This window comes from Parasteatoda tepidariorum, chromosome 8 (genome assembly GCF_043381705.1).
Source record: "Parasteatoda tepidariorum isolate YZ-2023 chromosome 8, CAS_Ptep_4.0, whole genome shotgun sequence".
NCBI lineage: Eukaryota > Metazoa > Arthropoda > Arachnida > Araneae > Theridiidae > Parasteatoda > Parasteatoda tepidariorum.
Genome location: NC_092211.1, coordinates 12,576,684 through 12,695,084, shown reverse-complemented (window position 1 = coordinate 12,695,084; position 118,401 = coordinate 12,576,684). Strand labels below are relative to the sequence as shown.

Here is a 118,401-nt window from a genome sequence, read left to right as displayed (position 1 = left end):
TTTTAGGAAGTGATAGTACACACCCAGACAAACAATTTTTATCAAAGAATGCATGGTCGAAAACAAAACCCAAAACCGCTAGAGGGCGTCAAAGTTTATGTTCTTATATGAGGCAAAAACACACAAAGTTAAGTTATAAAAGCAAATTTAATGGCATGTGGTTACAATAAGTGTTCAAAACAGTGGCCGGCAGCGGCTATGCTGGTACAACGGCGAAGAAAAGATAGGCGAACTTTCCCTGCAGCGGCCGAAAACTTGGCGATAAATAACGTAGCGCAGTAACTCGCAATAGGAATGGAGCTTTCTCGTTTGCATGAAAAAACTTTCCAAATGCGCCAGCACCTTTGCGTTTTGTTTTCGACCATGCATTCTTTGATAAAAATTGTTTGCTTGGGTGTGTATTATCACTTCCTTAAATTTTGCCCATCTTTTTAGAATCACCCTGTATATATAAACGGGGAAATGTACAGTATTAAATAACTTATTCAAAATGACCTGGTGAAATAAACAATAATGCGTACATACCTTCTAATGCGCAGTAGCTAGGATCAGAATTTTGCCAATTTTTCTTCTTCTTCATTTGAAGTAGCAATCAAACTTTGGATGGTTATTTATTTACACCTTCATAATAGCATAAGAAAAAATTTCTATCATTTTGTATTAACAATAACGAAAATAAACATTGACACACATTTAAATTTATTTAAAATTATCTGCGTGAATTTTTAACTTTATGAACAAATAGTTTATAACCTCCATAAAATGCACGGCCATTAATATTGTGAAGGAAAAACGATCGATGACTGTTTCATATGAAATATGGATTTTTCAAAACTTATTTTTTTAAAATTGAATATTAGTACCAATTACATAAGGGGATTTTCAAAAAAAACTATTAAGTTGTTCAGTTTTCATACGAAGGAAATTTTTCTTTCTTCAAACATTGACTTACTTTAGAACTTCAAATTTTCAGAAAAAGATTAATGAAACATTAATAACATGTACTTTAACTTGAAATAAATAAGACATACGTTTCAAATCAGTAAAACATTAGTTGTAGCTTCTCGTATGAAAAGTTTTTTAAGAAATTTTTTAACTTCATTTTTTTGCTATTTTGAGATACTATTGAAAAAAAATCAAAGTTTCTTACTTAATACTATAAAATACCTTAATAATCCACCTTCTCATTTTTTTGGTTGATCGTCCATTTTGGTTTGTTTAATGATTAACAAAAAAGTATATTTTGAAGGTTACTGTTATTCTGGAAAAAGTTGATTGCAATAATTTATTTCCCTAAGCAGATTTAATTTTCAGCATTAATTTTGTAGATTTCTAGCTTGTTTGTTGTAGAATTACGTGATAGTATCAACAACAAAAAAACTCCAGAAACTGGAGAAAAAATAATTATTTATTTATTTTCAAATTTAAACTACTCAATTCAATTTAACAAAACGAGTTCGATTTCTAATTTTCTGTATTCTGCATAAATCAAACCTTAACTTACTGTTGTAATTTTTAAAAAATCCATTTTTAATAAATTTTTTCTTTTTTTACAGTTTTTGTAGTATTACGTGATAGTATCAAAAACTGTCCAGAAACTCGAAAAAAATTTTTTATTTTTTTTTTCAAATTTAAACTACTTGATTCAATATAACAAAATGCTCTAGATTTTTCTCATTTTCTGTATTCTGCATAAACCAAACTTTAACTTATTGTTGTAATTTTAAAAAAAACAATCCATTTTTTAAAATTTTTTTCTTTTTTTTACAGTTTTTGTTGAATTACGTGATAGTATCAAAAACTCTCCAGAAACTCGAAAAAAAAATCCTTATTTATTTAGTTTCAAATTTAAACTGCTCGATTCAATTTAACAAAACGAATTAGATTTCTCTTATTTTCTGTATTCTACATAAATCAAACCTTAACTTAAAGCTGTAATTTAAAAAAAATTCCATTTTTTATAAATTTCTTTTTTACAGTTTTCTTATTCTGAAAAAGGAAATTATAAATAGAACCAAAAAAAAAAAAAATTCTAAAATAGAAACGATTCAAGTGCTGCTAATTCACTTCAACAGTTTTTAAAAAAAATCGTTTGTTAAGAATAAATTTAATTTAAAACTAAATTTAAAACTAAAATTTAATGCAAAAACTCGAAAATTAAAAAAAAAATTTATATCTTAATTAGTAACCACATTATTTTATGAGTTCTAAAAATTATGAAAAATTACCGTATAGTGTATTTTAAAAAGTTTAGTTCTCACATTAGTTGAAACAATATTTTAAAGTGCAAAGGGTTAAGATATTACCAATAAAGGATAAAAGCAATATTTTAAACCTGCGTAGCCAAACAAAAAATACATAGCATTTTTAAAGTATTAGTCATACAAAAATGACTACGCGAAATATTAAATTTATTTTAAATTTGTAAATGAAAAATATTGTTCCAAACATTTTAAACTTTATGATGTTCCACCCCCTCCGAGAGGAAACATCTCTGTCACGTCATAAAATTGCAAGCAAGAAAACGATTTTGAATGAAAAGGAATGAAATGATAAACAAATTATTCTCTTTCCGCCTTTAAAAGGTCTCCTGACTTCTAATTGAAATCAGTCAAAGGGGTGTAAAGGAAGGGAGAATTGATCATTATTCATTATTTTACATAAACTGGTACTGGATGTGTAAAAATAAAATTGTAAAAATAAAGTCGTCATCCAATTAAGCCAGAATTAATCTAGAATTTCAAACGATTTTTTATGTCAAAATTGCGTCCAATACAAATTAGCATTTTTTGAGAAGTTAGTTGACTAATTTGCCTATTTTCAGATTTTTCACAACCGGTCTTGCTTTTGTGTTATTTTTCAACATTATTCAAATCTATTTCCATTTATTTAAACAAATAGGTAAATGCAAGGTAGCTGTTACATTTTAAATTTTCAAATCCACGACTTTTCATGATTAATTCCAAGAAATTTTCATGACTTAACGAAGTTACCATTTTCTCCGACAAATACGCAACAATAAATTTAAAAAAGCATTTCAATAACATTTATTGAAATTATAAGTATAACCAAAACTGTTATACTCTGCATCTCTTCATGTTTATAGATTTTAAATTTAAAAAAAAAAGTNAAAAAAAAAAAAAAAGTAAAGAACGAGTTGAAGCAATAAAATAGCTGAAAAAAAATATGAAGGCAAATAAAAAAATTTTTTCTGTAGTATTATATTCTAAAGATACTTTTCTTGTTCATCCAAAAGGAAATAAATACTCCTGATTTTTCTGTTCTCATTTCGGAATAAAAACAATTCGACAATGACTAACTAGCTTCAGTAAGCATTTTAAATTGATGAAATAAAAAATAATAAATAAAAAAAATAATCTGAAATCACAGAAGTTTAAAAGATAACTAGCTCTAGAAATGATGTTCTTTCTTTCATTTTTTGAAAGAACACCATTCATAATATTTAAAGATCAGGATAAAAGCATTTTAAATTTTATTATTTAAAGATCAGGATAAAAACATCTTATATTTTAATAAAATAGGACTGTGATTTTGTTACTAATTCAGATATTCGGAATACTATGAAATTTGTAAATTCCATTTTAAAAATTCGATTTTTCAGAGGCCTACAATCCTTGATTTTATTTTAAAAAAAATAGTTAAAATCATGACATTTCATGACAAATTTTGTTCAATACCGAAATCTATGACTTTCCATGATTTTTCATGACTTTCCAGGTGCGCGTGAATATCCTGTAAATTAAATTTCAAAAATTCTAAAAACGGAAAAATAGACAGCATTTAATAATANTTATAGATTTTAAATTTAAAAAAAAAAAGTAAAGAACGAGTTAAAGCAATAAAATAGCTGAAAAAAAATACGAAGGCAAATAAAAAAAATTTTTCTGTAGTATTATATTCTAAAGATACTTTTCTTGTTCATCCAAAAGGAAATAAATACTCCTGATTTTTCTGTTCTCATTTCGGAATAAAAACAATTCGACAATGACTAACTAGCTTCAGTAAGCTAGTTAGTCATATGCTAGCTAGTTAAATTGATAAAATAAAAAATAATAAATTAAAAAAAAAATTCTGAAATCACAGAAGTTTAAAAGATAACTAGCTCTAGAAATGATGTTCTTTCTTTCATTTTTTGAAAGAACACCATTCATAATATTTAAAGATCAGGATAAAAGCATTTTAAATTTTATTATTTAAAGATCAGGATAAAAACATCTTATATTTTAATAAAATAGGACTGTGATTTTGTTACTAATTCAGATATTCGGAATACTATGAAATTTGTAAATTCCATTTTAAAAATTCGATTTTTCAGAGGCCTACAATCCTTGATTTTATTTTAAAAAAAATAGTTAAAATCATGACATTTCATGACAAATTTTGTTCAATACCGAAATCTATGACTTTCCATGATTTTTCATGACTTTCCAGGTGCGCGTGAATATCCTGTAAATTAAATTTCAAAAATTCTAAAAACGGAAAAATAGACAGCATTTAATAATATACTTATCAAAAAATAATAATATTAATTTTACTGCTTTACATATTTGGAGTAATATCCATAGAAGTTCTAAAAGTTAATAAGTGCTATTTCTCTTACTCTAAAAAATGACTATGGGCGTCCATAACTATATATGTCCCCAATAAAAATTAGAAATCATGTTCTTTCTAATTTTCAAAGAACATTTCTCAAAACCCTTTAAAGATAACTTCATGAAATTTGGATCATATATACATATTAATTAATTTATTTTAATGTGCATTCTGAAAATTTTTCATGTATTTTTAAAAATTATTTTAAAAGTTTTTTGTTAAAAAATAATTTTAAAAAAAACAGTCATTAGTAATTTTTTTAAAATGCTAATGGCGAAAAAATGTTGAAAGCAAAAATAAAATACAAAATTTTTTATTAAAACAAAATTAATATTAAATCATAATATTCTTAGTTTTATCCAAAATTAGAAATATTTATTTTTTTATAAAAACTTCTTGAAATTTCTTTTTTAGAAATAGCTCATAGGAGAATTGTTAAAAAAAAATTTTAGCATATTTTTTGATTGATGTAACACTTCATAAAAAACTCATAACAATATATATTTTTAAGTTTCAAAACAAACTTTTTTTAAATTTTAAAGTTTCAAAAATACGTCCTCAACTACCATAATGCAAGATTAAAACTTTTTTCAATGTAATAAAAATGATAACCAACAGTGTGATTAAAAAAAAGTTTGGATTTTTTTGTTTCAAAAAAAGTTTAAGATTTTTTTTGATTATGCGATAACTAACCTAATTAAAATTTGTTAAATAATCAATTAATTGATAACTGTAAATAATCGTGACAAAAAATACACTGGAATATTTTGGTAATTGCAACAAAATCATTCATAGGAATAAATTAATAAGGCATCAACAAACAATTCATAAATGTTTCCTTAAAAAAAAGAATTTATAATTTTCAATTATACATCAAAATAATAATTTAATTTTGAAACATATCAAATGTGCTAAAAAATTAGAAACATGAATTCCAACTTAGAAAACAAAATAGATTTTTAAATCAGATATATTTATAATTCATGTTAATACTTAAGGAAATTTCTGTACTGTGATGCAAGGCAGAATAATTGCCAAGTTCTTACAACTTTTGGACAGCAAACAAACCTCTCCATGATTTTTTTTTTTTTTTGTAGTTCCTGTAACAGATCACAATACAGAAATATTCTCATCATAAATTAAAACACTGCTCTAAAACTAAGAGCACATTTAATTATTAATGTACTAAAAAAAGAAAGATTTATGAATCATTCATTAATGTCAAACAATAATCAAAATATTGTAAGAATTGAAAAACAACAACATTAAATGCAAAAGAAATTCATAAACAGAACGAATTCTTTATTTTAAACAAAAACACACAGGCAAAAATGTTAAAACACTTATTTCACAAAAATGATGCCTGTTTTGAATGATAATAACAAATAACAATATATGATTGAAACACACAAAAATATGAATAAAATACTTTTTTTTTTCTCGCAGGAATGATAACTCTATATATAATCTATATATATAAACATATTTATAAATATTATTCATTTAAAAAAAAAAAAAAAGATTCTCTCAGTTCGCTTCTCTCAAATTAATCTTTCTGAAATGGCAACAATAAATTAAATTGTAATATTAAACAGGATGATGTAATAGAAAATTATTATAAATAGTTCTTGATTTATTTTTATAATTATTTCCCACATAAATTCAATTTCAAGAAATGAAAACAACCCTCCCTAAAATATGGTTTGCATGGCGCCTAAAAAAATAAATAAAAAAGTGTTACTATTTTTTGTAGATAAGTTCAGAATTTAAATATCCCTCTGAAATAAAAAACTGCATGAATACATTTACATACTTATTATAATATTCATTTGATTTTTTTTTTTATAGTATTAAGGACTGTTCGAATCCTGTCAAGTTAAGTTTAAATGTAAATTCTAAAATATTTCACTGCTTCGTAATTTATAAACATTCCAACAGAAAAAAAAATGCAAATACTACTATAACGAATTTTATGGCCGTCGCTATGAGAACATGAGAAATTGGCCGACACTGTTAAATATTTACAGGAGACAACAGTGAAATTTATAAATACAAATATGTATTTAAAAGATTCTTCACAACGATTTTTTTTTCTTTCAATAACGTTATCATTTCTAAACATGATTAAGGTATATTTACAACCGGGTCATAGTAAATTTTAATGTGAATTTTTAACAGTGCTCATAAAAAAATATTTCACTGAAGAAAAATCAGTTTCATAGTAAAAAAACATCGAACACCTTTTTTTTTTAAACCAGTATAAATAGGATGCTTAATACTATGTTTAATTATATAATGCCACAAAATCGGTACAAAATGCAAATTATCCAGTTTTGATATGTAAATGAGAAATCAAGAAGGAAGAATTTGGAGAAAAGTTGTGTCCATGGAATTTGATGACACTTACCGTTGGTTTCATTATTATAACTAAAAACATTCGATTATCCAATTTGGGGCACACACGCATTCATCAAAGGTGTGCTTTCGAACAAATTTTGATTAAAATCGCTCACAAAAAAAGAATAAATAAAATTGAATGCTCTTACATCGCACACACTTCTCTCTTAAATAAATAATGGAGTAGAACACATAACTGGTCAGAGATCTTGCATGCCATGGAAATTGTCCATGTGAAGTGTTTTGGCCACTTCATTGTCCACGCTGTCGGGAGGGACACCCACATTGGCCAATAGAGATTTTAAGACGTTAAGTTCTTTGGTGAGCAGTTCAACACGCTTGCGCAAGAAATCATTTTCTCGCACAAGCTCGGACACTTTGCGCTCGGTTTCCCGACTGCGCAATTTCGCTTTTTCGCGCGATTTACGGACGGCTATGTTGTTGCGTTCTCGTCTCCGACGATATTCGTCAGACGACTTGTCCACATTCTTTTTGTTCTTGTGGTGCTTGTGGGACAGGCTCTTCATAGAACCCCCATTGTGCACCGGGGGGCCAGTTCTTCCGAGGTTAGGTAAGAAGGCACCTAGCTGACCATTGGGTGCCCTCTCCGTGATGGGGGAGTAGGAGTATATGCTGGATCCGTTCGTGTACGAAGACCTCTGACTGCAACTACTCAAATCGATGTGGTCCACGGGTTCTCTTTTAATTCCAATTCCCGCTTCGGCTCCGTAATGGTCAGTTCCAAGGGCGGATTGTTGTGGCATGGGCTGTGGGTATCTGGATGAAGTAAACGTCTGCTGCAGGCCGTAAGGGTTCCTTTTAGACTGTTGTTGCTGTTGTTCAACAAGGATATCAGTAAACAGACTAGACGATTCGTCCAAATTCGATACTGGATGACCGTTGTCCGGACCGATTATATTCTGGAGATCGAACGAGAGTTCCGGGTCGGACAGGTCCGGCACCTCGCACAAATCCAACAGTCCTTTAGATCCACCGTTATTTTTAGAGCTCAAGTTATTCAACTTGGCTTTCAAATCGTCCACCGTAGGAAATGCTGGATCATACATGTGAGGTGAGCTCATGCTTTGCGTGTAGCATGGCGATCTGTTGTCCAAGTCTGCCCAATTGATAGTGGCCGTCGCGAAGGCCTTTTCCTCACTTCCGAAAAAACACAACACAAACACGGTATGTAATCCTTTGCTCCGCGCGCGACTTGTTGATTCCGAGAGTTTTCGCTTAGGTGTGAGGAACACTGGAGAAAGAGAGCAACATAACTACGTCAGATTTCTTTTTTTTTTCCACCGCTACCCTCTTGTTTGGGCGCACGCGCAACACACTTCGGAGAGCAACAGGTTCCTGTAGCTCTCGTGATCGATGCTTCAATCTAATCTGCGGTAAGAGAAGGGGAATAAAGTAGGTATATACATTCGGCGCAGCGGTCGAGTTAAAAATAGGTCAGCACGTCATGCGTTTCAATAGCGATTGGACAGGAGGTGTCTTTACCTCCCATGACGTCTCTTCACTCTCTCTCTCTCTCTCTCTTTGGAGGACTTTCACTTCAACCACAAGATAATCAAAATGAACTTTCCGTCCGCCGCAACGAAAAAATAAAACGATTTTATTTTTTTTTAAATATTCCATTACGAAAAAATAAAGCTTTTATTTTTAAATATTCCATTACGAAAAAATAAAACGATTTTTTTTTAAGTATTCCATTACGAAAAAATAAAACGATTTTTTTAAATATTTCATTACAAAAAAATAAAACGATTTTTTTTTTAATATTCCATTACGAAAAAATAAAATGATTTTTTTAAATATTTCATTACGAAAAAATAAAACGATTTTTTTTTTAAACATTCCATTACGAAAAAATAAAATGATTTTTTTTAAATATTTCATTACGAAAAAATAAAACGATTTTTTTTTTAGATATTCCATTATCTTTAATTTGGATGAATATATTTATTACTTCTTCGAAACTTTTTTTCATTTTATAATGAGTTAAACATCCAATAATGAATAATATAGAGCAGATAAATAAATCCTGAATACTTATTTCTTCATTTTGTTTCTAGCTTAACTTGGGATTCAATCGGTAAAAAAATTTTAAATTTCGCAGGTAAAATATTAAATTTTTTTAAGCTCTCCTCTCCGGTTCTCAAAACTTCTGATTGTAGATTCTAAAAAGACTTCGGATATTCTGCATTAATATGTTGTAAGTAAAGGTTTTAAAAATCAGTATTCTTATTCTTAAAACTTCTAAAGTTCTAAAATAAAAAACATTTTAAATTCGTCCTGCATATGGATAATAAAAATTTCCGAAAAACTCCGTTCCGGTTCAGAATTTTGAAAAATTCTGCTTTTAAAATAGTTAAAGATTATTTTACGTATAGGTACTTAAATTCTGCAACAAATATCTGCGTTCCTGTTCTTAAAATTTTTAATGTTCTGCGTTTAAAATATTTGAAATTCATTCTGCGCATGGATTCTTAAAATTTTCGAAGTTTTGCAGGTAGATTCTTAAAATTTGAAATTTTCCCGATTTTAAAACAGTACTTTAACAAATTGAAAAATCGAAATAGTATACAGTTAATCTGAAATTTTTAAAAAAAANATAATACGAATGAAACAAGGAAATAAATAAAGAGGGAAAATATTTTTACGAGAAAAGATGAAAATTATTAAACATATCTAATTTCTTTAAAAAAAAAATTACAAAATTAAAAAAACTTGAAGCAAATTATCGAAGCGATATAATCACGATTATATCCACAAATTAAAGTGCTTTCTAGCATTGTATTAATAAAGCCAAAACAAAATATATCAGTACAATAGTGTGAGTGCTAATAATTTTTCTTCCTTTCTTTTAATAAATATTTTTCCTTTCTATTCTGTTCCTTGTTTAATCTTTATTTTCATTTTATATATGAATGTTTTACGGATTTTAATATGGTTTTTAAAAGTTCAATTTCTCAAACCTACATTCTTTTAATATGAAGCCAATATATTTTCTCAAGTTCACATAAACATCCATTAATGTATAGTTTGTCTAAGCTAAGAACTCCTCCCGCCACAAAGTCTGAGGCCGTCTGGTGCTATGGAAACAGGAATGGCGCATTTTAGGGATATAGCTTCACTTCAGGACTTACACAAAAGACCGAAGGAAGAGGTTCCCTTTTTCTGGCCTAACCGACCCGAAAAAACTCCAAAACAGTGGCCCCGCACCCCTACTTGAACTAGTCATACCTCGTTACTTTAGTCACCGCCACAGGTCCCGATGAATGTCTGGGGGAGTTCTTATTTTAGACAAACCATAGGGGAGCAGGAGAAAGTAGAGCTTTCTTTCAGGAAATTTATCTTGGACGGAAAAGTCTTAAAACAAGAACCGAACTCTGTAGAGGAAGAAATAAAAACATCCTTAGTAACAAATGTGATATTTTTGATAGATAAAGGAACACTTTCATGAATTGGGTACTTGAACTTCAAGAAGAAGAAGACCTCACATACCCACAATGCAAAGCATATCGAATTAGGGAAAATATGATTATTCTTGTCTACTTCTCTTGCTTAACTTAGAGTTATTATTCTTTTACGTATTCTATTGTAACCGTGATAGATTTTTGTTTTGCATACCTGGCAACTTTGATGCATGATCAGTTTGTTTATGTTTCACCTGTCTGTGTGTTTAGACTCTGTGTAAATATGTATTGATAGAATAGAAATTTTTGAGAAAGAATCTTTGTGAAAGAATTTAGAATGTGTCACTTAAGAGAACTGCTACTTGATGGGCTTGGCTTATTCGAAATAGAATGCAAAGAACAATTGCTAACGTAAACAAATGCCACGTTTCAACAACCAATCAGGATAGAGATACCCACACTACGTCACTTGCAGGTATTCCATTGTTAAATGTCAATCTCCCCCTTCCCTGCCCCGAAACAGTGCATCAGTAAAGAAAAACAATGGGACTATTGAGCCACCTTCTTATAGAAATTGCAATAAAAAAAACTGAAAAATAATAGGAAGCTATGCATGAACTGGGTATTTATATCCCAGGAAAGGATTTGGATATAAAGAACATCACGGAGATGCATTGGTTTATCTCTTATTACCTAATGGCCAAATGGGTTTTGATTTGGGTTTCATGGCGTCCTCACTTTTCAACTACAATAATCAAGACTGATAGTAAACAGTGCGCATGCGTTGCTATGGCGACCGCTGCCGTTTGATCTTTTTTTTTAGAATCCTTTTTTTGATTTTTAATTTTGCTATGCATTAAGTTGGTGAATTTATTTTTGAAATATGGGACCAGAGAGATCCCGTAAGTACTTCTTGAGTTGTGAATAAAAGAGAATTTCATCATTTGAACGATATTTTTTGTTTTAATTAAGAATCAGAAATTCTAACCTACAGTTCAAACTGGATCATTTTCAATACTAATTCAGGTGAAGATCACACATAAAGAGGGTCCCAAACTTACTGACACCGTCCCGAAAGTCAGAGTTATTGCTGTAGTTAATTTACTAGAGCTGAACGATAGGCTATTGGCGATGGTCTGGGAAACACCCCTGAGGATGATCCGAAGACATGCCATCACAATTTTGAACCTCAGCAGAGGAGATGGCACCCCCGCTCCGGTAGCTCGTGAAGTCGAGCACTTTACGGTAAAACAGTTTAACGAGGACCAATACCGCACACCCTCGGTTCCTACGTAGACTGATCCAAGTGGTCACCCACCCGCACACTGTCCGTAGCCAGTGATGCTTGACTTCAGTGATCTGCTGGGAACCGTGTCTTAACGATCAGTCCACTGCGGGACAAGTCAGAGTTGAAGCAAGAAAAAAAAAATGATGCCAAGCCCTAAACTTACCCTGGCTGAAAAAGACAAAGCTAAAGAGCCTAGACGGGAATACCTTAAGCATTACACACAAACGGAAAAACGAAAGGATTCCGTTCGCAAACGCAAGCATGAAGCCCGTGCCTCACAAAAGTACCAAAGCGGATGAAAGAATTTAACCAGACCGAAGAGCGAATGGTGACTCTCCGAACCCCTTTCATGCAAATACGAGAACTGGGTGTTGATCACCAGTTGGGGATAAAAGGATCCATCGTCAACGAACTCAATGACTTACACAAGACCTAGACAGTTTTTAATTTTATTTAATATTGCTCAAGAAAAGGTTATCAAAAATTCTAACGTAAGCACCAGAAGAAATATCTTTAGTAAGTCAGATCTATCGCTATTGTGGCCCGAACTACCCTTTTATGTACTAAAACAAAAGACGATGAATTTAAAAATAAACGTAAAAAAGACCAAGTATATACCATTTTTAAATTCAGATCTCCAAATTTGTCATTTAGAAATTCATAAATACAAATTTGAAAAAAGTAGATTGCTTCACCTATTTAAGAGCAGACTTCAATAACAATGACCTTACTACACTAAAGCATAAACGAATCACAAATGCTAATAGATGCTTTTCGCAGTATGAAAAAATATAAGAGATCAAACTTTCTAAAATTAAGAACTAAATTAATTTTATGTAAAACTCTTGACTTATGCTTCTGAGACCTGGAGATTGATTTCGAAAGACAAGGAGGCGATTGCAATTTTTGAAAGAAGGGTGCTAATCTGGGGGTGGAATTCAGGTAAACGGCTCGTGGTGAACAACTCAAAGCTGGATAAAATCGTAAGGAAGCCTGATGTTATCAAGTACATGAAAATACAAAGGCTGAAATGGGCTGGACATATAATCAGAATACAGGAAGGCCGAAGCACACAAGAAAATATTCTTATCAAATACCTATGGGAACAGGACGAAGAGAAAGACCATGTCTTAGGTGGATTTAAGGTGTTGGAAAGGACATTAATACTTTGAAAATCAAAAACCGGAGGACAGTCGCCAAAGAGCTGCAGTTGGAAACTTCTTTAGAAGGCCAGGGCACCCCCAGGACTGTCACACCAGTGCAGAAGAATTATTAATGATTTAGTTTTTTTTTCCTTTCTAAAAACAAAATTTTAAAAAAGTAAAAAATTTAACCTTTTCAAAAAGTTAAAAGCCTTACTTTTTTATATCTTATATCCGTCGTTGAACAACCGACCCAATTTTCGGGTTTACGACTACTAATGTACAACTCCGTAGCCTTGTAATTTTGAACCCATCCAGAAGACAAGGAAACTTTTGGATCAGTACCCTCAGAAGTAGTGACTTGTTATGGGAAAATGGAGGACCTTGCGACACGACAGATTTAACGTGCATCAGTCACCATTTACTACACAGGGAGTCTTTACCGGCGGGGATAGAATCCACGAACTCTTGGGCATGGGTTCAGTGCCCTATTCCGTCTCCCCCTCCCCCCTTATGTAAGGTCCTGCATGCTGCTATTGACATTTCCTTAAAATTAAAAAGTTCTCGCTGTTTTACGAAGCTCTGTGATCAAGGAAAATAAATAAGTCGTAGTTTAAGTGCCTTACACTTGCAGCAATGCAATGATTTTAAACTATATATTATAATCTTGCCATGAAGAATTAGCTGGGCTTTAGGACAGACAAATAACTTAAATATTTTAAAAGTTATTAAACTTTTTAAAAAATCGTTAACTTAGGTGAAAATTATCAAAATCACCGTTTAATTCTCATTTTTTTTTTTTTTGGCAAATTTTCATGAGCCTAAGTAATGTTGCATTAGAGTAAGTTTTTGAATATTAAAAAATTAGACCACAAATGTTTTTCATTTTGACNGGAGAGGGTCTCCCTTGGTATTCTAAGAGCTGGAAGCTCTTACTGGAAAACAATGCCTATTTCTTTTGTTTTTAAATAAAGTTAAGTTTTATTGTTTTAAAAATCTGGTCTGCTTATTTATTGGAAAGGAAAGGCATTACAGAGACCATGAACGATCTCCTGCCCACGGACCTGAATTAATGTACCTACTGCAGGTGACTTGCATTTTTTCACGATATTTCGCGTTATACAATGAGCTGTAGCCGAAATCTATAGATTTGACACGATTTATTGACTTAACGGACATCAATATGAATGGTAAAATCAAGTAAAATTGAACCACTATATTGACCAGTACAAAAAAGTTTATTGACATTAACTTACTTACTCCTGATACAGCATTAATTTTTTAAACGTTCTTGAAAGAAAAAAATCTTAACTAGAATTCACAATAAAACGAACATCGATGAATAATAAAGCGCACATATCACTATCCGTCAAATTGACAACACTGCCAACCTACAGAAAGAATTTAGGGGAATTCCCTAGGCATAACTTTTGAATTTCTCTCAACTGAGTTGTCATGATTAAAGTGGGGTTGCAACCTGTCATATTTAGTTTGAAAATGGGAGAAATTTCCAAAAGTTCAGTTCGATCGAGAATTCTGGTAAGGATTCGAGGGCCCCCTGAGCTTGAGGGCCCCGGGGCATTGCCCCGCCTAGCCCCTAGGTAGCTACGCCACTGCTTACACTTGCAGCAATGCAATGATTTTAAACTATATATTATAATCTTGCCATAAAGAATTAGCTGGGCTTTCGAACAGACAAATAACTTAAATATATTAAAAGTTATTAAACTTTTTAAAAAATCGTTCACCTAGATGAAAATGATCAAAATCACCGTTTAATTCACATTTTTTTGCAAATTTTCATGAGCCTAAGTAATGTTGCATTAGAGTATGTTTTTAAATATTAAAAAATTAGACCACAAATGTTTTTCATTTTGACAAAACTGTGGCTTTTCTCCATGTTGACGTTTTGCGCCATTTTCAAAATAAGCGTAGACAGCGCTGGCTTTAGATAGAATAAACTTACAGTCACGAGTAACAGCTACAAACTCACATCAGTTCATTTCATACTACAGCGGAACCTTCGATTAACAACCTTATCTAACTAGGCGATTTAAACTAAGATAAATTCTAAGAAGAATGATTTTTTTATATTTAATTACTATTATTTTTTTTTTTTGTAGCAACTACACTTAGACATGTTTATATAAGTTTCATAAAAAAAGAATTGAAAATTTAATGATATTAAATAATCTGATCGCCCCAGGTTCCCAAAAGATCCATTAAAACCTCAGAAACAGTGATGAATCATGAATAAATGTTCTTCTCTTTTAGAATATTCTCTCCTTATTCAAGTGTCTTAAAGCTTTTATAATTTTAAACTATTTTTCCCCTTTATCCTTCCTTGTAATTTTGAATTAAAATACTTTTAAAGTAAAATTTTTTCCATTAAATTTCTTTATTTTATTTGATAGTAAGAATTGAAATTCCGTTTTGTTTAAATTTCTTTGTTTAATTTAAATATTTGCAATAACTGATTGGAGTCCTGTTACAATTTCTGTAATAGTGATTCATACCTGCAGTAGAGTAGGGATCGAAAAATGTCCCCATAAATCAGTTTTCAAGAAAACCAATTTTTAAAAAACATAATTTTTTTCATATAATTTTAGAAAGCCCAGTAAATTACAAGAATATGATGCTGAAGCCCTACTTTCAATTGAAATTTAATGTTCATGCGTAATTTCTGTAATATTTCATGCTCTAAAAAGTTTTGGAGAAGTTGCTTAGTATCGCCCTCTTGTGACCAGTTTTAACAATAAAACTTTAAAAAAAAGTATGATAAGAATCATTAATACTTATATGTTCTTTTATTATTTATTCATATTTTTTTTTTTTTAAATGTTAATGGTGCTTTCAAAATACATAAATATGTAACATAATAAAAATAAAAAGAAATTTGAGAATATGAAAAACAAAGGGAAGTTAGAATATTTTAAACACTGGACAATTTGACTTTAGGTGCTCAGGAAAAAAATTAAATCTCCACAGACATTTTGTTTTTGGAGGGGGATTAATTTTTAAAAGTACTTTATACAATTTTATCATAAATTACATTATATAAGAAATATTTTTGATTATTTAAGGGGTCATTTGTAGAAGAAGAAAAAAAAAATTATAGCACTTAAAAAAAAATTTTTTTTTGGACAAATTTCTTATATTATTAGCGCTCTACAAAAAAATAGCAAATAAGAGAAACACACGTAAAACTTGTTTTTTAGTTTTAAGAGAACTGGAGGATTTTTTTTGGGTGACAATTTATCTTTCAAAAAAGAAATTTTTTTTTTGAGGTGGGGGGGGGGATATACTTTTTGGATTTTTGTTTTGGATTAGCCATGCTCATTTTGACTTCAGCTCAAAATTTAAATAATAAGAGAAATATATTTATAACTAGAGCATTTGTGAAACTTAAACATTAATTTTAATTTTTTTTGTGGGGTAAAGATGGATATTTTCAAAAACATATATATATTTTTTTGGTTATTTTTATTACATCTTTATTACATTCAAAACAGAAGTTGGAATTTTTTTTTTTTTTTTAAAAAAAAGTGAAAATTATGCTCGCAACGTATCTTTATTTTTTGCGACTGTAGTGTTAACAAGTTTTCTTTTAATGATTATATTAATGTTTAAATTTTGGTATTAAAATAATTAGCTTGGTGCCAGTTTGCGAAGAATTTGAAAGTAATGCCGACATTGATGACTTAATGGATCTTAATTGGGTCAAAAGAATAAGATTTTTCTGAACATAATGAAGAGGAAGAATTCGAAGCAAAGCTGAGAGGCCCGTGGATTTTGAAAAGTCTTATGCGTACAACCACTTTATTTAATCACCGATTGTCTTGTTCCCAAATTTTTATTAAAGAGGAAGAATTCGAAGCAAAGCTGAGAGGCCCGTGGATTTTGAAAAGTCTTATGCGTACAACCACTTTATTTAATCACCGATTGTCTTGTTCCCAAATTTTTATTTTATTTCCTTTCTGGATTTTTATCAACTGCAAACAGCTCGTTAAAAGGTGAGAAGAGGTTTGTTTGTTTGAGATGCTTATTTTTTCTTCTTTCTAATTTAACTTTCATCTCTTAAAGTAAATGATTGATAGCAAGCATCGTCTTTTAGTGCATTTTGACTACAACGTGAGGTTGTATCGTCAAAACGAGCTCTCTAAATAAAACTAAATATTTTGAATAAATTTCACAATATTAACACAAAAACTTTGAATAAATTTTAATTTACTAAGCTGTTTTGCTAAAATTTTGGTTTTGATATTTTTTTGCGTTACTTTATTTGATCTTTTCCACATTTGACGCAATGTACAAAAGTGGGGGTAAATAGAGGTGGTCCTTCCTGGAGCTTTCTCTGTATAATTTTTTTTAAAAAGAACACATCACAACTTTGTATGCCAGTTTTGCATAGCAATCTTTTTTTTTTTCTAATTCTTTTCATAATTTTTCGTCTTTTAACAATCCTTTTTTACAGATACAGCAAAAAAATTGTTTTTGAAAAAGTATTTTCGTTGTTTAAGGAAATGGGACGGGGCGGATTATGATTCTTATTTTTTATGCCTTGTATGCCACAATTTTTACTATACAAAAAACTTTCGCGACTATGTTTAGTAGTGCCCTCTTATGGTCAATTTTGGAAGTAGAACAATATGTTATAGATAAAACTTGTATAGATATTATCCATTCTCCTATTTGTTACAAAGTTGAATAGTGCATTTCAAATATATAGATATGTATATACTATTACTATTAAGCTTATCTTTATTGCAGAGTTTTGAATTGTTTTAGTTCTTGTGTTTTACTATTTTCAGAGGCGCCGCAAACTTATATTTTTGGGAGCATTCATTGGGAGCGGGATTTTAAATCTTGATGTCAAATAAAAAATAATTTCTATGTAATTGTAGCCAAATAAAAAAGGGAATGAATATTTAACATTGATTAAATAATTTTCCTGTTACAAATCGGAATATGAAACGAAACTGTTGCTCATTAACAGTATGTGTTTAAAAAAAATTAGAAAAAAACACAATTTTTCTAACAAACGATCCTTCAAGTGTGCCATTTTTGAATTACTTTTTAGATAATCAATTTTCTACCTTTTGCTTTCGTCTTCGTAGTTCATTCATTTGTAAGGACCAAAATTGGGATTTTTCTTTTCAGTATCCTGTTCTGAAAGTTACATTTTTCTCAGATTTGCGTAAAAAAAAAAGTCGGTGTCACCCAGGAATGAGAATTAAGAAAGAAAAAAAAGAGGGTGCTGATAAGGGTGGAATTAATGTCTCGTTAACGAGATTTAATATGAGTAATGAAATTTAAATTTTAGATTGGCAGAAATTCAAAAAATTTTCAAAAAATTCCGCAAATTGGCTGAAGAATCACGTACATGATAAAGTTATAAATAGTAAAACATTTTTAATTATTTATCAAAGAAAAAAAAATCCTCAAAGCGTCAGAACAAACTTGAACGATAAATGGATTCAAGGAATGGAAGAGGGGGAAAGGACATAATTTTATAAATATAGAAGAAAATATATAATAAACCATAGCCTTTCAAAGAGGTCGAAGGGCTTTCTATCAGAGGGCGTAGCCAGATTTTTCAACAAAAAATAAGCACCTTTTAGGTACTTTTTAAGCACTAAAAAATGTTTATAATCACTTTCCAAAAAAAAAAAAAAAAAAANAAAAAAAAAAAAAAAAAAAAAAAAATCATAATCAGGATCTGTGCAGTAAAAAAATGTTTTTCTATTGTTTAAAGTTCGTAATTTATAAACATAAAATCAATAAAATTCGAAAACATTTTCATAAACTTTACATAATCATGATAAAAAAAAAACTATGAATGTTGCAGAGAAAATCGTGAAAATAATGCATTTTTTTTGTAATTTGGATAGACAATCGACACGGCAAAGAAAAAAAAATCTCTTTTTAAAAGATAGAAAATTAAGCACTTTTTACTAACTCTGAATAAAAAAGAGCACATTTAAGGGCTTTTAAAAAACGTAAACAAAAATAAGCACTTTTCATGTGGCACTAGTTCAGCAGGGTTATAATGGACCAAATTTTGATGCAAGCGAATTATTAAGTGGATGGTATTTCAATTGTTCAGCAATAAATTTCCGTCTAAAAGTTGGTATAATGGATGATAAAATAATTTTAATTATGAAAATTAATGAATAATACAAATTAGTAAAACTAATAAAAATCAAAGAAAAAAACCCCAGCTTTTTTTTTAAAATTCCCTGATTTTTGTTCAAATTTCTCTGATTTCCCCAGTACAAAAAAAGTACCAGATAATTCCAGGTTTCTGTTAAAACCGGGTAATCACCCTGTTTTAACACAATATTAATACAAAACTCAACTGTGAGTTATTAACTGTATTTTTTAGTTTTATTTCTAATTTTTGGTATTGTAAAAAGTAATTAAAAAAGACATTTTAAGATTCCTAAAATCTCTTATAATTCACTTAATATCAATGTCCTAAATTTAACAAAACATTGAACTCTATCTAAACACTAAGTAAAATTAAAATCGTTTGCGCAGTATCATGTAAATTCGATAAAAATTTTAAAGTCAATGGAGGTAACCGTTGAGAAATGTAGTAGTAAATTGGCTTAATTTGAAATCTCCCCGCTAGAGGGCTGATATTCTGTGCAGTAGAATCAGTCTACCATTGAACCACCAAATACTAAGCATCGGCTTGTATTGATACGTTTAACTTTTATATAATCTGAAGAGTTCAATCCTTAAAATATGGAACTTGTTTTGTTAAAATAAATATTTGTTTTCGATATTGATTGCCCTTCCCTTTTTGTTTAGTAACCTCTAATAACGACCAATCTGTGGAACGGAAAGTGGTCGTTCCCGAGAGGTTTCAAGGTATTTTTATTTTGAAAAGTTCGGTTTTCAATGTTGATGTTTGAAGGAATTTAATTTTATGCAAATAGTATATGACTAAGTTAACTGATAAAAAAAAGAATTCAGATAATTAAAAAAGAATTATAATCATTGAAACAGGGTGCGTAGCCAAACCTTTCAACAAAAAAGAAGCACCTTTTAAGTACTAAAAGAATATTTTTAAGCACTATATACATTAACAAAATAGTTTTCAGACTTTATATGATAATAAAATAACTAGTTTCTGATACAGAACTCTTTTTCTTGTTCATATTAGCCACAATAAAGAGATCGAGAGATAATTCGGTTCAATTTCAGAGGGTGGAAAAATGAAGCCTGAAATTGAGAATATCTTACAAAATACAGCAGAGTTGCACAGGAGAGTGCAAGAAGCTCACCGAACACAGCTCAGTACACGTATATGCGGACCCGCAAGTATTTCATCAAACGTGTAAAATGTTTGGCGCTTGCGCTTTCATACGAAACTGACCGACAGTACGCTGAAGTGCATTGTGAAAACGTTGAATAGAACAACGCGAAAACCACGCTTTTGTACAAATACGGCGAAAATCGACATGGTAGAGAAAAAAAATTTCAGTTTCGAAGTGGGAAAACTGAGCACTTTTTAAAAGCACTTAAAGGGCTTTTAAAAAACGAAAATAAGCACTTTATAAAAACGCTATACACCATGTTAAATGAATTTAATGCAAATAAATCGCTAAGTTGACTGAGAAATGGAGCCGTCTAAAACACTTACGTGTACATTAAAATTATCATTATTGTCGTCAACATATCTAAATTACTTGGGCACTGAGCCCTTCATTTAAAAAATTTGCGCACCCTAGTATATGAATTTCGATAAAAAATATCTTTATATTTTACAAAATATTTTTCAATTCACTTTAAAAATAATCCTTAATTGAACTTAGAATATAAATACTTGAAGATAGTCAGTTATTTCCTTGTATTATTAAGATATATTTCATTTCAATATTTTTACACAGTAAGTGTATACAATGTTCCAATTTATTACTTTTTGCAAATTCCACTTTTTCATCACGATTATTAATTCATATTCAATTAAAATTTATAAAAATTATAAATTCCCGAATGTCTCTTCTTAGTGTTGTCTCATATTATAATTTAAAAAAAATTGTGTTATGTCTAAGATAGGGCGTACCTAAGTCTACATACGCCACTGCCAATGTACTGCCGCGCAATTGAAAAATCAACGTAAGCGACAAAAAATTCAAAATTGAGATTTTTAAATATTTGGTATCTTTATATGGTAAGTTACATATTGTAAAAAAAAAAAAATTAAATAAATTTTTCTATATCTGTTTTTTGAAATTCTATTTTAGCGTTCATTCACAGGGCTAAAGAGAATAGAAGGGCTAGTTCACTCCGCTCTTAGAGCTGAAGCTACGATTTCCCTCCTCATGACGTCACTGTGTCCACAGATCTCGGAGATCGCAAGCAAAGATATTTGATAACTTTGCATGTTTCGCTTTGTAAAAATAAGTTAGTCTTTTTCTGGTTATTAGCTTTCAAACTTTACATAATTAACACATTATTTACGTTCATAAACATAGTTCAAAAAAACTTTTTTGGCCTTTTAAACTTAGAAAAATGTTTTACTAGTTGGCGAAAATGACACTATGAATACTTTATTTTAAAAAGTTCTGTTTTAACTTTAATTATTAAGAAAAATGAAAGCATATATCGACACTTTTTTTATCTACATATTCCTTTATAACAATAAGTTGAGCTAAATTTAGAATCTCTAATTTTAAAATATGCCGTTAATAGCAATTTGTTCATACTTAATCATTAGGAAACATCAACCTTAAACGCTAATTACTGAAACAAAATAATAATTTAGGTTCATAATGACATTAGAAATTTTACAATTGCTTATGGATGTCTAAAATTACGATGATATAATTTATAGATATTTAAATTTACGAGAATATAATTTTTAAAAAAATTANCTTAAACGCTAATTACTGAAACAAAATAATAATTTAGGTTCATAATGACATTAAAAATTTTACAATTGCTTATGGATGTTTAAAATGATATAATTTATAGATATTTAAATTTACGAGAATATAATTTTTAAAGAAATCATAAATATTTAGAATAACTACATTAACAATATGTTATGAAATTAGGAGAATTTCAACTATACACTATATATTTTATTTATACTTTTTATTTACATTTTAATTTTCAGTGAGTTTATCTATTTTTTAATTTTTTTCACTTGCCTTTCTTTTTGAAGTAACGAGGCGGTTTCTGTTTAGATCATTAATTTTTTATAAAAGTTCTTAACGACAGAATAAACGTATTGCTGTTTTATATTAACTGTGTCATTTCGGAATCCATTCTTTACATAGCTGTTCATTTACTTTAGGGAACACGCGGAAAATTATATTTTTTCCTTTTGTTTCTCTATCAGAATTTTTTCAAGTTGCAATCGCGCAAACTGGCATTTCGATAATAGTTTTAAATTTTTGTAAATTCACTGCAAAAACTGAGGAGAGTCATTATAGAAAATAACAAATGTCTTAGAATATCTCGCAAAAAGAAATGCTCCAATATTAGTTAGAGCTAGTAAGGCCGAACGCTCCGTTCTTGAAGTAAAAGTGCGAGCTTTGCGCCAAAGTGACGTCACTAGAGAAAATCGGAGGATTGGCGCGGCAAGAGCTACTTCAAAGGAGTGAACCAACCCTTCTATTCTCTTTAGCCCTGGTTCATTCATAGCAGGAGATAAATTGTCAAGCCATTTTTCTCGGAATCAATCATGAGGCACTTACGTGAGGCCCAACACTAGGGGGGGGGGGGGGGGNGGGGGGGGGGGGGGGGCAGCTTTCTTTTCCTCTTTTATTCATCCGGGGAGTGAAGAATATATTCTTGTAGACATGAAACAGAGCAATCTTCTTCAAAGAAGTTAGTAAAAAAATATCACTGCAAAAATCACGGGATTCTAGAGATTGGAAACGAGAAAAAAACATCACCCGAATTCCGGTGTACCCCTGAACTGCAATGCTGGTGACCTGAAATTTTTATTTTATAAGTTCTACCGTGATCCTATTAATATAAGTAATCAAGATAAAAATAAAAGTGATATCGCGAAAGAGTGCAAGGAACGAACTTATCTTTAGTTTCTTTCGATGAGGTAGAGATTCTTCAGGCATATTCTATCAGAGATGGGTAGAGTTTTCCCCCCAAAATAGGGGTACCACTGTGCGACAGGCCAAACTGCAATAAGTAAATAATATTTACGTATTTTAGTTTCTAACCGATGTTGAACAGTCGATCCAATTTAGGATTTACGACTACTAATATCCAGAACACAAAGGAACTCCTGGTACAAGTATTTTGTTTTGTAACCGTCGTTGAACAGCCGACCCAATTTCATGGGTTTACGACTACTAATGTTCAACTCCGTAGCCTTGTCATTTTGAACCAATCCAGAAGACAAGGAAACTTCTGGATCAGTACCCCCAGAGGTATTGATTTGTTATGGGAACATGAAGGACTTTGAGACTCGACAGATTTAACGTGCATCAGTCACCATTTACTACACGGGGAGTCTTTGGCCGGCGAGGATCGAACCCACGACCTCTTGGACATGGGCCCAGCACCCTACCGACCAGGCTATCCCGGCCTTGGTACAAGTATTGCGAGAAATTTGCTTTCGTGGAGGACTTTTTGATGGAACTAACCCGCATTTGTATTACATGGAGAGGAAAACCTCTTAAGGTTAGCCTGACGGCAAGAGAACTCTAACCCATGATCCGTCTACCACTGGTAATATTTTGCGTTAGCACTGTGGTCGGGGCAAGGCAATTCGAACCAGTTTCACCTCATTGGAAATGAAACGCTCTATCCCCTGAGTCAACACGGCTCTGTTTACTTATTAAACATTAATGTCTTACAAAATGCTTATAAAAGCACATTTATATACTTTTTTTTATAGGTAAGAGAAAATTATCGAACTGTGATGGTTCAGAGGTTAAAGACTGAGTCTTCGTTCCTCGATAACCCACACAGCTTCAGATCAATGGGTACAAGCTTGAGTGGGAAGTAATTGCGGCTTGCGCACATTGCAACATTGACCACAATAGAAGATTGTGGTGCCTTAGCTGGCTGTTGCGGAAATGATTTTCTTTAAGCGAATAATTCCACAAACAAGGTGAAGATAATTTGGGTCATAAAATAAACATTCAATGACAAAAATTGCAATTCGAAAAAACGAGAAATCGAACCTCAGCTCAAACAGTGGTAAACGAAGATTCTACCCGCCACACTAGTTGGATGGCCATAGCTGTAAGAAAGCTATTGATTATGAAGGGCAACAAATTTAAAAAGCTTATGCTCGCCTCCCAAGAAGACCCACGTTCGAATATTTGCGATGGCTGGTTGATTCGAATTCAGCTCCCAGTTAACACCAACCAAGTTGCTAATGTCACACTATAGGCTATTGGCGACGGTCTGGGAAACATCCCTGAGAAAGACCCCGAAGATAAGCCATCGCAATTTTGATCCTTTGTAGAAGTGCTTGGAGTCAGTCGCAATATAGAGGGCTTTGGCAAACGTGCAAAGCATATAATGAGTGGGGTGTGCGGGTGAGTGACCACTTGGATCAGTCTGCGTAGGGACCGAGGGTGTGCGGCATTGTTCCTCGTTAAACTGTTCTACCGTAGCGAGCTCAACTTCGCATGCAGGTCGTCTGGCTACCGAAGCGGGAGTGCCATCAAAATTGTGATGGCATCTCTTCGGATCTTCCTCAGGGATGTTTCCCAGACCGTCGCCAACAGCGCATTGTGCACGTGTCTAGTGCGACGTAAATGAACTACTACAAAAATGAATGGGATGGATCTCAGCTTTGGTAGTCACCAGGACGACACGCGAAATAGAACGATGTCCGATACAGTGCACCCTCAGTTCCTTCGCAGACAGCGACTTTCCTATCCAGCTGCGTTTAACGACCCGCTCACCTGTTTGGCATTTAAAAAAAAAAACTTGACTCAGAACTCTTTCTTTTTTTTTTTTAAAGTTCAGGTAACAAATAAAAATAAAATAAAAGCTTTTATTATAATTGCGAATAACAACCAAAAGAAAAATCTTCAAAAAAGAGATCGAATCGCTGGATTGTAAATTAGATCGCATGCGAATCAAAGTGATCAATGTATTATACAAAAGCACGCTTTTGTATAATACATGGTGAAAATTGACATGGTAAAGAAGAAAAAATCTCATTTTCGAAAAGAGAAAATTAAGCATTTTTTTTAAAAACACTCAATGAAAAAAAAGCACTTCAACAAAGCGAGAATAAGCACCTTTTACCTATTTTTAAAAATGCTACGAACCATGTCTCCCAAATAAATATTCTCTTTTGTACGTGTGAAACGGAGGGAGTGAAAAAAATGGAGGGAGTCATGAGTTTATAAAAAGGTATATTTTAGCTCTCCATTTCACATACAGTCAAGTCATATCTAAAATGAATTCAAAATAAATACAAAATTAAAATTCATATTGGATGTTAATACACATGCCTTTCATGAAGTTGTCACCAAAGTAAACACACAATCCATATTTACTATTAAATTTTATTTTTGGAATGTCACCCCATTACAAGAATTTTATAATCAACAGTTTGTAATTAGTACTTCCTAGATTTTGAGCTCTACAAAAATCCCCTCCCAAACTTTTTTTTTTTGTTTTTAAATTTATTTAAATTAATCTTTACAGCATTTCAATAACAATTTTTTAAAAGACACATTTCACACTTTTTAAACTATATGAACATATATACTAAAGGTCTGAACAGGTCGTCATGAAATACGGACCCTATCTTTTATAATAAATATTAATAATAATAATAATCTGCATATAGAATCATTTTGGTATTTAGCCAGACTAGAAGAAATCATTAGGTTGGTGCAAAACAAGTATTACATTGCATACAATAAGAGTATAGTTTGTCTACTGTAAGAACTCCCCCAGCTACAAAATCTGAGACCGTCTGTTGCTATGGAAACAAGAATAGCGCATTTCAGGGAGGGTAGCTTCTCTTTACTTAACACAACAGACGGAAGAAAAAGATTCCCTTTCTCTCTCCGACATGAGCCAAAACCTGTCCTAAACTATTTGCAATAGTTATACCTCGTTACCAAAGTCATCGCCATATGTCCAGACGAATGACTAGGGGAGTTCTTACTTTGGACAAACTATAGATAACTTTTAAAAATAATAAGACTATGGAACTGCAATTGATTATTGGATCTCATGTTGCAGTTTAACAGGGCATTTTAAAAATCAGTTTTATGAAAAAGAGATTCATTTATTGAAAAAGACAACCTCCACAAAAAAAATCCTACAAAATGCATCATTAAATTTTTCAGAACACAAGAATGAAATGTACGGATAAAATTTAAATTATGAAACATTTTAATACAGTATAGTTATGAAGGAAACTATTGGAAACATCAGATAATTAAAATTTAGCTATTTGCGAACATTCACTTTTTTAAAAAGAAATCAACGGATGTAGTTTTTAAACTTTGCTGTGTCAAAATCTCTTCCGTACTTAGTGATACTTTTATGTTAGGTCTTTCATGTACTGAAAAAAATACATACATTTAATAAATAAATTTTGATAAAATTAACAAATTGTAACTTCTGTTTCACTCATAGATATGCAGTACAGCAAACAATAAGAAAAATGGCAGAACATAGATTTAATAGAACAAAAAATGGGGCTCTTACTCCAATTTTCAAACTAAAAATAAGCACTTTTAAAGAGTTGACTTATAAAAGTAAAATATTAAAAAAGTTGTATTTCACAGTTTAATACATTATTTTCAACCAAGAGGTATTTTTATAATTCAGTAAAACTAACAGGAAGAATACAATGTTGAAAATTCAACATTAATAATTTTTAAAATATACAAGAAGTAATGCCATACAAATATTTTCAAAATAAGCCCAATCCCATTTTTAAAACATCAGCAGTTAAAATATGGGTAAGTATAAGCACACACATCTACATTAAAAGATTGTTGATCGAGCAAACTCGTTCTCAATTTATTGCCAATTTTAATTTGTATGGGGCTTTATTTGCGATCTGGTGCTAGAATGAAATCAGATGGTGAAATAAAATTCATGTAGAAATTAGTACTTTTTAAGACTTGTGTAGAAGCTGGAAAGAAAAAAAAAAAGGCATAAAATAGACAAAAAATTAGTAATGACTACTTTATTTAATTTTAAACTCGTCCAATGTTACTGCGATTAGGACCCTCTCTCTGAAACACTTAAAAAAAAAAAACATGCTAATTATTTTAAAAATAAACAGTGTGCACATAATCGTTTAAATCTTTTTTTCAGCGAATGAATTTCAACTAAAATATCATATTTCTATAGATAGGAAAAAAATAGGAAATTTAGGCTACTAGGCAGTTGTAAAACAGGCCAAGAGTGGCAAACTTTATCTCAAATATGGTTAACATTACAAGGTTCATCTCTAAAATGGAGAAATTTTTTAAGAAATAAGAGTGAAATAAATTTTCAGAACGTCATAAAATATTGCAAATTTATTTAAAAAAAATTTAATAATAAAGTGCAAAGGGGGTGCAATTTTGCTGAAAAAACATTTACAGAACTTTTTAAAATCGCCCTTTTGTTATAATTAATCATCCTGTGGCGAGCATTAATAATGATTGAGTAATATCTTTATTGTTCATCATTAACCTGTAAAATAATGTTTTTTTTAAAAATTTATTTTTAAGATGTAATTTTTTTTTAAAAAAAAGGCAGTTTTTCATACACTCACACTTAAATAGCATTCAACAATTTTTACCAACCACAAATTTTTTTCTTCCTCCTGATACGAAAAAATTAAAGAGATAATCCAAAAAATACATTTTAGAATTCGGAAGACACATACATGACAAATGATTGACAGACATATTTTATTATAAATATATTCTTTCTTAAACTTTAAATCATATAAAACTTTTATTGACAGAGTCCTCAATTTATGCGTATTTTGTGCAACGCACCTGCCATTGTTTTCAGGAACTTTTTATACACAATTTTTAATAATGAGATTTGTTATATTGGCTATTAGTTTATCAAATTACAGTATTGATTATATTAATGAATGTTTCTTCATGTATCATTGTATATTATGTACACATATAAAATCAATGCATATATTTAATTGAAGAGGAATTCCCTGCATTTTCCCAGTTCGTTAAGGGAAAAAAAAAATCTAAATTCCCTGTTATTTTAGGGATTATTAAATTCCCTGTATTTTCCAGGTTTTTCCCTATTCTCCCTGTGGAGTGGTAACCCTAAAATTCATAATTCAAGTAAAACAAATGAGTCATTCCTAAGTTGCACAGAATTTCGTCTCCGTAAAAAGTTTTATTGTAATCTAGAGTTAAAAACATGATCCACAAAAATATGCATTTGAAGTAAAGTGAAATTGTATCGTGTCAGAAAGTTAGCACATTCAAATGTCTTTCCTATTTTTAGGAAATCTAATTTACAGAACTCACGAAATTTGGAGATTAAATAAGGAGACAAACTCTAGAAAACAAAGCTGCCAAAATAAAGAGGAAAAAAAAAAACATTAAATTTAAAAAAATATATAAATCATGTTGTTACTATACAATAACCTTTCAAAAATTTTAGACATAAGGAATTTCAGGGATTTTTTTAGTCTATAAAATGTAAAAACTCAGTAGGATATAAATAATTACAAATCTGGAGAAAAAAAAATTCCCTGTGTAACATATTATACACAATATACTTAGAGGAAATACAATTACTGTGCTTTTGCGTCAGCTATTATGTGCTAAGTATACTAATTTTAATAGCTGGAAAAACTTGGAGAAAAAAATGAATAGCTGAACATACTTAAATAAGGCTATAGTAAATAAAATATTTTAGTATAACTGAAATATCACCTTTAAATATCCCATATATTACACTTTGAGTGATCACCATTTTTTAAAAGACGGAAATAAGAATTAATTCTCCGTATTTTCCCAGTTCGTAGAGAAAAAATAAAAATTCCCTGTTATTTCAGGAGATTTTTAAATTCCCTATATTTTCCCTATGGAATGGCAACCCTATGTAAATGGACTGCAATACTTTCCAGTTACTATTGGCAAACTATAACGCAAAATTTTTTCATTATGTTCGTTACATTTTTTAATCATAATAAACACTAAATTCATTTTAGAATAAAAAGTTCTGAAAAAAAAAAAAAAACTGAGCATTTAAGATAAAGAAAAAAAAATTACATTCATTATAATGAATAAGGCTTACTTCATTATTCAGCAGTAATACATACATATTTAAATATTCAAGCAAGAAATGAAGTGGGCAAAAAATTTATTTTTATCCAAATTCTGTTAAGACACTTTTTCATTTTTAGAGAACACAAATCACGAGAATTATTGGTTTAGCCAGGAGAAATGGGCAACCATAATAAAAATAATTCCCCCATGTAATTATGTTTTTGAATTGAATAAATAGTTAAAAAGTTCATTATTATGAAAACAAAGCTTTGAAGACTATTAATTGCTAAAATAGGTTCCATTTTTTCTAAACTAAATATAAAAAGTTGTTTACAAATTAAAAGGTTAAGAAAAATGATACTACTTAAGAAAAAAATATGTAGAAGACTTTCAAAGCAATATTTTGCCAATTTTAGTCATTTAAATTAGCTTAACAATCACAAAAAGATTTAAATTTACATACATATTTATATGTAATAGGAATTCATGATTAAAGTACAAAATTTTTTCAAAGTAAAACTGCCAATTTTTTAAATATAAAATTTGGCAGAATATATTTTAAGTTCGCTTTCTCACTTTAAAAAATTAATTAACAAAATATAAAACAGATCAGAATAGTCTATTTCAGATTTTACATTGAAATCGACATTCACTTCTGTGGATGACTTTTTTTATTACAATTTCATTTTAGAAAACATGCTAGAATTTACGAGAACTGGGCTCTGAAAAATTATTAATGGCTTCACGTTATCTTATTATGCTCAATGCATAGTTTGTGAGGAACACTTGCTGTTATTAACAATTGAAACTAATACATTGCCAGCTATTACAAAAATATAAAGACAGATTTTTTACAGATATCATATTTCACTCACACAGAAAATTCAAGCCTCACAAAGTTTTGGCAACAAAATGACAATCAACATGCATTGGAAGTCTCATTTAAAAAAAAAAAAGCTTTGAAATAGGTAAGTGTTGCCAAAAAAAAAGAGAAACATATTTATCATAATTTAGTAGCCTTTATAAGTAGATGCTTTTTAGAAAAAAGATCCCAATTATTCAAAAAAAACTGCCAACTAATAACTTGGTCAACATCAGAAGTTATTAATTTATGTTAGTACTTAAAAAATCAGGATCGCCAATCTAATCTAGAAAATAAAATACCCTGTCTTCCTTGTACATACACTATGCACAATACAGTAAGAAGAAACACACAATCCCTGTGCGCTTGTGTGAGGTACATTGGGCTAAATATACTAGTTTGAATTGCTGGAAAAACTTAGAGAAAAAAAAAGGTACGTACATCTGAACATACTTAAAACAAATAATGCTATAGTAAATGAAATAGTTTAGTGTAGTTGAACTATCATCCTTAAATATTCCATAGATTGCATTTTGAGCAGTCACTATCTCTTAAAAGACAAAAATAAGAAACAAAATTTCCTGTATTTTCTCAATTCGTAATGAAAAACTCAAAATTCCCAGTTATTTTAGGCGATTTTTAAATTCCCTGAATTTTTCAGGTTTTCCCCTGTTTTCCCTGTTAAGGGGCAAACCCTGAAAATATAATAGATTGGAATTCAATTTAGTAGCACTGTAAAAATAACTAATTCCCAGCAACAAAAAAGAAATATATACCTAATAAAATGAGCAAATTAATTGAAAAATATGAATGTGTAATACCATTTCAAACTGGTAATATTTCCCCCTTCTTTTTGAATTAATGATGCATTAACACTTAATTTCTAAAACTTAGTTTAAAAAAAAAAAAAAAACTCTTCCAAGTTATGTACAATGAAATAAATGACATTCCTCACAAAGTAAAACACTGAATGCATGATAAGAACATAAAAGAGAATTACGAATCAATTTTTGTAAAATAAAAATTCCAGCTTAATCTATGAAATATTGAATAATTTATTTTGTCGCGGATATTCCAGAGCTGCAACATAACTAGTACAAAGTTTTCCGTTTTGAATTTTAAACATTCATCTCCAAGAGACAATGATATACTTCCAACTTTTATTATAACTTAGATTTGGAAGAAAAAATATTTTAACTTGAAGTTTTTGAAATTATAAATTATGCAATAACATTTATTAAGGTTATATATATTTAAATCTATGAACACTTACTTCTAAAAACTTGTGTTTTCTGTAAAAAAAATTATTACTATTTATACACTTTATTACAACAACAAAGTGCAAAATTTGGGTACCTCTCCCAAGTTATGCAATATGAAATAAATCACACTCATCACAAAGTAGAACACGCAATGAATTATAAAAACATTTATGATAAGATTTTCATCTCAATTTTTTTTTAAACAAATGTTTTAAATTAATCTGAGTTGTTTTAAGTATTGAGTAATTTTTGTTGTGGGAGTTTTTGGTCGCATTGTGTTTAATATACATATCCATGTGAACCAATAAATAGAAAAACAGTCATTTAAACGCTTTGTCAGGTTGAAAAACCACATTCTTTTAATGTAGATGATTTATAATGTTTTGATGCGTTTTTGTAATAAGTTGTTTTTGAACACAAAAATTATCCACTTTTTTGCAAGAAAAAAAAAAAAAAAAAAACAATTTAAGAGTTGGTCATTCATTTTTATAAAAGAAAAAACATTTTTAACTTATTTGAGTTTGACCATCTATGTTTACATATTTACTATGCTAATAAGTAATAAATGTTAATAGCTTAGAATTTGAAAAATAAAAGAGAAAAATTTATAAAGACTAAAAAATATGGAAATCCATTATTGTTAGACTTTAACGAATATGAAATTTATATTAGAATTTCAAATGTAAACACTATGTGGATCACTAGAAATGTTTTGCAAACATTCAGATGGCAGAATAGTTTGGAATCAGGCTACACTTGCACAATTATGAATAAATTCTGCAGGTTGTAAAAAACTAGAAGCAAACCATTCACTTAGATGTTTATGCAAAGCTATTACAAAATATGAAGGCTAAAATAAGAGAAATTTGTTAAAGAAAAAAAAAAGATTCACCGACAATAAAATCCAATTTTTTTTCTTTTCCTAATTTTCATATTTTTAAGTTAGCAATTCACTTACAAAAATAATTTAAATAGTTGAATGCAATTTAAATAACCATATAGATCACACACATAAAAACTGTTGCACCAACCTATAGAATTTCTTTTCTTTTTTTAAGGAAAGTTAAGCTCTTTTCAAACTTAATTAGCAAGAAAATAAAAGAAAAAACTAATTAGTTATTAAAAAATTATGTACACATATCTTTATTTAATTAAAAGCATTATACCTTTTAAAAACATGTTCTAAAACACCGAGTTGATTTTAATTAAATAACACTTTTACAATTTATTATAAAAGCATAACATGAAAAAAAGGGAGTAATGCCTGACTATACCAGAACAAAAATGTAACAACATATTTGGTTTGAGCTTGAACAGGCCTTGAATATATATATATGTATATAAATAATACAGAATACTTCATAGAAGGAATCTTTAGAAGCAAGATACATTTTTCAACATAATTTTTCACTAACCTTTAAAAAAAAAAGGGAATTAATATTAATAGAGGGATGCAAGCATTAATAATAATAAAAAACCATCCGTGACTGCAGATTATTTTATATAAAAATATATTAAAAATAGATAATTAAAAGCGAGTCACTTTTAACTGATTATAATGAACTTGATTAAATAGTTGTTCTACCAACACATTTAAAATACACAAAAATTAGAAACCTAATGTTAAAGAAGCCCTGAAATATATCTGCAACAAGGGAAGACAAATGCATACAAACAAAAACAGGAAAAAGAGGAGAAAAAAAAACAAATTTGATTTTTTAAGTAGACAGCAGCAGCAGATAACAAAGCACCCATAAATCTCTCTCTCTCTTTTTTTTTAAAATTTATTATAAAGACGTTCAATCTCATCATCAATTAATAACACAGCCAATTCCTGTCGAAAAACAATAAATACTATCCAAATATGATTTTTTTTCTTTCTACAACTTAAATATAAATCAACAATAATAAAACTATTCCAATCTAAAAAAATCAAAGGTTGACTAGACTAAAACTAACAAATGCAATAACCACCAAGAGAGAACTTCTGAAATATACAAACTATATATTTATGTATATATGTGTATATATATACATATACATGCACAGCACATGTACATATGTATATATAATAAAAACCGAATCAAAATAGGCTGCCGTAAATGCAATTACGGGACACACAGCATGTCCTGTCATTCTTTGAAGATAATACACATAATAATGGGTTTTGAAACATGAGAATAAGTGCAGCAATAAAAAGTCATAAAATGCATTAAAAATAAAAATCACATCACGGTTGTTTTGAAGGGGGGAAGAAGACTAAAATAATAATATATCCATTACCGCAGAATTTCTCTTTTCGTCTAAAAAGGGTTCCTCTATGTTATTTATGTGTGACAACACCCATGAGAAGAAGAAATGCAGAGAGAATGAAGAAATGGAAGCAACCGTGATACACAAAAAAGAGAGAGTAGTGGTTTGTTGTTGTTTGTGAAATCACAGTTTTAGGGGGGGAGGGATAGAGGGAGGTAAGGAGGGTAGGCAAAATGTTCCTCGGCTAATTTTTGGGCCGCCAGATGGCGCTATTAGCACACGGAATGATGCAGCAGAGCAGGTGGTGTTGTTTTATGGCCAATGATGATTTGAGAGAAAGAGGCAGTGTTTTCACTCCACAGTGTTGTAGTATTTATAATGTTCCACCTTTTTGCTGCATGCAATAACAGAAAAAAGAACAGAGTAATCTAACAGTGGTTCGATCACAAAAGTTCGTACTGGTGTAAGTGCATCCGTTGGATGATGTCTCGGCAGTCGTTGAATACCCGTCGAATGTTCTCAGTGTCTACAGCACATGTGAAGTGGGGGTAACAGTAGTGCTTCCCATCACCGCTCGCTGTGCTGATGCGCTAAAAAAAGAGGAGACAACACATACAAGTTTATTTTAAAGAAAAACATAAAATTCCCACTTATTTCATCATCAGGATGCATAGCCAAATCTTACAACAAAAAATAAGCACCTTTTAAATACTTTTTAGGCACTCTAAAGAATATTTTTAAGCACTATATACATCAGTGTTTCCCAAACTTATGACTTCTGCGTAACCTTTCAAAATTTTTCGTAACGCTGTGTACCACTAATAAAAAAAAATGAATATATTTTTTACTATAAAAAAAATAAAAATCACAACTGGCTGTTGATCCCACTAATTATTAACTGTTAGCTCTGCAAAAAATAGCCAATAGAAAAAGACGCAATCGTAAATTTTCATGGCTAGCTTTGTTTTTTAAATAAAATGTTTTGAAATTTTCGTTTGTTGCAAGATATTTCCCATAAGAACGTGTACCCCCGCTAAACTGTTCCCGTACCCCTGGGGTACACGTACTGATATACATTAGCAAAATGGAAAATAATTTTCAAAGACTTTACATGATCATGATAAAACAACTGGTTTCTGACAAAGAACTCTTTTCTTGATTATATTAGCCACCATAAAAAGATCGAGAAATTTTTCAGTTCGATTTCAGAGGGCCTGAAATTGAGAATATCTTGCAAAATGCAGCAGATTTGAACTTGAGAGTGCTAGAATGTCACTGAACTCAGCTCAGTAGACGCACACACAGATTCGCAAGTATTTTACCAAACATGTAAAATGATTGCGGTTTTCATACGCTATGGACCGACGGTAGGTCGAAATGGATATTGGCTGAATGCATTGTGAAAACGTTGAATAGAACAATGTGAAAAGCACGCTTTTGCATAATACGTGGCAAAAATCGACATGGTAAAGAAAAAAAATCTCACTTTCGAAAAATGAAAATTAAGCACTTTTTAAAAACGCCCAATGAAAAAAGCACCTTTAAGGGCCTTTAAATAACAAAAATAAGCACCTTTAAGCACTTTTTAAAAACGCTACACACCATGTGTATATATATAGATAAAATATTACATTTTGAAGGAAAGAAAATTCCATTAGGTTTGACATGTAGATTCCTGATTATACAAGAATACAAATTATAGATAAAGGCATTTTTTGCAACAAAAAAAACCCAGAAAATTTAAAAACGTTATATAATATGGTTTAGTAATAGATTCAAGTCAAACATGTGGCCATCACATATCTTACAAGTGATTGAGGACTATAACTAATTTATACAAAAAGCTTAATTTAAATAATTATTATTAGACTGGTAGATATGAACTGTAAAAATAGTTACATTTAAGAAAAATTCAAAATAAGAAATTGTTAAAGTTTTTTGCACAAACTAATATTCTAATTTCTTAAGAAATCATAGGAAATTATATAACCATGTTGTAATACAATTTTAAAAGAAATAATAGTAATTTATTTTTGATATGTTTTACTTTAAGATTCATTACTTACAGTTAAAGTGAATACATTGATTTTGCCAGACTCAGGAAACTATGGATACTTTAAGCACTCTTTAAAAATGCTATACAACATGATCTTTGCAGGCATTTTGAATTATTTAAAATTAACTTCTAAATTTCATGTTTTTTTTATATCTTGCTTTTTAATAAAAATAAGTTCAAAAAAGCATATGAATATATATTTTTCAAATGATTCAAAACATTACAGCTACAGCCAGTATAAAAGTGTTCACTAATCTTCGTTTAAAAAGTATAAGCATATTTAATTTTACTTTTAATTATGATCACACTCACAACAAAAAATTCATTCATATCTAGAAAAAATTCTTTGCTTTGTAACCTTGTATTCAATAAAGTTAAGATTTTTGAACACAAAGTAATAAAACTACACTAGTTTTCTTACTTTGAATTCAAAAAAAGTTTATTATGTTGTTTTTAATGACAGACCCATAATTTAAAAAATATATATATATATTTTAATTACAGCTATAAATGAAGCATTGCGGTTGTGGCATTAATTTAAAATACCACCTGCAGCATCTTTTAAATTGAGTCTAAACAGATTATTAAGTAAATTTATGTAAAAATAATATGTTGGAAAATAAGTAGATAGCAAGAGTAACTATACCCTTTGATTTAGTTGAGTAATCCTAGTTAATAAATCAAAATTAGCTTCATTTGAACATGTGACAATGTGTACGATTGTTTATAATTTCAGTTTGGGATTGATATGTTGATGCTTATACAGGAAAAAATTATTGTAATTGATATATGATTAAGAAACAAGTAGGTGACAAGAGTAAGTCTATACCCTTTGACATTAGTTCAGTGAATCCTTGTTAATAAATCAAAATTAGCCCATATATAGCCTAATGTCAATAAGAATAACGTTAAATTTAAAAATCCATAATGCTAAAATAAATGTATTCATTTTTTAAGCCGTTAGAACTAAAATGTATTTTTACTGTTTTATATGTTTATATTTATGCAGTCAATTTTTCCTTCACATTTCTTTTCATCAGTCTCCGAATTTTGAATATTTTTTAACTGAAAAAGTATATTGCTTTGAATATCTCGGGCTCATTATTTAAATTTGTATTGATTTAATAAATTTTTACATACATGCACTATTGAAAAAAAATTAAACATTCATTTACTTGACAAGTGGAGTTGTAATAAATATTCTAAATCTTTAGTTATTATATATATTTTATCATATTAAGCATATTACATATTATTCTTTTATCATATTAAGCATTTTATCATATTAAGCATTTTATCATATTTATCATATGAGAAAAAGGGAACATTTTTGTTTGTATTTTTTATCAAAGTAATCATCAATAGTTAAAAAAATCACTTGGAAGAACTTTTTAATGGTTAAATTACTTTTAGTTTGGGCTTAACATGTTAAACCTTTTGATTTACAAAAACTAAATAAAATCTGCTGTAAAAAAATGATTTTTGAGGTAATTTTTTTTAAGGCATTTCTCCATTTTCCAAGTCCAGGTTTCATTTAGAAAAGCTTGATACTGTTTACATGTTCTGTTTGACTTTCTTTTAGGCAGCATAAAATCTTTTTTTTATTTTTTAAATGAATAATAATAAAAAAACAAAAACAAGACGAAGCATTATAAAGTGGTAAATTTTTAGGTGAGAAAGATAAGATTACCAAAAATTCATCTCTTATGAAATATTTTGCTCTCAAAACTTCAGGTTCATCTCCCTGATCAGTCACTGCTGCAATAAAAAGAACCACAAAATAAATTTTTTCAAGTAAATTATTACTTTTTTTATTAAAGCAATTCAGGGTTAAACAATGCAGCATTTTAGTGAAACAGCATAGGGATAAAAGAATATAACCTTAACACATTGAGTGTCACATCACTTATTGGTGGTTGACACAGAACATTCCATTTAGGTTGTGTCGGCCACTGGTGATTAACAGTGTAAAATATGATACAAAATTATAAAATTTATGTTGTTCTAAGTTGCTATTGAACATTTATCTTATTTATAATTATTGCAAATCAAAATTTGTAACTATGAGAGGTGGGCTTTACAATGCGAAGAACAATACCAGCACTTTTAAACAGCTGCTTGGCAAGTATTTCCTTGAAAATATAGCATGGTTAGAGTGTCAAAAGAATGAAACACACCAAAACAATTTTAAAAACATGAACATCAGTACAGGATTAAATCATACTGTGATATACCTAAAATGCATCATTGGGTGAAATATCATAATTTTGACCTGACCATTTCACAACTACATACTTTAACACTAAGCATAAAAAATTTAGCAAGTTAACTTGCTAAGTTTGATGAAGATGTAAGTTCGCCAAGGGGGATAGATTTATAAATAAATTAATGGACAGATGTTAAAATGTGAATCCCAGAATAAAATAATAGCACGTTTACATTATTATAAAAGCAAAATACATTTAATCAAAGCAATTTTAAAGAATAAGTTTGTTTTTTGTTGAAAAAAAATCAGGCATGGTTGGATACTGTACTTTTCATTTGGTATAAAGTGTCTTGCTAAGATTAATAGAAGAAAAGTAATGAAGGAATGTTGAGGTAATGGTTTGACATTGGGTTGTGATTATCTATTAAATATTTACAACACAAAAAGTCAAAGTAAGGAGAAAAAAAAAATTTCTTCCAAGAATACTAAAATGAGAAAAAGAATTAGCAAGCAACAGACGAAGATAAAAAAGCCCCATCTCAATATCAAATAAAAGTTTATGAGTATCTTGAATACAGCATGTAGAATAGCCATTTCACATTTACTGATGTGCATGTGCTTAAACATGGCACCCATTTTCAAGATTTGACAGACATGAATGAGAATATTTTGACTTGGCCCTCTTGGTCAGTGGTTTTTCAATACTTGTTTCTCCGTTTTAGTCCTTATTTTTCATTGCAACTTTTCTTATAATTCAAACCACTTTTTTTTCATTAATGCTTGGCAAGTCTTGAAAATGGGCATCTACTTTTGAGTGATTGAAACATATCAAATTTTATTTCCTCCTGCATATTTTTGTTACCAAAGAAGCTCTTTAATAAGTAACACAGTAGTGAATATTTCAATCAATTCATAACAATTGGCCTCTAAAGCAAGCAAAAAATATTTGGTAAACTTTTGGTGTGACCTGTAACATTCCACTGATCAGCAAATCTAAAAGCAATGATGGACTGGTGTTACTAATCAAATACTTGGCAGGGCTTTGTTTACTTTAGAGGTCTTGTTTATACCTCTTGAGGTAGTTGAATGACGTTTTATCAGGGGGCAGAGCGGTCGTTGTTAGCCGGGAATTAGCATATATCTTTTTGCAATATAAGTCACATGTAGGCAATTTGCATAGATTATCTTTTAATCATTGGCATAAATGCTATGTAAATTAGATCACTGTAGGTGACTCGTACTAGTGGGTTACTCATACTCTTGAAAAATTCTTATATATAACTACAAAAAATAGTCTGCTAAGTGTGGAGATACCACATTACACAAAAAATTCTATCCATTGCAAATTTATCTATTTGTCAGTAGAAACCTACAATTGATTGTGAGTTGCTGCCAAGTTTACTATCTATATGAATGCTTGAACCTGTAAATAAAGTTTGTTTTCCCCTCAATATTTAGTGCAGTCATTTGTGTAAGACCATGATGAGGCGCTACAGACCATATAGTGTTCTCAGACCATGCAATTGCATGTAAATGCTGTATGCACATGTGCAAGCAGTTTGTCGAAAATAAGAGTTGTCAGCTTTTTAGGCCAGATTCAACGCTTTTAAATTGAAAAAATAATTTTTCTTTCAGTACATTTTCTGATCTCGACTAATTTACTCTTTATTAGAAATCTATTTGACAAATAGTCTCTCAATCAATAACATTCATTAGAAAACTGAGCTTGAAAAATATAATTACGATTTTCTTTATTCAGCGATTAGTCTTTAATAATTAAATAATAATTGTAACTATTTTAGTAAGGAATATTGGCTATTTCATCTATAATATTGCTTTTTAAACAATATTAAGTATTATTTAAACATTTCATTAAGTGCTTTGTTCGGTAAATACATAAATAAAAAAAAATTAAAATCCGATTTAAATCAAATTAGATTTTTTTTTAAATTATGATTTTTGCCAAATCTGCTAAATGAAGAGATCACATGAAAATACAACTAAAATATAGTATTTCTACAAAAAATAATTGCAACAGAGGTTAGAATTGGCTCACTTAAATCTCAATTAACTGGTTCCTATTTTCAGAAAAGTAGTTTTCCCAAGAAAGTCATTAGTAAATATTGACTATTCTCTGAATTTTAGGAAGTAAATGTTTCGAATGTCTCAAAATGTAAACAAATATTTTAACTTGTGTAAAAGGAAACTTACCATCTGGAGGTGTCTGATAGTGAGCAAAATCAGGGAAATAGTCTGTAAGTTTAGATTTTCCAGCTTTGATTTTTTCTGCTAACAGATCTTGTTTATTAAGGAACAATATTACAGATATCGTGCGTAGCCACCTGTTAAAAAGAGTTACAACCTTGAATTATTATTTCCCTTTAAATAAAAATTTTATTACTTGGATACAAAAAATCTTTATACATTACATGTACATTCTTTTTAAAAGGTCAATTTTTCATAGAATTATATTAACCATAGATGTCAGTTATCAATAAAAGTTGAAATTCATGTGGTTTGTGCAGGGTATCTGCTTCATTTTGGATTTTCAAATTCATGACTAATTCCAAGAATTTTTCATGACTTAACGAAGTTATTAATTTCTCTGACAAAAACAGAACAATACATTTAAAAAAGCATTAGAATAATATTAATTTAAGTGATAGGTACAGCTAAAACGGTTATATTCTATATCTTCATATTTATTGATTTTAAAATTAAAAAACAGAGTAAAGAAAGAGTGGAAGTAATAAAATAGCTGAAAAAAATACAAAAGCAAAAAAAAATTTTCCCCCACAGAATTATATTCTAAAGGTACTTTTCTTGTTCACTGGAAAGGAAAGAAATACTCCTGATTTTTATGTTCTCATTTCTGAATAATAAAAAAATCACCAGAACAGGTTTGCTTAAGCAAGAATTTTAAATTCATAAAATTAAAAAAAAAAATAATTGAATAAAAAAAATTTAAATCAAAGAAGTTTAAAAAATGTTTTACTCTAGAAATGATGTTCTTTCTTTCCATTTTTTTTTTGTTGTTGTTGTTGAAAGAACACCTTAATTTTTAAAGAACAGGATAAAAAAAGTTTTATATTTTAATAAAATATGACTGTGGGTGGGGATTTGTTACAAATTCACATATTCGGAATGTCATAAAATTTGGAGAGGGATTAATTCCATTTTAAAAAATAGATTTTTTGGCGACCTAAATCCATCACTTTCCATGTTTTTTTTCTTTAAAAAAAAAATTAAAATCATGACATTTCATGACAATTTTTGTTAAATATCAAAATTTATGACTTTCCAGGTGCACAGATACCCTATCTTTACAATAATAATTGAAAACTTGCAATTAAAAAAGAAAGAAAATGAAATTTAAGTTAAGAGTCTTTTTCATTTTAGCCGTATTCTAGGTCATCTGTGACTATGAGAAAAAACAAGACCCCAAATTTTGCTATTATCTGGGGAAGGAAAAAAATGGTGTAAAATATAACTATGTATTACCTGTTGTTCCAAATACTTTTGAACAAATCGAGAGATTCTCTGAGCCTGTTCTGGTTAGGATCTTCTCTTAATACCATATTATAACTACTACAAGCTGTCACAAAAATAATAGCTGTAACATCATTGAAGCACTGAATCCATTTACGTCTCTCGTCACGTTGACCACCCACATCAAACATGCTGTGGAAAGAAATTATTTTAGCTACATAATTTAAATAATTTATTTTGGGACTATATAAAAGGAAGTATTTCTCTAACTTATAAACTTATTGTTGCTATATCGAATGACAGTTTTGTAAAACCAGGGTATCTGCTACATTTTAGATTTTTCAAATCCACGACTTTTCATGAATAATTCCAAGAATTTTTCATGACTTAGCNTATAAAAGGAAGTATTTCTCTAACTTATAAACTTATTGTTGCTATATCAAATGACAGTTTTGTAAAACACTTTTTAGAATTATTCTCAGTAATAATTTCTAAATTTAACAATTTCTCTCATTTCTCTTTCATTCTCATGTGCACTCACTTCATTTGGGGTTGGTGGCCTACCTACCAATCCCAAATGAAGTGAGTGCACATGATTCCAAGTCTTGGATAAAGATTATTATGAGACTAGTAGGATGAGAAATAGGGATAAGGTCTTAAAGCCCGATGTTTACATTTTCATGGATGAAGTTCGCTTTGATTTCATTCTAATGCATAACTATGCTTGCCTTACATAGAGCCCATTTGGCCAACTGTGACCATCTTTTACAGAGATATTTCCCGGGTGAAAGGGCCAGCCCGATCTTCAGATAAGCCATATTTAAGATCTCTCATTGGCACAAAACATTGCTTAATATAATGAACCCTTTTTTATAATAATTATTGTCCTTTTTTAATTAAGGCACAGTCACCTTACCATAAACTAAAGAGGAAATCTAAGCAAAAATGATAAAAAAATAATAATAATCCTCTATCAATAAAGTAACAAGATAACGTGAAGAATTTAAAGATCGATAGATAAATTGTACAAGTAGTGAAAATGAATCCATTGTATAAAAACGAGGATTAATAGCGAAAAATTCCACAAACTATGATACATTTACACAATTGAAGGTTTTCAATGAAAAATCTGAATCTGAGGTAATGAAAAATCTGCCAAGCAGAAACTTATCTTATTGCGCCAATTCTAAGGATGGGAAACGAATTTTCTTTTTCCCTCTCCTTCTCATACTTCAATTCTCTTTACTCACACAGCTTCATGAATAAAAACATAAAAAATGGATCCTTTTTTTCCACGAATTAGAAAAGAAAGAAAAGAAAGGCTTGAAACAATCTATCACTTATTATATTATATATCACAATATATGAGGGAGTAGGAGCCTAAATTAGAAAGAAGTAGCCACCTTTTAAGAATAGTTGGGAGTCCATAGAGTCCAAGGTAGAAAAAAAGTACCAAATAGTCGCTTTTTCAGTGCGCATAGCCAGACTTAGCCACAAAAAATAAGCACCTTTTAAGAGCTCAAAAAATATTTTTAATCACTTCCGCCCCCCCCCCAAAAATCATAATTAGGATGATCTGTGCAATAATAAATAAAAAAATTTCTACTATTTCAAATTCTTAACTTATAAATATAAAATCAATAAAATTCAAAAACATTTTCAAAAACTATACATAATCATGATAAAATAACTAGTTTCTGATAAATATTGCAGAGAAAATTGTAAAAATCATGCATTTTTTTGTTATTTAGAATGACAATCGCAGGTAAAGAAAAAAATCTCTTTTTAAAAGATAGAAAATTTAGCACTTTTCACAAACCCCGAATAAAATAAGCACCTTTAAGAGCTTTTAAAAAACGTAAATCAAAAATAAGCACTTTTTTAAAAAGGCTACGCACTCTGTTTTTAGTCACCAGTCACTTTACGATAGTTGAAAAAATAGTTATGAAAAAGGATAAATAAATGATTTTAACATTACTTCAACAAGAAGACTTAAAGGATACTTCTATTAAAAATAAAAATAGCAAAATTAATAGAAACAGGTAAGGAAAGTTAGGTTGAACTGGTCAATTTCAATATCAGCTGTAATGAATTGGACACATTATAATCAACTTAAAAACAAAAATAAAATAGATGAATAGTGACAATTGAAAAAAATTACTTATGTTAATGTTTTGCTTTACAGTTATTTTTTTATTTATTTATTTTATTTAGCTATTTTTAATAAGAAAGAAGCAATGAAAAGACAAACATTATACTTGATTTTGCATTACGATTAAAAGAGCAACAGTATCAGAGAAACATTGAATTTATATAAATATTTACAAACAAGAGACTCACTGAAAATTGACTTTATCGACTTGGAACTTAGTTTCAAATATGCCTGATGTTAAAACACGACACCGTAGTATATCCTAAAAAGATTGTTATTACTTTAAAAGGGACAGCACAATACAGTTTTGTACAACATAGCACAATAATAAAATAGTAATTACGATTACAAAAAATTATTTTAATTAAAAAAAATTACCTCTAATAATTACAAAATAATAAATTAATTTATTGTTTTAAAACAGATTGTGTGATTAATTAAGCATTTTTTTTTAAAAAAAAAACTTCATATAAAACTTTTCCTGAAACTCTTTCTGGTTTGCCTTTCCAATCAATAAATTCTGTTAAATTTCTTTTGACAAGGAAGAACAGAATTATGACTGAATTTCTGTTATTCGGTTAAATATTCTGACAAGTTGCAATTGCAGTATAGAATTATTAAAGAAGCCTACTTTAACTTGGTAACACATAGTAGCCAATACAACTGATTTTGTATCATTCTGTATTAAATTAAAAATCAAAATCAGTCATTTTAGCACAAACATAAAAAGATAGCATTCTTAAAAGCAAAATTATACATATATGTTTTTTTTTTAAAAAAAGCATGGCTGATAATTTTTTTTTCTCCTTTACCAGACATTCAGGGCTGATTGTGAGCCCAACTCAAACATCCTGAAAATTTCTTGAGTAAAATTATTAATGACGCATTTAGAAATATTAATGTTGTTGTAAATTGAAATCAATGCTATTTTCAAAACATGAGATTCAAAATAAATTATAAGCAGCATAGTTTAAATGAATAATCATGTGTAAGTTTATTTTTATCACTAATCACACTTATTAATAAACACATAACTACAATAATAAATAAATAAAACAAATATTAAAAAACAATTCTTTAATTGAATAAAGTATGCCTTATCCACAAATAAATTGGATGTTTGATTCAATATTTATGAGGCACAGTCATACCTTTGCGCGCACTAGTAATAGTATAAATAAACAAATTAATAAAACAATAGACTGCGAGAACAAATTCTAATGAAAATGAAAAAGTTAATATTAAGTGACATTCTATTGACTAAATAAAAAATAAAAAAACATGGATCTGTTTATACTGTTGGCAGCTTGCCAACAAAGGAAAAAATATCAAAAATAAATAAAACGGAATAAAAATTATCCTTTGCAAATATAAATTCTTAACATAACTTGAAGCTTCTGAACATTTGGAACTCCTGAAACCTCCAGATCGCAGTTAAAGAAAAATCCGGAAATCCATATTTTTTTCGGAGTACAATCCATCTCTGGACTTTAAAAAAAAAAAATGATAATAATAACAAAAATTAAACAATTAATCAAACTACAAAGTTGCTGAGCTGCAGGAAAATAAAACTGATTTAGTCCACCGAATTTTTCCAAAGAATGATTTCAGTCTTCAGGACTGAAGAGTGGCACCCATGCTTCTCACACACTAATTAATATTTGGTTATTAATTAAAATTCACAAATCAATAATTTTAACTCAGTAACTAATTAAGATTGAAATGCATGCATTGTATGGATTGCAATGAAGCCATATCACTATCTACAGCCTACCACAGCTCAAATATACAGTACGGAAATATGAGAAAGAACACCAACTTACTTGTTCATTTGGTGTGTAATCACTTTTTTTTATGACACTCACCCTATCTAAGAAACTGAAAGCAAACAATTACAAGATGTCAGTACACAAGCAAGGTTATCACTATACTGATAAAATTATTTGTAATCATTTCAATAGTTATTAATTTAATTGTTTGATTTATCCTGGATATATATTTACTTGATTCTGGCTAAGGTATTGAAAACAACTTTTTGTTATTATCTTCTACTATAAAGCATTTTAAATATTAGATTTTAAAAATAAATTACAAAAAATAGCATATGAATTATAAATGCAGTTTAACTCACTTATAAAAATTGTGAAGGGTTGCAATATTTGTTCTTTGCAACTGCGTGCTCATAAAAAACGGGTTCATGTAAAAATAATAAAAATTCTCAAAAAAGTTACTAAATTAAAAATATACTAGATCTTAATTTATTTTTAATTGCGTACAGTATAAAAGTTAGTTAGTTAAACTGTTTTGATTTTTCTTATAGTCTCTTTGTAATCTATTATATATAATTCTCTTACGTGGCTCCCAAATTTTGGCTGTATTTCTTTTCCGCTGGTGGCAACGTTTGCTTTGTTCTGAAAACACCAAAGCATTCTGCCTTTTAATGATGTGTTTCTGATCTAATATATATAATTCTCTTACGTGGCTNGACAAGAGACGCTCGTTTACATTTCAAATTGTCAAAAAAGATTTAATAATCCAATGTAATTCTGATATTTAGTAATATTATGAGATGGAAGTTGCTATATCCATTAAAGTTTCTATACAAAATAAAAATATTTTGGTCTCAATAAATTTTCCTTTTTTTTGTTATTTTAGGATATAAAACAAAATTTTTCAAACTTTAATGAGCGTAGAACAAGTATTGCATTGCTTTATATCTTTTAAATGACTCATAATAATTTTAAAGAGCAAAAGTTTTTTTAATTCAATATTTTTACTTTACTTAAGGCACTTTTTGCACTTTTTAAGGGCATTAGTTGAGATTTTTTAGGTCATCAAAATCCGGGCTCCAGTTATCACTATACTGATAAAACTATTTTTAATCATTTCAATAGTTATTAATTTAATTGTTTGATTTATCCCGGATACATATTTACTTGATTCTGCTAAGGTTTTGAAAACAACTTTTTGTTATTATCTTCTACTATAAAGCATTTTAAAAATAAATTACAAAAAATAGCATATGAATTATAAATACAGTTTAACTCACTTATAAAAATTGTGAAAGGGTTGCAATATTTGTTCTTTGCAACTGAGTGCTCATAAAAAACAGGTTCATGTAAAAATAATAAAAATTCTCAAAAAAGTTACTAAATTAAAAATATACTAGATCTTAATTTATTTTTAATTGTGTACAGTATAAAAGAAGTTAGTTAGTTAAACTGTTTTGATTTTTCTTATAGTCTCTTTGTAATTTTGAATAAAACTCATGGCCCAAAAAAGAGGGCATCAACACCAAAATGATTTTGCTGACACAGAACCATCAAGACGGATATTGCCAAACCAATAAACATCAAAAAGGAATTAGCTGAGCTATGGTTTTGGAATGGAGTAGAAATATTATAAATCAAAAATAATGCTCAGTGAAACCAGGGTTCATCTTTCAAAAGAGAACAATGTTCCCATTAACTTAGTAATATGTATCAAACAAGTATTTTCGATTTCTCAGTCAAATTCAGGTTATCGTTGAATCAGGCCTCGTTATAAGAAAGTTTGACTGTATGATACATATTTAAATATAAATTCCCTAATCATATTTTTTTATTTTGACAAATTTTCTTTCTGGGGCTTGTAGTAAATCAGTAGATAAATATGGAAAAAAATCAGCACTTTTTCTCCATAAAATAAATAGGATGTATCAACAAAAACATATTTTTTAAAAATTTTTCTTAAGAGTTTAGATAGATTTGTAAACATAAATTAGTTTTTCTTAATTCAAAAATCAATTATCAAAACCATAATTGTTGAATTGATTTTTTTTCTAATACAAGCATGCTACTTCCTTGAATAAAAGAGGGGAAAAAAACTTATTTATAGTATAAGAAGTGGTTAAGAACATAAAAATTAATTTAATTATCTTTAATAGCTAGAAAGCTGATAATTTTTTTTTTGTTACATATGAACAAAAAACAATTTAAAACATCAATGTAAAAATTTATGAGTAAGATAATTTGTTATGCTTTAGATATCAGAATAGGCACCTTTAAAATTATTATAATAATGAAGGAAAGGAAAGAAACTATAATATTTTGCACTTAATTCACTTAAAAATAAAACTTCTGATTTTGGCAGATCACCCAACTGGAACATCTGCTCCTGCACCCCAGACTCCTAAGTCAAGTAAACTGAGATGGGAGCAGAAGGCCTTGGCCCTTTTTGGGCTGTCATGCCACTGAGTTTAATTTAAAAATCATACACAGAAGACTGATTGAAAAAAATCCTTTTTAGTTCTTAACTAGTCTTTAATGCTAAAAATCTCTGTTTTCTATGTGACCTTAGCTTTTATTTTAAAGGATTCCAAAACATGAAAGGAAGAATCATATTAAATATGTCCAATAATAAATGACTTTCTGTTAAATTTCCAATCATTATTGAATTGTTAATTCCAAAAAATCATCATATAGACCAAATATGTAAAAATTACAAAGCTGGGAAATTTATTATCTTTATGTATATATAAAAAAAAACTTTAATTCAACATTTCATTAAAATTAGTATGTGTGATCAATGTTTCTTCACCAAATAATAAAAAAATTATAATTTTGGGGAAAAACACAGCTGTAAGTAGCTAAACTAGATTCAATAATTGGATTTTTTTTTCATAAAATAACTTAAGAAAACTGTAATTTCTAAAAATCACAATCCAATAAGACAGATAAGAAAACTTAAATATTATGCGCAATTAGCGGATGGTGTTTAACAAGTCAACTTCACAAATTAAGATTTTTAATTCAATTTAATCAAAAAGGGAGATGATAATCACAAAGTGATAAGGCTCTGTCGATAATTGTCTTAAACCAGACGATCCCCAAATCCAAGCATTGTGGTATTGATTTACAAATAAAACAATGCACTACACCAGGAATGGCGAACCAATGGCACCCGTGCCATTTATGTCAAGCCACATAATATTTTGGGCACGCCACCGATCACGAAGTTCACTGTGAAGCAATTTACTAATTAAATTAAAATTCATAAAAAATTAAACAATTATTAACAAAAATATTACAATTAATGCCAAAAAACAATTAATTACCATAAAAAACTAGCTAACAATAAATAACTAGCAGAAAAAAAATTAACAGATCAGCTTAAAATAACATCTTACAACCTATTATAAGTTATTTGTCATCTAATCTGCAACAACAGAAGTCACACTGATGTTACTTTAAGTTGAATTACGCGTAACTGAGACATTGGGAAAGGTATTCTTTTTCATAGTAAATAAAGAGTTTTGTGTTGATAGTATTTAGTGTTATTATTTTCTAATAATCACGAAGTCAAAATTGTTTGACGGCACATATATGACCAAATTAAACAATATTTTAGAAAAAAGGGCACGTTGGTGCAAAAGGTTCGCCACCCCTGCACTACACTATCGTCATCTCAGAGATGAAACAGTAATGGCTAAGCGCAATCAGTGCAGAAAAGGGAAACAAAATTTTCTTTTGAGGAAAAAAAAAAGAAAAGGCAACGTGTAGTTGCCATTCCCTTTCTTTGAAAGTCGAGACATTTTCGACTTTATTCCAGAAGAAGGAAAACGCAAACATAAAAAGTAAATGGCATGACTATAATTTATCAAGATCTACCACTGTTTTTTAGCATTGTTCTTAGAATGTGGAGACAGAAGAATATAGAGTAATCTTGTCTCTCATCTCCAAAAAAGCTAGCATAAAAGGAGGATCTCAATAATATAAAAAGTAATCATCAGCTTGGAAAAAAAAAATTATGATTTTTTTTTTATTGCTTTTTAGCACAACTACAAATAAATGTATGAATTTTTTTTTTTTTGCTAGCTTTGATTGAGTTAAAAATTCCCTGAGAATTTCAGGTTTTGGAGTAAATTTACAATTTCTACTGACATTTCTTGGTGCATACAAACCCTGAACAAAAAACAAATATTATAAGACAAATTTAGTGACTGAAATTGAGGTAATAAAACGCATTTGGAAATTCCTCAACTTTTGAAATGTAAGAAATCTTTTGGCTGATAACATACAATCACATTCAAGATTGTCATGTGACGGCAGTTATTAATTTAATAATATTTTTATATGCATTTAACATAATTCGGCAACATGTGTTTTAATTACATTAAACGATCAAAAACACAAAATTTTAATTAAGTTAAATACATCTTAGAATGCAGTTAAAAGCAAAATTATTTTAGTTATAACTTTAAAATAGACAGTTTTAAAGTTTAGTTAACAAAACTTTAAAATAGATAACAATAATTTCTCAACTATTTTTAGTCACATGTATTTTCTTACATTTACATTGTACATGGAATTCTTAAATGATAGAAAAGCTAACACTGCATTTCTTGCACATAAAAAAAAAACATTATAAATGAATATTTATTATTATAAAAGAATATTTGTTATTAGAAATTTTATTATTACATATTATATTATTATAGACAAGGGGCAGATCTGGAGCTAATTTGTACAGGGTATCTGCTAAATTTTAGATTTTTAAATGTATGACTTTTCATGGCTAATTCAAAGAATTTTTCATGACTTTACAAAATTACTATTTTCTCCGACAAAAACACAATAGTAAATTCAAAAAAGTATCATAATAACATTAATTGAAATTATAGGTGCAACCAAAATTGTTTTACTCTGCATCTTCATAGTTATAGATTTTTAATTTAAAAAACAGAGTAAATAAAGATTTGAAGAAATAAAATAGCTGAAAAAATACAAAAGTAATTTTTTTTTTCTTTTTCCCACAGAATAATATTCTAAAGATACTTTTCTTGTTCAAGGGAAAGGAAAGAAATACTTCTGATTTTTCTGCTCTCATTTCAGAATTAAAAAAATTTGCCAGTCACTGGTTTGCTTCCACTAGAATTTCAAATTAATAAAATAATAAATAAAAATTCTGAAATCACAGAAGTTTAAAAGATAATTTGCTCTAGAAATGACGTTTTTTTCTTTTTCTTTTCATTTTTTGAAAGAACACAATTTTTAAAGAGCACGATAAAAACATTTGATATTTTAATAAAATATGATTGTGAGTGGGGAGTTAGTTACAAATTCAGATATTCGGAACACCAAGAAATTGGGAGAGGGGTAAATTCCAGTTTAATAATTAGATTTTTCGGTGACCTAAATTCATGACTTTTTCTTAAAAAAAATAGCTAAAATCATGACAAATTTTGTTCAATACCGAAATTCATGATTTTCCAGGTGCGTGGATATCCTGTTAGTACCCTCTATCCAAGGTTTTCAACCAGGCACTATAATTTAAGTTGAACTTTGGTTTTTATTGGAATTTTCGAGATGTATACTTCCCTTGTAAATTAACTAAGTTACTACTAGTCAAAGAGGGGCTGAACTCTATTACGAACAAAATTCAACATATATTATGCTATTATTTAACAAAAAATAAGTTCAACTTACTACTTAGCACAATCAATTAGCTGGTACTCATTTGATCTCTCAAAGGTGGACTGAACTCCCTTGTCTTTCCATAGGATCTCTGTATGCTCATAAAATTCCTGAAATAAATTAGGTCACTTTCATTTAGAATTCAAACTACGAAAATATAGAGACCAAAGGTAATTCACTTATTTATCTTTGCAATATTTTTAATACAATTAGTAAAATTAAAAACAAGATTTATAGATTTGTTTACAATGACTGATTTTAAAGTAAGTCTATTCTTTGTTACCAAGATTATTTTTTCTTTCACTTGATGCAGCAACGTTTATGCCACTCAGCATTTATAGAGATTTCTTTCTTTCTTTTAAGCTGTATGTAGCTTACATTTCATTTCAACCCTAATTATTTATTGAAAAACTAATTGATTTTAAAGTTTATTAGTAATTCATAAAAATAATTAACAAAATTTTGTGACAGTTATAGTTATGTGATAAAAATATTAGAGATGAACAAGTACTTATGTATCATCTTGTTGATCATTTTTGCCAACACCATGTCAAATTCATTTCGGTAACTTCCAAATTAATTTTCACACCGTTATTGATGAAAGAAATATACCAACATAACTTAACACATCCAAAAATGAGAAAATATAAAAATTTTAATCACTTCCAAATTTATTTTCACACAGAAAAAATAAAAAATGGTGAAAAAATTTGGAAAGAACAAAATATTTTTCTACTGCCTCTATATAAATGAATTTTGTTTGAAAAAGGTTATATTAAAGCTTGCAATAACCTCACCAAACCCAGCTTAGTAGACGCACATGCAGACTCACAAGTATTTCATCAAATATGTAAAAGGATTGGGGAACGATGGTACCCCGAAATAGATTGTGGTAGAATGAATTGTGAAAATGTTGAATAGAACAATGTGAAAAGCACACTTTTGCATAATACGTGGCAAAAATAGACAAGGTAAAGAAAAAAATTCTCATTTCGAAAAGGCAGAACTAAGTATTTTTTAAAAACACCCAATGAAAAAAAGCATTATTAAGCGCTTTTAAAAAATGAAAAATAAGCACCTTTAAGCAATTTTTAAAACTGCTATGCACAATGTTTAAGAAGCAGAACTTAGCTGGAGAAATTAATTTTCAAATTATGTTTAAAAGGGTTTTGAATAAAAAAATTAGCTTTTGCTAAACATGAAGAATTATTTAGAAATATTTATATTTGTTTATATTATACAGGGCCAGGGCACCGCCGCAAGCCAGTTTGTAATTCTAAATTTTTTTTTTTTTTTTTTTTAAATTGAGNTTTTCGTTTTAAATTTGTTCATTTAGTCATCCCCTTCTTGACAACTAATATTTAATTTAAAAGATGCTAAAAAATTATCAAATACTTGTAATTTTTTTAATGTTGTATGCTCTTTTATTCCCTCTAAGAAATTAAGAACATCGAAAATATGCTTCCTTCTTTTGCCCTGTGGCAGAATTTTTCCGAGCTATCTGCGACAAAACTCTCTAGCACTAACATCTATATGCAAGATACTTTTAATAATATTAAACATATATGCTAATAACTTAAAATAACAAAAGTGCTGTGTTTACAAAAAATATTAAATATATACATATATAATTATTTTAACTGAATATGTTAAAATTTTTTATTCTAATATCATGGGTGATATTTTCGCATTTTGTATAGTAGGGGTACACAACCTGCGGCCCAAATGCGGCCCTTCGACTACTGAAGTGCGGCCCGCGAGAACTTCTAAACACAATAAAAAAAGTTTAAAAAATGGCAATTTTTAATCGCACTTTTAAGTCATCACGTTTTGACACAATCAATTATAACAGATTCTTTAGTAAATGTACGTTTAATGCGCTTTCTTCAAGCCAATTTTATCATAAATATAAATGATTTTTTTTAAACAGTTATTTCCGCTTTTCTAAGTGATTTCGGAAATCCCGAATTTTTATTACGAAGCGAGTTTCAGATCGCCCATTTAAATAATCACTTTTTGGTGCCCTTTATTTGTGACGATTTCATCTTAAATCTAAGTGATTTTTTATCTTTTTTTTTTGCAATTCTTTCGTTTTTTCCAACAATTTTCTTCGGCAGTTATTGCTATGCGTTCCCACATATCATAGAAAATTCCAATTATTCTATTACGACATGCAAATTTTAAATCAAGCATTTGACAAGCTTTATTCGTGCTGAGTTCAGCATAAATATAAGTAATTTTTTCACCCAATTATTTCTATACTTTTTCCACATGATTTTGACGATCCCGTTATTTAACTATGATGTTATTACGGCACGTGATTGTTAATCGCGCAATTAAATAATCACTTTTTGATACAGTATTTTGGTGCAGTTTTATCGTAAATCCTTGTTATTTTTCCGCAATGAATATGATTTGGTCGAATGTGGTAGTGAATTGTGATTTGGTCAAAAACCAAATATTCGTTAAAAAAAAAGAAGAAAAATCGACTGAACGCCGTACACTTGGGGCCAAATAGCAAAATCTTTTAGCAGCATAGCATCACTGAAACTGAAATTTCAATGCTCAGAAAAATATTTCCTGGAAAAACGTATTCATAAATTAACTCTAAAAAATAAGGCCAATCAAGAACGTTTTTGAAAATGTCAAAAAGCGAAACAGAGAACATAAAGATCAATCTTAATTTTTGAAAGAAAATTTTAAAGCTGAACATCTCAGTTTTCCAATTACCAGAAAAAGCCAAGAATTAAGTCAACAGAAATGCTATTAAAAATTACTGCGTTATAATAAAAACGTCTAAAAAAAGTTTTTTTTTTATTAAAAAAAAATAAAAAGTTAGAAAAAACGTACTTAATTTTTTTAATGAAAATCTAATGCTGAAAATCGCAATTTAAATTCTTCTTATTGCTATAATTTTAGAAGAAAAAAAATTGCTATAAAATAAATTTTATTAGCAACTTTATTTTTTAAAAAAATGCTGAGTCATAATAAAAATGCCTAAAAAGGAAAAACAGAAAAAACAAATTTTTTTTAGTTCCAAAAACAAAACTTTAATACTGAAAATCACACTTTTCTATGTTACTGGTTATTTATATTACAGTATAGGGAAAGAGTGATAATAAATTAATAGTATGAGAAGTTCTGTTGAAATGCTGGGTTATAATAAAAACAGCAAAAAATGGGGAAAAAATCCTTCTCAATTCTCAAAGTATCGAAAAAATGACAAAATTGACTTGTCTGATTATAATTTTAAAAAAAAAGTAATATCTATAAAAATTCAAAAATAAAAAGAACTTAGAAAAATACATTTCTAAAAAATATTCTGCTGAATATTTGACTGATCATTCAACCAACTGAATTTTTCACAGAAGGGCCAAATACTCGTTACATCCCTAATTTAAATGCAATGTTATTGCAACTTGAGAAATTCATAAAATGGCGGAAAACGTGAATTTTTAAACTGCTCACTGTTTGTAGTTAAGATTTCAATTTTTTGTTGCTAAAGTGATCTTTTTCCATAAAAAAAATTTTTTTACGATATAAAAAAATCTAATAATTAATAAAATGAAATAATAAAGTACATTACAAAATAAGCATTGAATTTTATTTTCCTATACTATAACAGTTTTTTTATTTTAGGCTTTTGTTAAAAACCTATAAATTTTCTTCAATTAAAATATTTAATTTGAATTTATATTACTTGATTATGACAAAAATTTTTCCTACTTTCGTTCTGTGGGCATTGCAGTTTTTTTTTTATTTATTAGAATTTACGAAGCGTATCCAGAAAGTAAGTTTCCCTATTTTTTTAAAAGAAAAGAACTCATACTTTCAGGAACATATTTTTGGCCAATAAGTACAGCAATGTTTCAGCTATTTTTCAACATAGCAACATAGAATTGAGACACTTGTCGTATCATGGGTTCAACTTTTGTATCCATCTGTCGTAGAACTCTGCCGTCTGTGAATGGAACCACGTTGTGAAACAGTAAGCGCCAACCGTTACTGTGAAACACTGCGGAAATGCGACGTGCCATTCAAAACAAGAGGTGTGGAATGCTTACTGCAGGTGTTGTGCTCCTCCATGACAACGCTCTTTCACATACAGCTCGACGCACAGCAGCTGTTTTGATGAAATTTGGCTCGGAATTGTTTGATCATCCACCCTACAGCCCTGATCTTGCTCCCAGCGATTTTCATGTTTTCTTGCACCTCAAGAAATTCCTGTCCTCCGGTGAGCGTTTTGGCAACGACGAAGAGTTGTCTACGACAGAGGAATACAAAAATTGATCCCACGATACGACAAGTGTCTCAATTCTGGTGGTGGCTATGTTGGAAAATAGCTGAGACATTGCTGTAGTTGTTGCCAATAAATATGTTCCTGAAAGTATGAGTTCTTTTTTAAAAAAAAAAAATACGGAAACTTACTTTCTGGATGCGCCCCGTAATTCTAAAATGAATTTTCGTATTGCATGATATGATTAAAAAAAAAACATTTCTTTTCATCAAAGTTTATTTATTTTGATAAATCTATTTTTCATATGATAAAAATAGCAATTTTTTTTGTAAAAAAAAAAAAGTATAAGTTTTTTTATTTTTGAATGAATTCTAAAAATGAACACCTTTAATTTTTTACAAATATATTACAAAGTTTATTGATAAAAAAATAGAACGCTAATGTTAAATAAACATTACTACATTTGTCATTAACATGTCTCAATACATGTGCGGCCCTTCGTTNTTATTTTATCTGAATGTGTAATAATTTTTTAATCTAATATCATGGGTGATATTTTCGCATTTTGTAGAGGGAGAAAACACACTAATTATTTCATTTTTTGCATTTTGTAAATAATAATCACAATAAAAAAAATAAATAATAAATCATGAAATCCATAGAAGCAATTGCTGAAATAAAGATAACTGATGAAATCACGCGAATCGGACTCCTCAAATGTATGTTTCGTTTTGAGATTAGGTTATTGCAATAAATAATACTGTATAAAATATATCAGATTTAAAAACTATGGAGAAATCAATAGCAATAACTGTCAAAAAATCGATGGAATCATTGCTTTAAAAAGTAAATACTAAAATACAAGATTCGAACTTCCCATATTGTTTAAAATACATCGGGATATTTAAAAACCACGTGAAAATCAATAACTGCCGAAAATTCAATCGAAACATTACATTGATTTACGTTACTATCGGCTTAAATTGAGAGCATCAAAAAGTGATTATCTAAATGCTAATTATTCAAATATTACAAGTAAATTTCTGATGAAAATTCTGATTTTTACTTTTCAAAAGAAAAATCTTTCTGCAAGAACTTTGTAACGTTCTGCAACAATGTCGTTGTGTCACTGAGATTCTGCCATGTGGTCGCTACCAACTATTGTTTTTTTTGTATTGCACTACTTACTACACAACTTTTTTTTAGAAAAAGTAGCACGCTACACTACAAAATATAAAGAAAAGTAACGACTACAGTAGTTTGTAATGTACAGTATTTGTAATGTGCTACTTCCAATCACTTGTATATTAGCATTGTTACGATTTAAAACCACTCTATGAACATTGAAAATGTTTGACCCTGGCCTTGTAACATGGTGTGAGTGTACAGTTTCACGTTTCAGGCATAATGTCTACTCTATGATCTCAGCACTTACTGGAGGATAGTCAAAGTCTGGATTACTGGCAACATCTTGAATATAGTCTACTCTCCATTGGTTGTCTGGATTTTCAAGAGGAACAGGAGGGGAAAGCGTGCTCATTGCTCCTGTTATAGTCTGTAAGGGAAAAAAATTTCATTTATCAGAAAACATTCGACTGAGTTACATAACTAGACAAGTGCATCAATGGAGAAGAAAAAGTGTTATCTTAAATCTGGTAAATGTACATATTTTTTGTTGAGTGTCAACAGTCACTAGTTGGAAGTAAATATCAATATTTTTTTTCATTCACCAATGCGACTATGCATGCTACTGATGACTTTCTCTTATTCCGGTTTTTAACAGCTATATAGACAGAATAACAGCTATATAGAAGATTAATCAATTTGGTTTTATGCCTGAATCAACTTTCTCATTCCCTTTGTACTTGTCATAGGTGACAGTTTACAGATTAAGATTATGTGACAGCTAAAATTTAAATTAAATTCTTTTAAATTTGATTGGAATTTTTTTTTTTAAATGGCCCAAGCCTATGCAAGCAAAATTACACCTAGCATGGTTTGTACTGATAAAAACTAAGACTAAGAAATGATCAGCAGTTTATAGAAATAGATCTTGGGTTAAGCAAGAGAACTACCTTGTCTTTTTTCTCGAATATAAAATCTGTCAGTGACTTATTATTTAAAAATAGTCTGAGTGGCAACTTCCGATAAAATTTTAACGAATAACAATATAAAGCAGGGTAAGTGTTGATGAGTTAAAATAAAATCTTAGTTCCTGTTATATGACATAATTTTTTTTCTTCGCTGATTTGAATTTAGATCATCTTTTAGAAGATACTTCAACCTTAAAGATGTATCATGATAAATATTTACATTATGTAATTTCAGGGTTCCAAATATTAAGCAAAAATTAAGCACTTTTATGGACTTAAAATTAAGTACTTTGAATATACATATACCACCAGTGACAGTGCCAATTATTTAACTTCCTAAAAAAAAACTTTAAATAAAAAAATTATAAAAAGCAATTTGATTATAATGTAAGCACAGATAAAATTGTATTAATTAACAGGGGTCGCCAAAGAATTACTAGGCAATTTTTGCCAACCCGGGTCGGCATATTTTATTTTTTTAAAAACATTTTCAGATTGTTATAAGTTAATGTCATTCAGATTGTAAAAGTGAAACTAATCTGCATTCCATTTTTAACGATTTCACTGAAATTGAATTGTAAAATTAAGTGCAGAAATTAAGATTAGCAATTTTTTTCATGTATATTAAAAAAAAGAGTAAATAAAGAAATTTGTCTAAATCATACAAAAAAAATTGTTTCAACAAGTTTTTATATTTCACTACTAGATTAACAAATGTGTTTTATATTTACTTTTATGATGAACTTAAACAAAATCATTTCCAACCAATCCCATTATTAGGAAACTACATAATGTAACTAAACATTTTGGTGAAAAACGTGAACTATTTTTAAAGCAAGCAAAAATTTGAACAAAAATTAAAAACAGTATATTAAGAAGCAATGTTAACTGAATAAAATGATTATTAAAAATCAAAGGATCTTTTAGTTGAGTAGATTTAAATTTTTATGTAACAATCTGCTTATTCTTAAGAAATAAAAATAATAGTGTAACAATCTAAAACTTTAAAAAGTATTTTTGAAAAAAAAAAAAACTTGGTTTTCATCAAAAACCCAATAAACCCCAGGTTTTTGATGAAAAACATAGATGGACTGGAATTTTTCAAACCCTGTTTCCTACAAATCTGTTTAACTTTTAATACAATCATGAATTTTTAAAAATGTTATGCTTTCTATGAATTTACATTTCCTAGTTCAAAATTTTTTTCTGACACTTTTCTTAGTAGATATAAGCAGATGTGTTACCAGTAGAACTGAATTTCTTGAATTTTGTAATTTTAAAGGTTAGTGGGAGTCTTCTACATAGGTACCTTAAAACTGCCCTCATAATAGAAACTTAACTCAAACCATTGACAAAGCTCAAACTCGGTCTTACTGCATTGTTGAATTGGTATCAAGCAGTCTGATGTTATTGTATTTAGTTCTGTACAATTAGATTTTTAAGTGAAGATTTCTGTTAATTTTCTGAAGATGTCCTTTAAAAAAAAATGTCTCTGTTACGAGTGTCGTGGATTGGGTATCTAAGCTGTAGCTAAATGCAAAAAGTAAGCTTAAAAGTACATACCAATATTGCATCCCTGATATTCTTTTTAATATCTTCTATTTTCTGTTTTCTTTCACTGAAATAGATTTTATAAAAGCAGTCAGGAAAAGGACAATTCAACAACAGAAAACATCTCAAACAGTAATTAATAAAATAAAAAAAACTTTACAGCAAGTACTCTTACCATTCATATAGCTGAAATTTTGTTGATAAACAATTCACCCCAAAAGGACAACCAGAAAACATAATTTTTTTTTTTTTTAAAGTTCAAAATTTTTACATAAATTTATAGAAATTTAGAGCTGAAATGTTAAACCCATTGCTATTTTTCCATTATGTAATTTTATTTTAATACTAAAAAAAATCTACTCTTAATAATTTCAAGCAGAAATCTTATCAGCTTTTTTAATGAAATAAAAAGTACTTTGCTCTAAAAAATAGTGTTTCTCATCTTCACCTTTTATTTTTCATTACAAAATATGTTATGAGGTTCATTTTTGATCAAATCAACCCCCTCCCTAAATGGGCTCAAATGGGTTTTTTATAAATATAATCAAAATAGATTAATAAAGAATAATATAAAAGAGAATAGATTGATTAACCGATAAAATTTAAGGGATTTCAAATATTAATTCCGGAATTTTTAAATCAAAACTAACTAATAGATTGAAGAGTAACTCCTAAAAAAAACTAAGAAAATTGTTGAATAAACAGTAGTCCTGCAGTCAGTTGACCTGCAAAAGGCTTTCTTTATAACTAAAAAATGAAGCTATAATTTATGAATGTTTAAAAAAAAATAAATAAAACAGAAAACTCCGATCCCAATATACTATGATTTGATTTTTACTCAAATGAAGAATTAATTTAAGAGTCTTTTATTAATACCAGCATGAAAAGGTGGTACTACATTAAAACTTTTTTACTTCTCTATTGAATTAAAAATTTAATCTAAAAAGTGTTAAGATAGTGTTAAATATCTTAAAAAATTCCAATAAAATCCACCCGGTTTTTATTTAAACCCTGGGTTTTTGGCATAATATACACTAACTTGTGGAATATTTGAGGTCATTGCTGAATTTTAATACTATAAAAAAAGGTTAAAATTCGTTTATCCCTGCAGCCAATTTTATAAAATTCGGATATAACAGAAAATTTGATAAATCAATAGTTTCATATCATCAAAAAACTAATAAATGTAAAACAAAAATAATATATAAGTAACAATCAATGTAGAGTTTTATAAAAATTAAAACCCTTTTTAGAAAAAAAAAAGCGATTTTCGAACAAATTTCATCCGAATTAGGTGGTGACAAAAGAGTTTTAACTAGCTACAAGAGTCAATAAATTGCTTGTGTGAGATTGCTTGAGACTTTTTTTCACTGAAAGTTTTTCATTTTATATAAGTCTGGTTTTAACCATGGTTAAAAACTAACAAAAACTTGTTTATCCTGATTTAAACAAAAAAAAATAAACNCGGATCACTGTTAGCAAAAATTCCGGAAATCCGGATTTTTTCCGGAGCACAATCAGCCCTGAATTTATGAATGTTTAAAAATAAATAAATAAAACAGAAAACTCCGATCCCAATACTATGATTTGATTTTTACTCAAATAAAGAATTAATTTAAGAGTCTTTTATTAATACCAGCATGAAAAGGTGGTACTACATTATAACTTTTTTACTTTAATTCAATTATTATTTTCAAATATAAGTTTCCTTTTTATTAAAATTTTCTCTATTGAATTAAAAATTAAATCTAAAAAGTGTTAAGATAGTGTTAAATATCTTAAAAAATTCCAATAAAATCCATCCGGTTTTTTTTTTAAACCCTGGGTTTTTGGCATGATGGTTTTATTTAGACATGCATAATATACACTAACTTGTGGACCTTTATCCCTGCAGCCAATTTTATAAAATTCGGATATAACAGAAAATTTGATAAATCAATAGTTTCATATCATCAAAAAACTAATAAATGTAAAACAAAAATAATATATAAGTAACAATCAATGTAGAGTTTTATAAAAATTAAAACCCTTTTTAGAAAAAAAAAAGCGATTTTCGAACAAATTTCATCCGAATTAGGTGGTGACAAAAGAGTTTTAACTAGCTACAAGAGTCAATAAATTGCTTGTGTGAGATTGCTTGAGACTTTTTTTCACTGAAAGTTTTTCATTTTATATAAGTCTGGTTTTAACCATGGTTAAAAACTAACAAAAACTTGTTTATCCTGATTTAAACAAAAAAAAATAAACCGTTAAATGATTAAATTAAAAAGAACTTAATTTATAAACAATGTTTGGAATTCAAAAATTGAGATTAAAAAAAAAAGTTTAATTCAAAACAAATAATTTCAAAGCAAAAATTTTATGAATAACTTACTCTTCACTAAATCCATTCACATGCAATATTCTCATCTGTTTAACTATTGTGCTTTTGCCAGACTCACCAGCACCTAAAAAAAAAAATCAGAAACATCTTATTTTTCAAAATGATTAGTCACCAACTTTTATCATGTTTCTCAGAAACTACTTCACCAATATACTCCTTTATATAAATGTCTGTAACTTAAAATGTTAAAAGTTTTTTTATCCTTTCTAGAATGAAATAATGTGTGAACAAAAGTAGATGTAAACAAGACTAATAGCATTTCAAACTTTAAATATTTAGCAATAGAAATTGCATTTGCACTACTATAAAAAAATTTGAAGACTGAGCTAGCTTTTTGACCAATTAATGCAGTCCAGCGTTTTATTTTCCAGATTTTTTCGAAATTAATACCTCACTGGCATTAAAATTTACCTTTCTTTGATAATGGTCTGCTTTTTAAATCAATAATTTGGTTATTTTTTCTATCCTACTTAACTAATTTATTTTTTAGAGAAACCAAAACAAAAATAGCAGCTAGCCTTATAGTATATCTTTTCATTTCATTTACTGAATAAGAAACCAATGCCTACTTACTTTTCAATACACTAATATATATATTTTGTCCTATCATTATAATTTTTTTACAAAAAAAAAGAAAAAAAAAGGAATAATTTAACTTTAGCCATCATGTCAATACATTTAGGAGAATGTCAACTCAAGCAGGTTTAGACTCAGCAATAGTACAAATCTTGTTTACCCAAGCAGATGTTGAAGTTCAATGTCAGAACTTAAGGAATAAGATTAACAAAAGCAAAATAAATAAAAGTCCCAACACCAATCTTTCATAGCAGTTTGACATCATTACTTGATCATTTCCAAAAAATTGTGAAAAATACAACAATGTTTTCATTAAAATGTGACATTTAATATATACATTTTTAAAGTAAAAAAGAAATTTGATTTTAAAAAAAAATTAGAAAGAGATATTTAATAAATGGAATTTAGTCCACAAATTTTCTAAAGACTGATTTCAGTCCCCAGGACTGAATAGTCCCTAGGAGCAAAATAGATTTCTCATTGGACCAACATTCAAGAATATGGCTCAATAATGGTTCAAAGGGCCATTATTTTTCCAATACTGGTCCAATCTAGAATTATCAGATCCACCCGATATTTTCCAGTCACTTTACAACCAAAATATGTCCAATATAGCAGTGTTCCCCAACCCCCGGACCGAGGATCAAATGGTACCGGACAGCCCATTTCATTGAAACTAAATTTAAATTCCTAGGGCAGTGTTTCCCAAAGTGTAGTACGCGTACGCCCAGGGGTACAGGAGCAGTTTAGCGGGGGTACGCGTTCTTATGCAAAATGTCTTACAACAAACGAAAATTTCACATTTTTTTTTAAAAATAAAGCTAGCCATGAAAATTTACGAATACATATTTTTCCATTGGCTATCTTTTGCAGAGTTAACAGTAAATAATAAGTGGTGTCAACAGCCAATTGTGATTTTTAACTTGTGCAATTTTTTTATAGTAAAAAATACATTCTTTTTTTTATTAGGGGTACACAGCGTTACGAAAAATTAAAAAAGGGTACACAAAAGTCGTAAGTTTGGGAAACACTGTCCTAGGGTATACCCCTAATTAAAAATATCTGTGTTCCATTGAAATTTTATTTATTTTTAAAAAAAGTGGCCCCCGAAGGTAGTGACATAAATTCTTTAATGTGATGAAACTGTCTCCTTGCAAAGAAACAAGCTCAGACTTTTCATTGATTTAACGTTCTAGTAAGTTGAAATGTTAAATCACTTTATATTTATTTTTTGGTGTAACTGTATTTTATTTTGAAGGAATGTTTAAATACAATTAAATTAAAATTAATAAATCAAAATAATCTAAAATATAAACAATCAACGCCCCCCCCAGCGGGCAGTGGTTATCCTGTCATCAAACGTTGACAGGTCGGCAGTAATAAAAAGGTTGGGGAACACTGATTTAATCCATTTGTAAGTTAGTTTACGTCGAGTAATAGATATTGACAAAGATCTAAAATTCATCCGTATGATGCATAAATTTCCTAAATACTTAAACATACAGAATAAAATAGAGATAATACAGAGATAATGAGATAGAGTGATACAGAGATAATATTAAGCTAATAAATAATTCTAACAGATATATAGAATAAGGGCTGCTATCTTTCAACGCCTTTTAGAAAAATTTCTTCGAGTAGCAACTAAGTTAATGTTTTAATGTTTGATTCCTTGTTTTAAAAATTAGTTATTTTCGCCACCACTACATGGATATGATTCAGAAGTTCATATGTAAACACCACTACCTTCCTCCTCCCTCGTGATGAGGCTTTTAAATTTCTGGCAAAATTGACCAAAATTGTAAAAGCTTTAATTTATAAGTATGCATCACTGTTTAAAATATATTTAAAAATGCGTAGTAGTTGGTAGTTCTGTGAAGGAAAAAACTGCCGCTTCCCCAACAAAAGTTTTACAAAAATTCTATTTGTTTAAAAAAAATTGCTGTTCACTGCTCCTGAAAAATTTCAATGTTGTACTTCAATTGCAAACTTCAAATGTTGAAAGATATGCATACCTGCCAACTTTTACGCATNCAGGGGTCTGTCTAGGCCGAATTTACTACCGTTTAGCGGTACCTTCACAAATTCAACTTTAGGAAAAACGGTAGTTTCACAAATTCAGTTTTAGGAAAAACGGTAGTTTCACAAAATACTTTTTCTTAAAATTTTATTTTTGTATCCCTTAAGAAGCGATAAATCCATATTTTTACCATATTTTTGTGTTGATTTTTAAATATAATTTTTAATTTTTCACAAATTATGTCTAAATTTTCACAAAATAGGTACGTCTCAGAAAAACCTAGACAGACCCCTGCTTATACTTTTCATACATTTAACTTATTAAAGAAAAATAATATATTAGAAAAAGATTTATAATTTTCAAAGCTCCACAATTCATTGAACAACAAAAGAGAATACATTATCCCTTAAATATGAATAAATACGCTCCTAATACTGATAAATTATATTTCGGATAAGTATAAATAATGCAATATTAAAAATAATAATAAACTTTTTTAATAAAATAAAAACTTGTCTTCATTTTGTTTCTTGTTCCAAAGTTAACCTTTTATTTTTCACAATATTTTTTTTAAAATTGTGGCATAATCTGAATAAAAGGGTTTTGGACAGTTTAAGACACTTTCTTTTTCCACTTATTTAGAAATAATTTTCTAGAATGACTTGAAAATAATATTATTTAAACTAGATTGCAATAATAAACAGTTAAAATTTTATTAATAAGAGTTTACAATTTCTTCCACTTGGGTTGAAATAAACCTTTCTTTCAGGCGGTTTTTCCAAATGTGGAAGAAACTTGCCATCCTTGTGATAAAGTATTAACTGTTTAAAAGTTGGATACACCTAAAGATATTTTAAGACTTCTGTGCAAATTTCTTAGCTATATTTACATCTGATTATCCTAAAGCTTAAAAATTTACTGAGATTAAATTTAAGAGAGAGCAAAGATGCCCTTTTCAGAGACAATCTTAAACTCGGACAGAGAAAAAAAATCTGGCTAGCATGAAATTTCAAGACTATATTATAGTAATTAACTTCAAACAAAAAATTCAATCTTTATACAAGCAGAACCATCTCCATGATTGCTAAGATTCAAATCATGATGGAGATATTCATACTATCAGGGGCCTGTCTAGGTTTTTTTTAAGATGTACCTATTTTGTGAAAATTTAAACATAAATAAATTGAGAAAATTAAAAATTATATTAAAAAATCACCACAAAAACTTGGTAAAGTAAGAAAATATTTTCAAAAATTGCCACTACAAATAAAAATCATTTTTGACCGGCAAATTTCTATATATTTTCCCCATATGTTCAAAAACTATTTTGCACTATAAAATTTTGGGCTAAAAATTGTATCCAAATTTCAAAATCCATAAAAATTGTCCATAGTTAAATTTCAACTTGATTTTAATAAAAACATACATTTAGCAGTACTAGTACTAAAAGTTATTTAAATTATGAGAACATTTTCAACTGGGTCACACAGAAAAAAGTTTCACAGAGAAGAAAATGGTTCATGAAAAACTAAAGGTCGGTTAGAATAAATTTTCAATTGTGTATAAGATAATTTTTGAATTTTGACTTCCTTATAGAGGGAGGGCCTCGTCGTTTTATTTTAAAAACTCAGCGGAAAAAAGTTCGCTTAAAGTTCAAGGTTAAGCTTATCATGTTGCACTATCATACCAAATATGTGCCACCTTTTTGTAAAAGACAGCTGGCAGAAAAGCTAATCTTTTCCATGATTGCAAAGAGAATGAAGTTTACATGAGAACTAGCTTTTTTATTTCTGAAACTACCGTTTTTCCTTAAGTTGAATTTGTGAAGGTACCACTAAATGGTAGTAAATTTGCCCTCGGCAGACCCCTGACTATGTTTATCACATTCCATGAAAACTGCTGATGCGTTCTTCAGAAATCCTCAAAACAAGAACTGAAAGGAAAGCATGTCCAAAAGATGGGCTCTTTTTTTACTATTGGTGATCTAAATGGTTTATAGGTGGCGTAGAGCAGGGTTCTCTAATTATGGCAACACTTCGTCTGCTTTCACCATTAGCGTATGGAGAGTCACAGGAGAAGGAAGTATGTCAGTTTCCTTCTTGATTTTCAAATATATTAAAACTCTCCAAGTTAGGAAACTTTAAGGAGCTGGAAATTACATTGAACACAGTTTGAAACGAAAGAGTCAGGGAAATTTAAAAAAAATATTTGTGAAAAATAAATATGAAAAGGAAAAATATCGTAGTACATTCCTAAACAACTGAGAAGATGAGTGGGAAAGGGTTAAGACATCGAACTGGTCTTCTCCCCAGATGGCGTATTTGAGAGTTGAGATCGCGAATTTAAAAGTGGTATGAACAGAGACACTTCAAAAATTAGTAGTTAACTCCATACCACTTTTTTTTACCATGCTGTTTTGAATGTTTTTAATTACAAAAAAAATTTTTTTTGAGAAACTGAAAGTTTGAATTACATATAAAAGAAAAAGCTACATTTTTTGAAGCAGTTGTGAAATTCAAGGATATTGCCGCCATTATAAGGCAACTTTTTATATTCTTTTTTCCCATATTTTACTAAAAAGGGTCATTTTAAAGTAAGAACCGGTTGTGCATTCTATTCATGCATCCTGTCAAGTGACATTAATTCAAGGTCGGCAATCCTCTGTAGTCACTCACTAAAATGCCATTGCGTTTCAAGTCTAAGCTGGGGGTGGTTGTTAAGTGCGTTAAATTATTCGGTTTTTTAATGAAAAATAAATTCGCCTAACTGAACCGACAGCTTGTTGAAGTTTATGGTGAAGGTGTAATGAATAATGGATATGTGCTTAAATGACATAGACTATTTAATAAAGGAAGAATAAATGTTGATGAGGGAAAACAACACAGCATACTGCCATGAATGGGAAGTTCTAGATTATCCACCATACAGCCCTGACTTAGCACCATCAGATTTTTATCTGCTTCCTAAACTTAAAAAATTTCTTAGTGGAAAGTATTTGAAAAATAATGACACGTTAAGATAAACTTTTGCTAACTGGTTTAAAATATCAGGCGTCTCAGTTCTTTGATAACGGGATCTAAAAATTGATGGCCCGACTTGGAAAACGTTTCAATGTTAATAGTGACTACATTGAAAAATAAATAATTGTTCTTATTTTAGTTTGTGATAAAATTTGTGTTCATAAATAAAGTTTCTTTTACTTACAAAATGGTACTCGCTTAAAAAAGACCCTCATATTTTGCAAAGGTTGTCAACCCAATATACGCTAAAAAACATAGCTAGGATTGTAAAAAAGTCTCCCGAAAATAGTTGCTATTTTACCTTTTCAGGCAAAAAAAAGTTGCCATAGTCGCTACAGGCGGATAATAGTCTCATTTTAGTCACCTGTGGCAACCCTGCTCTTTTATACTTATTACTTTTAACTACAGTGAACAAGTTGTTAAACAGCACATTTTTCTCACAGCCTCATCCACCTCAGATATAGGAACAAGCCTCTCTTCTTCCCTTTCCTCCAAGTTTGTTCGTTCTACAAGGTGTTAACCTGGTCCCTCACCTCAATGAATCCTCTTATTCTCTACAAATCTTATTCTTTACAAATCACCCTTAGATTGACAATTGAGAGGGGGGGTTAACTTGTGTTAAAACAGGGTGCGCAGCCAAATTGTTCAACAAAAAATAAGCACCTTTTAAGCACTCAGAAAATATTTTTAAACACTTTAAAAAAATACCATAACTAGGCAAGGTTGGAAAATTGTTGACAATTGATGGTTTTATCTTGTTTTAACCGTCATGTCGAAGAAAAAAACCCTTTTGGCATTGTCTTTGACGATTGCCAAAAATCATGAAATTTTGAATCATGTAAAACGAATTGCGTTTTCATACACTACGGACTGACAATACGATTTACATTTGGCATGCCTAGAATTTACTAAATATTTGTACATTATGCGTAGCCAAATTATTCAACAAAAAATAAACACTTTTCAAGAACTCAAAAAATATTTTTAAACACTTTAAGAAAATTTCATAGTTAGGCAGGTTTGGAAAGTTTTTGACAATTGACGGTTTTATATTGTTTTAACCGGCATGTCAAAAAAAAAAAAAAACTTTCGGTCTTGTTTTGTACAATTGTCAAAAATCATGAAATTTTGAATCATGTAAAACGAATTTCACACGCTACGAACTGACAATAAGCCGAAATAGATTGGGTTTGAATAAATTGTGAAAACGTTGAATGGAACAATGTGAACTGTGTCTTTTTGCATAATTCGTAGCGAAAATCAACATAGTAAATAGTAAAGGAAAAATCTCATTTTGAAAAAAGGAAAATTAAGCACTTTTTAAAAACGCTACGCACCCTGTAAAGGTATCTTGAATAATAAATAAATAAAACTACATTGGGCTGAATGGGTAAATGTAGAAGCTGCTGTTTAAAAGCAATTCACCATTGAGCAGAATAAAAATCTTAGTGTGACAGGACATGTGCTTTGAATTAAAGAAAATGTGTTTGCTGAAAAATTAGATGAAAAGGGTTTTGTGTGCTCCAATGGATGGCCAGCTAGATTTGAAAAAACAGATTATTTCTTCTGGGAAAATTATTGGGGAAGAGGTAAGTGTTAGTGCAATGGATGTGGAAAAGTGCAAAGCTGATATGCAGTTGGATATTATACAGGTTTATGAAGAGAAGAACATTCTTAATGCTAACGTTGCTGGACTATTTTACAAAATGAGTCTCAATCAGAAGATGAATCTTAAGAAGGGAAAAATACACTACTAGTAGGAAGCTCTCTACAGTGAGAATAAGTTCTTTTGGATGTAAACATGAATAGTACAGAAAAGTAATAATTGTCATAGGTAAATCTCAAAAACTGAGGTGCTTTAAAAACGTTTGAAAAAACTGTACATAAACTACAAAGTCAATCAAAAAGCACAGATGACTTCAAATTTTTCTGATGAGTCATGACAGTGATTTATTAAAATGTAAACGTAAAAGTGTTCTTACTGACAATTGCCCAGCTCACACCCATTTCGAAAGTCTAAAGTGCATTATCAGGGGTCTATCAGAGTTTTTTTGAAAGGTACCTATTTTGCGAGAATTTAGACATAATTTGTGAAAATAAAAAATTATATTAAAAAATCAACACAAAAATATTTTCAAAAAATTTTCACTTCAAATTAAAATAATTTATGACAAGTAAATTTCTGTATATTTTTCCCCATATAAAAAAGATAATTTTGCTATTGTAAAATCGTGTGCTTAAAATTGCATCTAATTTCAAAATTCCATAAAAATCATTATCTACAGTTAAATTTTAACTTGAATTTAATAAAAATTATGCATTTAACAGTACTAGCACTAAAAGTTATTTTCATTATGAGAACAGTTTTGACTAGGTCATACAGAAAAAGTTTCACAGAGAGAAAAAATTAAAAATAAAGGTCTGTTAGAATAAATTTACAATAGTCAGGGGTCTGTCCAGACATTTTGTGAAAGGTCCGTTTTTCGTGAAATTGTGAAAAAATTATTCACATTTTTCAACCAGGGTCCGCTTTTATGAATTTGTGCAAATAGGGTCCGTTATTGCAAAAAAAAAATTTTTTTCAGGGAGTTTTTAAATTGTAAAGGCATACAAGATGATGCTCAACACTGTAAAATTATAATTAAAAAAATTAAATTTCAAAAAATAAACAATAATTGCTGCTTCTAAATTAGAGATGCAACATACAAATATTTGGTATTCAGCCTATACTGCTGAACTCAGAATATTAATTTCGGACAAATAATGGAAGAATCGTCTGCCGAAGACAAAACTTAATTCGTTTACATCCATCTTTCTTGTTTTCTGCCCTGGAAAGGGTTTATTCGATTAACAAAATAATAATGAAGATTAACACATTTGTGAAGGGTCCGATTAAAAGAAAAATCATTTTGTGAAGGGTCCGTTAACGGACCCAAATTTCATCTAAACAGACCCCTGATAGTGTTTAAAAATAATGTTCGAAAGTTAAAAATAATGTTCGAATTTTGACTTTCTGTAAAGTTTACAAAGGGAGACCCTCATTGCTTCATTTTAAAAAACTCAGCTAAAAAGAAAGGAAAAAAAGCTCGCTTTGATATGGCGCAAGTGACCGGTTAGGTTTACCATATTGCAGTATCTGACCAAGCATGTGCTACCTTTTCGTAAAAGACATCCGGCAAAAAAGCTCCTCTTTTACCCAGATTGCAACGATAATGGGGTTTGCATGAGAACTAGCTTTATTAAAAGTATTTTGTGAAACTAGTTTCTCCTAAAGTTGAATTTGTGAAGCTCCCGATAAATGGTTGTAAATATATCCTGGACAGACCCCTGATTATGCTAGCATTTTCACCAAATACGACGTATGTGTTGCAGCCCATGAAGATGGGCATTACTTGTAACTTGAAATCTCACTATAAAGACAAATAGTGATGTGTGTATTAGAGGGGGGGAAAAACATGGACACAGAATACACAACATCTTTCTTCTAGAAGCAATCGTAGAAAAATCATGGAGGCAAGTGACACCAACAACAATACACAATGCAGTTTTGTGGTTGGTGCCATTGCTTCTGACATGCAGGTTCTTTGAAAGATTTGGAAGAAAAAGACTCCAATGTGGACGACGAAGATGAAGACAATTTATTGCTCTGTAGCTAGAAAAATGTCGAATGAATAGTTTTTGTTGGGATGTTACAGACCAATTTTAATATCATGATTATGAAGCGTGCACTTTTGGTATCCTTACAGATGATGACATTGTCTCCGAAATTAAACAAAAGAACAAAACTAAGGAAGAATACTTTTTAGAAGAAAATTCAATTTCAACACCATCTTTATCTAAAGTAAAATCAGCAGTAAATATCCTGAATAATTTTATTTTCTACCGAAAATGTGAATCAGAAAATACTGAATTCTTTGCAAATTATAGATAAGAAAATTGATAAACTCATCTTAAAATCAAAACCAACTTTTAGTAAAGTATTTTTCTCTTTAATTTTTGATTTATTATCAACTGAATTAGTAAATAATTTTTTTGAACAAATTACACCTAATGCCTGATATTTATAATTAACATTCAAGTCAAGAGAAACTAATCGGACCAAATAATAAACCTTAGAGCACAGCAAATTAATAGATTAATTTTGAGGTCAGATTTTAATACCTATATATATTGATCTTCTGCAAACAAAACTAATCTTTGTGCTATGATTCTGTTAGACTTTAAAAACAGAACTAGACCTTAGATCCAGAACATTCAAATTTACAGGCCTTTTTTTTAATATAATCAAGTTCTCAATTCAAAATAAAAATCTTCCATTCAAAGATATAGTACATAAAGAGTGAATATATTATGATTAAGAAAATAATGTGATTAGTAATTAAGTCATCGATAATTCAATAAAATTGAATTAAAGCTGAAATTTCTACAACAATTGTGTATGAAAGATCAAAATTAGATAATCTTTCTCAAAAGATAATACGACATATTAGATTCTTTTGGGGCATTTTTCGGTTAGTTCAGCACAGATAAATGCAATCTTTTTAATTTTATATTATTTTCTGTAAACTTCTTTTCTTAAATTAAAAAATAAAAATCGTTGACTTTACTTCTTCCAGACTAACCAAAAAGTACCTCTTTTTAATACATACAAATCCATTATGGTGATTAGAACAACACTTCACTAAAAATAAGATAAAACAAGCATCGCTAAATATGTTACTTAAATGTAAGCAAGTTTAAAAATGAAGTATGTATTATTTTTTTCTTTCTTTTTTTTTACAAAAGATAATTTAGAGGCCCAGAGGATGCATCAAAGCTTTCGTTCACGTTTCCGTTAGTATTTTTTGCTTATTTGGCACACTGTAGACCATAGGCTGGATCAGTGATTTACATTTGGCATGCCTAGAATTTACTAAATATTTGTACAGGATGCATAGCCAAATTATTCAACAAAAAATAAACTTTTCAAGTACTCAAAAAATATTTTTAAGCACTTTAAAAAAAATTTCATAGTTAGGCAGGGTTGGAAAGTTTTTGACAATTAACGGTTTTATATTGTTTTAACCGACATGTCAAAAAAAAAAAAAAAAACTTTCGGTCTTGTTTTGGACAATTGTCAAAAATCATGAAATTTTGAATCGTGTAAAATGAATTTCATACGCTACGAACTGACAATAAGCCAAAATAGATTGGGATTGAATTAATTGTGAAGACGTTGAATAGAACAATGTGAGCTGCGTCTTTTTGCATAATTTGTAACGAAAATCAACAAGGTAAAGGAAAAATCTCATTTTGAAAAAGGGAAAATTAAACACTTTTTAAAAACACCCATTGAAAAAAGCACCTTTAAGGGCTTTCAGAAAGCGCTTTTTAAAAACGCTACGCACCCTGTTTGTATGCCTTATTTTCCCTTGCAGCAAAATAACTTGGGCCCTCATTGGATTAATATTCACAAAACTTTACTTAATAAGGATTCAAAAGGTCATTATTTTACGATATTGGTCCAATATAGAATTATCAGATTCAACCAATATTCTAAATTCATTATTTAGCCAATGTAGTGTATCTATCACTACAAAATTATAATTCCAATTCACTAGTATATAAAACATGTTAGCTCGATTCTATGGTGGGGTACCTTTTCATAGATGAAGGTTGACTTTGTCGATAACTCCACCCCCACAGCCAATATGGGCCTTATTTTTGCCAAATGAAGGATGACATAAGCCCTATATAGGAACAATATTTAAAAAAAAAAAAAAAAGACATCTCCATATCAGTTCATGATCATATTAAACCCATATTCTGCCCAACTGGGACCAAGGTAAAATTGTTGCTATGATTTTTATTGATATATAATTAAGGTTTTCAAGTGCAGCTATCTGGCACTTGTCAAATTTTTACAGAAGAAAATTTAGTCACTGGTCAAAATAGGCATTAACTAAAATATATTACTAAAACTTGAACAATTTTACAAATCCGTTTACAAGCTACTATTAAATATTTCTTAAAAAAATTTATGAATTGAATTAAAAATAATAATACAGATAATGTATGATGTTATAAATTATGAAGAAACAAGCTATCTTATGCCACAAACACAGACCAAAACAGCATATCATTGCTTTACATCCGGTTGTTAGTCCGAGAGACCACTTCACTATTTTATGGCGGCCTTAGTGAAATTTTATTGGTACTGAACCACCATTAATATCCAGCATTCTTTTGCATTGAATCTGACATAAAACACTTTCTATACTTGGTTACGAGCATTTGTATTGATTTCTAAAGGAAAAATCATCAAGCAACTTAAAATTCCTTTTCTATTACGGAAATCTTTAGTGTATTTTTGATATTTATCCGGCACAATGCTCTAACAAGCACCACAATGATGATGAACAAAGCTTAATTACTTCTGTCAATTTACTTGGATTAAATTTATTAAGAGTCACAGTGACAGAGTAATGAAAAAAAAGTTCTACCAGCCCATTTACTATATCGACATAAATGTATTATATTTAAAGTTAAAGGAAATTGCAGCAAGAAAATTAAAATACTGGTAAGATTTCCCTATCTGTAACTGCGTTAAATTGGTCACCAAATTTTGAAGACACTTTAGAAACTAAAAAAACACCACAGAAGCAAACTAATTCAAAAAGTAAAAATCCTGACCTCTTATCACCTTTGAACATATTACACATATTTTTTTAAAATTTCTGCATGTTTGAAAAAACCTTTTGGTTTCTTTGTGAATGCAGTTTATGCAAATAGCTACTGATGCAGAAGTGTCAATAAGAGCTTGAAAAGTAAAACTGATTGCTATCACCAATAATAAATCACAGTAGAATATTATTCATTTTAAAACATGAATTATGCGATCGTACTTAGAGATACCATTAGCAGCAGCAAATGGTGAAGGTACAAAAATATATTTCCCAATACAATAAACAAAGATATTAGAATTAGATTCTTTAATTTAATATTTAGAGAATTGGCAGAAATTAAGGCAATTTAGAAAAATTTAAATAGACCTAAAGAATAGAGATACACTATGATATGGACAAGTTAATAAACTATTTGTCAAGTAATTTTAGAGCAACTACTTTAGTTTTATAAACTAAGTTAACCAAGATAAAACTTGCACATAAAACATAACAAAAAAAATTTATATCCCTAACTTTCAACAACTTATAACAAAACTTCTGATAGAGTTTAAATTTATTTTTAAAAATTCTAATTTTAGTAAACACTTACTTCCATTTGAGGCCATTTCACAACACAATAAATTCATACACACCAAATAAATAGAGACAGTAGTATAATACATAAATAAGTTACTTTTTTGACAGGAATACCTAATCCAGATATAGTTAAGATAATGCACAACAGTGCATGAAAAAAATGTCTAAATATATAGGCTGTAATAGAGAATGTTGGTAAATAATTAAGCATAAATTCTCTGCTATCATGAAAATTTCAGAATTACCTGAAATGGTCAAATAGATGCATAGAATTAAAAATGAGATTAAAATGTATATTATTTGGAAGAATGGGAAAATTGAATATGAGGCAATTATTTTTATTGCAGTTTGTATAGTAATAAAGAGAATACCTAAACCATTCCGATATTGTGTTTATTAATATTTATAGGAAGAAGGGGTAATAGAGAAATTACAACTTTAGTGTGTGAGACATGAATGATAGGCTCAAATCATTAATTATGATATTGTAAACTTAAAATAAACGTAAAATCAATTGTTTGTGATCTAAAAATTAAATAAGCGATTGAAATTGGGAGGAAATACATCATTGACTATTTAATGAATGACCTTCAATCGGGAATTCAGTCAAGTAGGAATCGGGGGATCTTTGTATTTGTCTACAAACCTAATAAAAGGAGTCTATGAGTTGCTCTGTATATCTGTTTATCTTTTTGAATCTGTCTTTCGATTTTCTTATTAGCTTCTTTCCTTCGTTTATCTTCCTCTGCATCGCCCTTAGAACTAGAACCTCCAAAACAGCCCATGACATTAGGCCTAAAGCCGGTCAGCCTTTAGTTGCCTTGAAATAAATAAATTTTATATAACCTCCCCTATCTTAATTCATGATCTGTATATTGACTATCAAAATGATTTTCAGGCTAATGCACACATTCATGAACATACAGTTTCCTTGCATAGATATCAGGTTCAGGAATTTAAACTAGTCATCACAGCAGATGCGACCTAAGCATTTATATTTTTACCGTACTCTCGTTCTTAATGCCAAACCAAAAGAGGCAGAGATAGATGTCAGTAGATTGGTAGTTTAAAAAAATAGAAATTTATATTATTTTTAAAATGTTAAAAATTAACATGCTAAATTGTATATAGTATACAAAATCTGAAAAAAATTTCGTTCTCCTATATGATTTCCAAACAACACACCCTTGACTTTTTTTCCTTCAAAAAAAGTTGTAACCGTCTGCGAATCACAAATGAATAAATAAAACAAAAACGAAACTTTATTTGCTTCACTTGAAGATTAAAGCTGCCATCTGGTGAATAAATACATTAACTCCATGTTTAAAGCCTCACTTCAATCCGTGCAACAATTTTGAGGCTGATAGCAAATATAATGGGACTCTGCAAGAAGAAGTGAAATGCCTAATTTTCAGTGACAATTAAATATCAGTTTTTAAGTTTGCCTTATTTTAGTGGAAATGCCAAGATAATTATTTGCTGCTCTGGTTGAATAAAATGTTTGGATGGTGTTTTCAGTAGAAATGTAAACAATCTCGAGCTGTATGGTTTGCTCTAGTTCCGGTTAAAAAGTTTGCGGCTGCTTACTACATGTTATTCTATGAGGCGATATTTTCTAACAGATAATTTTGTTTTCAATAAAAGAAATAAACTAGATAATTTCTGAGCTCAAATGTGCCGTATTTCATAGGATATTAATGTTATTATGTAATTCTGGTGAGTTTGAAGTGAAAATTTGTTTCAGTTATTTAGAGATATATTGTTAAAAAAAGTGACATGGTTGCTAGATTTTGAATAACTCCCTTTTTTGGCAGTCTTGATTTGGTCTCTTTCCATAAGTTTATTACTGTTTGTTCTTGTTGCAAGCTGTGCACCATCTTATGTTAGTGTTAACACTTTTAGCATTGTAAGCACAAGTATTGTCAGCATTGTAAACGCAAGTAATAAGTAATAAAATACATTGTTTCGCATTCTTAATTAAGTAATAATTTCCTTCAGTGTTTTAGTACCTCCATAACAAAACGTTTTTTATAAATTTGCCATTACAAAATACAATATTATGAATCTAAGTAATGTTTTTTTTAAAAATTATTACTCTCATTCCATTGATTAAGAGAAGTCACTCGTGAGGATTATCACAACAGTAAATTTTTACTTATTAGGGAGTTAATTCGCGTTCTTCTGGACACTATTTGTTGAGTTTTCATTCAGTTCCATCTAAATTACTGGTAGGATGTTTTTTTTTTTTCAGTAGAAAATACGAAACAAAATTTTCCCAAGTTTTTCCTTAGGCTGATGAACTTGATAAAATAACCCAGAACATCGTAAACAGTTTTTGAAACAGATCACACCCAACATATCAGGAACAATTCATTGATGATTTCCTTTCAATTATCAACAAACTTCTAACTGAGAACGCTCGATTTCCTTATCGCATACCATTATGGATGTGTATCACGGAAAAATGAAAACATTTTTTTTTAAATTCATTTAATTAAGGTAAAGATATTTAAGTCGATTTTCTACTTCATTCCCATGAATAAATGTTGTTTAAGAACGCGCACATCTGTAATAGTTTTAAAATATTCTTCTTCATAGAATCGTATATATTTCTGAGTCTATACAATTCGGAAAAAAGCAATAAAAGATCATCAGACTTACTTGAAATATCATTAATTGTGTTTATTAGTAATAAATTTTTTTATGTTTTCTTGGTAAGTATTGCAATTAGAATTCAGCTATTCTGTTTTTAAGTTACCAGTTACATAGTGAAATTAATATCGAGGTCTTGCAATTACAAAATTTTATAGTATAATAAGTCCTCTTAAAGTTGTGAATCGATCTCTGTATATATTATTTGACAATAAAATGTTTGAACCGAAGAACATTTTATTTTGGGATTTTCTGGATTTATAAAGCAGGTAAGTGTAATTATTTTGTAATAAAGAATTTACTTTTTAATATTTTTTTCCTTATTTGAGGATAATTCTGTACAAAATGGTCAAATACAACTGATTAAAAAATTTTAGATTAATAGAAAAAGGAAATCAATTTAATTTTAAAGAAATTTTAATTTTAATATGAAAAATTTCTAGTGCCGTTTTTTTTTATTATTTTTTTATTTTATCATAAGCACTCGTTATTGTAGATTTGTTAGCTTATAAATTAGAGTTTTATTGAAAATTTAAGTTTTCAATAAAAATTGTTACCAAAAAACCTGTTTTGCTAGATTAAATGATATGGCATTACGTATTTCTGTATACTTTACACACTTTAATGTTTGAAGTAATTTGATTAAAAAATTATGGGATGTAAGGTTTAAATAGACTTTTCATATTAGATCATTAAATTTTAACAGAGCAATTTCTCAAGGATTAGGATTTCTCCCGAATACGAATATCTATACGAATACATAATATCTATTTTTCTATTTATGTAAAAATATGTTTCCAATAAGTTTTGATGTTCCTTCTTTTTTTTTTTTTTTTTTTAAAAAAAAACTGTCTCCTGCATAAGAAATAATATAATTTTTTTTTTTTTTGCAATTAAATAAGCCGCAATAAGCTCCAAAAATGGGACGTTACCATGCTACACTGAAGAAATTTCTAGAGACATTGAAAGTATTATTCTACAAGCAATGATTCGCCTCAGCTAGCAACGCCCCAATAGGTCATTGCGTTCGTAAATAAGCCTAAATCCCCTGATTGCCATGCTTCTCGAAAATTATGATATTCGAAGAAATTAAATCGCGAAATATATATTTTTTGATATAAATAACAAATTTTGTTAGTGTCTTTGAATATAATATTATGCGTATTTTTAATGTGAATGTGTCCTCCTCACTGCTCTTTGATTCCTGAGAAAATTAAAGAGAGTACTAAAGAAAATAGTATCCGATAAAAAGTCTATTATATAAAGTTTTTTTCAAAGTTAAGTCAGAGGTGAAAGGTATAAATGTTTAAATTATCATAAAAGTTGAAGATTAAGTGAAAATAAAAATAACATTAAAAAAATATTTATTGATAAAGTTTTCAATGCAAATGTAACCAAAAACAAATCACGGACATTTTACACTCACGACTTCTGGATAGAAAGCTACCAGCAGCTTACTACATTTTATTGTGCGAAAAGATATTTTGAAACAGATCATTTTGTTTTCAATAAAAGATATAAATAATAGAAATTCTGAGTTTAAACCTTTTACATTTGTTAATATGTTGATTAGTATTAATAATTATGGGAAGTTTGACGTGAAAATTTGTTTTATGTCAATATATTGTTAAATATATATATATATTGCTAAAAAAAGATGACATAATTGCTATATTTACATACCCGTCGTTGAACAGCAGATTTAATTTTTGGGTTTACGACTACTAATGTTGAACTCCGTAGCCTTGTAATTTTGAACCAATCTAGAAGACAAAGAAACTTCTGGATCAGTATCTCCAGAGGTATTGATTTGTTATGGGAACATGGAGGACTTTGCGACTCGACAGATTTAGCGTGCGTCAGTCACCATTTACTACACGAGGAGTCTTCGGCCAGCGGGGGTCGAACCCACAAACTCTTGGGCATGGGCCCAATGCCCTACCAACCAGTCTATCCCGATCCCTAGTTGCTATATTTAGAAGTAACTCATTTTTTGGCAATCAGGAATTTTATTATAATGTACTACACTGCCAATGGAAATAATTATATACAAATTAGGGGGCCTACAGTGTGGTATAATCTGTAAGTAGGTATGTATATATTTCTAAATGCGTATAATAGCGACAAAAGTAAGAAATTGACGCTCGTATGCTGTACATATAAAAGACCCCATATCTTTCATTAATTTTAGTCTATAATTTTCAACCAAACTCACACATTAGATTATAAGATAATATATTACCAAACCAAAGGAAATAATTATAGACAAACTAGGGAGTCCAAAATGGTTCAAATGTCCACATTTACAAATTAGGGAGCATGGCCAAAATGGTTCCTTCAAAAAATCACGCGAAATTACTCAGAAAGCTTGCTACAAGTCTTTCAAGTGTAACTGGTAAAATTGCGCCAGTCCCGAGGGTTCACGGTACAAATCCTGGACGTGGATCTTATTTAAAAATTATATTTAAAAAAATAAATGCTTCTATTTATTTATTTTACAATATTGTTATGAACATTCTTTCTTTTTTCTTTTAACTTAAAGTTATTGTTTTTCTTCTTAAGTGCGTAATATAATAAAAACGTTAAAATGAAGAAATTGTTGCTTATACACTGTTTTATTTAAATATATATATATATATAGCCCCGTATGTCATCTTAATATTAACCTATAATATTCGAGCTGCGATGGCTCAGGGGATAGAGCGTTCATTTTCTAATGAGGTGAACCGGGCTCGAAACCTAGCGATGCTGATCGATACGAATTCCGCATCCGGTTTGCACCGATCACAGTGCTGACGTGAAATATTGTGAGTGGTAGACGGATCATGGGTTAGAGTCCCCTTGCCGCCAGACTAACCGTGGGAGGTTTTCCTCTCCATGTAATACAAATGCGGGTCAGTTCCATCAAAAAGACCTCCATGAAAGCTAATTTCTCCCAAAACCTTCTTCAGAAGTTACCTTGTCTTCTGGATTGGGTTCAAAATCACAAGGCTACGGAGTTGAACATAAGTAGTCGTAAACCCCAAATTGGATCGGCTGTTCAACGACGGTTATAAAAAAAACCCTATAATATTCAAGCTCGACGACATACTATAGTACCATCGCAAAGGAAATAATTATAAGGGGCCCACAATGTGGCATAACATGTCAGTATGTATATGCATATATATTTAAGTACGTATAAACGTTGAAATGGAGAAATTATGGCTCATATACTGTACATATAAGTGGCTCATATTTACAGTTAACATAAACCTATAATATTCAAACAAAATCGGTCAGGTATTATATTATGACATACTATACTACCATACTAAAGGAAATAAAAAAATAAAAAAAGAATTAGGGGCCCCATAAAGTAGTATAATATTTAAGTATGCATGTATACATTTTTAAGAGAGTATAACTTTAAAAGCAAGAAATTGTCGTTTAAGTACATTTAAATGGCCTCATATCTCCATTTAATATTAGCCCATAATATTCAAACTCCGTCAAGAATTTTATATGCTTCCATACAGAAAGAAATAATTATAAACAAATTAGGGAGTTCACAACGTGGCATGATATGTCAGTATGTATATATTTTTAAGGACGAATCATGGGGTTAAAATGAAGAAATTGTTGTTCATTTATTGTACATATAAATGTCCCCATATTTACATTTAATATAAGCCTATAATATTCAGTTAAGAAACTATATGGAACTGAAAACTAAAGCTACAGTAAACATAGTTCCAAAAAAATGCAATATTTCTTTTCTTAATATTTTTCGTATTTAATTGCTAAAAATATTTTTTTAAATTTCCATGAGGCTTTGAAAAAAGGGAAAATTGGAATAAAGAAAAGGAAAAATATCGCTTTCTCTTAGAACTATGTTTAATGTAGTTTTCAGTTCCATATAGTTTCGCAAATTAAAATATTTTGATCGATATAAAAATCATGACAGAAATTAACGTGCATCCCACTTTTATGACTCTCCACACGCTAATGGTGAAAGCATGAAAAGTGCTGCCATAGGTAGAGAGTTCTGCTCTACGCTACCTGTATCCCATTTCGATCACTAATATTGTTTACAAGGTAAGAAATGTTTTATCAGGATTCTTTTTTTTTTCGCATGACAATTTTAACGCCTTGAAATGACAGGTTGTGGGGATTTAATCTTAGACTATACCAACCATCATCTATCAAAAGGTACCTCAAGATAGAATCGAGTTAACGTGTCTTATATACTAGTGATTTGGTATTTAATATTTGTAGTGGTAGTTAGGCCACAAGGTCACTCTCAGCAGATTTGTTGAATTGAAGGTAGGTAGTTACATTATTTACGTTGCACCAGAGTTGTACAATGAACTATTGGTGACTGTTTGGGAAACATTCCTGAGGGAAAAAAGTGATGGCTCCCTGCTTTGGTAGCACGATGACTTGATGTGAGATCAAACACTTTAAGGTAGATCAGTTTAACGAGGACCGATACCACACACCCTCGGTCCCAGCGCAGATTCATCAAAGTAGTCAGTCACTCGTTTACTGACCGCAGCCAGTGATCCTTCTCTTCGGTGTTCTACTGGGAACCTTGTCTTTACGATCAGTCCACTGCGAGACGGTTGGTTGTTGTTCATTTACGTCGATCTAGAGCAGCACAATGGGCTATTGGTGACGGTCTGGAAACATCCCTGAAGATGATCCGAAGACATGCAATCACAATTTCGATCCTCTGCATAGGGGATTGTATTACTAAAGTAAGCTATAAGCAAACCTTATCTTGAGATTATATTTTAAAAATTATTCCTTTGCCTTTTCCCTGTCAGCTGTTATTATTTAACTGTATTTGTAACTGTCATCAATAAAAACGTAAACATGAAAGTAATGGAACGATGATGTTTTGTGTGGATATATTATAGTTTTAGGATTATTATTTTTTTATTCGTTTATGTTAATAAAATTTAAACATGTCCTTGCTTGTATTAAAAATATTATTTGATTATTTAAACTTATGTGTTAGTCAATATTATCTTAGTTGAAACTTCTAAGTTCGGAAAGTGATGATTTCTAAAACATGATATACATACGTCAGAATAAGGGGGGAAATCTTACATTTATTTTGGTAATTGTTCATAGTCTAATTTATTTTTTATGTTAATTTTTTTTATAGTTTTAGTGAGAGTATTTTTGAGAAAAAAAATATTGATTGCTTTAAATTAATCCTACACTAGTTGTAATTTAAAATTTCCGAAACTAGAATTAGCCACGAGTTATTAAATTTAAATTGTTTTAACGAGTTTTTTGTTTCGTTTTCATGTTCAATAAATTTCGTGTTTAATAATCTAAATAAAACGATTGTAGATTATTGAACTATGTTGCGAAATTTTTTACTGATTTCCTATTCCTATCAGTACTAATTCCTACCAACTACCTGCTCCAAAACGCAAAAGAGAGTTCTAACCAGGGTTCCTGATTTGTTTGATTTTTTTTAAAAAAAATCAAAAAAGTCAGATTTTGATTTTTGTAGATTTAAGTCAGATTTTTTTTTTTTTTTTTCAAATACACTTTAAGAACTTCGTTTTATGACTAAAAAAACTTTATAAATGTTTAATTAAAATTAAATTAATATTGAAATTATATTATAAGAATATTTTAGAAGCTCTAACTACCTAAAATAATTTTTCATTATAGTACATAGCTTTGAATACACATTAACTATTTTGAAACAAATGCATGATTGAAAGTTTAAGACTTGATGAAATAGAGAATTTAAGGAATACTTCAACTATTAAAACAAAGTTTCAATTACCAAATGTAGTAATTCATCAAAAAATAAATAAATATTTAATCTATATATTTTTATATTAAAATATTCGTTTTTAATCCTATATCAAAATAGATAAGCTAAAAAATTTTTTTTTTGAATCTATGTACTCATTGAAATTTTTTTTTCGCAAAATTTCTTTATAAAAAATCTGATAATGTCAAAGATTCTGTAAACATATTATCAGAAAAAAAATACTTAAATGTTTACTTTAATCTGTACTTTCAATCTCAAGAATCAAGACTTTTAAAAATGTAATTTCAAATGTGTTGGAATTTAACACATACCAAGAAAGAAAGTAATTTTGTTAGCTAAAATTAATTAATGCAGCAATTTATTTAAAATAAATTTTAACACTTTAAAACACTGTTAACTTTTTAAATCAATATATGCATAAAAAAATTAGTTGATTTAAATCAATGATTTTTTTAAAAAAATCATTCAATTTAAATCGTGATTAAAATCAAGCTGATTTAAATCAACAAACCCTGGTTCTAACTAGTAAATAAAAAAAAGTATGCAATAGACTGCTCAGGGGTTGGCTACAAGTTTTATCCTTTGAGTTGGTTTTCTTCTGTGATTTTTGTCTAGTTTCACATGTACCACTAATTGTTTGTAGCCAAAATTTGTAATTTAGCACATATACTGATATGGAAATCTCCCCATTAGTTTTTCTTATTTTAAATGTTCTTAATTTGTGAATAGAAAATTTATAATTGCAAAGTTAAGTATTAAATTAATTATAGTACCAAGAGTAGTAATTATAAGACATATTTTCTGTAACAGTAATCATTTACAAAAAATGAAATTATGAAAATATTTATTTTGCTGCATTTAATAAATTTACATTAAAATACAGTTTTTGATTAAATCTTAATCTGTTCTTTTAGGTTTTGAATTTGTCATGACGGCTTATTTCAACTTTTTCTCTATGGGTTGCTTGTGTGGGAAAGAATCTATTGATATCAATGGTAAAACCTTCACCATTAAGACCAGATTGGGAGAAGGGTAAGATAAGAGTTTTGTGAAAATTTGTAGAAACTACAAAGGAGTTTTTTTTCTTAAATTTTAATCATATGTGAATCAAAACAGTTTATTCTCAGATTTGTTGATAGATAAAGCATATGCACTCAGTTATGTTAGTCATTTCTGTGGTGGTTCTATTTATAATTGCCCATTTTTTTTAAAATAAGAAGACATCAATTTTAGTTCCGGGCCTTGATAATTTTAATTATCCAAAGTTTCTTAACTGAACTATTGTGTAAATCACTGACAATTCATGCATATTTATTATTTTTAGTGGATTCAGTGTTGTAGATTTACTCCAAGACCAGAAGACTCATAGATACTATGCTCTCAAAAGAATTGCGTGCCACTCTAAAGAAGATGAGAAGAATGCCCTGAGAGAGGCAGAATACCACGGCATGTTCAATCATCCAAACATTGTAGAGTGTATAGACGTGTCAGTGGCTGAAAGAGTTGATAAACTCCATCCAAGTCATAGTGAAGTTCGTCTACTTCTGCCATATTACAGGGTAAATTTATTGAAAAATTGTCCATCAAATCAAAGTTTTTTTTAAAACAGAAGTAGGAAATTCAATTTTGAAAAAAAAAATTAGAAAAAACGCATTGATTCCCCAAAATGTTGCAAAATTGTGCTACAAACCTAGAAAATAGTTATCCTTAATATTCACACAGATTTTGCCGATGTGCCATAACGAATCAATTACAACTAAAAATCGTAGCGTGGGTATAAAAAACTATTTATTACATTCCCCAAAGAACACTTAATTCTCTGGCGTGTAAAAAAAATGTAGGAAAAATTTTAATTAAAATTTAAATATACTCCTATTTACATTTTTCTTTATTTATATTTATACTAAAGGAGAAAATTAAAATAATTCTGTGTGTCATATAAACATTGTTGCTTTTCTTTGATGGAAGTGTTTGATCTGTCCTTGATTGTATAGATGTAACCCTTTTCTTGTTTTGAATTTTTTTTATTGTTTTGTAATAGAATAATTGTGAATGTATACACTAATCGATGCATAAAGAGCTAGAAAATTTATATTCATTCGATTTAAATCGTGATTAAAATCAAGCTGATTTAAATCAGCAAACCCTGATTTGAAGTTCTAGATGTGCTTAAGTGCTAAGTACAAAATATCAAATACACCCTAGCAACAATTTTATCTTGGCCCCAGNCTTGTAATAGAATAATTGTGGATGTATACACTAATCGATGCATAAAGAGCTAGAAAATTTGTATTTTTAATAGGTTACCAGGGTTCTTGCTGTCCTAAAATGTCCTAAAAAAGTGCTAAAATTTTTTCCCAATTTTTTTAGGGCCTAAAAAGTGCTAAAATTTCTTCTGAGTGCTAAAAAAGTGCTAAATATTTTTTATTTTGGCGTTTTGAAAATTTTTTTGAGTGATCGGATTCCTTAAATCGGTTTCCCTAAATCCTTAAATTCTGTTGCCTTCAGCTCTCCTGCTGCCTCCATCTTTTTAGAAGATTCTTGGGCTTTGGGGAAAGAAGTTCTTTCTTCTGAGATTTTATGGGCTTTAAAAGTTGTAGAAAGCTACTACTCCTACAATTCTTCCAAAGACACTGGAAAATTATTTAGTACAATGTTTCCAGACAGTTCAATAGCACATCATTTCACCTGCAGTGAATCTAAGTGTGCATATCTCTGTCATTTTGGACTTGCACCTCATTTTAGCATGCTACTTCTGAAGTGCATTGATAATGCGAAGTTTTATACATTGCTTTTTGATGAGTCTTTGAACAAAGCGACACAGTAGAAGCAGTTGGATATACATATCCACTTATGGAGCCCAGTAAAGAACATTGTAGAGACGCGATACTTAACATCAGCTTTTTTGGGCCATTCTGTAGCAGATGACCTTTTAGCCTGTTTTTATGCATCAGTCAAAAATGTACACCTTAAGAAATTATTGCAGATTTCTATGGACGGTCCTGCTGTCAATTGGAAGTTTTATAATAATATTCAAGAAGATTTGTTAAAAGAACATGGTGTTCAATGCAATGCAATAGGAAGTTGTGGGCTTCATATTTTATATAACGCATTCTACAAAGGTGAATCTGAAACAGAATGGCTTATTGGCTCCATCCTGAGCTCAATCTTCTATCTTTTTAAAGATTCACCCATAAGAAAAGAAGATTTTATTAATCAATCAACTGAGAACAAATTATACCACTAAAATTTTGTAACCACCGTTGGCTGGAAAATGCACCTGCAGCTGAAAGAGCGATATTGCTTTGGAATGATCTGAAATCTTATGATAAAAATGTTGGCAAGTTTAGAAAAGTGAAATGTAAATCCTTTTTAACTTAACAAGAAGCAATAAAAGACAAATTAAATCTTGTTAAGCTGAACTTTTTCTTATATGTGTCGCAGCTAGTTTCACCTTTTTTGATACTGTATCAAGCAGATCGGCCACTTTTACCATTTTTTGCTGCAGATATCCAGGATTTGGTATTACATAGTGTGCAATTATATAACATTCTAAAGCCAGAATCTACAGAAAACTTAAATTCTCTGGAGAAACTGTGCCATTTTAATTTTTGTGATGAAAAGAATTACGTCCATGGGTGCAAGTCTTCCGTCCCCAGGACGGATTTCCGTCTTTCGAAATTGTCCGCGGACGGAAGTAAGACGGAAACAAGACTGACTCGAAGACGGAAATCGGAATTATTTTTTTTTTCTGTCCTTAAAAATACTTTTTAGGTCTACGTTATTGGTCTACTTTCTTATGTCCTGTTGTTATTTTATCAAAAGACAGATGAATAAATATTTTTTGTACAGTATTTAAACTTGATGNAGAGAGGCAGAATACCACGGCATGTTCAATCATCCAAACATTGTAGAGTGTATAGACGTGTCAGTGGCTGAAAGAGTTGATAAACTCCATCCAAGTCATAGTGAAGTTCGTCTACTTCTGCCATATTACAGGGTAAATTTATTGAAAAATTGTCCATCAAATCAAAGTTTTTTTTAAAACAGAAGTAGGAAATTCAATTTTGAAAAAAAAAATTAGAAAAAACGCATTGATTCCCCAAAATGTTGCAAAATTGTGCTACAAACCTAGAAAATAGTTATCCTTAATATTCACACAGATTTTGCCGATGTGCCATAACGAATCAATTGCAACTAAAAATCGTAGCATGGGTATAAAAAACTATTTATTACATTCCCCAAAGAACACTTAATTCTCTGGCGTGTAAAAAAAATGTAGGAAAAATTTTAATTCAAATTTAAATATACTCCTATATACATTTTTCTTTATTTATATTTATACTAAAGGAGAAAATTAAAATAATTCTGTGTGTCATATAAACATTGTTGCTTTTCTTTGATGGAAGTGTTTGATCTGTCCTTGATTGTATAGATGTAACCCTTTTCTTGTTTTGAATTTTTTTTATTGTTTTGTAATAGAATAATTGTGAATGTATACACTAATCGATGCATAAAGAGCTAGAAAATTTATATTTTTAATAGGTTACTTACACTTTATGTAAAAGGGACAGAGAAATTCTGAAGTCCTGGGCTCCAAGTATCCATAGTTTCCAAAGTCTGTCAAAATCACTGAGTTCACCTTAACTATAAGTAATGAATTTCAAAGTAAAACATACCAAACATCAATTACTATTATTTCCAGTGAAAATTCTATTACAACATGGTTATATAATTCCTATGATTTCTTAAGAAATTATATTATTAGTTTGTGCAAAAAACTTTGAAATTTCTTATTTTGAATTTTTCTTAAATGTAATTATATTTACAGTTCATATTTATAATAATTATTTAAATTAAGCTTTCTGTATAAATGAGTTATAGTTCTTAATCACTTGTAAGATATGTGATGGCCACATGTTTGATTTGACTGTATTAACTCCTTGCCAGTGTTGCTCGAATCCAGTTCGGGCAATAACTACTTGTATTATTTGTGATGCCCAAATTGATTTTGGGCTGGGAAAAAATTAACGTTTCTATTTTGTGAAGCCCAAGCTTAGTTCGTTTCTACTTTAGGATACTTAATTCACTATTTTTGCAGTAGATGGCATTAGTGGTCCTAGTTTTTCACTGATTATGACTTTATATGAGGGAGGGAAATGCGGGTGGTGGTTTTGGGATATACCATACTGTAAAAGATTTATAAAATTTATGTACTAGAAATCATATTGTTATGTTTTTATATAATATTATACTAGTTATATTATATCTAGCTTCAAAATTTTGTTTAATTTGCTCTAATTGAATAAGATGTGTGTGTAATCCATTGCTTTTTTTATGTGTATGTAAAAATTATAAATACAGTAGTTATTGCATTTAAATTTTTATTTTGCAATAAATAACCATTTTCTAACTTTTATAATGATATAAAGAACAAAATTAAACAGTTAAAAAAATGTTCCATTTTTGGTCTTTTTTTCTGAAATATATGTCACTGTTAAGGGGTTAATAAGCCATATTACATAAAGTTTTTAAATTTTTCTGTTTCTTGTGCAAAATATTGCTTCTATCTATAATTTGTATTCTTGTTCAATATGAAATCTACATGTCAAAACTAATGGAATTTTCTTTCCTTCAAAATGTAAGATTTTATATATATATAAAAACTCAGTGGCGCTACAGTCCCTATGCCCATCTCAGTTTTCTTGTCCTTGGGCTCTGGGGTGCAGGAGCAGACATTCCAGTTAGGTGGTCAGCCGAACGCAGAATCCCTGGTGTTTAGTTCTCAAGCATGCTTGGTACTCATTTATTGACCCACTGAAGGGATGAAAGGCTGAGTCAACCTTGTCCGGCCGGAGAATCGAACCCACGACCTGTGGCACGGGAGCGTGAAGCGCTACCACTCTCTCTCTCTCTCTATATATATATACATATACATTTTAAATTGTATAGTAAGTTTTATTGTTGTTGAAAAGATATATTTCTGAAAAATGTTGCAATGTATAACAAATATGAGGCCTGGGATATCAATGGTATTTTCTGGGAAAACCTGGAAAAGGAAGAAAATTTTTAATAAAATTGTCTATCCTGGTTGTTATTATTTTTTAAAATTTAATAGAGAGGAACTCTCCATGATGATCTGATTTTGGAGACATTTTGTATGGAAATGTGGAAAAATGATGGAATTTTATTACCCAAATTGAGTGCAATGCAACCAAAAGTGGTTGCATTTAAAAAAAAAAAAATTTATTGGTACTTTATTATTGATTTCATTTTTTTTATTTTTATTATCTCTAGAGAGGGACTCTTCATGATGAGCTGACTATGCGTTCTAAAAGTAAAAACCACCTTTCAGAAACGAGAATATTAAGGCTGTTCAGGCAGATGTGTGAGGGTATAAGAGTGATGCATAATGCCCAACCGCATCCTTTAGCTCACAGGTAGTATTCCTTATCATATGGTTACAAATTAAGTTTTACTGTTTATTTTAATACTATTCCATTTCCATAAAAAACACTTTAATATACAATGTTAGTAGAACCTATTGCCACAATTAATTAAGCATCACTGGGATAGAAATAAAGAGAGGACCAGTGACTTATTTTTCTTAATTACTGTTCTTAATTCTTATTGGTCTAAAGCAGATCAACCCCTGGTCTGGGAATTGGTACCGGTCCATAGATCAAATGGTGATGGACCATCCAAGTAACATAAAATTATTTCCATTATATTTACTGTGGATGAAGAAATATTTTATTTAAAAAAAATTATTTTGCATTTATCTTAGTTATGATTTCTAATAAACCTCGTAAAAATTTATTTTGAGAGCTTATTTTTTGTTGAGAAATTTGGCTATGAACCATGGATAACATTGTTCCCAGGTTAAAAACTGTGTAATCATTCTAACAGATGTAAAGAACAGTTCAGGGCTGATTGTGCTCCGGAAAAAATCCGGATTTCAAGACTTTTCGCTAACAGTGATCCGGAAGTTTCTGGAGATCAAAGGTCCAGACGTTTCAAAAAATCATTGATCACTGAAGTTTCTGGAAAGCCAATTTTCAAAGGTGGAACTTAAAAACACAGTTTATTTTATTTGTTTGTAAGGGAGAGCCAAAGATATACTTTATAAGCTTATATTCATGATTAATATAAATTTTTTATCAGTAAATAGTTGTTATAATCATAAACTCGAGAAAGAAAGACATATTTGTAAATTTAAATTACTTCTCCAGCTCATCATAGGTATGTGTAAATGGTATAGGTGTGTGTAAAATTTTAAATATTTTAAGTAAACTAAGAAATATTGTAGAAAAGGAAAAAAAACTTGTTTAAATTTTTTTCTAATTTTTTAATTTAAACTTTTGTTTTTTAACACAAGAAATTTTCCGGAATTTCGACTTGGGCTCACAATCACCCCTGACAGTTGTAAACAAAGTTATGAATTTAATTAGTAATTAGAGATAACGTAATTAGTAATTTAATTAGGAGATAACGTTAATTAATAATTTAATTAGTAAATAAGAATAATTAGATAGAATTAGGAGATTTGACTAGGAAATTAGTGTATTTGATATTATTGATGAAGGAAACATACAAAGTTTTGATAAATAAACTGTGGTTTCTATGCTTAGTTTTGCTAAATCTTACATTGTCATGTATTAATAGTAAAACTTTGTTACTAGCATTCCATTATTAAATGTGTCCCGTAGGGGGCTGATCGTAAAGACATGTATACTCCCAGTAGAAGACCGAAGTCAAGCATCACTGGCTGCGGTCAGTAAGTGGGTGGGTGACCACTTTGATCAGCCTATGTAGGGACCTAGAGTGCACGGCATCTGTCCTCGTTAAACTGTTCTAGTGTAAAGTGCTCGACTTTGCACCCAGGCTGTCAAGCTATCAAAGGGGAAAAACCATCCCCTTTGCAGAGGATCGAAATTGCGATGGCATGTCTTTAGATTATCCTCGGGGATGTTTCCCAGGCTGTCAAAATAGTCTAATATGCAGCTCCAGTGCTATATGAATAAAAAATACCATACCATGCCATTATTAAATGTTGTATTTTCTGATTGTGGTTCTAATAGTGCTATCATGCATTAATTCTCTTGTTCTAAGTTTAAATATTCTTTGTAAATTATTGTTGCAAAGTATCAAGATTGGAAAGCTTTTGACTGTTTTAATCTTAGATAAAATCACAAATGTTGTGTCGAAAATTAAATTTTTTTGTTTACTTGTTATTATTAACAATATTATTCTTTATATATATATTTTCAATAGCGCATGGCATGTAGTATTTTAATGCAAATATGCTGAAAAGAAAATATCTTAAAAAAAGTATTTATTTTTTACTATGCCTTGAATATGGTTTGCCAAATTTTAACTAAATGCTTGGAGCTTTAAAATCCTAAAATTGCTTGAAAGGAAACATTTAAATAACATCCTAATAACATATAAGTATCCTCTGTGTCATTCTTTAAGTAAAAAGATTAGATAATAAAAGATTTGGTAATAAAAAGATAAGGTATTTAGGTAAAATTTCAGTGGATTAGTATAATTATAAAAAATGTTGATCATTCAGAATCATTTCCTATTTTCTTGAATTATTCTTTTTTCTTTTGAGAATTCTGTACGAAAATTAAACCAGTGTATTATTTTGGTTTTTATGCAGTTTTAAGACTTTATATTTACAAAAGACACAAAATCATGACTAGGAAACAAAAAATTTCCAATTCAATAATTTGAAAGCAAAAATAATAGGTGCACTATGTTAAGATTTTTTAAGTCTGCTACATAATTTCTTGAAAAGATTCGAGCTATCAAGTAAAATAAAGCAAGAGAACATAGGAAAGTAAAGCAAAAAATGTTTTTGCTTCTACTCAAAACTGTGATTTATATTTTAATAAAATTCTAGTTTAATAGATATTTATATATTGAACTAATGTTTAAAGTATGCTTTTGAAATTCACATGCATTATGATTTCATGACTATCATTTCTAAGTTTTTGACAGATTTAATCAAAATCTAACCCTGTATAATATTATGAATTTGATGCATTTTACCCCCTGAAGCAGCATTAAAACAAAAATCTTTTTACTTAAAAAATTTGGTGCACATTATTAATTTTTATCATTATGTTTCTTGTACAATATTTAAAGTTTATTTTTTACAATTTTATGATTTACATATTCATTAACAACACCTACAAACAAATCTGCATTCATGTCTTAAAAGGGGCATCTATTAGTTTAACTGTTATGGCCCGAAAAACTAAGTTTAAACTTGTTCTTTGCCAGGCATCCAGTCCCCAACAATACTGCATGGTGTGTAGTGTTTTTAAAAAATGGTTAAAAGTGCTTATTTTCTGTTTTCGTTTTTTAAAAACTTTGTTAAAGTGCTTTTTTCATGAGGTGTTTTTAAAAACTGCTTAATTTTCAGTTTTCGAAAATGGTATATTTTTTCTTTACCCTGTCGATTTTCGCTGCATGTTATACAAAAGCATGATTTTCACATTGTTCTATTTAACGTTTTCACAATTCATTAAACCAAAATTCATCATTTTGGCATGCCCTCGGTCTGTAACGTATGATAGCGCTATCATGTGACATGTTTGATGAAATACTTGGGAGTTCACATGTGCGTCTACTGAGCTGGGTTTAGTGACATTCTTCTACTCTCCTCTGCAACTCTACTGCATTTTACAAGATATTCTCTATTTCAGGCTTTATTTTTCACCCTCTGAAATCAAATTGAATAATCTCTGTCTTTTTATAGTGGCTAATATAATCAGGAAAAGACTTTCTTGTCAGAAACAGGTTATTTTATCATGATGATCATGTAAAGTTTTTGAAAATTGTTTTGCATTTTGTTAATCTATATAGTGCTTAAAAATATTTTTGAATGCTTAAAAAGTACTTTAAAGGTGCTTATTTTTTGTTGAGAGATTATGCTATCAGGGGTCTGTCCAAACATTTTGTGAAAGGTCAGTTTTTGTAAAATTGTGAAAAAATTACTCGTAATTTGTGAATATAAGATAAACGTTAAGTCACATTCTTTCACCTAGGGTCCTGTTTTTGTGAATTTGTGCAAATAGGCTCCTTTTATTGCAAAAAACTTTTTCAAGGAGTTTTTAAATTGTAAAAAGATACAAGATTATTCTCAACACTGTAAAATTATAATAAAAAAATTAAATTTTAAAAAATAAACAGCAATTGCTGCTACTAAATTAGCGATGCAACATACAATTATTTGGTATTTAGCCTATACTGCTGAACGCAGAATATTCATTTCGGACGAATAAAGGAAGAAGCGTCTGCCGAAGGCAAAACTTAGTTCGTTTACATCTGTCTTTCTTTCCCCCCACCATGGGAAGAATTTATTCGATTAACAGAACAACAATGAAGATAAACAAATTTGTAAAGGGTCCGATTAAAAGATAAATTATTTTGTGAAGAGTCCGTTTTTAAGTTAAAATATTTTGTGAAGGGTATGTTTTTATGAAAAGATATTTCGTGAAGGGTCCGTTAACGAACCCAAATTTATTCTAAACAGACCCCTGGCTATGCACCCTGATACTAGGAGTGGAGACGGCAGTTGCAGTCCATCACATCCGCCAAGATTACTTGTTAATATGAGTTCAAACTTGCCCCATTTCTGCTAGTACAATATGTGAAGAGAAAAGTTCGCTGTTACAATATTTGACATAAATGATTATGCAACATTGAAGTGAAATTAACACTGTAGATAAAAAACACATAAGACATATATCTGTGTATATAATTATACAACAAACATTTGTTATGGTACGTTAGGGGTGCACAATCTTTTTGAGTGAAGGATCACATGCACAACAGATTGACAAATGAAAGGCTGCATGCCCAAGTATTTAGACAGGCATGTTGATAGCAATTATTGGTAGTGATAATTATATAAACATCATTGTTCTACCCACTAAATTCTTTTTATCAGTTAACCTTGTGATATGTTTGCATAAACTTATATACTTTTAAATGTTTAAAGTTAAAAACTGCTAAACTGATTACTTAGGAAAAAAAAAAGAATCAGAAAATCAGAATAAATTATCAGAAAAAAATTCAGATAAATTAAAATAAATGAAAGCAATAAAAAACTTGTTTTTTTAAATCACCTTACGAAATACTTAAGTCTATTTAAAGACAAATTTCAACATTAAAAAATTTGTTCATAGAACTGAATTTAAAAGTAATAAATATTCTAGTTATTAAAATAAATGCAACTTATAAATACTTTAATTTGAAGAAAGTTTATAGGGTTAAAAATGATTAAAATTAAAACAAAACCCCTTCAACTCTCTGGGAAGGTTTCGATTTTGCTAAAATGCATAATTACTTTTAAAATTATTTTTTTTTTTAAAAAACAGAATCGAATTTCATGAGTTGTATTATCCAGATATGCAAAATCACAAGTAAAAATACAGCAATAACTGCCATAAAAAAGAGGGAAAAAAAGTTTAAAAAACCTCTTATATTTATGTTAAAATCGGTACAAATAGAACATGTAAAAAGTGATTATTTTAATGCCGTGAAACTATAGTATTAAAATATCAGGATTTTTTAAATCAAAGGGTAAAACGTAGTAACAACTACCTAAAAAACTATCAAAATCCCTTGTAGTTACGATGAAATAGGCATAAATAAAGTGTTTCAAAAAGTGATGCATTTAAATGCAGGATTTAAAATTAAAGTGTCGCAATATTGTATAAAAAGTATCTGGGCTTTCAAAATCTTGCGGAAATTTGTAGTAATGATTGCCAAAATAATGATTGAAAAATAATCTGATTTGCAATAAAATCAGCATTAATGAACCACGTCAAAATATAGTTATCTAAATGAACTATTCATAATAATATCATGCTAAAAATATTGAAATTTTAGCAATGAAATGCTGAAGAAAAGTAATTTAGATTTGCGATAAAGTTTGCGCAAATAAGTGTGTCGAAAACGAGTTTATTTGAATGCCCCATTCAAAACTTTCAGTACGTTAATATATATTTAAAAAAAAAAAAATTACGATTTCTGAAACTACATGAAAATGGGTAGTAATAACTACCAAAAAGTCCTTGGACTTACTATGAAATTTGCACACATGAAGAGCGTCAAAAGTGATAAATAAGATTTGTATTGTCATAATAAAGTCATATTAAAAATATTGGGATTTTCAAAACTATGTTTAAATCCGTAGCATGAACCATTGAAAAAAAGCGATCAAAAAACTACATTGGTTGACATTGTGTGTATCAAAAACTTAACTGCACAATTTGAAATTTCTGATTTTTTTTTGGATTTTTTTTAAAAACAATTTAATTATATTTTTTATTTTGTTCAGCTTGCTACCTCCGGCTGCACATTGAATGTTGGCGGGCCTCAGGTTGAGCCCCCCTGTGTTACGTCAATGAATATTATTTAAATTGTGTGAAACAATAAGCTCTGCACTCAAAAGAGGACTACAGTTATCTTAAATTATTATTGGCATGCTGTACATTGTAGGATATAATTTCCACACAGTTCAGAGAAAAAAAATTATTATGAATATGATATTTACACAATTTTGACATATTTACATGGAAGTGGAAATAGACAATGTCACATAAGTATTTTAGGAGGCCTTGATACCCCAAACCATTATTAATTATCTTACCCTGACATATAAAGAACAAGCATCTATTTTTTTCTAATTTTTTTTTCTTTAAATTAGATAGAAATCCTTTTAATTCTGCTCAAAAGATACTTTGTTTAAAATGTATGACATTTTTACTTAACTAGAATGAGTATTGCCATGTGATTTTATTGTGGTTAAAATATATTTTCCATTAATTTGAAATTTTAATAACTTATTCTGAAATATTTACAGAGATGTAAAACCTAGCAACGTGCTCTTAAGCAATGATGATAAGCCGGTGTGGATGGATTTTGGTTCTATGGGAAAAGCGAGGCAAGAAATACATAAATCATCAGAGGCCAGAGCACTACAGGTAATACTAGAATTTTCTAAACCTGTGGCTTCAGTTTTTGCCTACAGTTTTTTTTTATTTTTATTTATTTATTTATTTTTTTGTTTAATCCTATTAAAATTTATGTACATTACCTTATTGAATCCTTTGCTTTACCTTACATTAAAAATTAAAAAGTTTTTATTTATTTATTTTTGAACAATTAAAAATTTTTACATATGTTTCTATCTTTAAGAGAAAAGTTCTCTTCTGGGGAAAGAGCTTTAATCTCTTCTTAATGTTATTGAAATTTATGCATATTACTATACTGAATCTTTTGTCTTTTATTTTTTGGCTATAAATATTTTTTTCATGTTTAAATTTTTTTTAAAAAGCTCTCATCTGGGGAAAGAGCTTCAATCTTTTTTTGATGTTATTGAAATTTATGCATATTACAAGACTAAACCTTTTGTTTTGCCTTAGATTATAAAGTCAAAAAAATTTTTTTATTTATTTTTTGACAATGATTATTTTTTACATATATTTAATTTTTTTAGAAAAAGTTCTTGTCTGGGGAAAGAGCTTTAATCTTTTTTTAATGTTATTGAAATTTAAACATATTGCAATAATAGATCTTTTGTTTTGCCTTAGGTTATGAAGTAATTTTCTTTTATTTATTTATTATAAATGCAAAATTTAATAAATCTCTCCAGCACAAATTTAATTTTATACAAAGTGTAATTTTTAATATGTATTATTTTGCTATATTAATTGCATTAGGTTAGAAAAATATTAAAATATAAGTCATAATTATCATCTGTTTTAAATGTCGAAATCAAAAATTTGAATGATATCAGTTACAAAAAAAAAGAAAGTTTTAAACTGTCATATTTTTATTTCCTCATTAATTGATTAATTTCAAATTTGTGATATTTACATTTAAAATTAGGTATGTAGAGAATAAATTTAAATCTTTTAGGATTTAGCTGCTGAAAAATGTTCCATGGCTTACAGAGCTCCTGAGCTTTTTAATGTTGAAACGCATACATCTTTAGATGAAAGAGTTGATGTTTGGGTAGCTATTATTACCTTTCATAAATATTTCTTCTCATTCGAAATCTCTTGCTATGCAATCATAAATTTTTGTCCAAGATTGAATGAATACTTTAACCTCATATGTCAAATCAAGCAAAGGAGGTTAGAGGGAAATTAAGACAGCCCTAGGGATCTTTTTGGCAGAATTTGAAAAAAATGAATGAAAATTTATTCCCTATTAAAAACTTTAGTAGAATGAGGAGTGTCTGGATGGACGGTCCCGCAGTGGACTGATCGTTAAGGCACGGTTCCCAGCAGGTCACCGAAGTCAAGCAACACTGGCTGTGATCAGTGTGCGGGTGAGTGACCACTTAGATCAGTCTGCGTAGGGACCGAGGGTGTGCGGTATTGGTCCTCGTTAAACTGTTCTACCATAAAGTGCTCAACTTCGCGTGCAGGTCGTCGGGCTACCGAAGCGGGGGTGCCATCCCCTCCGCGGAGGATCAAAATTGTGATCGCATGTCTTCGGATCATCCTCAGGGATGTTTCCCAGACCGTCGCCAATAGCCCATTTTGCAGCTCTAGTGCGACGTAAATGAATAATTAAAATCAATCAAATCTGGATGGACATAAGTAAGGTTGCCACTCCACAGGGGGGATAGGGAAGACTTGGAAAATTCTGGGAATCTAAAAATCACCTAAAATAACAGGAAACAAAACAGGGAAATTTTTTTTTTGTCTTTTAAAAAATAGTGACCAATCAAAGTGCAATCTATGGCATATTTAAAGATGATATTTCAGTTGCGTTAAACTATTTCATTTACTATAGCATTATTTGCTTTAAGTATGTTCAGGAATGCTTTTATTTTTCTAAGTTTATCCAGCAATTAAAACTAGTATAGTTAGCCTATTGTGATTCACTCAAGAGCCCAGTGATTATGTGTTTCGTCTTACTATATTGTGTATAATATGTACATGGAAAACACAGGGTGTTTTTTTTTCTCTCCAGATATGAGTGGCAACCCTGATAAGTGTTGTGCCCTTCCTCTCTTCTGTTGCCTACTAGACAATGAGGGTATTCAACTCATTTAATAACCAGTACTTTTAAATCATTTTGGGTATTTTTTAGAGGAAAAAAGGAGCTATGATAGATTATAATAATCATCCTTGAAAAGTTTAATCTGAGTTGCTCACCTCACTCATTGCTAGTGCATTAAAAATAATATTTTTAATTCTTTACTTCTAGTAAGTAGTAAATATAAATTTATGCAAGTATGAATACATTTTCTTTAAAAAAAAATAGTGAAAAATACGTGATATTTTAAAAAATCTTATTTAAAACATTTATCATTCAGTAAATTTTAATAGATTTTCTGAAATTCGTCTATGAAGCTGTAGATTATATATTCATTAGAATATATAATGAGGGCATAAAATAACATTTTACCTAGAATGACCATTGCAGTCAAAAGGACAGATATGGAGATTTCACTGCATACTTGGATTTAGCACATTAGTTTCCCCCCATTGTTTATCCTAATTTTATTTGAGCACATGCCTGGCTAGATTGACACTGTTCAAGTTTTTTTAAAAATGGAAACTCACCTCCTGCTCGCTGATGCTCTCCAACCCCTCGTTATCGTTTATGCGATTGTCAAATGTTTCTATTCAGATTACTTCAACATATAAAATCACAGTCGTCTTAGAAATGACTAATTTGCCCAACCTCCCGAGAAAGAATTAATTTTTGAAAAAAATAACAAAATTAATTTAACAGCTGTTGCCATTAAAAATTATATACTTTAGATAGGATAAAAAGGACTATGAAATTTGGATTAAATTTCTGGTGATCTATGATCATTATAGACAAAATATTTTTTGAAGAGTTTAATATATCTAGTAGTGAACATGTCATGTTGTTCTTTTGTGGGGAAAAAAATATTCCGATGGACATCTTTTTACATCTTAAAAACTTGTTTACTCTTTAATGGTCATTCTAGCTTGGTAATTATGTCGATCGTTCTAGTGTTAAGAAAAATTATGTAAATGATTTTTTATTATTTCTCATAGAATTAGATTAATTAAATGTGTTAAAATCATAATAATAAGATCAAAGAGTCTAAAAAATAATTATGTTTCTTTCAGACTAAAAATGTGGAATGCATTACTTTCATAATAATATTCGGTACTTTTCGGTTAGTCGGGCGCAAATGTCGCCAGTTGTGAACCAAATGTGAGCCAAGTCGTCAAGCGAAGTGAATAACAAAACAGTCAATGGAATAAAAGTCAATTTGGACAATTCGAATCACATACCTTTGCAAATGCTCTTCGTCTTGCGGCATGTTGAAATATTGCACTGCCAATGCACTCCGTCACAAAAAGACAGTTTCCTTTCATGATTCTGGTCACATGTTGCATTCTTGACCAATATACCTTTCTCTTGAAAAAAAAAAAGACTGCATCTCCTTCAGTTCTAGCTGAATCCCAAATTTTCATCATTTTTTAAAACAAAAACTAAGATTGAAGAAATAAAGGAAAAATGTGCTTTGTTTAGAATGAATTTCGAGAATAGGGCACGTGGTTCCAAACTAACATTCCCTCTGTGGTAGTAAGAAATTTGGCACAATTCTACATTATTTGGTGTTTTTTCGCTTGTGCTCGGCTAACGGAAAAGTATCTGATATTCTATTGCTACTGAAAACCACAAGAAACATTATCAAGAAAGCTATGAATTAGATTAATTTTATTTTGAATTAAGGAGAATTGTTTTCTTCATTTTTTAATTTTTTTGTTTCTGTTTAGTCCTTAGGTTGTTGCCTCTATGCAATGTGTTACTTCAAGTCCCCATTTGAAGCAGCCCATGAGAGAGGAGACAGCGTTGCATTGGCAGTTGTCAGTGGAATCCTAGATTTTCCAGAAAACTCACAGTAAGACTTTTTTTTAAACACTTTCCATTCCTCTCTGTAATCTCTGTTAAAGCTGAGCTGCAGCCACAGGGTCATTTTCATTGTGTCCATTGATAGACCCATCAAATTCGAAAAATTACTTGCGATAAAACTGTATTATTTTTCTAAACTAATGTTAAATGTAGTTGCCAGAAATGGCTACTGACTATTGCTTTTTGTATTGCCCTACTCTCTACTCTACTTTTTTTAAAAAAAAAGCAACACACTACACTACAAACTACGAGACAAAGTAGTGACTACTGTGACGCTTATCGTCACTTAATTCAGAATCACAATAAAACATTTAAAATAGATTTATCGTAAATTGCAAAATAATTGATTAGATTTAAAATACTGTGGAAACTTCCATTAGTTCATAGAACTTAAGCAAATACAAATAAACACTCTTGATTAAAGTTAAGAAATACGTGTCGAAAAGGGTTAATCACAAGTTTATAGTCCAAGTTTGATCTCTTGTGTGACCTTTCCAGAATTTAGCAATAGTTTTATCTAGCAAAAAGTTTAGTATAAAAGATAAAAAAAAAGACAACAAAAACAGTAGCAGTAGTAGTAGAGAGAGTAGAACCGAGTCATTTTGAGGTTCACCAACTTCCAATATGAACATCAGTATGGGTAAGTTCTCTCCATGCCAATTAGTTTATTTGTTACCAATCAAAGCCTTTTAATTAATTTGTTATTTAAATTTTGTATTTTATTAAAGTGTTATTAATCTAAGTATTTTAAATAGTTGAAGTATGTAAATTAATTCGACAATATATGCATAAAATAAAACGATCACAGGTTAAATTGATAAGTAGTAGTTTTGTGTCTGTAAACCACCGTAACACTACAGTAGTTTCACTACTTGTAGTGCGCAACTTCCAATTACTGAAATTTAGTATTACTGAAATTTACTATCTACCTTAATTTTTTACACAAATAAACATAAAACAAATAAAATTTTGTTTCATTTTATTTAAACATAAGCAGTTAATGTGCATTAATTGCAGTTACTTTATATTTTACTACAATGAACTATTGTATTGACAAAACATATTTTGCTTTGATATCTATGAGAACTTGTGGTAAACTTGTCTATTTATGAAAATTTGTGGTAAGCTTCTTTATATAATCCATTACAAAGAGTATTTATGTAATTATATAGTAAGAATAGTTAATGAATTAATTAAAAATTTAGGACAATAAGTTATAAAATATTAGAATTTCTAATGTTTCATTTCAATAAATACAATGAGTCATAAATTTAACTATTATGATAATTTTTTAAATACAGGGTGGCCACCCACCTGGAAAACCTTGAAAACCTGGAATTATCAGGGAATTTTTTTATACTGGAAAAAACCTGGAAAAATCAGGGAAATATGGATAAAAACCTGGAAATTTTAAAGAAAAGCTGGAAATTTTTTCTTATATATTTTTTTAATTTCACTAATTTAAATTATTTGCTAATTTTCTTAATTTAAATTGTTTCATCCATTATACCCACATTTTTTAGACGGAAATGTATCTCCTAACAGTTAAAATATCATTAATTTACTTTGCTTTCATCAAAATTTGCTCCATTATAACCCTGTTAAACTAGAATACAACATAAAATTCTCCCATGCAAATGTAGAAACCTTTGATCTCTATGCAGACTGTGCAATTTAGGAAAGGCAAAGATTATGGTGGATGTGGAAGACGGGGTTAGGATTCGGTTTTTAAATTCTGTCCGNTTTAAATGTACGATGACTTTCGTGGGGTAACATTTTTGTTACCATTTGATTAAAAGTTAACTTTTGCTTTGTTTTTAAAATATTCCGTGCAGTTTTGCTAAGAATAGATTATACATCTTATTATCAAATACCCATTGTGAAATATTCATTTTAATTATTGAATTTTTATTTCCTATTTCAATATAAGTTATAAGTGAGTGAGCACTTTTGGGAGCCACTGTAATTATTAAAAATTATTGATATATAATCACCTGAAACGGTTTTCTTTTCCTTAATGAAAATATATTAAACAATACTTATCCAAGGTTTTATTCTGATTTTGTCATTTTGTAGGTCCACTTTGAGCAAATACTACTTAAAGTAACACATTAAATTCAATAAAAACAATTAAAATTATTCAATAAAAAAATATATTCTGCAAGCTAAACATATTATTTTCTCCACGTCTTAATTTTTAAAAATCTAATGTTGTACCAGAACATTAAAAAATAATAAAAAAATATCTTGTAAAAAAATTTTTTTTTTCGAGATATGTTTAAAAAAATGACATTTTGAATAAGATGTTTTATAATGCAGACACTTTTCTTGTACACATCCTACACTTTATAAGAAAAAAGGAAAAAAACACAAACCTGGAAATTTTAAGATTTTTACCTGGAAAAATCAGGGAAATTTGAAATCTGTTTTGTGTGGCCACCCTGAAATAATACTGAATCTATTTTTTGCATTATAAAATATTAAATTTTGTATTTTTAAGGGTTAGCAGCTCATAGTTAAACTCATTAAAGCTAAAATAAAATTGAACTGCAATTCAGAACCTGCATTACCGTGCAGTTATTACTGCACAGATTTTGATTATGATTTTTTTTTTTGGAAAGTGGTTAAAAATATTTTTTAAGTGCTTAAAAAGTACTTGAAAGGTGCTTATTTTATGTTGAAAAATCAGGCTACGCACCCTGTTCTACTATTATGAGCAATATTCTCGCATTTTGTAGGACAGAAACACACTAATTATTTCCTTTTTATTAACTGTAATAATGAAATCCGTAACAGTAACTACCTCAACTACATTCTGTGACAATGTTGCTGTGTCGCAACAATTCTGCCACCAGAGTCTTAATGTACCATTCCTCAAATTTTTTTTCTGTAGTTTAAAATTAACTTGTGAATGATTTTTGAAATTTTTTAAAACTTCTTTTATTTTTTTAATAAAATATTAAAAAACTTCTTTTATTTTTTTAATAAAAACTTTTTTTATTTTTTTAATGAAATATTAATCGGTGCAAATTTTTTAAATGTATTATTCTTATTTATCTTCAGATATTCAAGTGGTATACATAACCTAATAAGGACAATGTTAGAAGTGAGTGCATTGCAGCGACCATTTATAGATGGTGTTTTATTACAAATTGACTCTATCTCGCCTACAGCTCAAGATATAGTATGAATTGACTCAGCTACTATTTTTATACTCTTTTTTTTCTTCTCCATTCCAACGTGATATGTGACTTTCTCCTTTTACACTTTTCAGACCTTGTGTATAAACATGTTCTGACATCAATAGACATGATAGATTATGCATGAACAAAAGCTGCTCACAATTTTTGTTGTTCCACTTTGAGTTTCAGAAAAATATTCTGCTTTTGAAATACATTGATGTAAAAATGTTTTAATTGCACGCACTATAATGGAACTGCATGCTTTTAAAAGAATGCATAGTAAATTGAAAGCCAATATAGCTATAAATAACTTCAACTTTGAAATTTGTTGCTGATTATTTTTTAATATTTGTTGATTTCTTTTTGTATTGAATACTTTTTTTAATTCAAAATTTACTATAAATGTCCTTTCAAAAGATTTCACAACTTTTTTCTTGCGCAATGAAATCTATCACTGATATTTTATGTGTTGTGAATAGGAAACAAAGAGTGGCTAAGCATTTATATGTTCGTAATTGACACACAATATTGTTTCTTCAAATGTTTCATATATTTCATCTGAACTGCTGGAAAAAATTTGGCAAAAGTGTGTTATATATCAGTGATTCCGCTTTTTTGATATTATACGACAAAAATTATAACGGGGACACGAAAAATAAGTTGTTAAAATCTCAGGGGAGGTGTAATTCTTTAGTGTAAAAAAAGTGTAGGCACAGTTATAGTCAAACTTTAAATATATTTATATATATATATTTTTATTGAAAGAAAAAATTAAAATATATCTGAGCATCATGTTACGTCATTGCTATTCTTGATACAGGTGTTCGAACTGTGCAAATTAAAATCAGGGTATCTATGCACCTGGAAAGTCATGAATTTGGGTATTGAACAAAATTTGTCATGAAATGTCATGATTTTAATTATTTTAAAAAAAAATCATGGCACGTCATGGATTTAGGTCGCCTAAAAATCTAATTTTTAAAATGGAATTTACCCATCCCCCAATTTTAATGGTGTTCTGAATATCTGATTTTGTGTCAAAGTCTCCAATCACCGTCATATTTTGTTAAAATATAAAATTTTTTTATTATGTTGTTTAAAAATTATGGTGTTCTTTAAAAAAATGAAAGAAAAAACATCATTTCTTGAGTGAATTATCTTTTAAACTTCTGTGATTTCAGAATTTTTGAGCAGTACAATATTCTGTTTATGTCACATTGCAATATTCTGTTTTTGTTTATGGAATCACTGTATATTACAAGTAAAAAGCAAAAATGTACTAAATCCATTTATTCCAGTGATTTTTTTCACCATTTATAGTATCTAAGTTATTTTGAAAGAAATTATTGTATTGTTATTCGTATATTTCTGCCTATTTTTATTTTTGTGAAAAACAAATATTAGAAACATCAAAGCAGTACAATATTCTGTTTATATCACACTGCAATATTCTGTTTTTGTTTATGGAATCACTGTATATTATAAGTAAAAAACAAAAATATACTAAATCCATTTATTCCAGTGATTTTGTTCACCATTTATAGTATCTAAGTTATTTTAAAAGAAATTATTGTATTGTTATTTGTATATTTCTGCCTATTTTTACTTTTTTAAAAACAAATGTTAGAAACACCAAAGCAGTGCAATATTCTGTTTATGATATTTTTGTAATTAATAATGTTTTTTAATTATTTGTTTTCACCAGTGAAGCTATATCTGACCAATTGTTTTTGAAAGTTTCTTACTGTACAAAAAGAAGAAAAAAATGCATGATTTGATCATTTTTAAGCCAAGAACGCCAATTATTATGATTTATCTGTAATTATTACGATCTCGTTATAAATGTTACGGTTTTACGGTTAAATGATAAAAGTCACGGTTTTTGAGAATTCCTTTAATAATTTGTTTAAAATTAGTTTTTCCCCCTTAACTACGAAAAGTTATATAAATTTGTTGTTTGCACCTAATTTTCTACTCTCCTTAAACACATTTGAAAACTAAAAATAAGAAACAAAAACAATTTGATAGAAACAAGAAATTAAACAAAAAAATATCACCTCTTTACCCTTTCTAGCGAGCTATTTAAAAAACTCATATAATGCTAAAAAATATTTTTTGAGTGCTTAAAAAGTACTTAAAAGGTGCTTATTTTTTGTTGCAAGATTTGACTATGCACCCTGAAAAAGTAGCATGAAGCAATCAAGGGCAGGGGGGGGGGTGAAGTGTTAGTATCTATATGTACATATTTAATATAAAAAAATATTTTTCTATGAAAAGTTATCGAGACACTTATGGCTTAAATTTTCAAAATGTATATTTTCATGGAACCATGATTGATTGTTTCCACATCTTTAGTTTTCCTGTATGCATTGTCTTGTGTTAGATGTCATATGACAAATAAATGCTATTTTCATCATTTTAAAATACCTGTTTAGATTGTTTTTGAAATTAGAAAAGTCCTGCGTCTATCTTTCAGAAATTTTAGCAACATTTGAAAAAAAAAAATTACAATTATTTAAGACCAATGAGGATCATGAAATTTATATAAACAACCTGATATTATTAAATTTATAAAAATAAAGGAATGAATTGGATAGCCCACAAAGATTCAGGGATGTTTCCCAGACTGTCGCCAATAGCCCATTGTGCAGCTCTAGCGCAGCATAAATAAAGTACCTATCTACCATTACTTTATTATTTTTCAAATCATTATTTATTATTTGATGTTGACTCGCTGTTTTCCCTTATCTATCATTCACAATGATTGGTTCCATGAAAAACAGTTGAAATTCTATTGTATTGCATTTAAAAAATATGCAATATGCATGTTATAAAATGTTACTTCTTCCATCCATGTAGAAAATTACCTCTGTTAGACTTTTAAAATTTAACATATCCTAAGACTAATTTCATCCTATTATTTTCAAACTGTTTTTCTTTTTTTACTAAAATGCACTGCTTTTCTAGTCTGTTAAATAATTTTGTTATATGTATATATATATTCATTTTAGAGTGCTTTAAAATCATATATAAAAATGATGTTATATCAGCACTTTGAGAAATTTATTTTTTTCAATCTGTTTACATGCATTGTAAAAATAGAAAATAATAATTAAAGAACTGCATAAGACTCTTAATTATTCAGCCTAGTAAAAAAGAGAGGAATGTTCGAACTGGATATATTAATGCGAACTTTTAATAATATTTAGCACTGATATAGAGCAACAACATTGGAATTTGCTATTTGTAAAACCCATCGTGGGAGTAGGAGGGTGAAAAAATGTTGCAGTGATCGTCTGCTGCAAACCCTTCCTATAAGTCTGCCGCATGCAAAACTCAAAATTTAAATTTTTTTTTTCTTTTAAAGTCAACTAAGATGAGGTTTTTTTATTGGTTTTTTTAAAAGATATTACCTAGAATAAAACCTTTTGATTTAAAGTTTGATTTTAACAAAAGAGAATGATTACAACTAAAAAGTAAACTTCTTAAATAATAATAATAGTAATATAATAATTCAATAATGAATTGAAATAAAAAACTTTTATTTTTAATGTAGTACCACCTTTTCCTACGCATATTAATAAAAGGTTCTTAATTTATTTTCTTCTGTAACCAGACATAAAATTAAATTATTGGGTACTGGGGCCAGAGGAATATGCTGTCTTTGTTAGATTGTTTTCTATTGTTTTTTAAATTCATATATATATCGGGATTCATTTTAATAGTATCATAAAAATGAATTATTATGGATTTTTATGTCTATTATAATAAATTATTATTATAATAGGAAAGTAAAAAAAAAATATTGAGGCAGAGAAATATGCTCTCTTTGTTAGATTGTTTTCTATTGTATTTTAAATTCATATATATATATACCAGGGTTCATTCCTGAATAAAATTATTTTGCCCTTATTTGTCCTGTTTTTTGGTGTTTAAGTTCAGAACGTACCAGTTCAATTAGCATGTAATTTCAAAATACTCATTTCCATTTTATTAAAAATTTCTTTCTTTTTAAAGATGTAAGAAAAACTAGACATATCTTTCTCCTCAAAACAAATTATTGCTGAATCAATATTGGAACCAGTGTTTTCTTATTAACCTCGTTTCTATTGTTTTCTATCTTTGTCACGTTACACATCTTTTCATCATAAACCAGTCACATTATAATGCACAGCCTCTGAAATGTGAAAAACAAATTTCCATAATTACAATTGATTCCATTAATTTCAATAAAATAATTTAACTCCAAAATATGTTTGATATAAAAGTTAAATAATTGAAAAGTTTGATAAAAAGTTAAATGGTTTTTATGCCACGCCCTAAGGCAGTGTTTCCCAAACTTATGACTTTGTGTACCCTTTCTAACTTTTTCGTAATGCTGTGCACCACTAATAAAAAAAATGAATGTATTTTTTAAAAAATATGTTTATTTTTGTTTTTTGGTACAAAGTTTTGTTAATAAATTTATTTACATCAGTGAGAAGGATGATATTGTTTTTGCTGTGATAAAAAAATTGCGCAAAAGTTAAAAATCAAAACTGGCTGTTGACACCACTAATTATTAACTGTTTACTCAGCAAAAAACAGCCAATACAAAAAAACGTCATCGTAAATTTTCATGGCTAGCTTTGTTAAATACAATTTTTTTAAGTCTCGTTTGTTGTAAGTTATTTCACATAAGAACGCGTACCCCCGTTTAACTGTTCCCGTACCCCTGGGGGTACGCGTACCACTCTTTGGAAAACACTGATCTGAGATATCATGATTATACTACACGAATTTTATCAAATTTTATTACACATAATAAAACTACTTTTATTGACCTTTTTTTGAATACATTTTTGACAGTTTTATGGTATATAAATGTCTTATTTGTGACTTGTGGATTTTGTTTCATGACCAAAATGTGAAGATAAACTTTATGAAAATATCTTATACTATACAAAAAATTTAACTTTACAGAATTACCTTTTATATAATAATTAAAAAATAACATTAAAGTTTATAAGATTTTAACGAATTGATTTTTTTAGACAAATATTTATTAAATTCCTGATTTTACGTAATTTTAAACTACATATTTCTTAGTAAAAATCGTGTTCATTAAAGCTTGGGTTTCATAAACGCGAAAAAAAGCTAATATAATTAAATTTAGTAATTGGTTTAATAAAAATGAAGAGAAAATCGTAACTATTTATCTTGGTTTCAGGAAAATATCTCATTGCTGTGAATCTTTGCATGTATGCCATACGGAGAAAAAAATTCTGGTAAAATTACCGTATTGTATAGTAATAGCATTTCTGGTTAAAAAAAAAAAGTAATTCTAGTTATAAAACCCAAAGTATATGATAATTAAAACTTCATTTGGTTATTTTCCCGCTTATACGGTAACAGTAAACCGGAAATTCTGGTTTTTAAAATTATAGTTCTTATCACCTCACATTTAGTAAAAAATAAAAGACTATATATTTTAAAATAAATAATAATACATGATAATAAATAAATTTGAAGTAAATTTTTTAACGTTTTAACATTGAAAAATCACGAGAAATATAAAATTAATAAATAATATTTTATAAGACTAGTATGAAGTTAATAATGTGTCAAAATATAGAAAATAAATTTATAGAATCTGTTAAAAAAAATTATTTTTACTAATTTTTCTCAAGAATGAAGATTTTTTAAGTAGAAATACCTTACTTGATTCATGGAAACATTAGTTATGTATAAAAAATTAATGATGTAGTGTGTTAGGTAGCTTTAATAATTTAGGAAATTATATTAATTGACTGAATTAAATATTTTTAAAGAAAATTATTTTATTAATATCCAATTGCAAAATGGGTCTTTGTTTCGATTTGATGGCGTCCACAATGCGCATGCGTTGTTATGGCGACCGCTGCTGTTTCTCTTTTTATTTTCACTAGCAGTCGTTTTTCATGTATTTACATAATAATAATTTAAAGTATTTTTTATTCTTTTTATTATTAGCGTTTAATGACTGTCTTGACGGTGATTTCAATATAAATATGAATGCTGAAGAAGGAAAAGTATTTTGTGAAGTCTTGAAACACGTACATAGGGAAGGATATGAAAATCAATCAAACTGGACAAACATCAATGGAGATAGTTTTTGCAACCCATGATTTGAAATGTTGTGGCCTTTAACGGAGTCAATCCCGAAAGAAAAAGCATTTGACCAATATGTGATCAGTGATCACAATAAAGCGATCACAACTTTTTTGTTGATTTTTTATTTTATTTTTCTATTATTTTTTTAACTCGTTCACTAATTTATATTTATTGTTTTGACCAGTAATGTAACTATATTAACTTATAATGTTTTAACTCCTTTACCCGGTGAACTAACAAGAGATGAAGTTTGGATATTTATTAATTATTTTAAATACTCAATTCCACAAGTTCAAGGCCAGAAAAAAAAAACCCGTATGATATGAATTATGCAAGGACATTAATATATTTTATGGCAAATCCTTAAATATTTTCCCGCTAGATTGCAGCACTTATTGATATGACTAATATGCTACTCCTGCTCTATGTTAATTTGAACATTTTAAAAGTGCCATCTACAGCTCTTAATGCAAACTAGAATATTTCGCTTTTCTTACTGAAATTTTCAGAATTTCGTTAATCGAGAATGATAATTAGAAAACATCTGATGATTATTATGATATTTTTAAATTATTTTTTTAAATTCGTGATATTTTCTTGGAATCACAGAAATATAGCAGCTATATTCTCAAAAAAAAAAAGATCTATATTTGTCTAGAAATATTTATAGAACGTGTCAATAAAGTAATTCAAAGCAAAAAAAAAGATAAAAGAAATATGCAATTATTTAGTTACTAAGTTATGACAATTCGTTGCTCATTTAATTCTTTTTATTAATTTAATTACCTACAATTACATAGCAAGTATAGTACAATTATTTCATTGCTTATTTAATTTTTTTAAATTGTGTTTCATTAATATTGGTGTCTCATTGCGGAAAATTTGTAAATTTTTTGTAATATTTTGCTTCGGAATATTTAATTGAAACAGGTACCAATTGGAAAAATTAGCAATATATCATGCACAAACACGAATCTATGCATAATGTAGAGTGCGTAAAATAAAAAACTAAACACCCTGAGTAATTTTTGATCAATTGATCAGATTTTTTATGTGCTAGGACTCAGTTTTAATGGTATCAGCGTCTGACCTTAAATATACAGATATCCTCTGCATATTTAAGTCTGCATTATTATCGTCTGCGTCCTTAAAGATCCTCTGCATTAATAATTAATTAATTAATTCAGACGATAATTTAAGTGAGGAGCTTAGACTCACTAGTGTACTTTATTTGAATAAATATACTTTTTTTCCGACTGAATCAGGTTTAGGACCCTAGAAGAGTGAGAAAATATGAACCCTGTAGTTTGGTCAGAAGAGCGGTAGCAGGTTTGGGCCCCTTAATGTTAATTTCACTTTTAGCGTATTTTGCTATAACTCTAGTACTTAAGAGAGATTTCAAAACATTTAAAAAAAAAACTTTGCACAAAATTATAAAATTCGTTTATTTATAGATAATTTTATTCAAAAAGTAATGTATTCAAAAAGTAATGTAGCAAGAGTAAATTCGAGTGAAAGTAATGCAGATGATTTTTCAGATTATGAAGATATGAACATATACAAAGATTAGTATTTAACTTTTTTTTATTTGCCCATGATAATTTGGGATAGTAAACTGATGGTAAATTAAATATTTTTTACACATAAAAAAATAAATTTTAAATTAGAACTTGTGTATTATGTTTTGTTTTAGTACCTTGCATTTATTAATAAAATGAAAAAATATGTTGATTTTTTTTGCATTTTTTGTTCAAAAAAATTGTTAAGGGAGGCGGTTAATGACCAGGTTTCAATTATTTCCTAAGAATAAAATATATTTTGATGTCCTTGTTCCGCCCTCCTTCGTAGTAATTGTTTAAATTTTGACAGTTTTTTTAAAGAAAATTTTGTGCTAATTTGTGACTTTTAATGTGTGTACTTTTTTTAGTGTCAATTTTGATAACGATTCTAAAAATATATATTAAGGGTGGTGCTTCTGGAACACTTTGTCTAAGCAACTTTCTTATTTATTGAAAAGAATGCATATTATGAAAATTTTCAATTATGTATTATGTAAAATTTTTTAAATTTACTGAGGAAAATTATTCGAAGAGAACCACCCCTTTTTCTTTTCTTCTTTTTAAAAAAAAAAGAAAAAAAGATGCTTAGTTTATCAGTTTCATATTATTACCCGTAAATGTAGCATAGCGTTGATTATTTTTCTACAAGTTCTAGTTCATTTACGTCCCACTAGAGCTGCATAATGGGCAATTGGCGACGGTCTGGGAAACATCCCTGAGGATGATCCGAAGACATGCCATCATAATTTTGATTCTCTGCAGAGGGGATGACACCCCCGCTTCGGTAGCCCGACGACCTGCACACGAAGTCGAAAACTTTACGGTAGAACAGTTTAACGAGGACCCATACCGCACACACTCGGCCCCTACACAGACTGATCCAAGTGTTCACCCACCCGCACACTGACCTCAGCCAGTGATACTTGTCTGCGGTGATCTGCTGGGAACCGCGTCTTAACGATCAGTCCACTGCGGGACTATTTGTTCTTCTCTACAAAACTTTGATTTTGTATATTTTGTACTATTTTTGCTTCGTATTTTTTTGAACTCAAATGAAAAATGTATTTCGTATGATGCGCAGTATTTTTTTTTAGATAATTCATAAAAAAAAATAAAAATACAAAAATAATTAGATTCTAAAAAAATGATTCATTCTTTCACTTGTCTAGAGATGTAAAAAAAGGAAATTTGCTAGAAGACTATTTTTCTTTTTGAGTAGCGGATCATCATTAAAAAAAGGGTAAAATGGCAGTAGACTGAAGAATAAGGCAATAAAAATAAGAGACCATATTAAACTTTATGTTTTTACGATTTTGAAAAGTTACTATTTTCATGAAAACATATTCTACCCATTGATAAAATGGGTCTCGGTGTAGATTTCATGGCGTCCTCACTTTTCAACTACAATAATCAAGAGTAATAGGAAACAGTGCGCATGCGTTGCTATGGCGACCGCTTCTGTTTGATAATTTTTTTAGAATTCTTTTCTTTTCACTTTTAATGCTGTTACGCATTAAGTGGGTGAGTTTATTTTTGAGATATGGGACCATAGAGATTCCATAAATACTTCCTGAGTTGTAAATAAAAGAGAATTTCATCATTTGAACGATATTTTTGTTTTTATTGTTTTAATTATGAATCAGAAATGCTAACTTACAGCTCAAACTGGATCGTTTTCAATACTAATTCCGGTGAATATCTCAAAAAAGAGGATCCAATCTGATTGACACGGTCCCAAAAGTTAGAGTTGAAGCATGAAAAAACAATGCCAAGGCCTAAACTTACCGAGGCTGAAAATGCCAAAGAGTGTAGACGGGAATACTTTAAGCGTTACACACAAACGGAAAAACGACGTTCGCAAACGCAAGTATGAAGCCCGTCTCTCACAAAAGTACCAAAGTGGTTGAGAGAATCGAACCCTACCGAAGAACGAATGGCCACTCTCCGAACCCCTTTCATGCAAATACGAGAGCTGAGTTTTGATCACCAGGGATAAAAGTATCCATTGTCAACGCATCCAATAAATTGCACAAGACCGTAGACTGTCTTCCACGCAATATAAATGAGTCATTCATGTAAAACAGGAAGAAAAAAAAAGCCTAGCTTTCAAATCATATTTCATGTATGAACTTGTGGATCCGAATCGGGTGTATGATGCAGCTTACAATCTCCATTAAACACCATTGTATCAATCCGAAAATGTTAATATTGATCTCGATTGGCTGTCTAATGTCTATTCAGTCATCAGAAGAATTTACACAGAATGTGTCTGAGCTGCATTTAAATGTATCTGCGAAATTATGTACCAAGCAGTTCAGGATTAACAGTTAAAGATGTCCAAGATGAAAACACAATAAAGTTTCTTTTCCAAAAAAAAAAAAAAAAAAAAATAGGCGACCATTTTGCCAATGGGTAACCTGTGATGGCTTTGCGACGACCACAAGTTTCTTAATTTTGTAGCAAATCGTATTTTTTTAAAAAACTTTATTTCTCATTAGGATTTTGAAATGATCCATTAAGAGCGGTGATTACAAAACACCATGTAAGCAATTATAACAACTGTATCACATAAAACTAAAATTGCTAGATTAAACTGTTGTCAAAAAATTCAATTTCATTAGATAAATGCAATTAATATAGTATATGTATAAATATGTGTGTAGCAAAAATATTTAATATATATGTTTCTTATTTAGTGAGGAAATTTTTTTTAGAATAAATTATTTAAAGTACCTTAAAAAATATATTGTAAAATAATGATAAAATGTTTTACATTTTGAAGGATAAAACATTTAATCATTAAATCCTAAGCACCATGTGTTAATTTTCTCATCATGTAGATAATTTTCATGAACAAGAAGATAATGCGTTTACGCACACATGTTGTGCTTCGAATATATAAAGAGAAATGCTGTGATTTAATCTTTTTTCGTATTCTGACTAAGGAACGAGGCAAAAAAATGTATATGGTCATCCTGCTAGGTTTAGTAATTGGGGCGTTGGCTGATGGTAAGTTAACCACTTCCTTTACCAGTTATTTTGAAAAAGGAAAAAAAAAATCAGCATTATTTTATTAATAAATACAAGGAACTAAAACAAAACATAATGTACAAGTTTTAAGGTGAAATTTGAAATTTTTTTTTAGGAGTTAGAAACATTTAATTTAAAATCAGCTTACTATCCCAAGTTATCTCGGACAAATGAAAAAAATTAAATATTATTCTTTGTATGATAGTTTTTAAAACAAGGGACAACGCAAAGTGATACTTTTCAAACGTCAGTGAAGGAATACGCCATTTTTTTTTACTCCTGTTGCTTTGTAAATTCAGCAACCATCGTATATACAGTCATACAAAACGCGTGTGCAGTCCAATATCAAAACTCCCAAATAAAACCTCCAATCACAGCAGATTATGTTTTTTGCTTCCGACGGAGTAAAAACGGGATAAAACAAAATGTACTGACAAATTCTGCTAAGCCCGTGAAAAAGGTATAGTAGAAATAATTGAAATATTCTGTACCTACCTGGTTTTATCTTTTTGCCGTATCGCTCTTCAGGAATATTAATTGCAATATCGTAGTTTTTCTCAGACAATGATAATCCCTGTATCGCTGTTTGAGCTTTTGATTTCAACAAACTTTTTAAGTATGTGAATTTATCTATTTTATTTAAATTTCATATTATCATGAATCGCGTTTTTAAACTGAGACCAAAATTCTTGAAAGTTCTCAGGATTGCCATCAAATTTTTCAATGTAAATCTTAGGTAACTTAATTTGAGCTTCTCAATTTTGGAATAAGTCACTAGCAGTTAGTTGTACTATTTGAGCTTTCGACGCTAACAGTTTCTTTTTCGATTGCAGTCTTTTTAAGAATTTTCTCAATTTTAAACTTATAGAGAATAATTTTATCTCTACATTCTTCAGTTGATTCAACTTCTGCTGTTATTTGTTTACAGTCTTCGATTTTATCAATAATGAGTTTATCTAGTTCAATTATTTGTTTTTCTTTTTCGTTTAACTGTACAAGTGCTACTTCTAAATATTCTAAATTCGAATTTTCTAAAGCTTCGTCAATTTTAGTCATGAGTTTAGTGGCACTTGTTCTTAAACCACCTCTTCTCGTTTTTAGTTTCGCTTCGTCCGTCATTTTCGTTTTCAAATTCTTATAAACAACAAGCAATAAACAGTAATAGTCTCGGTGTTTTCGGAACCATGAAGAAGGTATAGTAGCAGGGCCGGATTAACCTACAGGCACACTAGGCACGTGCCTAGGGCCTACGAAAAACTTGGGAGAAAAAAAATTTTCGGTAAGAAATTATTTTGCAGAATCTTATGATCTAATGTATTACTTTTTTGCAATTTTTGGATTTAACGAAATCTTGTACTATGCTGTCGAATTCCAAACAACGCAAAATGTCGTATTCAATAGACGTAAGTGCGAGTGATGCCAAACGAATTAATACATCTAAAATGTCGTAATACGTTCCTGACAAAAACATTTGTCTTGGATTCGGGTTTGAAATTACTTCTTGTTCTTCTGTTTTGTCGAAAAATCAATTCACTGTTTTCTTTGCTGGTTTGTTGTTGTATTGTTGACGTGAAGTGTTTACATAGTTATCGATCGAACTAATCATAATGGTATTATCGAGATCAACTGCAATATGGGCAGTATGTCGGTATGTCGGTAAAAAACATTAATGTTTGTTCAGTTCGAGCGCCATCTGTGGGCATTCAAGTTAATCTGTTTCAGTCCGAGTTGACTCGGGACAATCAGGGAAGCGATTAATTTGCATAGTTTATTAAACTAATTTAGATTTGGAAGCTTAAAAAAGAATTAATTAAGCTGAAAAAAATAATTATATTTTTCGGCAACTCTATTATTTAACTGATTGTGTAAATGATGTGTATTCTACGTATTGTGTATTTCTAGGCTTTTACAGTTATCTTATATATTACCTTATTAAGCAACATTTTGTGATAAACACACTTATACCCAGCTCACAGTTATATTTTCTTAAAATATGAAATGTTTTATCATGGTCTTTAAAAATTATGGTGTTATTTCAAAAAATGAAAGAAAGAACATTTCTAGAGCGAATCATCTTTTAAACTTCTGTGATTTCAGAATTTTTGTTATAATTTTTTATTTTATCTGTTTCAAATTCTAGCTGAAGTAAGCCAGTCATTGTCTAATTTATTTTAATTCCGAAATGAGAACAGAAAAAAAATCACGAGTATTTCTTTCCTTTCCGATGAACAAGAAAAGCATCTTTAGAATATAATTCTGCAGAAAAAAAGAAAAGAAAAAACTATTTGCTTTTGTATTTTTTTCAGCTATTTTATTGCTTCAACTCTTTCTTTACTCTGTTTCTTAAATTTAAAATCTATAAATATGAAGATGCAGAGTATAACAGTTTTGGTTATAGGGTAAACTAACCAGTGAAGGAACACTACCCAGTGAAGGAACATTTCATATATATTGATTGAAAATAAGAATTTGAAAGTTTTTCTTTAGATTGTTTTGGATTACCTGGTCAAATAGACTTCTCTGGAAAATTTTTTGAATTTATTATCTCTGCAACACCTTGTTTCGTTGAAACAATTATAAGGTGAGTGTTTGTACTTATATATGAAGGAAATTAACATTGTCAAAAGTAAAGCTTTTGAAATTATTTATAAATAAATTTGCAAGGTAGGTTAAATGTTTACTAATAGAAAAAAATTCGACAGCATAATACAAGATTTCGTTGAATCCAAAAATCGCAAAAAAGTAATTAAGATTCCGCAAAATAATTTATTACCGAAAAATATTATATTTTTATTTGTATCTTCATAATTTTTGTGCAAAATACACTTGTTGTTTTTAAAGCTAAATTATTTTTGTCAACAAATTTTTTTCTCTCAAGTTTTTCGTAGGCCCCTGAATTTCGTAGGCCCTAGGCACGTGCCTAGTGTGCCTATAGGTTAATCCGGCCCTGCTTCCAGTGAATGAACAGTAATGTGTGAAATATGATTTTACATGGCTCTAGGATAAGTAATTCTGCTATATAGAGGACAACCGAAATTTTGTTAAAAATTGTATGAATAATTCTTGAAATAATTTTAGTTCAAAATGTTAATTTAATAGCTTAATTTATGAAAAAATTATAATTTATATTTAATAATGGGGTGTGTAGTTACATCAAATGTTAGGCAACTGAATAAACTATGTTTACAAATCGAAAACTAATTAAATATAATCATAAAAATTTTAATAGAACATTTTTTCGCTGGCTTTTGCACCAAGAACTCCTAATAAGCTATCATTATAGGATAATAACGTGATTATATAATTTATAAAAACTACTTTACTATGTTAGAATTTAAAAGCAAGCTCCTCAACAAAAAACAGAGTTAAACCGAAACGATACTCAATTTCTTCAGAAGCTTGATAGGGAAATCCCTCAAAATATGTTGCAAATTTTTAACGCAGCATTGACTGAGTCTAATATCGAAAATGTCCACGAGCCTGTACTTTTTTCAATATGGAAAAAGTACGTATTAAAAGAAGATCAGTTGGTTAAGTCAAACTTAGGAACTGAAGCTAGTATTGATAATGAATGCATGCATCTTAGATATCGAATTTGAAATGAGTCCTCTTGCTGATCCTCTCTTAGTTGAAAAAAGAAATGATTCTATAAGTAAAATCAGTACTTCTAAAGATCCTCTAGATATAAGTCAACAAGAGATGGATTTTCCTCAAAATTCAAGACACCTTTCCCCCGTCTATTTTCGAGAAAAGCATTCTAGAAATGCTGCTGAAAAATCAGAAGAAGTTTGGAAGAACCATTTACATTGGCCAAATATTGATGATAAAAAGAAAGGTGAAATAAGAAGAAAAACGAATAAATTACCTTTTGCACTAACTTCAGAGAAATGGCAAATATTTTAAGAGGCTGAAAGAGCTTAAAAAAAAGTTAAAACAAGAGAATATGGCGAAGAAACGAAAGAAAAAATACTTAAAAAAGAAAAAAAACTTCAAGAAATAAGAGGAAAAAGAGTAAACAAAAAGGTGATAAAATAATAATGATAATAAACAGCATCGGATGACACATGATTTAGATTTGACTGTCAAATTATAAGAAAGAATGATTTTTTTATATTTATTTTGTATTTAACGTCACTTTACTTTCTAATTCATGATTACAGAAAAAAGTTGGCATTTTACAAGTACTTGTATGTTATAATTTCACAAATAGTCTTGTTTTTATATATTTGTATGGCTAATAAATTCACAAAAAGCATTAAAAAATAACCAAAATTAAGTGTTCCTTTACTGGGTGTTCATTCACTGGTAAGAGCTGTTCCTTCCCTGGGTCTTCTTACTACTTGTTATTTGAACCTCCAAAACTTTAAAACAATATTATGTAAGTTCTCTACAATTTTTTTTACATAATTTGCAATTAGTAACAAATATGTTGACACTATCATTTAACTAAAACTACGAATTTTGAAATTAATATGTTTTTTTAAAAGGCAAGCGATGCTTAAGTGTTCCTTCACTGGTTAGTTTACCCTACCCATCCAGAAAACATATAACCTTACGTCAACCTTAAGTCGGAATTTTATTTTTATTTTCGCGGAAATGTTTACTTAAAACCTTTTTTTAATGAAGCAAAAATATTGCAGTTTGAAACCTTTCATCCTAAAAGGATTAAAAATTATTGTTAAAGTTTTTTTTAAAAAAAAAGTATTCTCCTTTAGGTCCATAGTGATATTTTACCTGACGTCACACTAGCGATCGGATCAAATTGCATCGTCCATTAAAATTTCAAGACAAGTTGGATTTTAGCTGAGCATACAAGACTTTGCGAAAAAGAAACCTTATAATTACCTAGATTTAATATTATTAACACCTTGACACAAGCTTTATTAAAGGATTTTTTCAAGCTTGAAAACCCCAAGTCCACCTCCATATAAGGTTTTTATATAGAAGGCTGTTTTCCAAAGTTTTGGATTAGGGCAGGGTTTCTTAACCTGTGGTTCATGAACCCCTAAGGGGGTCCATGAGTTATATTTTGGGGGGTCCGCTGACTACTCCTAATTTTTAAAACGTTTGGAAGCCTACCCATTGCTTGTAAAGCGAGCTATGGCAGCTATAATTCCGTTTGCTACAGTGTATCTTTGCAAAGAGGGATTTTTCACACTTGTGACAGTAAAAACATCCAAATCGATTGAATGTTGAACAT

At 29.2% G+C, this 118,401-nt stretch overlaps 3 protein-coding genes and 1 pseudogene across 4 annotated transcripts; 2 read left to right on the top strand and 2 right to left on the bottom strand.

Annotated features, from left to right (window-relative positions):
• Positions 1-5,895: 5,895 nt before the first annotated feature.
• LOC107439399 (CCAAT/enhancer-binding protein alpha) lies at positions 5,896-8,422 on the bottom strand. The gene has a single exon (XM_016051984.3). The coding sequence runs from the start codon at positions 8,091-8,093 to the stop codon at positions 7,212-7,214; it is 882 nt and encodes a 293-aa protein (XP_015907470.2). The 5' UTR covers positions 8,094-8,422; the 3' UTR covers positions 5,896-7,211.
• A 23,815-nt stretch (positions 8,423-32,237) lies between these two features.
• On the bottom strand, positions 32,238-75,184 carry LOC107439392 (G protein alpha s subunit). Of its 2 annotated transcripts, none has more exons than XM_043042822.2 (11): positions 74,576-75,184; positions 61,064-61,136; positions 58,702-58,756; positions 56,481-56,600; positions 50,821-50,918; positions 45,178-45,232; positions 43,543-43,616; positions 41,215-41,394; positions 39,925-40,055; positions 37,198-37,265; positions 32,238-34,041 (listed from the first exon to the last, which is right to left on the bottom strand). In XM_043042822.2, exons 1-11 carry the CDS (start codon positions 74,712-74,714, stop codon positions 33,895-33,897), a joined length of 1,140 nt encoding a protein of 379 aa, XP_042898756.1. In that variant the 5' UTR covers positions 74,715-75,184; the 3' UTR covers positions 32,238-33,894. The 2 variants fall into 2 exon arrangements, with proteins under 2 accessions (XP_042898756.1, XP_071040486.1); XM_071184385.1 differs by lacking the exon at positions 74,576-75,184 and adding an exon at positions 74,518-74,566.
• Positions 75,185-81,411: 6,227 nt separating this feature from the next.
• On the top strand, positions 81,412-103,691 carry LOC107450163 (serine/threonine-protein kinase 16). The gene is made up of 8 exons (XM_043042823.2): positions 81,412-81,685; positions 83,278-83,395; positions 83,688-83,922; positions 88,661-88,803; positions 95,247-95,367; positions 96,305-96,400; positions 99,163-99,287; positions 102,362-103,691. The coding sequence occupies exons 2-8, from the start codon at positions 83,292-83,294 to the stop codon at positions 102,486-102,488; spliced, it is 951 nt and encodes a 316-aa protein (XP_042898757.1). The 5' UTR covers positions 81,412-81,685; positions 83,278-83,291; the 3' UTR covers positions 102,489-103,691.
• On the top strand, positions 84,834-85,745 carry LOC139426269 (uncharacterized; annotated as a pseudogene).
• Positions 103,692-118,401: the final 14,710 nt, after the last annotated feature.

Excerpts from the sequence above, each read along its gene's own strand:
- LOC107439399 (XM_016051984.3), bottom strand. The coding sequence starts at position 8,093 with ATGAGCTCACCTCACATGTATGATCCAGCATTTCCTACGGTGGACGAT.
- LOC107439392 (XM_043042822.2), bottom strand. The coding sequence starts at position 74,714 with ATGGGCTGTTTTGGAGGTTCTAGTTCTAAGGGCGATGCAGAGGAAGAT. Across the intron at positions 45,233-50,820 it reads CTAATTGATTGTGCTAAGTA|TTTCTTAGATAGGGTGAGTG; the intron begins GTAAGTTGAACT and ends GTTTGCTTTCAG. Across the intron at positions 43,617-45,177 it reads ATTACACACCAAATGAACAA|GATATACTACGGTGTCGTGT; the intron begins GTAAGTTGGTGT and ends CAATCTTTTTAG.
- LOC107450163 (XM_043042823.2), top strand. The coding sequence starts at position 83,292 with ATGACGGCTTATTTCAACTTTTTCTCTATGGGTTGCTTGTGTGGGAAA. Across the intron at positions 83,923-88,660 it reads TACTTCTGCCATATTACAGG|AGAGGGACTCTTCATGATGA; the intron begins GTAAATTTATTG and ends TATTATCTCTAG. Across the intron at positions 88,804-95,246 it reads CCGCATCCTTTAGCTCACAG|AGATGTAAAACCTAGCAACG; the intron begins GTAGTATTCCTT and ends AAATATTTACAG.